The sequence below is a fragment of the Balaenoptera borealis genome (assembly GCF_965194805.1).
Source record: "Balaenoptera borealis genome assembly, chromosome: 10".
Classification (NCBI taxonomy): Eukaryota; Metazoa; Chordata; class Mammalia; order Artiodactyla; family Balaenopteridae; genus Balaenoptera; species Balaenoptera borealis.
The window spans coordinates 14247945-14369840 of NC_138874.1; the positions used below are offsets into that span (position 1 = coordinate 14247945).

The 121896-nt window shown below is 51.1% G+C and overlaps 1 protein-coding gene and 1 long non-coding RNA gene across 5 annotated transcripts; one reads left to right on the forward strand and one right to left on the reverse strand.

Moving 5' to 3' along the window:
• Window positions 1–1880: 1880 nt before the first annotated feature.
• LOC309604765 lies at window positions 1881–27923 on the reverse strand. 2 transcript variants are annotated; one of them, XR_014231035.1, is made up of 3 exons: window positions 27675–27923; window positions 18711–18868; window positions 1881–12475 (listed from the first exon to the last, which is right to left on the reverse strand). It is a non-coding gene; the product is annotated as an uncharacterized lncRNA (long non-coding RNA). The 2 variants fall into 2 exon arrangements; XR_014231036.1 differs by having other exon boundaries at window positions 18711–18873.
• A 531-nt stretch (window positions 27924–28454) lies between these two features.
• Window positions 28455–117330, forward strand: PGBD5 (piggyBac transposable element derived 5). 3 transcript variants are annotated; one of them, XR_014248939.1, is made up of 8 exons: window positions 28455–28786; window positions 81814–82241; window positions 87813–87947; window positions 104900–105080; window positions 108508–108705; window positions 113900–114005; window positions 115381–116282; window positions 116426–117330. XR_014248939.1 is itself a non-coding variant. In XM_082407125.1 (8 exons), the coding sequence occupies exons 1-7, from the start codon at window positions 28462–28464 to the stop codon at window positions 115574–115576; spliced, it is 1569 nt and encodes a 522-aa protein (XP_082263251.1). In that variant the 5' UTR covers window positions 28455–28461; the 3' UTR covers window positions 115577–115600; window positions 116426–117330. The 3 variants fall into 3 exon arrangements, 2 of the variants coding, with proteins under 2 accessions (XP_082263251.1, XP_082263250.1); XM_082407125.1 differs by having other exon boundaries at window positions 115381–115600; XM_082407124.1 differs by having other exon boundaries at window positions 115381–117330.
• The last annotated feature ends 4566 nt before the right edge of the window (window positions 117331–121896 follow it).

Consider the following 121896-nt stretch of genomic DNA (forward strand, 5'->3'; position numbering starts at 1 on the left):
CATTTGTATTATTTTTAAGATTCCACCTTCCCTATCTTCCTTCTATCCATAGGAGGAAAGAGGATTTATTTTTAATTACACACTTTATTTTCAGAGCATGTTATGGTTTGAACTGTATCCCCTAAAAAGATATGTGGAAGTCCCACTACCTGTGGATGTGACCTTATTTGGAAATAGAGTCGTTGTTGATAATCAAGTTAAGATGAGGGCATTAGGATGGGCCCTAGTCCAATATGACTAGTGTCATTATAAAAGGGGGAAATTTGGACCCGGATACAGACATTCAGAGAGGGAAGATGATGGGAAAATGGCCACGTGACGATGGATGCAGAGACTGGAGTGATGCAGCTGTAAGCCAAGAGCACCGAGGACCGCCAGCCATCCCAGAAGCTGGAAGAGGCCAGGAAGGGTCCCATCCAGAGTCAGAGGGAGCGTGACCCTGCCAACAGCTCCATTTCAGACTTCTAGCCTCCAGAACCATGAGACAATCCATTTCTACAGTTCTTAAACCACCCAGTGTGTGATACTTGGTGACAACAGCCCTAGCAAAGTAATACAGAGAAATTTTAGGTTTACGGAAAAATTGATCAGAAAGCAGAGGGTTCCCGTATATTCCCTGACACACACATGCCTCACCACACACACAGTCTCCCCCGTTATCAACATCTTGTATGAGTGTGTGGTACATTGGTTACAACTGAGGAGCCTATATTGACGCATTATTATGAACTAAAGTCCATAGATTATGTTTGGGTATACGCCTTGTGTAGTACATTCTATACTTTTCGTGTGGACATAAGTTTTCAATTTAATTGAGTAAATACCAAGGAGCACGATTGCTGGATCATATGGTAAGGGTATGTTTAGTTTTGTAAGAAAGTGCCCAACTATCTTTGAAAGTGGCTGTACCGCTTTGAATTCCTGTGAGCAGTGAATGAAAGATTACATGTGATCCACATCTTTGCCAGTATTTGGTATAGTGGGTATGTAGCAGTATCTCATTGTTGTTGAGATATGACAAAACACGTGGAGCATCTTTTCATATGCATATTTGCCGTCAGTATGTCTTCTTTGGTGAGATGTCTGTTCAGATCTTTTGCTTATTTTTAAGTTGAGTTGTTTGTTTTCTTATTGTTGAGTTTGTGTATTTTGGACACCATGCCTTTTCAGATATGTGTTTTGCAAATATTTTCTCCCAGTCGGTAGCTTGCCTGTCATTTGCTTAACAGTGTCTTTCACAGAGCAGGAGTTTTTATAATTTTAATGAAGTACAACTTTTTCTTTTACTGTGCTTTTTTTTTTTTTAAAGGCTGGCACGGTGGACTCCGTGTCCTTTACCAGGACTCGAGCTTTATTTATTTATTTATTTTTAATATTTATTTATTTATTTGGCTGCATCAGGTCTTAGGTGAGGCATGCAGGATCTTTTGTTGTGGCGTCTGGGCTTCCCTCTAGCTGTGGTGCGTGGGCTCCAGAGCACGTGGGCTCTGTAGTTGTGGCGCGTGGGCTTAGTTGGCGCATGGGCTTAGTTGCCCCGTGGCATGTGGGATCTTAGTTCCCCCACCAGGGATTGAACCTACGCCCCCTGCATTGGAAGGTGGATTCTTAACCACTGAACCACCAGGGAAGTCCCTACTGTGCTTTTTTATCTAAAAAGCCATTGCCAAGCCCAAGGAAGGTCAACTACATTTTCTCCTATGTTATCTACTGTGAGTTTCATAGTTTTGCATTTTAAATTTCAGCCTATGATCCATTTTGAGTTAATTTTTCTGAAAGGTTTAAGACCTGTGTCTAAAGGTTTAAGACACAGGTTTAAGACCTGTGTCTAAAGGTTTAAGGTTTAAGACACAGGTTTAAGACCTGTGTCTAAAGGTTTAAGACCTGTGTCTAAATTTAAGACCTGTGTCTAAACCTGTCCCGTTGTTCCAGCACCATTAGTTGAAAAGATGATCCTTTCCCCATTGAATTGTCTTTGTTCTTCTGTCAAAGATCAATTGACTGTCCTTGTGTGGATCTATTTCTGTGTTCTTTACTCTGTTCCATTGATCTGTTTGTCTATTCTTTTGCCAATACTACACGGTCTTGACTACTGTAGCTCACAGTAGGTTTTGAACTCAAATAGTGTCAATCCTCCAACTTTGTTCTTCCCCTTCAATATTGTGTTGGCTATTCTGGGTCTTTGCCTTTCCATACAAACTTTAAACTTTAGAATTTGTTTGTTGATTTCCACAAAATAACTTGCTGGGATTTTGACTGGGGTTGCACTGAGTCTATAGATCAACTTGGGAAGAACTGATACCTTTATACTATTGAGTTTTCCTATCATGTACATGTAGTATCTCTCCATTTATTTAGTTATTCTTTGATTTATTTTATCAGAGCTTTGTAGTTTCCTTCATATAGATCTTGTACATATTTAGATTTGTGCGGTTTTTTTTTTTTTTTTGGTGCTAAGGAAAGAGAATTATTTAAAAGTATTTTTAAAAGAAAATAAAATTAGAAAGCTTGGCTATTACAGAGAAGTAAAGTAAAAGAAAAACAATTAAGCTGCAATCCAAGGCATAATTGCAGTTACAAAATACCAAAAGAACAGAATACAGTTTGCTAAAAGGCATAAAAAACAAAAAAACAAAGTTTTCCTTTGAAACAAACATGCAGGAAACGAGGTGATATTTTACAAGGGAAGCCCAGGAGCACAGTTCAGTGCTGGAGAGCTTTCTACAGAGCAGAGCACACAGCTAGCAGGTCCCTTACCACTTGCCCTACACCATACCCTAAGGATGGCCCCAGGCCAGGCAAGCAGGAGATGGAGGGAAGAAAAGGCACAAGCTGGGCCCAACAAACCCCAGATCTCTCTTCCACTGGTCAGAAAGCCAAATCAAGGAACTTCGACATCACCTCTTCTGAGAAAGCACAGGCTCTCAGACAGACAATGGGGAAATGTCAATCCCCGTCCAAAATTAGACATCTCATCTCACACATAAGGGTAACTAGGACGAAAGAGATAACATTAGGGGCTTCCCTCGTGGCGCAGTGGTTGAGAATCCGCCTGCCAATGCAGGGGACATGGGTTCGAGCCCTGGTCTAGGAAGATCCCACATGCCGCGGAGCAACTAAGCCCACGTGTCACAACTACTGAGCCTGCACTCTAGAGCCCGTGAGCCACAAATACTGAGCCCGCGTGCCGCAACTACTGACGCCCGCGCGCCTAGAGCCCGTGCTCCACAATGATAAGCCCATGCACCGCAATGAAGAGTAGCCCCCGCTCGCTGCACCTAGAGAGAGCCCGCACGCAGCAGCGAAGACCCAACACAGCCAAAAATAAGTAAATAAAATAAATTAATTTATTTAAAAAAAAAGAGATAACATTAGCCAGATGTTGTTTATCAAGTACAAATGCCATAAAAACTTTCTCTTGGAGGGAAAAGTTTGTGTTGAAAAGCCGCTCGGTGGTAGAGATTGGGTTTCAGAGGACAAGAAAACAAATGAGACAAACTCCTCTGGGGAGAGATGAACAGAGATTCGGGGTGGAGGGATGCTAAGGGCAGAGGGGAGGAGAGAAATAGAAAGAAAACAACCGCGGAAGACCGAGCAGGTGTCATGGCATCAGAGGGACCAGGCTCTGGAACGGAATATCCGGTTCCACGGGGTTTGGGCCATTTCAAGGCTTTTGGGTGCTAGCACATGAATTGACCCCCTTTTTCATCTTCCCATCCCATCAGTTATGTCTGCTAAACCTAACTGTTTTGTGTGAAATCAAGATCTGGGAGGGGAAATCCAGAAATGGAGGCTGAATTCCACATCTGGCTCAGCACAGAGAAGAGAAAGACACCATAGGAGGTAAAATGGAAGTGATCTCAAAGGGTCCTTACAGAGGCAGTGATTCAAAGCTAGCCGTGACCACGGGAATATAAATTTCAGAGAACATGTGGACATTTTGGAGAAAATATAGGATATGACGATCAAATGCTCAACTAGGTCACATAAGAAACAAAAAAGGCACCTTTTTAAAAATGTTGACAACCAACGTTAATTGAGTGTTTATCGTATCTCAGTCTTTGTGTCAAGCAATTGACAAGCATTATCTCCTTTGACCTTATAATCCTATGAGGATAGCACTTTTATCTTTACTTGCAAGTAAGAAAATTGAGACTTAAAGAAAGTAATAACTTGCCCAAGGGCACTCAGTGAGGGAAAAGCCAGGATTTGAGCCCAGACTGCCTGCTAGGATGGTTGATAACTCTTTTCCTGTGTCCACTGGCAAGAATGACTCATAGCTAACTAAAAGGTCCTATGATTCACTGAAACTCTTCTTGTTGAGGTCACTAAACCATCTCCCTGTTGCAAAATCCACAGAGCTGACTTCCGAGTCACAAAAGAAGCAGAACCTAGTTTCTCTTTTTAAAAATGGCAATAGTTAATATTACTTGTGGACAAGCCAGATGCTTCTTCACCTTCCTTGGAACTTCATTTTTCTCTACAGCTCTTATCACCCTTTGACATTTTGTATTTAACTTGTTTATTGGTTTATTGTGTCTTCCCCAACTAGCTGTCCCTCATAGCAGAGATTTTGGTTCTATTTATTAGCCCTTGATAAATATTTGTTGAATAAGCCTTAATATCTATCCAAGAATATAACACTTTGGAGATGTGTTGGTAGTTTTTTAAAAAGTTAAATAAGCCTCTACCCTATGACTCAGCAATTCCACTCTTAGGAATTTACTTAAAAGAAATGAAAATATATGCCTCCCCCGCCCAAAAAAATGTCCTGTACAAGTGTTCATAACAACCTTATTCCTAACATTTAAAAACTGGAAACAACCCAGATGTCCATCGACAGGAGAATAGATAAGTAATTATGGTATTTCCTTTAAACGGAATAGTACTCAGCAATGAAAATGAACAAACTACTAATGCAAAAAGCAGTATGTATGAATCTCAAAAGCTTATGTTGTGTGAAAGAAGCCAGACACAAGAAAATAATGGAATATATTATTTCACTTTATATGACTTTAAAGAACAGGCAAAGCTAGTCTCTGGTGACAAATATCAGAGCAGTGCTCACCTGGGGTGCACCAGCACTGATGGGCTGGAGCCAGAGGGAGCTTCCTTGGCTTATGGAGGTATTTATTCTCAACCTGGCTTTGGGTAGTGGTCACAGGAATGGAAGCAACTGTGAAAACTTATCAAATGGATCACTTAGATGCATATGTGCATCTTACAGTATATAGAATACACCTCAATTTTTTAAAACTTATTTTTAAAATGTTAGCCATAAAGAGTTGAAGAATTGTTCTTTTCTCTCGGGAAGCAGTTGGACCTAGTGAAATTGAATCCCATCTACTGGCTGGAAAACCTCTTAGCCTCTGTTTACTCATATGTAATACAAAGAGTATAATGCTTGCCTGACAAAATTTCTGTCGGGATTAAATAAGATAAGGTACATAATATGCTCAGCATCTTAGTGTCTGGCACAAAATAAGTGTTCCAAAAATGTTAATTCTCTGTCTTGCTGTGAAAAATAAAAGACAATTCTTCATCTTGATTGCTTTGGTCCAACTAATGCAAGGTTTTGGCTATCTTTTTTTATCCCCACTGGCAATTTTCTGAACATCTCTCTGTTCTTTAGAGATGGAAAAATTCAGTCCATAAGACCACAAGTGCTTTTGACCTTGACACAAAGGAAAACTGGGTCAAACAGAATCGATTTAGATAATGGCAAGGTTAAAAGTCATTTCTGAAGTCTGTTCCCTAAACTTCAGATCTTCTTCTTTTTTTTTAAGCAGTGAATGATAGAAGCTGCTCATTGACAAAAGCCTTTAAAAACTGTCATTTTTATTCTCAAGGTAAATGTCTGCTAAAGATTTGAACTTGGTTGGTGCTATCATTTTACTACCGTAGAACATGAAACCAATTTTTGGTTGATTTTGCATTATTGACCTGTGTAATGATTTCTGTCACTCTGAAGTGGGAGCTGAGTTTGCTCCAGGGATCCTGTGTGATTGTCACGTCTTTGATGTGGCCCCCTTAATCATTTCCCCGAGGGGCATGGTGACACAGCCAGGTTAGCGGGATGGCAGCTCTACCTCAGGCCGTGAGATCAAGCCCCCTCTCCTGCAGGAACCACTAGTCTGGGTCCCCAGATCTGCCTTCTGCTTTCAGGTTTTCCTGGTGGTCTGGCATCACGGGATCTTACTGGAATTAAAGAATAGAGATGTGGGACCCTACTTTCTCTCCACGCCATCAGTGCCACATGGGGTATTGTATGGATTAAGGTGAATATCATGAAGCCTCCATGGCCTTGAAAAAGTTTTTCTTTCTAAGGCTTAGTTTCCTCTTCCATCAAATGAGGGTGATGATAGGTTGTCCTGAGGGTTGAATGAAGAAATGAAGCTAGCTCCTGGCACACTGCCTTTAGAGCAAGTGCTCAACAAGCAGCAGCTGACTTCATACAACCTTGCTCTCTCCCACTGAGAGTCCCCAGGCAGTATTTTCTCCCAGCTTCACTATCATGTTGGATGGTTGTCTCCCAGGAAGTTTTGCCCAGACACTTCTGAGTCCACTATATCAGGGAATCTCGTCTTTTCTTAGGTCTCATCTCCACTCAAAAGAGATGGAAACAGGGGTCCAATAGGATATGATGCTTAGAGAATTCTTCTGAAGTCCTGAAAATCCTCCTTCCCTCCGCTGACTCTGTTTCCTCATATAAACAGCACACACAGAACCACTTTTGACCTATCAGGTGGGCAGAGATGCAGGAACTAATAGGTCAACATTAGTAAAACCTCTGACATCGTCTGACAAAAATATTCTAAGATGGTATCTGCAAGGAGCTTCATGGTTTTCTGCTTTTGCACATTGGTTTCTTATTCCTTAAGTACGATGAGAGCCACAGAATGACGACCTCATGGCTGGAAGGTCCATAGAGGTCAGATGGTCCAGATGGTCTCTGGAGCCCTGACGGGGGGCCAAGGAAGGCCTTCAAGAAGGGGGCGTGGCCCTCTGAAACTGTACCTTTGTTATGTGCATGTTTTTGGAGAGAGGTCCATAGCTTTCATAAATCCTCAAGGATTCAGTGTCAAAACCCCCTGATTTTACACATGAGGAAGCTCAGGCCTGAAGAAAATGAGCGGGATCTTTCCAAACTAATTTAAAAGGGGTTTCGTCTAAAGGAAGTCAACTGTTACAAGGAGTTGGGGAACAACTGCCTTATTATTTCCGTATATTTTTGTCCATCTTTCAGGCAGGCCCTCTCAGAATCTAGTAAGTTTACCAAGAATCTCCAGAACCTCCCTGCCATCCATACGCTATTCTCGGCCGTGGAGAATACAGTCACCAGATTTAGCAAACACCAACAACAAACACACTAGCAACAAAACAAGAGGAAGCCTAGCTAAATTGGAATTTCACATCAACAATGAGAAATGTGTTAGGATAAGTACATCCCATTTCTGAAATCCACATATAACTGGGTAACCCTCTGTGGAAATGCCAAAGCCAAAGAGGCCGAAGCCCTGACCTGTAGCACATTTAGAGAACGTTCTCCTGTAGTTGCTAACTAAGAATAGGGTGGTCTGGGAGCAGAGACCGGGCCCGCAAACTGGCCTACAAGTCTTGGAGGACCCTAAGTGAAGCACATAAAATCCATGACCCACAGGTTAAGCAGTGATTCTCTAGGCTAAGGTGGGTGAGGGAAACCTCCCTAAACTGAGGAACACTGAAACTAGGGGGTCAAAAATACAGCCCCCTCCTGACCTAAAAGTAGTAAGAGGTGAAGTGGAGGGTCCCTCTCTCCTGCAGAGATCACCATAACCAGAGCTGGGGGTCACCCAGGACACAAGGCTGGTGTGGGTTCCCGTGACACCTCTCAGTAAATTCGGAGAGAGCTTCTTTCATAGGTAAAGACCTATAATTCCTAAGTTAGTTGTTTCTCAGTAATAATAATTATCAAAATAATGTCAACCTACATAGATTTTGTAAATTCAATTATTGCATATAAAATTATTGAAAATGGAAAACTGAGTCACAATTGATTAGAAACTCAAGTCAACAGACCATAAAATGATTACACTCAATATCTTGCTTTCATGGTGACATTTACTTGTCCCAATAACTTGTTTCCTGGAGAAATAGTTGCAAGATTTGCCTGCCTATCTTGTGACATTTTAGGCTTTGAGTCTTTTAAAATAAGCTTTAATTCTGAGAAATCATATTGGCAGAGTTAAATATATCCTGAAAGCTACGTAAGTATGCAGAAAGGCATCTGATAAGCTGTTGCTGCAAAAATATTAAAATATACTATCAGATGCCGTACTGGATTTTAGAAAGTAACCTGACGTTTTAGCTCTTCTTTTGTTGATATTCATCAATATCACATTGTTTATATATATCCAATCTATTTCTTTCATAAATTGCATAGTAGAGTACTCCATGGTCATTATCATTCTCAAATACATGGCATCTAAATTGCTGAGAAGGTCATGATACTCAGTATCATAAACCTATCTTTGAAAGATGGTACTGTTGTAACAAATATAGAAAAAAGAATTTTACTTTCAAATTAATTTTGGATTAAAGTTGGGATGATCATGGGATTTGGAGATTAAATGGGATTTCACTATACCTTTTCTAATATTTCTTGCATCAGTGTAGGAGATCTGTAAGTTGTTTAGTATCAATAATATATATTTTATAAATGCTACCTCTTTGAGGTAAAAATGTATTATATGCAGATGACATAATACTATATATAGAAAACCCTAAAGACTCCATATAAAAACCACTAGAACTGATAAATGAATTCAGCAAGGTAGCAGGATACAAGATTAACATTCAGAAATCAGTTGCATTTCTTTACACTGACAATGAAATATCAGAAAGGGAAAGTAAAAACACAATCTCTCTTAAAATCACATCCAAAAAAAATACTTAGGAATAAACCTGATCAGGGAGGTGAAAACCTCCTTATGCTGAGAACCATAAAACATTGATAAAGGAAATTGGCGATGATTCAAAGAATCATCTCATGCTCTTGGACTGGAAGAATTAATATTGTTAAAATAAGCATACTATCCAAAGCAATTCTACAGATTTAATGCTATCCCTTTCAAATTACCCATGACATTTTTCACAGAACTAGAACAAATAATCGTAAAATTTATATGGAACCATAAAAGACCCAGAAATGCCAAAGCAATCATGAGGGAAAAGAACAAAGCTGAGGCATAACCCTCCCAGACTTCAGACAATACTACAAAGCTACAGTAATCAAAACAGTGTGGTATTGGCACACAAACAGACATATGGATCAATGGAACAGAATAGAGAGCTCAGAAATAAACCCACACACCTATGGACAATTAATCTTCGACAAAAGAGGCAAGAATATACAATGGAGAAAAGACAGTCTGTTCAGCACGTGGTGCTGGGAAAGTTGGACAGCCGCATGTAAATCAATGAAGTTAGAATATACCCTCACACTATGCACAAAAACAGACTCAAAATGGTTTAAAGACTTAAAGCAAAAAGAAACAAATGGTACCTAATCAAACTTATAAGCTTTTGCACAGCAAAGGAAACCATAAACAAAACTAAAAGACAACTTACAGACTGGGAGAAAATATTTGCAAATGATGCAACTGACAAGGGCTTAATTTCCAAAATATACAAACAGCTCATACATCTCAATAACAACAACAACAAAAAAATCAAAAAATGGATGGAAAACCTAAACAGACATTTCTCCAAAGAAGATACACAGGTGGTCAACAGGCACATGAAATAAATGCTCAACACTGCTAATTATTAGAGAAATGAAAATCAAAACTACAATGAAGTACCACCTCACACCAGTCAGAATGGCCATCATCAAAAAGTCTACAAACAATAAATGCTGGAGAGGGTGTGGAGAAAAGGGAACCCTCCTACACTGTTGGTGGGAATGTAAGTTGGTGCAGCCCCTATGGAAAACAGTACGGAGTTTCCTCAAAAAACTAAAAGTAGAGTTGCCATATGATCCAGCAATCCCACTCCTGGGCATGTATCCAGACAAAACTATAAAACTATAATTCAAAAAGATACATGTTCATAGCAGCACTATTTACGATAGCCAAGACATGGAGGCAACCTAGATGTCCATGGACAGATGAATAGATAAAGAAGATGTGGTACATCAACACAATGGAATATTACTCAGCCATCAAAAAGAATGACATAATGCCATTTATAGCAACATGGATGGACCTAGAGATTATCATATTAAGTAAGGTAAGTCAAAGACAAATACCATACGATATCACTTATATGTGGAATCTAAAATATGACACAAATGAATTTATTTATGAAACAGAAACAGACTCACAGACATAAAAAACAAACTATGGTTACCAAAGGGGAAAGGGGGTGGAGGGATAAATTAGGAGTTTGGGATTATCAGATACACACCACTATACCATATAGCACAGAGGACTATATACAATATCTTGTAATAAAGCATAATGGAAAACAATATGGAATGGAAATGATATATATATATGATATATATATCCATACATATGTAATGGAAAAGATATATGTGTGTATGTGTGTGTGTGTGTGTGTGTGTGTGTGTGTATATATACATGAATCACTTTGCTGTACACCAGAAACTAAAACAACATTGTAAATCAACTATACTTCAATTTAAAAAAATAAAATATAAATACTGCCTCTTTGTTTTTCTTCAAAATATTTCTGAATCCCTGCAATGCTTTTGGGATTATTATGTACATGGAATTTTAGTTCCTATAACTCTTTGCTAATTATACTAATTTTTCTTCAAACACCATGCCAAATTAGTCCTGAACAAATACATTTAAAAGTAGATTTTTTAAAAGTACACCTTTGGCTGAAATCCAGAATTTATGTTTTTATTGGACATTGAGAATTTCTAACACAAAATTATATACAGCTTCTAGTTGACTTTTCATGGCATGCAGGCATCAGCTCAACTTTCCCACCACGTATCCAACACTATTTCAAATTTATGTTTGGTAAATGTGCGTTTCCTGCTAAGTTTAAAGAATGTGCAGGTGAGGTGTTGCGGCGCAAACAGAGTGAAAAGAGCTTCCCTCTGTGGGGCAGCCTGGCGTGGGGTCTCTGACCCACACGGGGCGGTTTGGGGTAGCAGCCTAGTGCACAGGGAAAAGAAGGAGTCCCCGTGGAGGGAAGCCGGGCTGGTCGTCAGAGTTTGAGCAGGCTGAGGAAGGTGTCCACGTGAGTGGGGGGCAGTGCAGCCCCGAGAACCTGAGCCAGCGCGAGGTGAGGAGGCCATCGGGCAGGGAAGATGCAAGACTAGTTATGAACAGGGGAACTGATCAAACCATGTTAGTATATTAGGGATAATGGGACCCAGGTTTCTTACATTTGGAGAAGGTGGTTACAAATATGGAAAGGGGAAAAGAACTAGAATTAAACCTGTATATTGAATTGGGATTGAAAGAACCGTAGGAAATCAAGTCCAAAATATATAGATATATAGAAGTAAATACAAATGGAAATGTGTTTATGTTTGCTCCAAAACACACATGTATGCATACACGTGTACACAGACATATTTACATGCATACATCTGTGTAGCACTGTTCAATAAATTGCTTGGAAACAATGACATCTCAATAGCAATGAGCACACCTAGGGTGCAGATCTTGGCTTCTAAATTGCTTTCTCCACTTAAAGGCACCAGGAGAAGTTAACTGATTCTAGGGCTGGGCAGGGAAAGTACAAACCTGGAACACCTTGCTGCGCTGAAGTGCTCAAAGAATGATGGGACATGTCAAAAGAACCCCAAAGTCAGCTTGAAGGGCCCCCCCTACTGGTCAGATTGGGGACAACATGAACATCAAGATAAATAATGGAGGTAACAGATTGTACTCCATTCAACAAATTGGAAAACGTGCATCCATACAAATACAAAAAATAAATAATAAATTAAATGCTTAAAGAGGAATGGGATACTTATATCATGTTAAAATACCACTCTACAAAATAATTCTGAATTCCAAAAGGGAAAAATGTAACTTTGCAGTGAAGACTGGCACACTCTACCTTAATCAAATGATCACAGGTAATATAGCCAGTAATGGGGCAAATCAAAATCCTACGCCACCTCCTAGGATGCAGGGAGAAAAGCACAGCATCACTACTCTGTTATTCCTGCCAAAGACACATAACCTGGATCCAATCTTGAGGAAACATCAGACAAACCCAAACCGAGGAACATTCTAGAACATAACTGGCCTGTAATCTTCAGAAGTGTCAAGGTCCTGAAAGTGAAGGAATGACCGAGGGCTGCTGCGGCCTGAAGGAGATGGAGACTGACAGCTCCCTGCATCGTGTCACGGTTATCAGGACAGGTGACAGAATGCACATGGGCTCTGTGCATGAAATGGTAGTGCTGTACCCAGGCGAATCTCCTCATTTTGATGCTGTGTGGTAGCTGTGGAGGAGAACATTCTCATTTGTAGGAAATACACACTAAAGTATTCAGGAGTGATGATACATCAAGATCATCAATGAACTCTCAAATGGTTTAGGGAAAATGCTCCTCATTATCTGAGTTTTTGTATCATTTCAAAATAAAAATTAATAACGTACAGAAGAAGGGAATGTCCCAGAATATGCTTTAAGTATCTTCCTTTAATCCACTGTGTTTTCCATGCACATTTGCAGCAAAGTTGTAGGCCTGGCTCAAATTATTTTTTACTAGATTCAGTCTTTGTGTTTGGTAGTATTTTAACTTAGAATTTATAAAATTTTAAAGTAATATGTAATAACATTTTAAAGTAATAAGTAAACGTAATTTAAAGTAATAATATATGTAACAAGTAGGCAATTTATATACCAACAAAATTTCCATATCATTGAAAGTAACTGCTATAGTACAATTAGTGGACCATTTTGTAGTAACTTCTAACTTATTTCTATGTAATACTTTGTGGCTTATTAATGACAAATGAATATTAGCTATTAAAAATGATTTGTGTCACAATAAAAATACTTACAGATTTAAACTGGGAACTCAAAATACCATTCTGTTTTTAGCAAACAATTCCAGAAGATATGAACAACGAATCAAATTCAAAGATTAAATTTAGCCAGTATCTAATATTAATGGTGTATTATTTTTCACTTGAAGATAGCCACAGTCAGTAAATGAATCAGAAAAGCAGCTCTTTGCCTAGAGCAGTTTATTTGAGAAATTGTTTGGGCAAAAAGATCTTTCCTTTACCAACTTGTTTTTATTTCATAATGAAAGCAGAACCATCTCCCACTTGACATTAGTTAATCCATTCTTTTTTTTTTTTTTTTTTTTTTATTTATTTTATTTATCTTTGGCTGTGTTGGGTCTTCGTCCCCGTGCGAGGGCCTTCCCCAGTTGCGGCAAGTGGGGGCCACTCTTCATCGCAGTGCACGGGCCTCTCACTATCGCGGCCTCTCTTGTTGCGGAGCACAGGCTCCAGATGCACAGGCTCAGTAATTGTGGCTCACGGGCCCAGTTGCTCCGCGGCACGTGGGATCCTCCCAGACCAGGGCTCGAACCCGTGTCCCGTGCACTGGCAGGCAGATTCTCAACCACTGCGCCACCAGGGAAGCCCAGTTAATCCATTCTTGACACTCAAATGTTCTGAACAACAACAACAAAAAGTAATCTGTTCCCCCATTATTTTCAACGGGAAAATTTACTATACATTATACGTCAACAGAAAATCCATAACCAACTTCCTAAGACAACTAAAACACAGTGAAATGCTTTCATGTAAGTAACAAACACACAAAGGGATATAAATGCTTTGAACACTGCTTCCTTATCACCCCACAATGAACATGGTGTTAACCAACACTTGCTCTGTATTCCTGTAGGTTTGCATGCAATTTTACATTTGCAATATAGCACAGCAAATTACAAACAGCGATAAATGGATCTACTAGAGAAAATGCTTACGATATATTAGGGCAATTTCCTGCAATGCAGCTCACCAAGTGAGGTAGACACTTGGAGCTGACAAAACTCGAGAAGCTGCTGCTGTAGATGCTCCTGGATGCTGATAAATCTTCAGAGGAGGTGGGTGACACTATATAGAGAAAAAATTGCCAGCGGAGCTCTGCTTATACTGTCAGCACTTATGTGTATAAATTTCTTTGTAGGGTGTTAAAGAGGCATGAGGCCATTTTTAAAGCAAGGCTTTCCGTCCTCTGGTCTCATGTTAAGAACAGGGATAGCACCACTCATGGAATTTTAAACCAGCAGCGTCCAGGGGCTTGGTCTCATGCTCCTCCAGGTCTTTGCCGTGGTCTTCCTCAAGCTCAGTGGTCAGTAATCCCGCAGCAGGAGATTTTTAGGAGCTTCCTGACATCTCTTTCACTATCTCTCCCATGCCTGCTGCCTCTGGAAGAGTGACAGCTCTGCCTGGGCACCCACCACCTCTTTAGAGCCTTTGAAATCAGTCACAAATTGCAGGGTTAATTTCTTCCATAACCGTGGACTGCCTGTAGGAAACCTTTTTTCTGTGCCTTGTCAATGATAGTGAAGGTTTCATCTGCAACCTGGACCAGGTTTGGGAATGTTTTCTATATAAACATCAGCAAAAGTCTTTGTATTGAGAAGTGCCCATGTTTTGCAAACGCTAGGCTCTATTGCAAGGCCAATACGTATGATATGCCTGGGTACGGACCCAGCTGGAAGGGGGCACTGTGTTTCCATCTTTCAGAAAATTGTTGTAACATACTGATTTTAATAAGAAATGAAGACGGTTTTATGCCCTCTACCAAAAAATTGTCATAATAAGCAATGAATTGCCCATCTTTGGAGTCAAAACTTAATAATATTTTTAAATTTTCAAAATACTGACGATATCTCTAATGTTAAGGGCATCCCCTCGGTGGTGGGAGCCGCTGGCACGCATAACCTGAACCATTTTACACGCAGCCAGCGGTCAGATTTGTCCATCAACTCACTCGGCATCGCATTAAAAGGGAGCTTTGCACATAATGCTGACAAGATGGTGGGACAAGGACCTCCTTGACTTTTTCAGGTATCCAGACATCTACCTAACCTACCGCATCCACTCATTGCCATGGTTACTGGAGAGTAAATCCCTTTTGTCTTCTTCTCCCCCGGGGGAGGGGGGAACAGCTGCCCAGTCCCGGGGGCTCCAGGGCCCTCACAGGGCTCTCCTCTCCACGGGAAGTTGCTGGGTCAGATTCTACAACCTGGTCAGTTCTGATGCTACATCTCTGTTTTCCTCTGTACCGTCAGCCCTCTGGGGGTGATCAGCTCTCTGCTAACCTCGTTATCATGTGCTATGTTTCTGCTTCCTCCTCCCAAGAAAGTAATGCGTTCTCCCTAAGGGTTGGTTTGTCAGTTTCTTTTTGTTGGAAGGAGGCCACAAACATGGACTTTGATATTGGGAGCACTAACGGCTAAAAGAATTTTGTGATGATGTTGATTTTAAGTGAAATATGTTTTTCAAGCTTTGAGTTGGCGAGTCAGGGAGGAGAGGGCTGGTCCTAGAGCTGCAGCTTCGAGACTCGGATGAATGCTGCATCACGGACAGGCAGGCCCGGAACTGACTGGCTTCCCTCTTTATTCACCGTCAGTGTGTTTCTTTAAAAAGCAAGCTCTTTTTCCACTTTCCATATTAATCCTGGGATTTAATGGTAAAAATCGAAGTGCCCTACCTCTCTTTTGAAAAGTGTTCTCCCACGTGAGGTTTGAAAGATAGTCTAGTATGGAGCAGGAAGAAAATATTAGAAGTTTTATTTGTATTTAATTTTCATGTCATCCTTTTAAATGTTTATCTTTTGTATACCATTTATAATGCACATAGTAATTTAGTGCAGCAGTGTAAGTTTATAACTTGTAAATAAGTATGCATACACAAATAAATATGCTTACATTGCTGGTATGTTCTCAAAAAAAAAAAACACTTTTTTTGAGAACAAAAGGCGTGCAGTCACGAACATTTGGAGACCTCTGCTCTGTAGACCCAGTCTACAGACGTCTTCCCCAGTCCTGGCTCCCGTGTCCATTCTGTGAGCCCCTTTGCCGCCACATCTGCTCCCTGAAATCCACCCCTTTCTGCATCCAGACCTCACCCCCAACTCAGGCAGTCACGGCCAGGGTGTGGGGAAAAGGGTGGCCCCAGGAGCTTGCTGTCTCCCCTCTGCCCCGATCAGCAGCCCCGTGTACTGAACAGCTAGTGTAGCCCATGTGTGCCAACACAGGCTCTGGAATCAAAGTGGGTGCAGATCCAGCCGTCTCCCTGGTAGTGACGTGATCTGGGGAGAGTCGTGGAACTTCTCCCAGGACTTGGTACTCATCCTTAATCTGGAGATGAGAATAGCGTCACTGCCAGCGGGCTGCGGTGAGGGTGCTGAGAGAGTAGCTCAGGTGCACAGCAGCACCTGGTGCGTCGTATTGCTATTACAGTTATTATTATTCATAATAACAAAACATAATTTGGGATGACTTTAAAGCAAAGTCTCTTTGCCTGGATATCCAAGATGAACCTGTTTTAGGATAAATTCTGCTCTACTAGGAAGAATGATTCAGCCAGCTGTCAGTGGGTTTCTTCTGGATCCTTTCTGAATTTTTCAGGATTCCCCCTGGAAAAAAAGCTCTCAAGGAAGACAAAGTGGAGAATGGCTCTCTCTTCAAAGGCTGTGGGGCAATGGTTAATTTTGCCAGTTACTAGTGCCTTAGACATAGAAGATGCTCAATGAATCCTGCTATAGATTGAATGCTTGTGTCCCCGCCAGAATTCCTATGTTGAAACCTAATGCCCAAGGTGATGGTGTTGGGAGGCGGGGCCTTTGGGAGGTGCTTATGTCACGAGGGTGGAGCCTGCCTGAAAAGGATTAGTGCCTTCATAAAAGAGACCCCAGGGAGATCCCTCACCCCTTCCACCACGTGAGGGTACAGTGAGAAGATGGGCACTATGAACCAGGAAGCAGGCCCTCAGACAGACATGAAATTGGCTGGTGCCTTGATCTTGCACTTCCCAGCCTCCAGAATTGTGAGAAATAGATGTTTGTTGTTTAACCTACTCAATCTACAGTAATTTTTGTTATAGCAACCTGAGCTAAGATAAAGCTTGTCTCTTATACCTAAAAATAACACAAATTGTAACAATAATTTTAAAAAGGCACATTGTGGCCAACGACATATAACTAACATCATCCCTCCTCTATGAAGCCAAGAGCTTAATTAGGTTTGGATGGCTGAATAGAGTATGACTAAAAACAGACACCACCGAGATGTCTAAGTGCTTAATTCCTCTTCCTGCTGATTTTCTGCTAGAACAAAAGAAAAGCCCCAGGTCTCTGTTGCCACTGAACAGAGAGTGGCCAAATCCCAAATTAGGAAGTCTCAGGGTCTGTTTTGACTGCAGATGTGTGGAATTACAGGGAAGCTCTATTGTTCGTTCCAAAGAATGTTTCACTGCAAGGCTGTAAATACATCTCAGTCTATCAACTAAGGGGCACAAAAAATATGATTTTACTTCTTTTTAAATGTGTAAATTTCTTTTTTGAATCCAGTTTTGCCGGTTGTCATGGGCTCAGTTGTGTCCCCACAATTTCATATGTTGAAGCCTTAACCCCCAGGACCTCAAAATATGACCATATTTGGAGAGAGGGCCTTTAAAGAGGTGATTAATGTAAAATGGAGTCATTAGGGTGGGCCCTGATCCAATATGATGAGATTCGGACACAGACGATACAGTCCAAAGGACAACCATTTGATGATACAGGGAGAGGATGGCCACGGACCAGCCGAGGAGAGCACCTCAGAAGAAATCTATACTACTGACACCTTGATCTTGGACTTCCAGCCTCCAGAGCTGTGAGAAAGTAAATGTCTAAGCCATCCAGTCTGTGGTACTTTGTTACGGCAGCCAGAGCAAACGAATACAGCTGTGTTTCAGAAATGGTCTCTTTCAATTTGAGGAGTCCCCCTTTTTACCCTAAAGTTTTGCTTCAGTATGGGGGAGCTTGTGTTATGCTACTGTGTCAGGGCAGGAGGTTCATGACGTTTACCCCACTGGGCCTTCGAGACACTGCACAGGTGTTCCCACGGCTGGCTACATAATTTGCAGGCCCAGTGCAACATGAAAATGTTGGGGTCTTTGCTCAGAAGCATGAACAAAGCATTGTTAAAGGTACTAAAACAGAAAGCTCCTGTCCTCCATGGTCTCTCCTTGTTGTGGATGGTAGTTTTTATTTGTTATTTAATGTCAATATAAGTAAATAATTTAATTATTCACACGAATTTTAGCACTCATCTTTATATTGGACAATGTCAGTTTTAAATAATTTGTATGGGGACTCACAATTCCTATTTCACAGCTGGTAGGTGCACAAGTATCTTGAACAGTGGAAATCCTGCACAAGCCTAGCTCATTCCACTTGACACACACATCTGTTACCAACCCTCCTACCCATCATCTTACTGTTGAATAAGGAACAGCTGAACAGTTCAGGAACAGGAGGCTGCTTTTCTTTCCCTTTCCTTCTGTGTCACTGTTTTCAGCTTTAGTGGTCGGTTAACAGAGAAATAACGTGAGTGAGAAAGGTGCTTGGTTGTTCGCAAAAGGCCATTGCCCTCTTTCTGTGTTTAAAGCAAGCTCTGGTTTGCGGGGAAAGGGTGCGTGGTCATCGACTTGAGTGCTTACCTTGTACTCACTTTGAGTGTCAATGAGCATAGCATGTCCACTTCAATGCTGTGCTCACAGGCAGGGCGACCGCTCTATGCAAACGAGAAGGTAAGAAACCATGGACATGCACATGGGCCGTCTCCTCTGCTCACGTACGTGCTCCGTTGTCCCATCCACTTCCCTCACAAAACACAAGTTCAAAAATAAAATTACTAAGAACTTCAAGGGACAGCAGAGCATTAAATCAACCGTGGTGCCCTTCTGGGGGTGGAGCCTTTTGGAGGCGGGCCCTTCTGGGGGTGGAGCCTTTTGGAGGTGGGTCCTTCTGGGGGTGGAGCCTTTTGGAGGCGGGTCCTTCTGGGGGTGGAGCCTTTTGGAGGCGGGCCCTTCTGGGGGTGGAGCCTTTTGAAGGCGGGCCCTTCTGGGGGTGGAGCCTTTTGGAGGCGGGCCCTTCTGGGGGTGGAGCCTTTTGGAGGTGGGTCCTTCTGGGGGTGGAGCCTTTTGGAGGTGGGTCCTTCTGGGGGTGGAGCCTTTTAGAGGCGGGTCCTTCTGGGGGTGGAGCCTTTTGGAGGTGGGCCCTTCTGGGGGTGGGGGGTTCTGGGAGCAGGGCCTTTTGGAGGCAGGGCCCTGTGCAACTGCAAGTGTTGACCACCGTGAAGTCCACCCTGCCTCTCTCTCCATTGCCCCTCCCCAAGGACCTTCAGGCTTTGGACACTAGAGTCAAAACTAAAGAAATATGTCCAATGCTTTACTGCTGCGGTGGGTTGGTGTTTTTTCAATACTAATTGACTCTCTTTACTCAGTATTTTCAGCCCCCTCCCAATCCCCAGGCTTTCCCCTATAACGTGGTGCAAGGCTGGCCTTTCTATTGGGTCGGACCATTTGGTGAATCACCTTCTTCCATTGCTCAGGAGGGTAGTGCTGCATCTCAAGCTAAATATCAATATACATATTAAATGTATTTCTGTGTTAATTTACATATATACACATTTCTATATTTACATATATAAAATTCAAATATTATTTGAAATATGATTTGCCCACTATTTTGGTAAGATGGAATGCACTGCATTCAAGAGATTTTCCTCAATTCCATGATAACAATTCAACATTGTCTTAATTAGTCCTCACACATTTCCCACCTTTCAGGTGTTACAATCAAGGTTCAGTGAAGTCCAACACTTGCCTAACGTTATTCGCTCTGTACGTGGCCTCTTGCCTCAGCCTAGAAGCCCAAATGGGTGCTTCGGCCAAGTCTCTGGCCAGGGAGACAAAACCAGAAGATGAAGGGAGGAGAAGTCTTGATTGGTGTTTCTTCTTGGGCCAAACAAAGGGCCCTTAGCAAGAGCCCTGTTGGCCCTGGCTGGGCAGAAGCCTGAGAGCAGAGGTCTCAGCTGCAGAGGGTGGAGGCATTCCTGGGAAATGCTCAGGTCAGCAGAAAGCACTGGCTTCTCCTTCCTGCCAGTGTCCTAGGCGCCCTCCCACCTGATACTGTCACTTGTCACATGTCTGCCCACCTGTCACTATTCCCCTTATAACAGCATGTTCAGGAAAGAGCCTGAGAAATACACTCAAACTGCAGAATCACAACATATGGGGTAACATGTTGACCCACCCTGGCAGCTTTTGATTATTACGAGGGGCCACGTGATCTTAGGGCAAACTGATGTATTTCAAGAATCAGCAAAATGACGCCAAGAGTAACATAAGGGCTAGTGATCGTTACTGGTCCAGAAATACCTCTGGGAGTCCTTCTGAACATTCTCCCCTGCCCCGCGCCCCCCGTCATTCCTCCTTGTCGCCAAGTGAATGCTATTTAGGTCTTCTGAAAGAAATATGGACGACATAGTACACTGTGTGTGACCCCTGCAGCGTAATTCATCTCTGAACAACAATTAATACTGATGGTTTGAAGGACGGATACTTTCCTGGGCAGAGGAAGGAGCTGAGCAGAACATACGAGGCAGCCCTGCCACCCTGCATACAAATAATTGACGCCAGCAGTCACCCCTCATGCACGGCCACTGTGGTTTAGGTACTGCTGCTTTTGTCCCCAGACGGAAGTGGAGTCGGAGCAGGTCACAGCCAAACAGAATTCAGCCCGGAATTGGACGGTCGGAGTTCTCATTCTGACTCCCTCATAGATTACTCGTATGGCCGTGGAAAATCACCTCTCTAAGCATCAGTTTTGTCATCCATAGTTACAATATTTTCACAAGAAATTTTAAGATCTACCCTCTTGGCAACTTTCAAATATACAATATAGTGTTATTAATTATAGTCACCATGCTGCACAGCACATCCCCAGAACCAAACCTGAGACATTACCAGTTCAGTAATCCAGACAGCACCTGACCCTGAAAAGCCAGTTTACACTTTGAGTTGTGTCAGCGTCCGCTATAGGTTTGTGAATTTAGGAACGTGGAGAAATGCTCTCTTCCAGGGAGCATTTCTCCCTGTTTCTTAGCATATCTGAGTTTCTACGACTAAGTGCTTCACTATCTTGGGTTAAACAACAACCTCTCACTGCAGTTTCTTCTTTAAAAGCAAATGAGTTTTAGGGATGGTGTTCATATCAGATCTCTTTCTTTGGTCAGAGAACAAGTTGGGGGGGGGTGGGTTGGGTGTGCTAAAAGAGGGGAAAATGTCTCCAGAGGAGAAGGGAAAGGAACTAGACAAAAGTACAAAATTGTGGGAAGGGCTTTGGACTCAGCCCTGACTCCATAAACTATACCGTTTTCTAAGAATGTGAAAAGCTAACTTCCAATTTGTATTTTACTTTTCTTTTCTCTAAATGTCTCATATGTTCACTTGTGGAAAAAAATTTATTTCAAACCCTGGGAATAAAAGGTAGGTGGAGACACTGATCAGAGTTGTTTGTGATGCTTTGCAGGGGTCTAGTTGCCTTAGATTATTTTGTGGAAATATTAATGATCTAAACCACTCAGAAGAGAAAAACATTCCTGTGATTAAAAAGCCATTTACCCAACCCCTTTTTAATGTCCCTTAATCTTTCCCCAAATTCTCACTTGATGGATTCCAGGTCTGTCATTAAAATCACGCTCTTGTGCTGTCACCCTCCATCACACACACCTGGCAAAATCCCACCTGGGTAAAACCCAACAGTCTGTCAACCCCGTGTCTCTTCCTGGCAGCTGAACGTAGTTGGAGAAAAATACAACCATGCTGGCAGGTTTCACAGTAAATTCTCGACCACAAATCCAACAGTATATCTCTAGTCGACTGAGTCCCCGCGCCCCTAGAGAACTATTTCACACCTTCTTTCCTCAAACCCCTAACCGTGGGATCCTCAACTCTGGCCGCACCTTTGAATCACCTGGAAGCCTGTAAAAAGCACCAGTGCCCAGGTCCCATCTCCAGAAAATCTGATTTAATTGTGTAGATAGAACAGGGGGCCTTGCTATGAATGTGATTTTTTTTTAAAGGAATTCCTTTTATTTTTATTTATTTATTTATTTATTTAGTTTTGGCTGTGTTGGGTCTTCGTTTCTGTGCGAGGGCTTTCTCTAGTTGCGGCAAGCGGGGGCCACTCTTCATCGCGGTGCGCGGGCCCGTCACTGTCGCGGCCTCTCCCGTTGCGGAGCACAGGCTCCAGTCGCGCAGGCTCAGTAATTGTGGCTCACAGGGCTAGTTGCTCCGCGGCATGTGGGATCTTCCCAGACCAGGGCTCGAACCCGTGTCCCCTGCATTGGCAGGCAGATTCTCAACCACTGCGCCAGCAGGGAAGCCCTATGAATGTGATTTTAAGACTCTCCAGGTGACTCTGGTGTACAGCCAAGATTGAGGACCAACCCCTTCCTCAGACACAGCTGATCACCCTTCTGATGACTGCCCTGAGAAAATCCAATCAGTAAGGGAAAAACACCCCCAGACTCTCACCAAATCTACCTGCATGGGGCCTTCACTCCCTTCTGAGAGAAGACCAACCCCTCCGCTTCTGCATTCCAGCCCATCACCATTGGAGCAACCAAGGGCTTCGTTTAGCCACTGCTCCCTCTCTCTCCAGCATCTCCCTTGTATCCTTTCTACTGAATCATGTCCACAACTTTTCAAACTTCTCTTGATTTTAAGAAGTCGCTTCTCCAATCCCAAACCCACCTTTGCCACCTCCCTTTTCTCTCCTCTCTTTGCAGCAAAATTCCTCAAACTTTGTCTTTACTCAATCCCCAAATTTCTTCTCTCATTTTCTGAAATCCACTCCCATCACAGTTTCACCCCCTCGTTGTCAAACCCAGTGATTAATTCTCAGCCCTCATCATACTAGATCCCTCGGCAGCATTTGACAGTTACACCTTCTTCAGAATACACGCTTAGCCTCTAAAACTTTGCTTTGTCTCAGGTTTTTGAATTCTCAGTCTCCTTTGGTTTCTTCTCATTTCCCTCACGTCTAAATATGAGTGTGTGGGAGATTGGGATTGACACATATACACTATTGATACTATGTATAAAATAGATAACTAATGAGAACATACTGTATACCACAGGGAACTCTACTTGATGCACTTGTGGTGACCTGAATGGGAAGGAAGTCCAAAAGGGAGGGGATAAATGCATGTGTATGGCTGATTCATTTTGCTGTGCAGTAGAAACTAACACTACATTGTAAAGCAGCTATACTCCAATAAAAATTAATTTTAAAAAATAATAAAATACAAAAAATGCAAAACTTAAATAAATAAATATGAGTGTGCTCCTCAGACCTCCTAATCCTTGGGTGATCTTGTCCACTAGCTACCATCGACCTACTGACGACGCCCACATTTCTAGCTCCAGTCCAAGCCTGAGCCTTGAATTCCAGATTCCTCTCTTCAACTGCCTGCTTTCCAGATCCACTTAGATGTGTTAGATCCAACACGTTCAAAACCAAGTTCTTATTCTTTCCCTCCAATCCTGCTGCTCTTGCAGTAGCTCAAGTAAAAAACTATGGAATCATTCTTGACTCGTCTCTTTCACTGTCTGCTTGTAACTCTTCTGTAAAAGCTGTGGGTTCTACCTCCAAAATATATTCTCAGCCTGAGCAGTTCTCATCACCTCCATCACTACCACTCTGTTCCATAACACCCTTCTTCTACATCTTGGACTGCTGCAGTGGTATCCTAACTGGTCTTCCGGATTCCATCTTTGCTCTGCTCCTGTTTATTTTCCACTCAGCAGCTAGAGCGATCCACTTAAAATACAAGTCAGATCTTGTTACTTCTCTGCTTTCAGCTCGCCAGTGGCTCCCCATTTCACTCAAAATCCAGTCTTACAAGATTTAACAGCCAACCTTCTCTGCAGTTTCATCTCCTACACTTCCCTCAGCGCTCTCTGCCTCAGCTGCACCAGACTCCTTAGTGCTCACTGAGTACAGCTAGTGTGCACACACCTCGGGGACTTTGCACTTGTGTCCTCTTCCTGAATGCACTGGACTTGCTCTCTCAAGGATCTGCCCCAGTGTCTTCTACCAGAGCAATGTCCACCACCACCACACACACACACACACCCCCCATTATCACCACCACCACAATCACCATGATCTCTGCCCCTCTACTTTTTACCCCTTATCAACAACTGATGTATTACATATTTATTTATTTGTTTCTCTTCTCCCCCTCTACTTGAATGTAAGTGCTATAAAAACAGATTTTTTTTTTCTGATTTATTCTCAGTGCTTATAAGAGAGCTTGGCCCATCGTAGGTACTCAGTACATTTTTGATGAATTAGTGAATGAATCAGTCAATCAAGCAAGCAAGCAATGGAAATGTCAGGGCATCTCAATCCCAGAAGGGGATTTTTTCCCCATAGTTTCCTATAGTGTTACCCTGTCTCATTCTTTCTCTGCCTCTTTGGGTTGACTCCTAGATAAATTCCTCATATAAAATCATTTTGAGCAAGGTTAATCCTTAGGTCCCTATGTCAGATATGACCCCAAAAGTCACACCTTGCCACGTACACTTGCTTTCAACCTCCTCCCCCTACATACTGGCCATGGTTCGGCAGCTGTGGCTCTTCCTTCCTCTCGGTTCCAGGAGCTCCTTTTCATCTCTAGCCCCCTCCTTTTGGGTGATGAAGGCCATGTGGGGAGAGGCAGCAGCTGCCCGACCCCGTCTCTGCCTTCTCTGCCCACGGTGACCCAGCAACACATAGACTTCCCAAGCCTGACTTGGCCTGTGCAGTCTGGGGCTGGCCAGGCCAGTCTCTGGTGCATTTCCATTCCCTGCAGCAGCTTGGCCATTTGCAAAATAAAAATGGTAAAAGTACCGACAGGAAGAAATATACACCATATTTTATTATTCTAAGATACCCACTTTTTTTTTTCTCTCTCTCACATTTCACATCTCAAACATCAGGAATCATCTTGTAGTTGGTGGTGGGCAAGTGGGAACTCCTACGTAGCCTGAGCCTGTGTCAGCAAGGTTACGATTCCAGGGCACACCTGGCTGTCTATTCCCCTCGGTACTTTAGGCTGAGGACCTTTTGATGACCAATTAAAGAAGGAAAATACAGCTGGTTATTGTATGAAAACCTTGGATAAGACAAACAAACAAATACCAGCATTAAGCCATGCAGAACAGAGGGCAGCAACTTGGATGACCTCAGGGCACTTCTATAAGAAGTGTGGTGTGACAGAGGCTCTGGGTGGCTCAGAGGAACATACCGTGAGGAAAACCTGGGCCTTGAAAACTCTCAGTGAGAAAGTAAATAAGACTAGTGAGATGAAGTTTTAGGAAAAGGCTGACCAATTATTTTAACGTATTTTTATGTGCTCATTAGAGTGCTACATGATAAAAATCTGTATCTGTATTTAGATTCGATAATATAAATAATTATCAAAGAGGTGTTTTTGATATGTTTAAATTTAAATTATTAGGGAAAAGAAAACACTGTATCATAGTTTAAATGGTAGCATTTTTTCTTTCGTGGTGATACATATAACAAAAGTGTACTATACCATGAAAGGAGGCCTAGACTCAATGAAATACAGCTACTAGCCCCAGGTACATAAAAGTACGAACGCCTGGTTTAACAAAACCTAAGGAATCTCCTACACAGGTGAATTGCTTTTGCTACCTGGAGCTCTTTGAGAAGACTATAAACCAAAAGCTCAATATTAACCTAAAATTACTTCATTATATTACAAAGTTATATTATTTGAAAGATGTTTTCAAATGACTCAAAATTAAAAGATCTTAGTGTAACACTGGTTCTGTAATTATCCTCACAAATATGTTACTTATAAAAGTTAATGATGTAGAATCATCATGGTAGCATCAAGTAGGAAGTTGCCAGGCAGATGGGAAAGTTTTTTTGCCCTTCGTTTTCCAATTGTTTTCTTCCTTCCCTCTCTTCCCTCCACAATGAGAAGCAGCCACTGTCTTTAAAGGTTGGAATATTTTTACTTTTCTAGGTTTTTACTTTACTGGGTTAAACAAGGTAACATGCTAAACATTGATTCTAAACAGGAATAGTCATCTAATTTTTATTTGACAAGCTTTGGGGTAACAATTTGATTTTCCAGTCTTTTGTGACCAAATAATCCTCTTCCCATCGTTACATGCTGTGTGAGCTACAAGCACTTTGAGCTCAGGAATGCACAAAGGCCCCGCATTTCCTTGGGATTAGTACCATACAAATGCAAATTAAGGACAGTGGAAGGCTGTGTCCATCCTTGTGACTCTCACTGCTCTGTTTTGTGCTTCCTAGGGGTAGCAAAGCAATCCATTGTTTTAAAAACACACACTTGCCTTAGCTGCTGACTCTTTCATTGGCTACCTGAAGAAGAGAAGGAGGAATTCTTTCCTATAGAATCCACCCCTCTGGATCCTATTCAATTATTTTTAATAGGTAACATGAAATCTTACAGGAGTCTTACACAATTTCTAATTGCAGGATTTGTACTCGAGGTATGGAGTCTTATTTTGCTCCTTGCATCTTCGGTCTATGCTTCACATGACCCTTTGTGGTAAGCCTGAGGACCTGTACATACCCTCTTCAAACTCTTTGGCTGGTTGGCACAGTATATAGATATGTTGGAAATCAGTTCTTTTCTGTGGCATAATTCTTCCAAGGGAGTTGAAATGCTTTACAAACACTTCTCATTTATCAGTCAATCCATATAGCAAGCCATGTTATGCGAATCTCTTCCTTCTTATACGTTATCCTTCGGTGATTTTCATGAAGTTCTGCCTGTACAGTGGCTCTGGTTTGGGAGGAGGAAACATGGGGGCTGGGAAGAGAGGTCAGGAACAGAAATTGCCTGCCTGACAGAATTGACCTCAGTTGATGGCAGAATGGTCCCCACATCTTTATCCTTTATGCCTGCTTAGAAATAGCAACATGCCTTTCCATTTTGTGTAATTATTTAGCTAATACCCAGTAGGATTTGTAAGCCCTCACATTGCTGTAGATTTATTTTATTTCAGAGTGATAGTGACTTTATGACCCAATTAACATCAATGTGACTTATTGCACTACTTGTGGGAGGGAGAGGGGGCGCAAGAAGACAAGACAGACGGATCCTATCTACCACCATCAACAGGATGACCGCCACACACTCCTGTCCATGGAAGAGGGGCAGTTGGAACCTTTCTGTTCTATTTATCAGAGCCCTGAAGCCCGGGTGATCGTGCTATATTTTAACAGACGAGTGTGTCAAATGTCTGAGGGAAGGAGATACTGAAAGAGCGGTGTTAGAGTAATCAATATTTTGGTGGTACTGAATATGTTGAATTTAAAAGATGTCAAACGTCAAAGACGATGACGAATGACTACCTAACTGCAGATGCCGCCACCCTCAAATTACAAGGGTAAGGAAGGGAGACTGACCCCAGAAATGGACCGGTGAGGCCGGCTCCTAATCGCAGCAAGGTTCCCGGAAGCCGGACAGCCCTTGTATTTATAGGAGCAAGCGGCGCAGGCCGCCGTGACCCACGGGCAGCCGCAGCGCAGAAGCAGCCGGGGAATTGTGACCCTCCGCCTACCTGGAGCGTTTCCGCAGCGCCTGATTCAGAACCACCGGGGCGGACAGCTCCCCGGCGCCGGGCGCAGGGCGCCGATTGCGGAAGGGAACGTGAGCGCGGAGGGTCCGCGCACCGTCAGCGGGCTCGGGCGGCGGAAGAGCACACTGCGTCCCCCTCACACCCACTTGGTTCCTCCCTTTCCCCCGAGGGTCAGCAAGGGACCTGCGGTGGCCGTCCCGGCCGCGCGTCCCGACAGGCGAGAGGACCGGCCGGAGCCGCCACCGCCCCCTGCCCGCCCCCCAGGCCCCTCGCCTCGCCCGCTCGCCTCGCCTCGCCCCGCCCCGGTGGGGGCGGACGGGGGCGTTCCCGGCGCAGGGCCTGCCCAGCCCCTCCCTCCCGGCCCAGGTCTGGCTCCCCATTGGCCGGCAGGCTGGAGGCGCGAGGAGGCGGGGTCCGCCTCTGGCGGCTCGCGCCCGGGAAGGTCGGCCGGGGAGCGCGGGTAGCCGCCGCGGGGAGGGCGCACGGCGACGCGGCGGGCGCCGAGGAGACGCATCGGCGACGCCTGGCCCGGGCCGCAACCCCTGCCTCCCGCCGCGGCCCGCAGCCCGCGGCGCCCGAGCTCCGAGGCGCTTCCCCGGGCGCTGGGCCCGAGGCGGCCAAGACGGCGGGCCGGCCGGGCGCGGGGCGGCGGGCGCTGTGCTGCGGGCTGCGCTGGTGGGGGACGGCGGGCCGCGGCGCGGGCCCGGGGCCCGGCGCGTGCGGCTGGGAGGCGCTGTGGGGGGCCGGCGCGCGGGCGGCGGCCGGGGCCATGGCCGAGGGCGGCGGGGGCGCGCGGAGGAGGGCGCCGGCGCTGCTCGAGGCGGCCCGCGCGCGCTACGAGAGCCTGCACATCTCGGACGACGTGTTCGGCGAGTCGGGCCCGGACAGCAGCGGGAACCCCTTCTACAGCACGTCGGCCGCCTCGCGCTCCTCCTCGGCCGGCTCCTCGGACGACGAAGCCGAGCGCCCCGGCCCCGCGCGGGGCTCCGGCGCCCCCGCCGCCGCCGCGCAGGAGTCGGAGGAGGACGAGGCTGGCGCGGGCTGGAGCGCCACGCTGCGGGACCGCCCGGCCCCGCACTTCGAGGGCACCGGCGGTAAGGCGCGGCCCGGGGGCGGGGGCGCGAGAATTCCCGACGCTCCGCGGGTCGGCTTGCGGGTGGCAGCTGTGCGTTTCGGGAAACACACGAGGCTGCGGCAGCGTGCCGGGGCTCCGCCGAGTTCCTCGTGGGGACAGGATGAGGCGAGGCCGCGGCAGCACGGGGGAGTGTACCTTCACGTGCTGGGAGTGTCCCCGCGTCCCGCACCAGAAGCCACTCGCACCTGGGGGGTGGGTCAGAGTTCGGCTCTCCTAGTTGAGGGGATCCTGAAAACCTGGCGTGTCTTGGGGCGGGGGAGTCATTTTGCGTTGCTGGCCCCAGAGCAAGCCTGACCCGGGCGCCAGGGGTGGGGCAGGTAGCGGTTGGAGCGAGGCCCTGGGAGGGCTGAGAGAGGCCACCCATGGCGTCTTCACTGGGCTTTAGTTTTCTCCAGTTAATCTGAGAAACTTTCCGTGTCCGTGCCGTTGAGGATCTCTTGGGAAAAACAGGGAAGAGTGAAAGGACCAGTTAGTTGGGCAGCATTAAGGCGTATGCTTTTGCACCGGAAGGCACTTTCACGTGTGTCCTGCTTACTGTTACGGTCGTAGACCAGCCCCTGATACCTGGAGAAGGGCTGGCAGCTCTGGCTGCTTGAGGTCCTCTCTGCTGCCTCCTTTCTTGGGAGGTGGTTATAAAATATCTCCACTTTCCCCGCGGAAGCTCGGCAGCCTCTGCCCTCTCCCGGAGGTGGAGGCCAGCCATTTGCCCTTGTTCTCTGATGCTTTTGTTCCTTGCTCTGCGCCGCCTTCCGTGGCAGCCCCTGGTTTCTGCACTCTGTTTTCATGGGTGGAATGGCGCGCAGCCGGTGATGCTGACGACCAGGGAGTGGCCGCAGTGGGCATGATGCTGGGCGAGATGCGGCCTTCCCTGTGGCTCTCCCCGATTATTGTTCGACCGGTCGGGAACACAGCCCATAGGAGGACAGGACCAAGGGACCCCTGGCTGGTGCCTGGACTCGGGTCAGGACATCAGGCTGCAGCCCGCTGGCAGGGCTGGCTGGGCTCTCAGCAGGGAGTGGTCTGCACGCCTCCAGCAGTCAGGCTGCAGTGTGGATACGCTAAGCTGCAGCTGGGCTTCCAGAGTCCAGGTTAGCTGTGCAGTGTTGCAGGTGGGTACATTTAAAAGCAGGTTCGTATTTGGGCTTTGATTAAGAGTGTGGCAGTTTTCAGTCACATCCCTCTGTATAATCCTTTTACCACCGCCCCCCCCCCATATTTTCCAAAACGTCATAAAGTTTTCCAGCCCCAGACAGCTGTTTTTCATATCGGCTTTTAAGAATCTGTACCTACCCAGAGCCCTGGTTTGGCAGGCTTTATGCAGTGAGTGTCTGTGATCCAGTTTTTGATCTTGGAACACTTGTGATGCGTGTCTGCTTGGGAGGATGCGGCGTTTCCCCTGTCTCAGGGGAGAACAGGGAAATTGTGTTGGGTTCAGCCTGGTTATGAATAAGATTCATGAGTATGCTGGTTTGAGAAGGCTGAACACACTGAAATTTCACAGCAATATCATGTTTCTTAGTAACCTATAAATGGGAGAAGTTCTGCAGCAGAGCAGTTTAGCCACTGCAGCACTTAAACGGTCACGAAGAGCAATATCATGTGTCAGTTGGCGTTAGGTTCAAATTCTGCTTCCTTCACGTGTCCACTGAGTTCACACCTGGACCTGAGAATCGCAGTCAAGCGCTATAACCAAAGACCTTAGTGGTTATTTGATGGTATATTTATACCTAGTTTTGCTTTCCTATTTTGTGTAGGAGCACAGCCCTAATTAAGAACTTTCTTCTTCCTTGCAACACCTTCTCCCTGAGGGAATTTGGGGTAGTGGTGGAGGGATGAGATTGATGGTTTATTAAGTAAGAATTCAGGTCCCCTGAAACAATGGAATAGGGTTTATGGGGGCAGAGAATAGGTGCAGAAATATGCTGCCGGTGAGAGAAAATCCTTGTGCCTTACTGGTGCGGAGAGAAAGAAGTGTGTTAAGAGGCTGGAGAGCTGCATCCTGGCCGCCCTGAGAGCAAAGAAGGGTCGGCCTGCCAAGTTTACCAAGTCCAGCAGCTCAGACGCTCCAGCCAGAGTGTGCTCCCCACTTTTACGGAACGCAGCCTGCACCTCCCTCCATCTTTGTTTCCCAGTTTGTTGATGGATCTCACTGGGCTGGTACGGTGGGAAGGAGACCAAGCCAGAGGGTGGCATTTTGATCTGTAATCAGCCCTCATCAAAGAAAACCCCTAATGGAAATTGCTGTTGCTGCTAGAATCAGATGAGGAAAGCAAAGGATTCTAGACTCATGGAACAGGCTTCCTGCCTGCCTCCTGCTGTGAAAAACCACGTAGGTGTATGTATGGAAATAGGCGTGTATGCATGTGACTGTCTTAAGTGAAAATGCGTTATTGCTTGTGCTGAGCCTGGTTTCTTCTATCAGAAAGAGGTTATGACCGCTGTCTGGGAGCCCTCTTGATGACCTGGAACCCTTTTCAGAGAGTCCCTGTGTAGGCGAGAGACACTGGGCACCACTGTGCCTTTGATCTGCATTCAGAGCCGCCTTTGGCCAGGCGGTGGGAGGGAGAGTACACAGTAGGGAGACATTTGATGCCCCGGAGGAGGGGAGGGAGGAGGAAGCATTTCTGTGGTTAAGGTTGTCTTCTCAGCCTCTTCCTTCTGTTTTTTTTCAGTGTATTTAGCTCCTTGGATCAGGCTCTCCAGAAGTGCACTTATGGGTGGGGAGGTCCTCTCTCTCACACCCCCTTCCCTTCTCTCTCCTCCCGCTGGGTCCCCTTGGGATGATTTAAATACAAAGACCCTGTGTGGGTCATTTTAACCCCTGGTGGATGGAGGGTCGGCCTGGGAGCAGAAAGTGGTTACTGGGAGCTCAGGGCCCAGGACTGTCTTCTAACCAGACTCGCAGGGTATCCCCCTAAAATAGCCCCCTCAAGCTGTCAGCCTCGTCTGCCCACCGTGCAAATAACCAGCACAGCATGCAAGCTCACTCTTTGGAAACAGCATGAAATTCAGCTGCCTTGGGAGCTCCTGCCCTTTCTGAGCAGTCTTGTGATTCGTTCTTTCTGAGGAGGCAAAGGAACAGGCAGATTCACAGATGCTCGGGGGCTTCTTCTGTTTGGCTTTGTGGGTCCTTTGTCGTGGCAGGCTGGGATCTGAGCTATCTGCTCTTTCCATGAGAGCTTGGACTTCACAGGAGTTGTCTTCCCACGTCCCATGTCAGCCACCCTCTGTCATCATGCAGTGGGGAGCTGTGACCTTGAGAAGCTGGGGAGGAACATATGGCATTGATAATTAACACTGTGAAATGTTTTATCTTTAGAGTTTGTTGTTGGTTTATTTGGTTTAGAGTGTTTTTGACTAACGAGGAAGAAGAGAAGCATCTTTCTCTTAAAACCAGAATTAAACCGAGACCTTCTACTGTAATGGGATTTGTCAGCTAAGATACTGGGCCCCTCTGGTGTCAGGTAAGCAGCTGCTCCCACCTTTAGCTCTGTGGCTCCGGGGGGAACTCAGATCATGGTGAGCTATGAGATAAATCACGTGCAGTGCTACCTAATACTCAAGCGCATGCGGGGCCACGCAGAATTCAGAGAAGGGAACTTCCTGGGAGAGGTGTTTTGTTCTTTTCCTAGGAGTCTTTTCCTGTGATGGGGAAACTTGAGCTCATGATAAGGAAAATAACCCACAGTTTGCATCTGTAACTTGCTTTTTCAGGCATTATCGCCCTGAATCGTCACAGGTACTCTGTGTGGGAGAAATTTTCTTCTCCACTTTACAAAGAAAGACAGATGGGGCTTTTCTGCCAGAGCCTGTGGGTAATGAGATTACCTTGGTTAAGTGATCACCACCGTCTGACTGCTCAGACTTGATAATTCAGGAAAGGTAGTGGGTTGGGGTTTTTTGTTTGTTTGTTTGTTTGTTTTTCACCTAGAATTTTTTCCAGTCAAAAATATTTATATTGGTTTTCATGTTTATACGTGGATTTGCCGTTCCCTTTTCTGGAAGCATATATAGTCCTGTGAGGCTTGATGCAGGTATGGATTTGTGTATTTCAGTGGGATTTCAGTCCCACAGTCGGGGACTGAAACAGAAGACCTAGGATTTTATCTAGCTTCTGATTTAATCCCTGCTCCCCTGAGCCATGGTAATGGGAGGTCAGAGCTCCTCTGCGGGGGGCAGGGCTTTGAATACACCAGCACCCTGGGAGTTTAGTGTGGTGTAGTACTCAGTTTTACAGTCTAACACTCACCTTTATTTTTAAGAGCTGTCAGTGTATACTTTTTTCTTATTAACAAGTAATATATGTTCATTTTAGGAAAAAAACCAAAAAGAAAAATGATAAAATTTAAAGAAATCCCATAATCTCCCGTTACTCAGAGATAATCACAGTTAATACATTGAGTGTACCCTTCATAAATCTTAGGTTACATATTATCAGGTGACCTGCTTTTTAGTTCTAATTAATATATTGTAAACATTTTCCATTTAAATTTTAGAGTGTCGTTTTAATGAATCAGTTCCCTTTGGGTGGGCATTGGGTTCATTGCCCCCTCTCCCTATTTACGTATATTTATTTATATTTATTATGCTGTGATAAATATTCTTGAACTTTAAGTTTGTGTGCTCATCTTTAATATATTCCTTAGCATAAAATGATCAAAACAGAATTGAATAAGGATTTTGTACATTTTAACATTTTTGATGTCTCTTGTGAAATAGCCTTCTGGAAATGCAGCTACTTACACACCCCGGCCAGCAGTGTACCAGAAAGTCCATTAGAAAGTCTGGCTTCTAAGGCAGCAAACCAATGTGTAATTCCTGCTGGTAGTGTGGCCCTGAGAGAGTGTTCCCTGTCATAAAGCTTACTGAGGTGTGACACACACAGCACACGAGTCACCGTCTGCAGCACAACCCTGCAGCTCGCCAGGTCAGGGTAGAGTCCGTCCAGCCCCTTCCCAGTCGGTACCTCCCTGCCCCCAGGGGTAACCATTGTTCTGATTTCCATCACCATCAGTTAATTTCGCCTGTCATTTTGGTCTGGTTCTTTAGTTCATCATGAGATCTGAGTCTTATTTTTACAGTCTTTATTTCGCCGTGTAGCATTCCATTGTATAAATACTACAGTTTGTTATCCATTATCCTATCAGTGGACTTTTGGACTGTTTTCAGGCGTTTATGAATAAAGCTGCTACCAATATTCTTGTGCATGTTTTTGATGGACATATACGTAATTTCCCTGGGGCGTGTATACCTAGGAGTAGGATCTCTGGGTCATAGAATAGATGCGTCGTTGCAGCCTTGGCGCTGTGGACACCATGGGCTGGGGGATCCTTTGTTGCAGAGGCTGCCCTGTGCGTTGAAGGGTGCTCAGCGGCGCTCCTGCCCTCTGCCCACTGAAGGCCAGCAGCGCGCCTTCCTCTCGTCGTGACAAACAAACTCCTCTCCAGGCGCTGCCAGGTGTCCCTTGGGGAGCAGAGTCATCTGCAGTGGAGAACCACTGCTGTAGTAGATACTGCCAAATGGTTTTCCAGTTTATACATGCACCAGTGGTGTATGAGATGCGCCACGTATTCATTCAGCAAGCGTATTGAGCCCTGCTGGGATAAAACGATAAGTAAGGCATGTCTCCTGGGGTCCAGTAGGAGAGACAGAGTGAAGAAAAAGAGGTAAGAGTCTGTGATCACAGTAAACCTGTATTTAGATGGGATTCCAGAGGTGCCTCACCTGATGCAGCTGGGTCGCACCTAATCCTCCGGCAGAGGTGGCCCCGAAGCTGCATCTTGAGGAATAAAAATGAATCAGGTGAAAAGGAAGGAAAAAGGCCTCTCAAACAAGGGAGCAACTTAGGTGAAGGCTGGGGTGGAAGGTGGAAAGAAGGTATGCCATCTTTGCCTCTGGGCAGCCCCACTCTCCCTTGAGCTCAGCATCCTTACTTGAGGCCTTAGTGAAAATGGCTTGAAATGTGGTTTGTCATTGTTACCATTGCAAGAAACTGTAGCTGGAATCTGAACTTGAAGTCCAGGCGTGGGTACCCAGCGAATGCTGGATCCCCCAGTGAGGGGAGTTTGGCAGGTTTGGCGAGAAATAAGTGCTTAGAGAGGGTGGAATCCATGGAGAGGCACTGGGGTTTTTTCTTTAAGGAAGCAAGAGGGGATATGAATGACAACCAGAGTCAATGTGATAAAACCTTTATTGGCCAAGGAATGTATAGTATCAGTATTAACTTAGGGTGAGGGGGAGAATGTCATGCTACAAGAACAGTAGGATACCTAAAATATCCTGTAATGTAAAGGGACGCTCTGCCTGGATTGGCACATGGTGTAAAGAACTTTCTTCCCTGTGTTTGTGAATTCCAGGAAGAATTACTACAGAAGTATGACTGTCTGGCCATACTTTTTTTGATTTATTAAATGCATACTAAATATTAGGTGTGTATTGAATAAATCAGTTTATTAAAACAATTAGAACCACAAATTCTTTCTCTTCTCATATCATTGCCATTGCTTCCAACTGTAACCAAGACAACATCACTCATTGGTCACGGCACTGGAACCTTCACCTGCTGGGATTCCCAGATTCCAGTTTTGTTGATGCCCCGCCCCCTGCTTCTATCTCTCTTCCCATTGGCTGTGGAAGAAGAGTGATCTTTACAAACCGGGGCTCATCCACTCACTTTTCTGCTTAAAGCCTTTCAGCGGCTTCAACTTCAAGCCAAAGGGAATTCCCAAGTCCTTCGCAGGGCCTGCTAACCTTCCCGTCCCACGTTCCTTTGGGTACCTGTCCTACAGCACTCTCTCACCACATGCTCTGTCCATCTCAGAGCCTTTGTGCCTGCCAGACCTTCACCTGGAATGTTCTTCCCGATACTCGAATAGCAGCCCTTGCTTGTTGGTCTGGTCTTGGTTCAAATGTCACTGCCTCCAGGAACCTAAAATCACCGTCTTCCCTCTGGTCCCTTTTAGCACCCATACAAGCTAACTCCTTCCCAGGGCTGAGACCTTGGATGTCTTGGTCATGGTTAGAACACGGTAATTCCTCAAATTCTGTTGGATGAATGAATGAACAAAAGACTAAATGGATGCGGAAGTAGATTTTTTAAATGGGGGTGGGAATTGGTGTCGGTGAATAAATGTTTACAAGGACCTGTGCGTTTTTAACATCTGAATTGTGGATGGGGAATGAGTTCCTTCCCAGGAAGGCACTGAAGCAAGTCTGGGATATGTTTAACAGGGATTTCCATCCTGGATGGAAGACTGAACTCGTTGGCCTCTGGGGAACACTCCAGCCCTGGGCTTCTACAACCTGCCCACTTTCTAATAGCTAGAGACCTCCAAGACAGGACTATGTTAGGAATTTGCAGGGAAGCCAGCTCCATACCCCTTAATTGTTTCACAAACGCCTGTATATATCACTTACTGTGTGCCAGATAGTGTCCTGAGCTCTTTCTAACCTATGTAATCCTCATAACAACGCTGTGAGGTCAGGACTATTATTTTTCCTATTTTTAACATGAGGAAACTGAGTCACAGAGAGGTTAAGTGACATAGTGTGGACTGGTCCCTTTGATTAGGGTATAAGTAAGCATCATACTTAAGCATGAATGTGGACCATGGTATATGCTGGTCAGATCAACTAATTAAAAATAAGTCCCTTGCAGGGGGCTCTGAGTTGAAGACCAGTGTCATTCTCCAAATCTGTCTCACCCATTGACTCTCATCCCAGGCTTTGGCTGCACTTAATTTCCCAGGCCCCCCTCACCCCCTCCCCGTGCAGCGAGAAGGGCCGCTGCCTGGGTTCTGAGCAATGGAAGATGAGGCAAAGTGTGGACCCCATGCTCAGGCCTGGCCAGGAGGGAGGCTCCTCTGGGCCACACGTCAGAGATGCTGGGGCCACCAGATGAGACGACCTTGTGTCTGAATCACCATTTGGAGCACAGCCACCCATGGATCAGTCATATCTGTCATGGACTAAATTTATGAAGAAATGAACTTCCCTCTTGTTTGCTCCCTCATACATTTGGCAGGGGCATGGGGTGGAGGGCTGGTTTTACAGCAGCCAGCAGAGTCCTATTTGCGCAGATGTTGAAGAAAAGAGATGGATGGGGGAAAGCGAATTCAAATCAGTAGGGCTCTTGCTGATCATCTGTACAAGGATTCACGAGGGGAAACTGAGAAAAAAAGCCTAGAGAAAAAAAATGAATTATTTGCATTCTCTCAGTGAAGTTCCCATTGTAACTTTGGAACAGATGAGATGATGCAGGTAAGCAATGTGCACGGGGTATTCTAGACGCAGTTATTAATTGCACATTGATGTTTTGAAGTGGTAGAGGGTTTGAAAGGGGCTTAGTGGTCGGTTTCTGGTGGGGAGCGAGCATGCCCAGGGTAGAGGGCCTGGGCTCTGCTGAGTGCTCGCCCTGCGGTCTTGGGCAGGGGACCCAGTGGAGCTCAGCACTGAGAATCAGTAAAGACATGCAGGAAAGCACAGAGCTGGTGCTTCATTCCAGGTAGCTGATTCTCATTCCTTTAACTACTTTTTTCCTATGTGGCCAAAATGGACATGATGGATATTGTGCTACTTAGAAGGTTTTAAAAACTTTTTAGCAAGCAGGAACCTCAGGACAAAACCAGGGGGCTCTCTTTGAAGCCGGAGTGAGAGGCCCCAGAACCCACCCAGCTGGCCTCTGCACCCTCTGGGAGCCCTCAGTCGTGTGGCACCCTGTGAGGTGCTTCAGGATCCCTCTCCCATCTGTCGAGGGCCTTCAGCTGGTGGAACCCAGGCTGGATGGGGAGAGAGACTCCACGGGCAGATGATAGACATCGGTGAGAAGCAGTTAGTGTACTTGCCTCTGCTGGGCCCCATCCTCTTTCACATGATGGAGAGGAAACCAGTAGGTGAATGTAATATTGTCATTTCAGAGCCACCGAATAGCTTCCATGGCAAAGGTGATTAAAAATTTAATTACTTTAGAAGAACCAGAGAGGGAGGAGACCTGTTTTCTCAAGTTTGGAAAACAGAGTTACAAAGAGAATATAAGGGATCGGGATAAAGGATAATTTTCTGGGAAGAAAAAAAAATAGAAACAAGTGGAATCATTTAGAGAGTGGTTAATGAAGGGCTTGCTTATGTGAGCTCCTTCTACATTTGGGGAAGCGGAGAATCATTTGTATCTTAAATAAGCTTCCCTGGGACCCCTGCTGTGTCAGTGGGCTGTGCTGAGTAAAGATGCCCAGGTTCCGTGAGTGAGTAGAGCTTCACTTCAGAATTCACATTTGAAAAAATCTACCCCTTCTTCCTCATCTGCTTGTAATGATGCTTGCTTTCCTTGGGCCCCAGCGTTTGAGGTAAATAAAAATGTTCCATTTGGTTTGCTCTTAACACTATTGTATTTCAGCAAAATTCCCAATCAGGCTTCCTTGGCTAGCTGAGAAACTGGACCACAATTATTTCACCTGAGGGGACATGCATTCAGAATTCCAGTGGAATCTGGAAAATTACCTAATTGGAAATTGGCGATAAGTCCAGTGAGAAGGCTTTTAAGATTGAAAGAGGTGAATTTTAGGTAAATATCAGCAAGTGTAAATTCACACTGTGTATCACACATTTATAGACTCATTGTCTTCAAGAAGTTTGGCAGAGAAGAAATAGAAAGATTTTGAAAAGATGACGGTAAGTTCAGGGAGACGGCAGATTCCATCAGGGAAGTTGGAGTGGCTGGCTGCTAGGGTACAGCCCAGACTCCTGAGGGCGGCGTGTGAGATGCTTTGTTGGGAGGGAGGGGGACCTGTCCCAGCTCAGCATCCAAAGCGCCGCCTCCTGCAGGGCGGCTCCAGGCACCCAACGAGATCCTGTCTGGTCTGACGGAGGAGGCACTCAGTGAAGTACCCTCCCCACTGTCTTGCTGGGCTCCTAAGAGCAATTCCCAGTGTCCCTGCTGCCAAAGGACGAGCCAAAGCCATGTGCCCCCTGGGGTGTGCCAACATTCTTTCACCCCAGCAGGTTATTGGCAGCAGGGCTGGAAAACATGTAAGTACAGTTGCCTGGAAAACTAAAGTTAAATGGCCCCCCAAAAGAAAAGCTCTTGAGTTCAGACTTCATCCCTTCTTTTGAATACACTTCATTCATGTGGCCTGTGATGGGCCAGGCACTGTGTCAGCAGCTGGGGCTTGAGAAATGGATAAGGAAAGCATGGTGCCCAGCCCTGAAAACAGGAAGTGCTCAAATACTTGTGACCCATATGGTAGATGCTGTCGTAAGAAGGGCATCCTGGTGCTGTGGGAGCCGCCAGGACCAGCACTTCTGTAGACCCGTAAATGTGACCGGGACACGGCCCCAAGGGAAGCCAAGGATGGTTTGCTCAGATCCCTGCTCCTCACCGGCTCCAGAGTGTCTCCCCGGGATGGGATCAGGAGCTGGGCAAGCGGGATCGCTCTGGATAGAAGGATCACAGCTGTGCCTAAGTTCTGACCTGCAGCCGATTCCTGTTTCCACTGAATCCAGCTAAAGGTGATACTGACAACAGAGTATCTTACCCTAAACTTGTTACTGGGAATAAAAAAAAGTCAGTGATGGCTGTGGAGTTAAAAAGAAAAGGAATACTTCTTTTCTTGGTAGTTTTCATACTGTGAAGTCTTTTAAAAATTATACACATGAACTATCTAATTTCATTTACATGCATTAATATCATACATGGTTTTTAACTGCAATCCTGTTTTACCCTTTTTTGTTAGAATTCTCTTCACTGCCTGCCTCTGTGTAATCCATGTTGACAACTTGTTGCTCATACGCAAACATATTTGTGCATATACATCATGTGTAGGAGTTTTTGGGGTCATTGTTTAACAAATACAGGCTCACTTTATATACCTTTGTATTATGCTCTTCTCATTCCAGAATACTTCATCAATAACTTCCTTCCGTTCCTAGCTTACTTTATTTTTATAAGGAATGGCTGCCAAACTTTTATCAAATGCCTTTATTTTTATCAAAATGCATTTGTTGCTGTGGTCCTATTTTTTATTCACATTTAATTTATGGACGAAGTAGATTTCACGGATTTCCTGGTATTGAGATTCCCGTACTTTCCCGGAATATATCCAAGTTGGTCTCTTTGATAGATGGCTGAATTCCGTTGTTTGCTGGTATTAGTTTAGTGTTTCTGTAGCTAATCCATCCTAAGCCAGATTTGTTCATTGTTTCCCCCCCCCCATCTCTCTCAGGTCTGAGTATTAAAATAATGCTCAGCTTCATAAAATGAATTGGCTTGTTATTGTTTAATTGCCTGTTGCCATTCAGCGGTGGAATTATGCGTTAGATATAGCTCAGCTGTGAACCTGTCTGGTCCTGGTACTTCTGAATTTTCCACGTCTTGAATCATTTTGATGATTTACGTTTTCCTAGGAAATCATCTGTTTCTTCTAGGTTTTCAAATTTGTTAATGTAAAATTCCATGCAGTTTTGCAAAACGCTTCTTTCTGATTTGCTTTTGTAATCTGCACTTGCTTTTATGTGTCTGTTCTCAGCCCTGGTCTTCTGTGTTTGTACATCGTCTCTCTCCCCTATCCCCTCCTCTCCTTCCCCTCCTTCCTTCACTTTCTCCACTTTTCCTCTCCCCCCATCACCCACCTTCTCTCTCTTACCCTCAATTGGGCACGTGAGGTTTTTCTGTATTATGGGTCTTTTCAAAGAATCAACTTTGAGGGACTTCCTGGCGGTCCAGTGGATAGCACTCCGAGCTTCCACTGCCGGGGGCCCAGGTTCGAGCCCTGGTCGGGGAACTAAGATCCTGCCAGCTGCGTGGTGCGGCCCTCCCCCCACCAAAAAAAATTAGCTTTCAGTTTATTTGTCCCTGTTATATTTTTTTTAATTTAAAAATTTATCTTTGTTATAACTTCTTTCTTTTGATTTATTGAGCTGTCCTTTTCTAATTGGTTTAGATGAGTACATGTTTTTTTATTTTAAAAAAGCTTTAGTATTGAAGGCATCTGACACTAAAATATCCTTAGAGTATAACTTCTGGTGTATTCTGTAAGTTTTGGTATCCTTGCCATTGCTTTCAAGATTTTTTCCATTCCTCCTTTTGATTTCTTCTTTGATCTAAGAGTATATTTCTTAATTTCTAAGTAGTTAAGATTTTTTGTTACCTGATTATTTAATTCTCATTTTATTGGATTGTGATGAAAGAGCTGTCCTTTACATCTTTAATATGAAAGGTTTGTAAAGGTTTTCTTTGTTGCCAGATATCGAGTTAATCTTTACAAACGTGGCATACATAGGTAAGAAAAAATGTGTGTTTTTTATTTGAGGGAAGTAAGGGTGTCTGTTTCTCTGTCCTCTCTGTTTTTCTTCTTTCTGTCTAGTAGATATTCCCATTTGAAGAGCTAAGTTTTTACCATATGCTTGCATTTTTAGGAGTCTTTAGATGCCGTGTTGTTTGGTGCATGCATACTTACACCTTTTATATCTTCCCACCAAACTGTACCTTTAATAATGTCCCTCTTCATCTTGCTTAGTACCTTTAACTTTAAATGCAGCTTGTTTGCTGTTAATTTGCCTTTCCTGCTTTCTCCTCCCTTGCATTTGCCAGGTATCTCCTTGCCTGGTGCATTCTTTCCAACCCCTTTTTGCCCCTATTTGTGTTTCACGGACAGCATATAGATGGATATATATTTTTGACACAACATGATAGACTCTTTAGTTGGAGAAATCAGTCTGTACACACTTATTTTTTTTCCATTTTATTTAGTTAAAAAAAATTTTTTTTTTATGTGGACCATTTTTAAAGTCTTTATTGAATTTCTTACAATATCGCTTCTGTTCTTTATGTTTCGGTTTTTTGGCCACAAGGCATGTGGGATCTTAGCTCCCTGACCAGGGATCAAACCTGCACCCCCTGCATTGGAAGGCAAAATCTTAACCACTGGACCGCCAGGGAAGTCCCTGTACACACTTAAAATGATAACAAACAAGCATGATTTTATTCCTTCCATATTATTTAATTCACTTTTTTATTTCTTACTCTTTTCCCTGTTTCTGGTGTTTTGATCAAGTTGTTTATTCTTTTTTTATGCAATAAATATGGAAGTTCTTTCCATTTTGGGGGTAAGAGCTTTATTGAGATATAATTCACATGTCATACAATATACCCATTTTATGTGTACAATTTAGTGGCTCTTAATGTATTCCCAATTGTGTAGTGTAAACAGTCAGTTTTAGAACATTTTCATCATCCCCAAAAGAAACCTTTAGCCATCACCCCGAGCCTTAGGCAACAGCTAATTTACTTTCTGTCTCTATAGATTTGCCTGTTCTGGAAATTTCATATAAATGAAATCATACAGTATGTGGTGATTTGTGACTGGTTTCTTTCCATTAGCATGATGTTTCCAAGGTTCATCCATGTTGTTGCATGTGTCAAAATTTCATTCCTTTTAAATGCTGAATAATATTCCATTGAACTGATGTATATACCACATTTTGTTTACGCATCAGTTGATGAACATTTGGATTGTTTTCACTTTTTTGCTACTATGAATAAAGCCAAAACCTGCATGTACAAGTTTTAATGTGGGCATAGTTTTCATTTTTCTTGAGTATGTAGCTAGGAATGGAATTGCCGGCTTGTATGGTAACTCTCTGTTTAACTTTCTGAGGAACTGATAAAATGTTTTACAGAGTGGGTGGCTGCCAGCAGTGTATGTGGGTTTCAATTTCTCCACATCTTCATCAGGACTTTTGTTTTTTTTTTAGATTTTTTTTTTAATGTGGACCATTTTTAAAGTCTTTATTGAATTTGTTACAATATTGCTTCTGTTTTATGTTTTGGTTTTTTGGCCGTGAGGCATGTGGGATCTTAGCTCCCCAACCAGGGATCAGACCCACACACCCTGCATTGGAAGGTGAAGTCTCAACCACTGGACCTCCAGGGAAGTCCCGTTTTTTTTGGTTTTTTTGGTAGTAGCCATGCTAATGAGTGGGAGGTGGTATCTCATTGTGGTTTTGATTTGCATTTCCTTAATGATTAGTGATGTTGAGCATCTTTTCATGTGCTTGTTGGCCGTTCATATATTTGTATGTTGTAGAAATGTTTGTTCACGTTTTTTGCCCATTTTGTCCAAATGGCTAAACATTTGCCTAAGGCAGGACTGAAGCCAACTGTAGAATGAACTTCTAGGATAAAGATACAGTCTGAAGTTTTGTTCTTTTAAAAAAGCATTTATATATATATATATTTTTTTAAGGATTATTTATTTATTTATTTATTTATTTTTGGCTGTGTTGGGTCTTCGTTTCTGTGCAAGGGCTTTCTCTAGTTGCGGCAAGCGGGGACCACTCTTCATCACGGTGCGGGGGCCTCTCACTATCGCGGCCTCTCTTGTTGCGGAGCACAGGCTCCAGACGCGCAGGCTCAGTAGTTGTGGCTCACGGGCCTAGTTGTTCCGCGGCATGCGGGATCCTCCCAGACCAGGGCTCGAACCCGTGTCCCCTGCATTGGCAGGCAGATTCTCAACCACTGCGCCACCAGGGAAGCCCAGAAGTATTTATATTTTATTAAACATTTTAGGTGTCAAAATTCAAGAGGTTGACAGTATAGTACAGGAATAGTGATTTCTCATGCTGTCGGTGGCTTTCCTGTACCTGTAGTCGCAGCAGTGCGCACTTGTGAACACTTGTGTTCACTTCCTGTTGGGCTAGGGAAGGGGCAAGGCGGTCGTGTCTGCCAACACAGGGACTTGTGCCAGCGACGGTGCACCTTCCTCCCTCACAGTAGCTCTTGAAGGTAGAGACTTACCTTCTTTTCATCTCCTAGACTTGAGGACTTGGTCAGTCTGTGGGCTGATGCAATGTCATTGGCAAAATCCCACGAACTAAACCTTGGTTGACTGCTTACAGGTATTCTTTGAGTATTTCTTAGGAGTAAACTTCAGATGTTGCCTCACTTGTAATTTTTATTTCTAATATTTCCTACTGCAATTGCTATGTCCTGCAGTCCCTTGAGGAAAAACTAGGAACGTGGCAGTGGAACAGTGTGTTTTTCTTCCACGATAACAAAATCATTTCTGAATTTCTGTCTGCACCTCAGATTTTGGTATACGAGCATGGATATGTGCATGGATTTTGGCGTCTTCCCGAGGAGACGATTCGTATCACGTAAAGAACACTTATGCTCTTGTGACATGTCAGCCTGGTGACCCAGGATTCTGCAGGCCAGCCAGAAAGGCAGGACCGGGGGTAACTCCCTCATCACTGTAGGCTTTCGGCATTCAGAGGCCTCTGGATGTGTTTGTAACCTTCACACGTGTGCTGTGCAAGATGCAGAAGGAGCACATTAATTCAGGGGAACAAATCTTCAGCATCACATTTTCCAGGAGGAACTCCATAACTAGGATTCATAGCTTGGGTGATTCAACAGTTCTTCATCTTCTAACTACTGGAAATGGTAGTTGTTACTCACATGGTAATCATTTCAACAGACACTTTGAGTGTAGCATTAGTTTCCGTAGGCTTAAAACTACAAGACATTGTCTTCTTAAAGGGCACTCTTGTAAGGTTATTTTAAAACTTGACTAATGGAAACAAAATTATTCTGTAACACTTTCTTTTCTTCATACTCTATTATTTTTAATAGATTGAAAGTGATTTATTTTGGATGTTGTCATAAATGATTGTGGAATTTTTTTCTGTTCCTGAATTTTTAAGCTGGCAGAGTTGACTTTCGGATTTTAATTCATCTTCACTAGGTGAAGAATTCACAAATAGGACTTTTTCTTGAAATACTCATAGCCTGAATGAAATTGAATGGATGAAGTTGAATGATTATAAAATTACATTAAATTCTCAAGGGCTGTTTGCTTTAGTCTTATGAAAGCTAATGCATGAAATAATTCTACAAAGATTATAATTTTGATATAATCTATTTTTCTGCCTTCTGTCATTACTTAAATTTTATGACTCAGTTCTAAAGGACAGATATTTTTTCTGAAGTTTTCTGGACGACGTACGTGTAACGTATAGTATTGTATTAACTATCATTCTGTTTCTTGATGTAAGTATTTGGAAGCTCTTAACCTTACTACCTTTTTTGTTTATAAAATTGTCAGCTATTCCAATCTTTAATTACTGCAACATTTCACTCATACTAGTAAATATACATTTGTACTTTAACTTCTAGAACTCCACCATAGAAAGCTCATAAGTTTATGTTTTCAGCCTGAGTTACATCTAGAATGCTTAATTGTAGTGAAAGTGAATACTCAGATATTAATAACAAATCTGAATTGCATGTCCTGTGCATTGTGCCTGAGATGGCTCTACTGCTTAGGCGTGATGAGAATCTGCATGACTGAATGATGTTGATCACCCGTTACTTCAGGGGTGTCAGAAATGACATTGACGCAGGCATCAGCCTTCAGCCTTGCCAAGGCCAAGACCGTCGGCTCATTAGTCATCGGTTTTCTCTCCTCTTTGCTCCACGGAGTCTTGGTTCTATTCCATTTGTTGTTAGAGCTTTTCCTTCCTTGTTTTTCCTCTGCTGTGGTGCCTGGTGCCTAGTAGTATATACCCTGAATTCTTGTCTTCAGAGACCTTTTCTTTTATCGTGATAGCTGAGGAGCTTTTATCTTGATGCCTAGGGAGCCATTTTCAAGTCCCGTGGTTCCCAGACATTATCTCACCACCCAGGCTGCTCTGACATCGTCCACAGCCCGTCCGTGTCCATCTCCATGTTCTGTTTCCTTTTTAGGTGCGAGTTCATTCTGCCTGAAGAACGGTCTTTTTTTTTTTTTCTTTATCCGTAGTTTCAGAAACTTAACTGGCACGTGGCTCTTGTCTTATCCCTTATGTCCAGCGCTGGGTGCCCTGTACTGCCTGTCCTTCATCTGTCCTTTTCTCTCTCTCTGTCTTTAGGATGTAGCTTGAAAGTCTCATATCCTGTCCCTTATGCTTTTCATTTCTTCATACCTGGGCTTTCTGCTTTATTTCTTGGACTTGGTCTTCTGAGTCAGTGATTCAAGGATCATCTGTGACCACCTTCTCGTTCTCTTTGCCTGAAGAGTTGTTTAGTGGGGAAATCATGTTTTATAGTTGCAGGAAGTCTTTTTTCCCCCTGTGTGTGTTGCCGTTGCATCTCTTTGCGTGCTGTTGCTACTATTTTAATTAAAATTCAAGTTGGCACGTGTATCTTCCAGCAGCTCTCTGTCCCTGAGTGAGTGTTCTGTTTCTTCTGAGTCATACTCCCTGTGCTGTGAGACCCTTGGAAGGGCGACTGTCTTTCTTTGTGGGCTTGTGGGCCTGGGTGGTAGAGAGAAGGCAGCTGACACGTCCACGGCTGACACCTGCAGGACCTCCTGCTTGTTCTCTCAGGCTCAGGGGCAGGAAGCCTCGCCTCTTTTCCAGCTGTTTCTCTACCTGTGGAGCCTGGGAATCTAGGTGAGCACACAGGTGAGGCTGACCGTCCTCCCGGGTCCACAGGTGTCCTCAGGCCTCCTGCAACTGGGGCTCCGGGGCGGTCCCTCCAGCTTGAGGCAGGAAAAGGATGGGGCAGGCTCCCCTCCACCTGGAGCCTGCGGGTCTCCGCACGGGAGGGGCCTGGTGGGGACGGGGAAGGGCTGTGTTGGAGTCACCTTGTTCTTTCAAAGAGAAACGTCAAAGACTTTATCTCAAGGAAAAGAATAAAGGTTTATTGGGTAGCATTTAAAATATTTCATTGCACACTTGGATAAGTACTGTTATCCCCATTATACAAATGAAACAGGCTTTGCGAGGTTAAGGGATGTACAACCGTAAGCAGTAGTGCTGGAAGCAGGGGTCAAACTCGGCCAGCTGGTCTCTTTCCACGAGAAGAGGCCTGGCACGCAGTGAGCATGCCTTTGAATGTTGGCTCGTACTGTCCTGTACTGCTCTGCCATCCTCACGGTTACAAACCTGTGGGTGCCTTGGAGGAAATAGTGGAGAGGTGGGTGGCTTTCCAATGAGATTCACGTTCAGGGCTTCCATTCCTCAAACTTTCTTTCTTTTTTTGGGGGGGGAGTATAATTGCTTTACAACGCTGTGTTAGTTTCTGCTGTACAGTGAAGTGAATCAGCTGTATGTATACATATATCCCCTCCTTCTTGGCCCTCCCTCCCCGCCATCCCACCCATCTAGGTCGTCACAGAGCCCTGAGCTGAGCTCCCTGTGCTATACAGCAGACTCCCACTAGCTATTTGTTTTACACATGGTAGTGTATATGTCAGTCCTAATCTCCCATTCCTCAACTTTCTAACAAGCACTTGGTCTGGTAGTTGCTTAGATGAAGACAAGAAGCCATTAAGGGCAGGAGTCTCCCTGAAGACCCTCATTCTGGAACACCAAAGTCATGACCATGTGAGCAGTTGCTTGAAGTGGCCTTTGGCTGGAGGGACGGGTGTTCAGCTGGGCTAAATATTACATAATTGAGGCCTATTAAATGTTGTTCTTGCTATCATAAAAGACTTTTAGTTTTGGACTTTTAGCATCCAAATAGGTCAAAATAAAATTATTTTGACCTATTTTCCACGCTTTCTACGTGGAGATGAAAAGACTAGTTCCTCAGAGCCAAAAGAAGGTGGCCCCAGTTTTCTGGTCTTGTCTCGGTCGGGTTCCGTGACCTTCAGCCAGCCCGCGTGTCAGCATCGGCCAAATAGCTTATCAGACGCCTCGGCAGTTTCTGGCTTCATGTTGGGTGAAGTTTGAGAGTGTGAAGAACTTTTTGAGTCAGAATTCCCAAGTCTGCTTTGAGTCCAGCCAAATCTTTGAGTTCTCAGACTTCCCAGCCTCCGGTAATTCACTTGGCAGAGTAATTTAACCTGAGCCTCAGTTTTCTAATCTGTAAAATGGGGACATAGTAGATCCTCACAGCCTCGTCGGAAGGCATAACATGTTTGTAAAGTGTCTGTGTCTGACCCTTAGCAAGTTCTCTGACAGTGTTTGTCCCTTTCCCCTGCTCTGTCTGTCCCCTGAACCGTTCCCAGGCCTTTCTTAAGGATGAAGAGGAGAAACGCTGGGCCACGTGGGCAGCTTCTATGGGGCCCCCAGGCTCACTCCCTTTGGGCGACCAGTCAGGTGTGCACGTGGATGTCGGTTTCCTTTAGAATCAGTTCATCTGGACAGCGTTGCTTGTGAGAAGTGTGGATGTAGAATATGTGGAGTAATGTTTGGCACAAGCATTTCTTTTTTCAGGAAAGACTGGGCAAGTCTGAGAATTCACAGGTTTTGGCTGGACGCCCTGTTTGGCAGACGCCCCTGCCTCTGTCAGCCATCACGCCTGGCAGGGGCTCCGTGACTGGGGTCCTGCTCCCTTACACTGTAAGGCAGTTCCGGCCCTTGGTCCCCCTTCCCCAGGCCCCTCCGCATCACGCTTCCGTCCAGGTGCCTCTCCCGCCTCGTCTGGGGTCGGCAGGTGTTTGCTGCCTGGGCACTGCCGGCCGTGCAGATGCCCAAGGCCTCTAGTTCGGGAGATGCCCGGGCAGCAGAAATCCTGATCAGAAGATGAGGAGGAGTGAAACCTGGTTACTTATTGATGCCGACGTGTTTTCAGTGTTTCTTTAACCCTCCGGAAGTCAGGGGAGAGCGGAAACTCTATACACTTCTTTTCCTTCCGGGTCTGGCTGCCATCCCCACGTTCAGAAGGAAGATACCTCGCGCTGGATCTTGGCACCCCGGGCAGCTCCCCGGCCTGACCGTGGCAGGCCCTCGGCTCCGACGAGCCCCTCCCAGCACCACGGCCCCTCTCTGCCCTTGAACTTGGCCTGTGAAGGGTCTGCTGCTCGCCCTTCTGTCCCCAGGCCGCAGGCACTGAGGTCCTCCCCGTGCCAGGTCAGGAGTTCCCCGTGAGAAGAGCCACCTCAGTGCCAGCAGGCAATCACTGAGCTCCTCCCGCATGCCGAGGACTTTCACGTTCACATGCCCCGCGGGCTGGGAGTGGCGCGCGTCTCGTGGGCGTTGTCTGCACCCCACGGCCGGGGGTGGCCTGTGACCCGGGGGCCAAAGCCAGCGTCCTTCCCTCACATCCCACAGCCTCCCTAAAGGTGGGCGTGGCCCGTTCCTGCCCGAGGGTCTGCACGGGGCTGTCCCTGCTGATAAATGTCAGGCGTCAGGTGGGAGGGACAGTGAGTGCTGTGGGGACAGCGGTGCTTCCCAGGGGACTGCAGAGATCACACGCTTTTCAGGGGGATGCTGGAATCGCCTGGGCTTTCCTGTCTCGTCGGAATTCCCACCCCTGTCCCTTGGTAGCCAAGTGACCCCCTCGGAGACAGGTTTCTCATGTAGGAAATGGAGGCCCCTCGCCCTGCCTGACCTGTCCGGCGTTTGTAAAGCCCCTTCCGTGGTGCCTGCATGTAACGAGGCACCCAGGAAGTGTTGGCCCTTTTCCTGTTCCTGGTCTCCTGTGTCCGTGCGGTGGACGGTGAAGTAGACAAGTGTTTATTGAGCACGTCTGTGTTTCAGTCACCGTTCTAGGCTCTTGGAATTCGTCAGCGAACAAGACAGATCCCTGCCTGCGTGAGGTATATACATTCTTGAGCGGGAAACAGACAGTTAGCGATAACCAGGGCGAACAGATGGTGCGTTAGAATGGAAACACGAGGAAAGAAGCAGTGGACAGGATGAGGGGGCTCGGGGGTGCTGGAGCGGGGACAGCAGTCCGCTGCACGGTTCAGTAGGGTGGACGGGATAGGCCCCGTGGCGAAGGTGAGATTGGAGCAGAGGTGAGGGAGGTGGATATCCTTCCCGTGCAGGCGGGGGCGCGGCCAGTGCAAGGCCCCAGGTGGAAGTGCGCCTGGAGGGGAGGGAGGCCGAGTTGCTGAGAGTGAGTGAGGGTGCGGAGGACACGCAGTCCCAGAGGGGTGGGCTGGAGGTGGAGGCGGATCACGGAGTGTCTTGCCGGCCGTCGTAGGGGCGTGGCTTTAACTGCAGTGAGATGGGGAGCCTTTGGGGTGTTTTTAGCAAAGAGCAGGCTGGCCCAACACAACATTTTTTCTTTCTTTTTTTTTTTTTTTAAGGAACGAAGGTGCTTCAGCATAGTTTTTTTTTTTTTTTAAGATAGTGTTAACTTTTTTTTTTTTTAATTTTATTTATTTATTTATTTATTTTTGGCTGTGTTGGGTCTTCGTTTCTGTGCGAGGGCTTTCTCTAGTTGTGGCAAGCGGGGGCCACTCTTCATCGCGGTGCGCGGGTCTCTCACTATCGCGGCCTCTCTTGTTGCGGAGCACAGGCTCCAGATGCGCAGGCTCAGTAGTTGTGGCTCACGGGCCCAGTTGCTCCGCGGTATGTGGGATCTTCCCGGACCAGGGCTCGAACCTGTGTCCCCTGCATTGGCAGGCGGATTCTCAACCACTGCGCCACCAGGGAAGCCCCAACACAACTTTTAAAGAGATGCTCTGGGGCAGGTGTAGGACTTGGCCACGTAGTAACCTGAAGAGAGGGGCTGGAGGAGTGGAGGCCGTGATGTGGTCAGATTCTGGATGTGTCTTGAAACTAGAATCAACCACGTGCCCTGATGGATCGAACGATCTGACCTTGGGGACTGAGCTTTGGAGGAGTCATCGGCAGTGTTGACGGAAGAAAGATGCATCATTTCCCCAAAAGCTTGGCTTGATGCCGGTGGAGCTGCCATCGGCAGGACCTCCTGACATCCTTCAGTTGAGTCACCCTCGGCCTCCCCCGTGTCCTTGTTAATATCGTCGTCACTGGTGATGGTGGTAGTGGTGTTGGTAACAGCTGTCTGAGAACCAGACCACAAGGCCTGGTGTGCGTTGGCCGTTACGGCTGAGTTCCCAGCTGTGAAGGAGGTGGGCTTAACCACTTTCCCCTATAAGGTGAGCGTGTGCCAGCATCACCGGACCAGTGGGAGGGGCTCTGGAAGAGGGGCCAAGGTTAGCTCTGCTGTGGACCCCTCCTGAGAAGACCCGCTCCCCTGGGCATCCCCGGGCAGGACCTCCTGCTCTCTGAGTAGTTGGCTCCTGAGAAGATGCCAAGTGGCCGTCGGCAAAGCTGGGAGGGCTATTCTTTTGCAGGAGGGTTGCCAGATAGAACACAGGATGCCAAGTCAACTTGAATTTCAAATAAACAGTGAATAATTTTTTTTAGTGTAAGTTTGCCCCAAACATGGCATGGGGCATACTTGTATGAAAACATTACTGTTGTTTATCTGAAATTCAAAGTGAAGTAGGCGTCCTGTATTTAAATTTGCTAAACCTGGCTAGCCTCTGTCGGCGTGTCCTTGCTAATGGGTGAGCTGCACCTTCGTAACCTGTCAGAGTTGCCGAGTGACCGACTTGACTTTGGAAGAGCCGTTTCATTGTGTGGGGAGGAGATTCTGTGTGTTCTTGGCTCTGTCTTTCCCCGTCGCCTGAGCAGAGAATCAGGCCTCCTCCCGAGCTCTCATCAGAGCCCTGTGCAGCCTGCCCTTCCTCTCCTGTTTCTCCCGCGTGAGTTGTGCCGGGGGACTCCCTGCCGGCCCACTGCTGGGTTTTAAGTCCTGCATGAGGCAGTGCTGAGGACCGAGGCTCAAGGTCTTCAGCCCGGGAAACCCAGGACTAGGAGCCGTGGGAGTGGAGTCGGGCGCCAGCGGCTGGCTCTGCCCTCTGAGAGCTTACGGTCTGCTCTGCTCTGCTGGGGAGACCTCTGCTTCCAGCCCTGTCCTGAGCACCTACTCTGCTAGGTACCCCCTCCCTCTGTTATGGGCTGATTATGTCCCCTCCCCAAATTTGTCCTAGGACCGCAGAATGTGACTGTGTTCAGAGATAGGGCCTTTAAAGGTGATTTCATTAAAGTGAGGTCATCAGGCTGGGCCCTGATCCAATGTCACTGGTGCTTATAGGAAGAGATCAGGACACAGACACGCACAGAGGGAGGCCCCCTGGGGACACAGGGGGAAGACGGCCGCCACAAGCCAAGGAGAGAGGCCTCAGGAGAAACCACCCCTGCAGACACCTTGACCTTGGACTCCTAGCTTCCAGAACTGAGAGACAATAAATTCCTGTTGTCTAAGGCTCCCAGGCTGTGGTACTTTGTTTTGTTAAGTCCAGCAGATGACTAGACCATCGGCAAGGAGATGTGAAAGGCAGACGAGAAAGCAAGGCAGGGAGGCTGGCCCCCCCAGGGTTGAGACGAGACATCTCAGCTCTGCAGAAGGCAGGTCTCGGAAGGAAAATATCATCCAGCTCTGAAGCGACGAGGCTGTCGCTCTTCCTTGAGGACCCTGAACTTCTTTACATGTCTTAGTTGTCTCTTAGTCTGTAACATATAACGGAAGAGTCACAGCTCAACCAAGTTTTGCATGTGCATATACCCATGTGTTCTGGGGGAGGTTTCGAAAGAATATTATCCTAGAGCTATTTTTATGGCAGTGACATCTCTGGGTAATTAAAATTATTTTTATATCGTTGTTCTTAGGAATGAATTTGGTAAATATTCTTTAATACCCTCTGTTGCTTAGGCTAGTTTGCTATTTAAAGATTCATCTTCTTTCATAAAAATGTCACCTCCAAGGTCAAAAACTAAGAATTTGAAGCCTGGATTAATTTGAAGGCGAAAGAGCGGCACTTGATTCTAGATTACTGGCTTTGTTATGCTGTGGAACTTCACGTTGTAAAATTTTTAACGTTTTCTATGTAAGTGCAATTGGCGAGTTTTTGCTTTAGATTCCACAGTTAGGGGAACAGTGTCCTAGACTTAAATTGGACAAGTCAGCCTGTGAGGGTAGCAGAGCACTTGGCAAACAATCACAGCTTGGCAGCTGGGCTTCCTCTCCCTCCTTACAGTTTCCTGAGCTGGGATGGTGGCGGGGGGATTTCAACCGCAGGGGCCAGGTTGAAGGTTTCAGGTGAGCGTACCGGTGCGGGTGGCCAGGTAGCTGTAGATCTCAGCAGCGTGTCTATTCCCAGCGCCCGGAACTGGGCCACAGAGAGCTGAAGATTCGGCCTGAACAAAATGGAACTCCCTCTTTGTGGCACCAGTGTGCCTCTCAGCTGTCATCTTAGGAAGGACCCCGAGGTGTGACTCCAAACCCCTGTGGCCCCCAGGTGCGTGAAGTTTCAAGGCACCCTTCTGATTTTAAAACTTGAGTGATCGGTTTACTTAGTACCTCATTAGTGGTTACACAAATCCTCCCGTCCTCACACGGCCCCACGGGTAGGCTGTGTCCTGGTTTCAAGGATGGAGGCTCACAGTGGCCCATGGGCGGGTCGGGTGCACCCAGGGGCTTCCTGTGCTGCCCCTCAGGTATGCTGACCTCAGCATCCGTGGGGCTTCCTGGAGTACACGCGGAGCTTACCAATCCAAGAGGACCGCGGGAGTGTGTGCTCCTGGGGGCGTCCCAAACCTGCCCCTGCTGTGAAGGCACACCAGCACTCCACGCAGAGGCAGGTCTGCAGGCCCCTAGGACGGAGAGCCCCACAGGGGTGGCAGGTCAGGGAGCGGGGAGGAGGGAGGAGAGAGGACGGGAGGAATGAGTTCAGGCAGAGGTGCTTGGGGAGAGGAGGGGGGTGAGCGGGAGGGGAGGGCGAGGGGGAGGGGCAAGGGGCGGAAGAGGAGAGGGGGAGGGAACAGAGGAAGGGAGCGTCTTCCCCTCCCGGCGCTCAGAAACACTGCCCTGAATGCGGCGGCAGGGCCGGCTCAGGCCTGGGCCCTGTGGAAGCTGTAAGGGAAACCACACCGGGGCTGGTGAGGGCGATGGGCAGGGTCACCAAGCGTGCTTGCCCGGTTCACAGGTGGGAGGGGCACCTTACCTTCGTGCTTTGGGAATAATCCTGACCAAGGGGTGGGTAGCCTCCAGGGAGATAAGAAGATAATAGCACCTGTCGCTGAAAACCTGGGTAAAGGATGTGGGCTGGTTCTTTTGGGAGCCGTAGGTAGGGTTGGGATAAGAGAAGGGGATTATGGAGCGTCCACAGCCCAGCTGAGGATGAGGGAGAAAAGAGGGCTAGGAGCTCGGGGCCCTGGGTGCTGGGTGCCAGGGCAGGACCCCACGGCCAGGGGCAGCAAAGCCTTTAAAAGCCACCTGGGTTTCTAAGCAGAGCGGGCTGTGTGGGACCCTAATGGGTAGCCCCTCTGCTGAGCTCTGTCCCCAGCCGGTGGCGGACGCTGGGAGCAGCCCATCTGTGCCCCAGGACCAGCCCCTCCTGTGTCCCCTGAGAACCCCGAGAGCCGCCTTTTCCTCCTCCGTCACGTTGCCCTCCAGGGCTCCTTGAGTGAAAGTGACAGAGCTCTGGGTGCTTTTTAACTGACTTTGGAGGGGGAAAGAGCTGCCTGGAATTAAACAACACTTGAAGCTTTAGGTTGAAACAGACTCAGAGGGCGGTCTGTCATCAGAGCCCTCTGCCTCATCGGCTGGGCTGCTCCCACCTAGTGGGACAGACTGGGGGGTAATCCCAGCCCTAGGCCCGGGTGCGGGCAGAGGCGGCCACGGGCATCCCGATAGCCGCAGGGCTTCCTCTACAGGGCCGATCCCCGGCGACACCTGGCCCTCCCACACCTCTCAGTGCCACGCCTGTGGAATAGGGGCCAGGAGGTGCTGAGGCCACCTGGAGCAGGTGCCCAAGACCAAGTCCAAGGTTCATCTTCTCTCGTTTCTGAGTCCTCTCCTCTTTACGCCTTGCTGCAGTCCGCAGACACCACAAGAGCAGAGTTTTCTAATGATGCCTCGAGCCCTTTGATGGGAGACCCTGGTGGATGTAAGTGGCCGTTGCCTTCTCTCTGCTCGAGCTTTCAGGATGCAGGGCACGTGAGGAGAGGCAGGATGCAGGCGCGGAACCGGCTTTGATGCCGATGCAGATACGGATCCTCTTTGCCCGGTAGATGCAGTCATCTGTTGCTTGACCCCAGCTGGGGCCCCACCAAGCATTCCCGGGTGTGGAGCTAGTGTGAAATGCACCCGGCTTGGGTACAAGCAAGGGGAGAGAAGCTGTTGCTTGTGTGTTGGGCCCGGAGTCAGGTGTTCAGCACGCGGTGTATTAGAGATAAGTGGGAATCCCTCATTTCACAGGTAAGAGCGCAGAGGCTCAGGGAGGTTCAGCTTTGGGTGCAGAGCTGGGTCTGGCTGTGCAGCTCCCTGCAGGGCAAGGTGTGGGTGCGCCCGAACCGTCCCGAAGGCCATTCAAGGTGGTAGGAAAAAGGATCTGTTGCTTACACTGAGGACTCCCAAGTGCCAGCCTGCAAACCGCTGCTGGTCAACAGGGAAGTTACTGTTGGTCCACAGTGAAAAGAAAATGAGTCAGGACCCTGGGGTCATAGTCTCATAATGTGTCCTTGATTGAGAGTTCGTCCTTTCTCCTTTTTTTTTTTTTTTTTTTAATGTTAAAATGGTTGAGGGTTTTTTTTTGTTTTTTGTTTTTGTTTTTGAGGGGGAGGGAGTTTATGGCAAAATAAACTCTGGGACCCCATGAGTACCTTCTGTCTTTCAAAGTGTTACTGATGTGTGTGAAATTGAGAAGCCTGTGGGCAGGGACACCTTTAGCAGCCCCCTTCCTCCCCACGACCAGAAGGGTCCTCAGCTGTCCCAGAATCACTCACCTGCTCCCGTCGGCCAGCACCTGCCTCCTGGCCCTTGTTCCGCCCTGAGGCCTGGGGAGGGCCAGCTGTTCCTATGGACTCAGCACCATGGGAGCTCACCCAGGCACTTGAAAAGAAAAAATTCAAAGCAGGTCAGATTTTCATTTGGGCTTGAGATCTGCGAATGAAGCTTCATATTCCTGGGACGCGTCAGTCCTGCCTTTTCCAGTAAAAAGTTCATTTCATCTTCTGCTCCTTTCTAACCACATCATTAAACGAGCGAATGCCCAGCAGGACACCTGGGTCTGGCTCCCCGCGGCCCCTCCCCTGGGGCAGGCTTGGGCGGCCGCGGAGCCTGGAAGAAAGGCCTGCCATTCGTGGCTTCGTTTTTGTCTAATGGTGTAATGAGCATCAGCGCCGGGCATTTGGGGCCGCTTGATAGTTGTAAAGCCCGTTCTACTTATTGGCTGTTAGAGATGGTGAGGATGAGGTGGGTTTCTCTTGGAAATAGCACATTCTCTTAATTGCACCAAAGATACTGTAGGAGCTGTCTTTTATGGATGACCAAATACTGTTCTTCGTCCTCACAGCATTACACAGTTTGGTCTGGGACACTGTTCTGGTACAAGGAGAAAAGCATGTTATGACTTAGCCCGTCAGGAGTTGACGGGGAGTAGTGGGTGTTACATTTGTGTGGCGTGTTACACTTGTCACTGATACCAACGTCATAGGTGGGTCACCCCATAGTATGTGCCATTTTATAATGTTGCCATCTGAGGCGCTGTCCGTCTGTAAGACCTCTGTTACATCCCTGTGGGGAAGGAGAGAGCAAATGTATTTTTTCCTGGGGAAAAAGATGAGGGGGGCAAAATTGGAAAAGCGCTAAACTGTGGTACCATATGCGGTTTCTGAGTCCTTCCTGAATGTTTTGATGACTCAATACGAGAGTGAGTCAGGACCCTGTCTCTGACCCTCACTTTGAGCTGTGGTCACGAACCCCCTTCTGCTTCATTCCAGATGCCTCCCGTCAGCAGCCCCCGCCCCCAGTCACACACACGCCCAGGCAAACTCCATCCTCGGCCACGTGCCCTGCGCTCTCCTGAAGGACTGAGCCCATTCCCCGCCCTGTCAGTGTGCAATGGGGGCCCCGCTAACCAGCACCGACAAGTGGGCCCCTGGGTGACTCTGAGCGCGGGGAGGCTGGGCAGCGTGGGAGTGCGCCAGCGACTGATGCAGAGTCCCGTCCGGGTGGGACCCCCAGCCTTAGACTAGGTTTGCCCTCTCCTTGTCGGAGGTCACCGGCAGAGACAGCCAGGAATACCACTGGCTAATAAATGTGGGTCCGTGTAGTTTGCTTTGGCGGGGCGGGGGTGGGATGGGAGGGGAGCATGCCAGGGCCTCAGGTGAGAGGTCAGAGGCGTCAGGAGGGCTCTGCACGGGGTCTGGGCTTCTGCTGGGTGATTCTAAAGCAGGTTTAGGACACCAAGCCGCGGCCAGTTCTGCACTGGGAGATGTGCAGACTCATCAGTGATAGAGCATCTCGGTCACCTTTATGTAGAAGGTGAAGGTTGATCGTGGGCCGGGTTTGCAGCATAAAGCAACAGTGGCCGCCGTGGCAGATGGAGCCTGGGGCGTTCGGTTATTTTATGGTGTGGACGCCCCCTGTGCCTGTCCCACCTTGTCTGTTCCGGAGCCTTGTTTATGGTCAATTGGGAGTATCCCAGCCTGGCAGTCACTGCGAACTCCAGGGCTGTGCTTTATTTTCTGCCCTTCCCCCCTCCCCTGGACCCCAGTGTCCATCTTTATAAAAGGGAGGGGGTGATGCCCTCCTGCCCTAGGCAGGCTCACTTTGGGACAGGGTAGTGTTCTCAGGTCCCATCCCAAATGATGGCAGACAGGTCCCATTCTCCACATGGAGTCACCTGGGAATTCTAAGTAATAGGAGTCAAGTTGCTGTTGACCAGTTGACACAAGGCCACACTTTATATGTTTTAACTAAACATTTACTGATTGGATTTTCCAGTCCTCTTTCTGTTTTACGGAGTCAGTAAAACCTTTTTCAGGGCTTGAGCATTTCCACAGCCCTTCTGAAGGCGCTGTGTCTGCAGTGCCCAAGGAAGGAAAAGGCCCCACCTGCCTGCCTGCCTGCAGAGATGCTGGACACCTGAGTTCGCAGGTCCATAGACGGGGTTTGGGGAGTCCTTGGACCCCTTCATGTTTTATGGAAAGTTTTACATGTAAGTGTGCATGTATATGTTTATATGGAGAAATTTCATCGCTCTTGCAGAATCTCCAAGGGATTTGCACTGCGGCGGAAAGCTCGCCTGAAGCCCTGGAAACGTGGAGCTTTCGGTACCGACATGTGCGGGGAGAATGCCTGGCTGGAGGGCCGGGCCCACTCGGCCGCGCTCCCTGCAGCTGGGCCCACGCCCCAGGCCGGTGTCCTCCCGGTCTCCCTGGCTGGAGGGGCCAGAACAGGAACCCTGGCCTGAGGTCCCCCCAGCTCCGTCTGTTCCTCTCTCCAGCCAGGGCCCCTCCTTTCCCACTTGGGGACCTGACTCACCAAAGCCCGGGGCGGCCAGAGCTCCTCCCTGCCATTCCCTGGGTCGAGAGGGCTGCCACCGTGCACACAGGCAGCCCTAGGACTGTGTTTAAAGAGAAGTCAGCGGGTCTGGGTGTTGTAAATGACTTTGACGTTCTCTGTTTTTGAGGACCTGTTCTCGACTGTGTGTCTGACTCTTGAGGCACGTGCTGAGGGGCCTGGTGACGTGGGGACATGCTTGTCTGTCTTTTCATTTCTGCCTGTGGCCCGTCTTCTCCCATCTCACAGATTCCCTGGGGAAACATCTGCCACCCCCCCCAGAAAACGCAGTGCAAACTCTGTTCCCTGAACTTGGTAACTGCAACTCAGTCACCTAAACTCCTACCTGAGTCACTCCTCTTTTGAATAGAATTGGGGAAATATTTGGTCATTGGCCATCATTTTTAGGCTTCAGATTAGAAGTGATTCAAGGGGCAGAAGAACTCTGCTTCCTGCCTGCTCCCTAATCCACGGCCTGGCGCCTCCCAGGCCGGGCATCACCCGGGAGCTGGTTGAAATCCAGGTCCGACCCCCAGACCCCCGACCCGGCAGCGTGGCAGGTGCCCCGAGGTTTCCAGCACATTCAGGTTTGATGGCTGCTCTTCACACATTTCAGTATTCAGTGAAGCGAATGTGTCTGAGAAGCAGAAGGAATCTGGAGAAATAGGCCTGTCTGTCGTAAATCTCTCTTGGTGCCGCTTTGAGATAAGAGAGCAGATATAAGCTAAATGGAGAACGTCTCTAGGCTGTTCCACTTAAGGCTGGTGGTGAGCGAAACTAATGTGGCGAGATGGCTGGAATTCGTGTTGGAGGCCCAGGTCCCACACGACCTCAGCCTCTTAGAAACATTTCTTCCCCTTCCTCCTTTCTCCCTGTTAAAAGACATTTAAGAAAGAATCTTTCCGTCTAGGTGTTAACGCTAATGATTTGTTTCTCTTCCTGAGCATTTTGAAGTATTTTAATTTTTATCAAGACCCAAGGGTCTTAACCCAAAGCAGTGAAGTCCTAGTGATGGAATTTCAAGGTTTTCCACAAGTGGGAGGTTTCTCGAAGTAATAATGTAAAGAGAAGAGCCGTGAGTGCCAGATCCATAGTGTACCGTCTGTGAGCACTTGGTCTGGACTGAACAGGTGGAGATGGCGATGGCCGGGTGGAGCTCCGGCTGTTGGGATCTAGGCATCCCGAACCTCACGGAGTTGGTTGATTGATTTGCTGCCTTAAGGGTCACAGGGTGACCAGCCGTCCAGGTTTGCATGAGACTGAGGGGTTTCCTGGGACCCAGGACTTTCAGCGCTAAAACTAGGACAGTCCTGGGCAAGCTGGACGGTTGGTCACCTGAAGAGATGTTATGAAAGCACATGCGAGGTGTTAAGGGCTCTTTAAATGCCAGATGCTGCGGCCCCTTCACTGCAAGGATGCTGGCCTCTATTTAGACTTTCTCCCGTTGGCGTTTGGTGGGGAGCTCTCTGGCCGGTGGTCCTGTACCATCTCGCCGTCTCTTGAGAGACCCACACGCGTGAGTTTGGGGGCAGCACAGAGCCAGCATCCGGGACGGGTGGACCTTTGAAGGGGCCGAACTCAGAGCCTGGCAGCCATCAGCTGGCTTTACCTGGCTTTTGCCTCCATTCCTGGCTTCCCCGACGAAAACACCTTCCTGTCTATCGGAGGCACCGTGCGTGCTTGTGCCTTGGGGACAAAAGGCCACGTGGGCTGCCAGGGTGAGCAGTGATGGGAGCAGAAACCCAGGCATGAGGACAGCAAGGCGCCGATGGCAGATGAGGCTCAGGAACAAGCAACAGTGGTGATGGAACTTGGGGAAACGGTGGCATCCTTGTCCGTTCCAGGCGAAAATACCTTCGTGTCCAGTCAAGCTGTTGAAAAGCTTCTTGACTTTCAAAGACACTGGTTTGCTGTGTGGACAGGAAGATTCCTGATTCTCTGGTGGGGATACTTTTTGGAAAGAGGATCTGGGACACGCAAATGACAGTTGGAGGAACATTGGATCATGCAACCATTAAGATTCAGTTTGAGATTATTATTGAATATCATGTTAATAAAAACAAGAAACTAAAGTAGTCAAAAGAGGGAACGTGTGTTAGTACTTCGGAAGTTTTGACCGGAGAGTTTGGTGAGATGTAGGTTTCACAAGTGGGAGATGGGGAGGGAGAGGGGTTCTGAGGGAAACAGTGCAGTGAGATTGTGTGCAGGGACTCTGGGGAGAGAAGGACCCAGGTTCAGATCCGCCCTCTGGCATGTAGGCCTGGGGTCCTTGGGCCAAGTACAAACCCTCCTCCTAGTGCTTTCCATCTGCTGAGCACCCGCCGTGTGCTGGGCACTCTGCTAGAAAATTGCCATATGTGCCCTCAATTCAGCTTCACAAATATGGCAAATAGTTTTATTATCCACATTTTACAAATAAAGAAATGGAAAGTGAGAGGCTAGAAGTGACTCGTGCAAGCCTACACAGGACCTTGGGGCAGGATCTCAGGCCCGCTGGACTCTCCCATTATGCCATGGTGCCACTTTACCTCAGTTTCCTCATCTGTAAAATGGGCATTCTTGTGATTATAGGACATAGTGTTTCATGTCCTTAACACAAGTCTCCGTACCCAGAGGTGCTTCCCCATCTTCCTTCCCCCTTTTAGTGCTGAACCATTGCTCTAAAAAGCTGTTTCCAAAAATAGCAGTGCTGGTCCAGAGCCTGCTGACTTTCTAGGCATCGTGGCTTACTCACTCTTCCCTACTCTGGTTAAAGGACTATTGAGTAAACACATTTTTAGTCACTGAACTCAACTTTGCTCTTTGCAAAGGTGGCAGTTAAAGTCGCTGCCTTTTATTTTGCCCAGCAGCGTAATGTACCAAATGAAAGAGGCCTGCTTTTCTTTCTTTTTTTCTCATGTGATGTACTCACACCCAGCCTTAGGTTTGAAGTTTTAGTCTCCCGCACTCAGAGTTCGGGTGTAGATTCCCCCATAGCTCACGTGGTCCTCTTGTTCTCTGAATCACAGTGTCTCCTGGCTGTGGAGCCTTGACTTTGAATTGAGAGACAGATGCTGGGTAGTTACAAGGTTTCCTTCCTGCAGCAGGGGCTTGGCAAGTAATCGCCTTGTTTTTTAAGGGAGAATTTTAAGCAGTATTTTAAAGGGCCAGACCCACAGCTTTTACATGGCAGAAAAAAATGAAACGAATCTTTAAAATAACTTGTACCTCCCTTCCTGATGCAAAAGGGATTTTGGAAAAGAAAGCTTGACTTCCATTGAAGTGATGGCAGGATGAGAAAGGCTGGAGATGGTCCCGGCCGTCTCCGATGGGCACCGTGTGCCGAGTCAGAGTCGATTTCTGCTCCCACCCCTTTCAGAGTGCACAAGGGGGGCTGGGTTATTATAGGGAAAGTTAGAAAATACAAATAAGCAAAAAGAAAAATACCCAACATTCCCACATTTTGGTAAATATCTTTCTACATACCTGGATGTGTGTGTGTGTGTGTGTGTGTGTGTGTGTGTGTGTGTGTCTATGTTTAATTAAGATGAGCTTATCTGAACGTATAAGGTTTGTACAGATTTTCACTTCTATAATCAGTGCTGTGGTGAGCATCCTTATACCGAATGTCTTCGTCTCCCTGTCTGATCACCTACCTGGGATACATCAGTGGAAGAGAAGGTCTTTGATGAAAGATGCCAAATTTCACTCCCATCGGAAGTGTGAGTGCCCATTTTCCCATGCTGATTCTGGCCGTTATCCATTTAAAAAAAAATCTTTGATAGCTTGATAAAAATTAATGGTGACTCATCACCAGTGGTTAATTTATCTGCTTACTTGTGTTGTTAAACATGAATTCATTTACTTATTGGCCTTTTGTTTTATGTCTATTGTTCAGTCCTTTGTGGGTTTTCCTTTGAGGTGGTTATCATTTTTCTTCTTGATTTGGTAAGAACTCTTTATATATTTAGATATCATCTCTCTGAAATATGTTACAAACGTAGTTCCAATTTCCAACATGGTGTTTTGTCCTGTTATTGGATTATGTTCCAAATGCAGGAGGGGATTTTCAGAGAGGAAGCCTGAGTTGGGAGAATGTTCAGCATCAGTATAGAGACTTTCCTCCTTAAACCCACCTAAAAATCATGGCCTTAGAAGAGGTAAGTTTGAGGTTATGACTGAACAACTAACTCTAAGCCAACGTCATCTCTCCCTGCTACCTTAGGGGCTCTGAAGAACCTCACCAGACTTTGGAAACATGCATTTACCATTTTCTTCTATTTTTTGATGCCGGATTTTTTTTAGAACATGGAGCTGGAAGAACTTTTAATTTTTAAATAAAACTTGTAGTTTAGCAGACAGGTAGTATATATATGTGTGCATGTACGTAGAGCGTCCTTTGTATAAATTTTTTAAATTTCTAAATGGAAAGGAGTAGAGGCATGGACAAAAAAAAAAAAAAAAAAAGACATTCATATTTTGAAATGACCTTACTTGGAACCTCATTTCCAGGATTCATTATTTCTGAGCCAATAATAAATTCACCTTACTGAGAGTACCTTTCTCTCTTGACCCTGATTCAGTTGCTTAGTAAGGAGCTGGTATGGTTTAGATTCAGAATTAGAATTAAGGACAAAATAGGCAGAATACAGGATGGCCCAGGAGGGCCTGTGGACCTGGGGAGATCCTCCCCCACCAGCCTTGGGGTGCCTGCGGGGCTGTGCGCACGGAGCGGCCCAGGCTGTGTCTGAGGTCAGGACGGCGTCCTGTGCTGGATTTCCGCCTGTGCAGGGACACACGGGGGCTGTGAATGGGGGCTTCCAGCACCTTCTTGAACAACCAGAGGTGACCCTGCATCGAAACATACACGGCTGAGGAGCTTCCCCGTGACAGGCTCCGGGCTCACAGGACGCACTGGGCAGGGCTGAGAATCCAGAGGAAGAAGTGGGGTTTTTTTGTTTTTTTTGAATTTGAAGACAATAAGAAACGTTTCATGGAGAGTCTGTGACCTGTCCTCTGCAGGCAGTGCTGGCCCGCGGCATTTCACGTAGGGCTGCGAGGTGGGGGCGGGGGGGGGTCACTGTTGAGGGGGGGTCACGCCAGCAGAAGCGTGATGGCAGGCTGGAGGAGGAGCTGCGAGAAGGCTGAGCAGCCGTGGCCTTGGCCTGAGGGGCTGCGCAGGGGCCTGGGGGAGCCGTCGTTCAGGGTGTGAAGCTGCGCGGCCTGCCTGGGGAGAGGCAGGGGGTGGACGGAGGGCTCGGGTGGCCCGAACGACCCCGTGGATGAGGTGCCGTCCCGGGGCAGGTAGGGGGCGGGGCGGGGAGGAGCCGGGGTCGGTCAGGTTGGGTCGCAGGCGCACGTGGAGCTGCCAGGCGGTAGCGCAGCCGGGGTGAGCGTGGGAGGCCGCGGGGCGTGGGCTGCGGTCGGTGGATGCGCCCCCACTGGTCCTCGGGCGGCCTGGCGGTCCGGACCTTCCCGTCTCGTGCGGATATCACAGCAGGACCTTGGGCGACGGCTGTCTGCTTGGGTTGACTCTCTTGTCTTCATCCACAAAGGAGGATAAACTCGGCCCCCGTCGCGGGGATGAGCGAGCAGGTGGGCCGCCTGCGGGCCTCGTTCCGCAAGGACATCGTGGTCTTGGGGGCTGTGGCCGCGCCGAGATCTGGCGGCTGCGGGGAAGCCTCGTGCTCAGGGCGGAGCTTGACGGGGACGTTTGCCCCCCGGGTTGTGTAGCGCAGGCGAGGGGCAGGGCGGTGTTCCAAGGGAGGTTACGAGAGAAGCAGCACCTTCCTGCGGAGAACGGCGCAGCCTCCGGAGATACCCCGGCTCCCCGCGGGCCCCCCGTGCCGTTTCTTCCCCGACTCTGAAGCGTGCTTTGGGGACCTAGGGGAGCAGACCTGAACTAGCCACACGACTCCAGGTGACTGGGGGCGTTTTGAATGCCGAGAGAGAGGGAATGGCAGGTATGGCCATGGGGTGGGGGACCGGGGGTGGCGATGAGGGGACACGGTTTTCCCCCCATTGCAGTCAGCATCAACTTGACAGCATGTCTCATGAGTGAAAGGACCACCAGATGACCCTTTTTTTTAATAATCCCTGCATAAGAGATGATGTGATTCGTTAGTGCTGTATTAGATCCTGGTCCCTGCCGAGAGGCAGTGGAAGGCAGGAATATCGCTTCGCATGTGGTGCCTTAAAATCATAGTCAGAAACCCGCGTGCCAACACAAGGTGTCCCCAAAATAACTTCCGCTGCTCTTGAGCCCCAAAGCGAAAGTGCTCGTTATCCTGTGATGTGCTCTTCTGATGAGCTCCTGGCCTTGGACTTGGGATGCACACCCAGCATGGGACCTTGACGAGGAGTCTGCATTTTTTAATCTTCAGTCTCTGGCTGTAGCGTCCCTCCTCCTCAGACTCCGATCAAGCTGGGGGTGCGTCCTCATTTGGCCTCACTGGTCTTTAGGAAAGAGGCTTGAGTCTCATCCTCATGTCTGTGTCGAGAGGCACATGCCCCGTGTCAGCGTTTGGCAGGCGGCATTAATAGCAGTAGCTGGTGCCGTTTCCAGTTTTAGTGTGTACCAGCTGCTGCGCTGTGCTTTCTGCACAGTTTAATTTTATCCTCGTGGTTTACTCTTGGGGGCAGATACTCCAATCATCCCCATTTTGCAGACGGGGAAACCGAGGCTCTGTAGGGTTATGCACCCTGCCCAAGGCTCTGTTTGACGGTCAGCGCTGCCTGACTGCAGCCCCCGTGCTCTGTTTTGTGCAGAGCATCCTCGGAGACTTTGCAGGGCCAGGAGCAGCAACTGGTCAGCTCGGTGCTCGGCCAGGGTCTGCGGTCGAGAGATCCACTCCCAGGCAGAGCCACCCTGGCGAGGCCCTTCCATCTCTGGGAACCGGGTCATCCTCCTTGTGTTGCTGGCGTCATCAACACCACAGCTGCTTCTCGTCACGTGCCTGGCACCGTCGGCGGCAGCATTTCACACCGATTGCCATTGCTTCTCCACTTCCGCAGTCACCACTCGCCTCTCCGATTCCACAAGCCCCAGCGGCACACAGCTTTAACGTCCAGACTGAGTTGTCTGCAGGACTTTTGTCCCTCTCTGCTGTGGGAGATGAGCTTCACCCCCTTTATCTCAAGGAATTTGCTTCACAGGGATCCACACTCAGCACCTCGCACCGGCGCGCTTAGGCTCTCCTCCCGCGGCAGGGGGCTGTGTGCACCTGCGATTAGGAAGGGGCTGGCCTGGCCCGGGAGGACTGACCTCATGCCAAAAGGCAGGGCAGCTCCTCGCCTCCCTTCTAAGATTTCCCTGGGAGAAGGGCCCTCCCCGTAGGAGCAGGCCCTTCCCTGCTGGCTGCTGTGCACAGAGCACGTGGGCTGCACCAGACACCGCGCTCAGAACTGTTCAGATACCGTCTTGACAGCCCTGTGAGGGAGAGGGGATGTCCCCTCCTTCCAGCAGGAGCAGTCACAATGAAGTCAGAGCCTGCTGCTTTTTTTTCTGGGGGGATAACAGCTTTATTGGGATATAATTTACTTAGCATACAGCTCACCCATTTCCAGTATACAGTTCAGCGGTTTTTAGGACAGCCGCAAATACGCACGGCCGTCGTCAGTCAGTTTTAGAGCATCGTCACCTCAAGAAGAGACGCCTTACCCGTCAGCTGTCACTCCCCTACCCCGGCATACTCCTCGCCTCTACTTTCCAAGGAGCCAATAGCCAACGTTCTGTCTCTGTAGATTTCGTAGGGCCTGCTTCTTGGCTGTGGACAGCAATTATGTTTTGAAAGAGCTGGAAAGAACCTTAGATGGTCTCAATCCAACCCCTTTATTCTGCAGACGAATATTTGCCTGGCATCGGGCTGCTCGTGGGCGGTGCAGCTGGCCGAGGGCCCATCCGTCTCCGTGTGCTGCCCCGCCCCTGCTCTGCCCCCTCGTGTCGGAGCTCTCCCCTGATGCCCACCCCAGCCAGCCCCAGGCCCTGGCCCCGCAGCGTGTGCCAAAAGTGGTCCTTGGGGTTAGAATAAGAATTCTCAGTAACGGTGACGTGAACAGACCATTGAATGATGACAGTGACGGCCCTGGGGCAGCTCTGCAGAGCGCAGGGGCCGCCAGAGGGGAAACCAGGGCCCAGGCCCTCAGTTTGCCCACTTGTAAATAGAACTGCTGGTTTGGATGATCGTTATATTTTCTGTAGTCACCCAGGACCTCAAAGGGTAAGAACCCTGGCCAGTGGATGGAGCAGGTAGGGCGGGCTGAGTCCAGGAAGGTAAGGCCTCTCGTAGACCCTCAGGCCGGCTCCAGGTTTGGTGGGAGGTAGGGAGCTGCCTGCCTCCTGGGTGGCTTGGGATTCTCGCCTTAGCAAAGAATAAATAATAAAAGAATAATAAAAACTACACAAAGCTTCTCCTCTGTAAAGTGTTCCTTTGGAACGATGCCTCCTTAGAAGGGAAGGAGTCTGTACATCTTGGCCATCCCACGGCGCTCTGCCCACACTCTGCCCTCCACTGATTCCGTGTCACATCAACAGACTGTGGCTCGACAATGAAAATAGTAACAACAGCAAGAGGAGGAGTGACCCATGGTTCCTGAGTGCATCCTGATAAGTCCTAACTCATTTAATCCTCACAACAGCTCAGTGAGGTAGGTGGCCTGAGGCCCACAGAGGAGGCATCGCATTCAAGGTCACACAGCTAACAAGTGGCAGATTCACCCCTGGGCTGCTGGTGCCAGAAGCTGCACTCTCAACCCCCCATGGTCGTGGGAGGATGGGAGGATGAAAAAGAAGTCTCATGTAGAAGCGCCCACCACAGCTTCTGACACTGGTGCATGTTTGGAAAAGGGAAGAGAGATGCCCTGTCTTGCTTAGGTCTGCTCACATCCTCCTGGATATTTTGCTATTTCATTGTGAGGTTCTTTGTCTATATGTAAAAAAACAAACAGGAAGGGAAAGCTCAGATGAAAACTCAAAGTCCAGCCTGACCGGCCATCTCTCTCACATGTAAGGGGTTGGGAGGATGGAGAGTTTTCTCCTTAGTGCATCTACGGCGTCCAGCGTGGAAATGTCAACCTGGAAACCTGCTTTCTGAGTTTGGGAGCAGCTCACAGCTGATTGGAAGACAAGAGTGTGGGGTGCGGGAGCTTCCCTGCCTCTCCCCTCATTGGTACACCCCCTTCCTGCTGGGGCTCTTGCTTTTGCATTTTGCCAACATCTGCTCAGGCTGCCTTTTCTTCCCCAAGTCTTGACAAACAACACCCTTGGTTACGAAGAGGAGTATCTGTAACCAATGGCAAACACAAGCAAGTATTTGACTACCATGTTAACCTTTGGGGGATTCTTATATTTTTTCCAGCCTCATAAAAAATTTACCCCCTGAGGTCCGGACTGCATTCAGTCTCCATAAGTTGGGTGTTTTGGCTTGTCTGCTCGCTTATTCCTTCTTAGAACCTTAGGTCGGGGGAGGTGGCATCCCAAAGAGGAAAAAGGGGCTGGAAGTCTTCGGAAGCCTCTGAGAGCTCTCGCCCCAGGGCCCTCTGCCCCTCATCGCCCAGTGGGAGTGCTGTAGGCCAGGAGCTGGAGCCTGGGGGCCGCGGGCTGTAGAAGGGGGGCCTGGGACTCGACTTCACTCCTGCTCAAGTGGCCTCCTGTCTAAGGAGTAGAAGTTGGTGCTTGAGGCAGATAGGCCGTGAGGCACAGAATATCACTGTAGAAAGGATTCTAGAAACCCCCTAGTCCCACTCTAGCTTTACAAGTGAAACCCACCCTTTGCCTTGCAAGGAAGGGTAGAAGGACGTCAGGACCTCAAGTGCCCATTCTCTAAAATATCATTTGGTGTTCTTTTTCTCATTTTAAAGGCCATATGTTTAATTACATCCATTAGTCCCAGAAATCATATTCAGAAAAGTATGAAAAATGGAAATCACTTATAATGGTGGCCCTGCCCCTGGCCACCTGCACCCACAGCAAGCATTGCTTGTGAGCCAGCACCACCTTCCCCCAGCCCCAGACAGGGCTTCAGAATCCTCCTTAACAAGTGTACAGGCAGTTGCCAACTAGAAGCGACATGAGCGCCAGAGCCTGTTGGCCACCTCTGGACAGGGATTGACACCTACGCTGAAGCGGAGGGAGAGGGCCTCTTCTGTTCCCTCCTCGGGAGGTGAGTGCCTGTGTATGCGCTGGGTGTCGGGTGGCACCTGCACAGATGGGTTTTGGACACACCCTGGGCGATATTTCTGTAGGTATCTGAGCAGGACCCAAATCTACCCAAAGGCTACAAAATCTTAGCCCCACTTTGTGTCATTCTCCATACCTACTAGCCACTCTGCCACTGGAGTGATTGAGGAAGTTGAAGCCTTTGATAGTCCCTGAAGCCTTTATTAAAATGAGAACCCCCTTGGGAAGGGTCATACCTGAAGGTGTTCTCCACTGGAACTTCAGTTCTCCATCAAGATTCTGGCAGTGCTGCAGAGCTGGAGTCATGAGGGACAGACGGGGGCGGGAGACGCACCATGGAGAAAGGCTGGGCCGGCAGGAGGCGACAGGAGGCCCCAGGCCACCAGCTGCAGGTCCCTGAAGCATCCTTGCCCGGCACTCACTTGGTTGACCACAATGAGCATCTCTAGAAGGGACCTGTGTGTCAGGTATGCCGATCGGCTTCTGGCTATCAGCAGGGGTGAGTGGAGGACTAACTTCATCTCCGTCCACATTTAGCCAGCAGAGTCTGTTGCAGAGAGCATCTCTAAGGAAGATACGACGTAATCAGAGTTTCTGTAGGAGGAGGACAGCCTTTCTGCATCTGCTCCAATTGGAGGGGCTACCATTGGAAAGGTGCATTCTGTGCTCTTAGCACGTACGTGGGGCGAGCTCCTTACCAAATAAGAGGACAACAGGGGGACGGTGGTGGGGAAGACACGCACGGCACTTGCTAGGTGTGGTTTATAGTGTTCCGGGTCTCCTAACTGCTTTCGCCTTTGATTATTCACTCTAGTTTTTTATCTTTACGCATGAAAATGAGGAATAGTTGCGTATGTGCTTTGCAATTGGCCTTTCTAGTGTGGAGTCACCCTTAACAGGAAGGAAATCTAAACAACGCAGTAGCTCCAAAACGGCTGGGTAAACGTGGCCGGGGTGCCGTCTCACCCAGGCCGTGTGCCGTGTTGGAGGGTCCGCTGAGCTGAGAGCTCCCTGCTCTTCCTGGGCTCGCAGCGTGACAAGTGCGGCTGCCTGAGCGCCGTGGGCCCTTCTCCTGCCCGGAAGACCCGCTCCTCTGTTCTGAGACGCTTAGGTGATAGAGGTCACTCACCTCGGCCGGGGAGGGCTGCCCCACGATGGGACCTTTTACTGCCTTCCAGCCACCCCCAGTGCACGTCTTCGTGCTCGGTGCCCAGGGAGCTGGTGCACAGGCTAGACTGGTGCTTGGGGCGCTGTGGTGGGAGGCGTGCTTCCGTGATGGGGCAGTGGCATGGGGTCAGGAGGCAACTAGGGCTCACGCTTGGGCTCCGACCTTCAGCAGCTGGCCCGAGCTCTGTGTCTCTTCTTCCGCATCCGTACAACTTCCTTAGAAATGTGGTGCTAACATACATGGGTCTCGAGCGCAGCTCTGGGCGCGTCACCAGCCCTAAATGAAGGTCAGTGTCCCCTCCCCATACCGGGCACCTCACACTTCGGTACGTTGTGGAATTAAAGGATGTACCTCAGAGGCTCCCCTCCTGAACGAATAATCTGACTGTTGTCCAGCTTGAACAGACCTGTTGGGCACGAGACAACTGGCTCTGGGTTTCTGTTCTCAAGTTCTCTGAAGCCGGGCCTTGGGGGCGGTCACCTTTGTGCCTTCTGTTCCTCAAAGTCTAAGTTTTTCTTAAACATCCCTGAATGCTTTAGAATTCAGGCGTCAGCTGGGTGTCTTTCCAGTGGCCAGGGGCTGAGCCCATGGCAGCAGGTGGGCCTTCCAGGCAGAGTGGCCCACGATGCACAGGCGATTGTGTTTCTAGAGCAGGTCTCATCCGGGTAATTTGTCCTACCAATAATTTTCGTACAGACTTCATCCTGAAGCTGCATGATTTAAAGCTGAGGAAAAAATAACATTGCCACGAGATGGGCGACAAGAATAGCATTTGTGTTGGAAAACAAACTGCAGTTTAAAACAGCAGACGCTTGTCCGAGCTCGTGCTGCTGTAGACAGTGGGGCACTGGTGCCCGGAGGTGGGTTTGCTCAGGTGATGGTGGAGCTCCCGGTGAAGGGAGAGGGCTCGGGCCCAGGTTGGGGTCCGCGGGCGCCCACCCCCACCCAGACCCAGAAGGGGAAAGGAGGTCCTGGTGACACAGCCTTCGCCGAGGGCCGCCCCCTGGGCCACAGCTGGTGGTCCCGCCAACACGGGCCGTCGAGGGGCGGCTCTGGGCACACACGCGCACGCCCTTAGCCTCTCTGCCTCGCTGCCGCAGAGGCCGCCTCGTTCTTACACACAGAAACATCAGGGTGATATAGGTCTTTGTGAAGTAAAATAAACGTGATTTATTCCTATTTACTGATAAATAAATAAATATCTCCCTGGGCAGCCTTTGTGGAGTTGGGCTCTGGAGTGTGGCCTGAGAGGGGAAAGGCTACCAGCAGGCCAGAGGCCAGAGTCACCCCAGCTCACTCACTGTGACTGAGACCTTCTGTGGTCCTTGTTTCCTCGCGGGAAAGTGAGGCGGATGTGCCGTCTGTCCTGGAGGCCACGGGGTGACCAGCAGGACGGGCTCAGCCTCTGCCCGCGGTGTCTCCGGGGTCGCCCTCCCGCGTCCGCACCTGCAGCATCCCGCCCGTCCCCGCCTGGCCTCCACGCCGAGAGGGGGGAGCCCAGGCCCGTGCTGCTTGTCCCTCACTTGCCCAGGCTTTTTCTCTCTCCCTGCCCCACCCCCTGGGGTCTGGTTCTCCATCCCAGCACCCCTTGCCTTGTCTCTTCCGTCTCTCGTCCTGTGTTCTGTCTCCCGCCAGGGTGTGGGCGGGTGTGCAGGGAATTAGAGGGATCTCATCAGCATCCGGGGGCCAAGCGGCTCCTGTGGCTTCCTTTGTCCTGAGACACGGCCAGCACCGGCTGTCTGTCTGTCTGTGGGGCGCCGCGGGGCCCTGGGGTAGTGGAAACTACACCCCTGTCCTCTTGCAGCACCCCCTTGTCCCCAGCACACACACACACACACGCTCAGAGTAAATCCAGAGGGGCTGATGGTGGAAAAGAAGGAGGACGGTGTGCGGGTCTGCAGACCTGGGCTGTGTGGCCTCAAGTGACTGGCGAGTCTGTAAAAGGGGGTAACGGATCGCACCAGTGATTCTAAACCAGGAGGGAGAGAGAGAGAGAGAGAGAGAGAGAGAGAGAGAGAGAGAGAGAGAGAGAGAGAGAGAGAGAGAGAGAGAGAGAGAGAGAGTGTGTGTGTGTGTGTGTGTGTGTGTGTGTGTGTCGGGGCGTTGCCTAAGAGAACCAGGGTGGGGGGCTGTCACCCATGTCCTGCAGGTCCTCCCGGGGAGGGAGTCCAGTGCCACCCACCTCCCCATCACTGCGTGCACGGACCAGGCGGAGCCCGCTGCCCTTTGGGGAGGGGAGCCTGGGAGCCAGCGGTGCCTGGATGGTAGGGGCCAGCAGAGCACGGACCAGCTGTCCCCACCCACCGCCGCCCATCAGTGATCTAACGGCCGTCATGTCCACACACATCCTTGACCAGTTGCTGCTCAGGCCGGGCTGGGCCCCGGAGAGGAAGTCCAGGTTTGACCTTCCGAGGCCCACTGTCTGGGGGCAGGCTGCCACGTGACCTTTACTTTCTCATTCGGGTTGGCAAGGGCCAGACCGTTTCCCTGGGGGCCTCGCAGGGCCTCTGGTTTCTCCAGACTCATCCTCAATGGCCTGTGGCTGAGGTGTTCCAGGGCTCGGGACCAGCCTGTGCCACTTGCTTCTGGTTTGTTTGCTTCTTCAGGCTCCCAGTATTTTTTCAGGGCCAAGACAGGATTCCCAAAACGGCGCATTTTCTGTGCACGGCCCAGCGTGTGTGTCTCTGTAGCCATGTGTTTAATCTCCTGTGTAGGTAAGCACAAAGGTCCACATCTAGGGTCCTGAGGAATGTGAGGCCCGGGTCCCTCACCTCTTCGGATACATACACACACATGCATGCACGCACACACAGGTGCCTGGAAAGGGTCCCCAGCTCCAGGACCTGCCCCTTTGTCTTCTCCCTCCCTCATCGGGTTCCATAACCCTAACCCTCGATGCTTTTGACCTTCTCTGTTTACTGCCCTCACATCCTAAAGAGCCATTTCCCTTTTCATTCCCTCATTCCCTCATTCATTCATCACTCACCCGACAAGGTATCTGCTGAGCACCTCCCGTGGGCCGGACAGTGTTCTAGGCGGTGAAGATGCAACAGGGAACAGAACAGACAAAGACCCCCGCCCGTGGACGCTACGCGCACCGCTTCTGTTACCCTCTCTCCCGGGAGTCACCGTAAGTGACAACATCACCCTGACATCCCCGACAGCACCCTAACAATATCCACGACTTCCTGCTGGTACATCAGCAGCCAGATCCTGGCCGCGCTCCTCCCGGCCCCGCCAGCTTTCAAGGAGGGCCCGTCTCACTTCAGCAGCACACAGTTAGCTTTCTAAGAATCTACTTCAGCCACGAGAAGACCTCGCAAGCCCACGTGTGCGTCGGTGGTCGGCTTCCAGCTTTCCCCCCTTTCTCCTGATCAGCCGCTGCCTCACAGCATCCTCGTGGTCAGAGCTTCATCGCGTACGTGGAGGGTCGCAAGCAACCGCAAAGTGAGAGGGGCCCACCGTGTGGGGCGTCTGTGCCCCCGTGCGCAGGGCCGCCAGGGCGAGGCTCTCCGGCGTGTCTTTCCCCGGGCCCGGTGACCTCGCACGAGTTGTCCCCGTGAGCCTGAGCCTCCGCAGCTGCGAAGCGGGCGTCCCAGTGCCTCCTCGGTGGGCTGTTGCAAGAGGAAGACCCTGCCAGTCACACGCTCGCTGTGGGGCTCGATGCCAAGAAGACCCTCCGCCAGCACGTCAGGCTTTTCTGTCCTGTCAAGGGCACACTTCTTGAAGCCTAGGATGGTTGCATCCTTTTCACTGCTCCTCCCCCAGCGCCTGACGGCATGGTCCGCTTCTGTCACCTCTCATGGAGGAGGGACCAGGGTGGTCCGGGGGGTGCGGGTGAGGTTGCCATGCTACCTGGAACTGGCCAGGGCTGGCAGCAAGTTGGGGACCTCAGTGGTCTCAGCTGAGGCCTCATGAACGGGAGGAGGTAGGTCTGAGGAAGGAGCCTGAGGAAGAAACAGTGTCCCGGGTGGATGGAAATCGGGCACGGACCTGATGTGATTGGGGCTGAAGAGCTGCAGTGGGTGTGGTGGCATCAGGGAAGATCTGGGAAGGGATGGGGGACATTAACTCAGCATCCGGGTGGCCCATCCTCCCTGGCCACTCTGCACGAACTGGGGCTGGAGGTGGGCAGGCCTTGGACGGTTCCTCACCACCACGTCCCTCCCCCATCAGGTGCTACCAAAGTGGGAAAAACACTTCTGTCCTTTCTGTACCCAAGCAGAGCTTTCAAAATACAGCCTCATGTGAAAAATAGACACGGTGTCTAAATGAAACACAAAGTGTGGTCGCCAAGGCTGCTGTTCTGTCACAGCCATCTGGTAAGCGAGCTCCTGGAAGAGGGACAGGAGCCGGGGATGTGGGGTTCACGGATGCCGTCCGCAGGTGGTGAGGCAGTATTACTGGGTGTTGGGCGTGTGCGACGTACCTTAGGCTCCTGACGTACGTCGTCCCACTTCATCCTCACCCAAACCCTGAATTTCAGACTGTTATCTTCCGTTTACCGGCATGGAGACTGCAGATCACCGTGCTGTAGACTGAACGTTTGTGCCCCCCAAATTCATATGCTGAAACCTAACGCCCAGTGTGATGCCCCCCAAATTCATATGCTGAAACCTAACGCCCAGTGTGATGGCGTTGGGAGGTGCTCAGGGCATGAGGGTGGAGCCCTCGTGATGGGATGTGTGCCTTATGAAAGAGACCCAGAGAGCTCCTTGGTCCCCTCCCCATGTGGGAACACAGCGAGGAAACAGCCCCCTATGAACCAGAAGGCGGCCGTCACCTCGCCGGACACCGAATCTGCCTGCACTTGATCTGACCCTGCACTTCTGGCCTCCAGAACTGTGAGAAGTACATTTCTGTTGTTGGAGCCCCCTGCCTGTGGTATTCTGTTGTAGCAGCCCAAACAGACCAAGACAGAGAGGTTAAGGAATGTGCCCGAGGTCCCACGGCTGGCGAGTCATGGGGAGCTGGACCCAGTCCAGGGCCTCAACTTGGCTGGACAGCAGCCATTTCAGAATGACGATGGGAGACTTTTATACGATTATTGACATTCCTCAAAATAACTTACATCATCGTCTTGTTGTTTCGTTAGTCTTGGACGGGAGATGATGCAAGTGACCAGTGAGAAGCTGAGACCCAGAGATACAGCAGCTTCCCGGAGGTTCAGGCAGACGAGACCCTGGAGCAGGGCAGCTCCCAACCCAGCCCCAGCTCCTCCGCGTCCTTACACACACCTCCCTCCTCAGCACTAAGGAAGAGGGAAAGACGTGTCTTGGTGCCCAAGTGTCTTAGTGGGATGAGCCTGGGCCAGGGCAGGGGGATGGGGGAGAGCCAGGGGGATGGGGGAGAGCATCTGGAATGAGCCTGGGAGGAGGGTGGGTGCAGGGAGAGCCTGGTCCAGGGCAGGGGGATGGGGGAGAGCGTCGGGAATGAGCCTGGGAGGAGGGTGGGCGCAGGGGGAGCCTGGGCCAGGGCAGGGGGATGGGGGAGAGTGTCGGGAATGAGCCTGGAGGGAGGGTGGGCGCAGGGGGAGCCTGGTCCAGGGCAGGGGGATGGGGGAGAGCGTTGGGAATGAGCCTGGAGGGAGGGTGGGCGCAGGGGGAGCCTGGTCCAGGGCAGGGGGATGGGGGAGAGCTTCGGGAATGAGCCTGGGGGGAGGGTGGGTGCAGGGAGAGCCTGGTCCAGGGCAGGGGGATGGGGGGGATGGGGGAGAGTGTCGGGAATGAGCCTGGGGGGAGGGTGGGTGCAGGTGGAGCCTGGTCCAGGGCAGGGAGATGGGGGAGAGCGTTGGGAATGAGCCTGGAGGGAGGGTGGGCACAGGGGGAGCCTGGTCCAGGGCAGGGGGATGGGGGAGAGCGTCGGGAATGAGCCTGGGGGGAGGGTGGGCGCAGGGGGAGCCTGGTCCAGGGCAGGGGGATGGGGGGGATGGGGGAGAGTGTCGGGAATGAGCCTGGGGGGAGGGTGCGCGCAGGGGGAGCCTGGTCCAGGGCAGGGGGATGGGGGAGAGTGTCGGGAATGAGCCTGGGGGGAGGGTGCGTGCAGGGGGAGCCTGGGCCAGGGCAGGGGGATGGGGGAGAGTGTCGGGAATGAGCCTGGGGGGAGGGTGGGCGCAGGGGGAGCCTGGTCCAGGGCGGGGAGGGGAGCCTGGTCCAGGCTTTCTCAGTAGCGTGGGCTGGTGAAGGCCACAGCACACTGGGCATGGCAGGACTCAGACTCACAGATTGTCACAGAATAGCCTTGTTGCCTCCTGGCCTTTGGGCTACTGCCAGTAAAGGAGTCACAGTTACAGTGACATCTGTCGTTCCCGTGACCTCTGAGTCTGCTCTGTGGCGTCATCACCTTGCTACTCACGCTGAGAACCAGATCTGGTCGGAGGAGTAGGAGTTCCTTGTTCTGTCTGTACAAACATGTCTGACCTGATGTCTTTTCACGAACGGAGTCCAAAGAATAGTTTGTGCACATGAGCTCGACTGTAGAAACACCGCTGCTCCAGACAGAGAGGACATGGTCCGGGTGGGAGGTTCCCCGGGCCCAGGGGAGCGGGCACTGCCATGCTCTCTCTCCCAGGGCTCTCTTAGCTCAGTGCACGTGGAGATGGTCACGGCCACCTCTGCCCTGCAGAGCGCTCCCAGGAGACCCTTCGGAGCAGGTTGACTGCAGGTGGAGAAGCTCGAGTTGGCTGTCACACAGGAATCTTATGTTTCGTGTTAAACAGGCCTTCTTACGTGCGTGTATGTGCCTCATACAGTGAGTGCTTCTGAAGGTGACATGTCGGGCTCAGGTGCATGTCACCCCTTCTTTGTGTACCAGCGCTTTGCCACATGACGTCTAGTCAAGGTTCTGGATTTAGTGTCTCCGTTAGCCCACAGATTAGCCTCTTTCTGTAGGGACCACACGCTGCTGTTCTATGATCTGTTCACTATGAACAGCATCAACTTGCATTTGTTACCTGTCACTTAGCTGTGAGCAAAAGTTATGCAAGGGAAGAGGATTTAGAGCTCTCGCGTGGCCGCCTGGCTGCATTCTGCAGTGGAGACTTAGACCTCAAGTGTTTGTCAGATAGCTGGCTTGTCAGATAGCTGGCTTGTCCTGCCTGTCAGCCACCGGGGGAAGGACAGAAGGATGCGAGAGACAGGACGATTACGTCCACCGAAGGTGAAGACCAGCTGCAGCTGGCAATGAGAACAACGGGTCCGCCTGTCTTCTGCGTTACCCATTTATGGACTGTTGTGCCTTAAGATTTTTCAGTGTCTCCAGTGAGAGGAATATTTTTGTGATGATACAGGATGTTCCCGTTATATTTTTTTATTAATTTATTAATTAATTTTTTTTTTTTTTGGCTGCATTGGGTCTTCGTTGCTGCACGCGGGCTTTCTCCAGTTGCGGCGAGCGGGGGCTACTCTTCATTGCGGTGCGCGCACTTCTCATTGCGGTGGCTTCTCTTTGTTGCGGAGCACAGGCTCTAGGCACGCGGGCTTCAGTCGTTGTGGCATGTGGGCTCAGTAGTTGTAGCTTGCGGGCTCTAGAGCGCAGGCTCAGTAGTTGTGGCACGTGGGCTCAGTAGTTGTGGCTCGCGGGCTCTAGAGCACAGGCTCAGTAGTTGTGGCACGTGCGTGGGCTTAGTTGCTCCGCGGCATGTGCATCGAACCACACGTCCCCTGCATTGGCAGGCGGATTCTTAACCCCTGCGCCACCAGGGAAGTCCTCCTGTTATATTTTTATACCGTTTGATTTGGCCTGGAGATAAGTTATTTTGTAATTTTTAAACCGTTAATTCAAAATATTGTGTTCCTCATACATGTCGCAAAACTGCTGACTATTTGTACCCCAAAGTGCCAGTGTATGCAAAATGCCAATCTCATCTCAAAATGAAAGCTTCAGTCTCTAAAAGGTTACGCTTTCGAAAGCACACAGCGCCAGCCTTTTCTTCCAGACAGGGCAAAGGTGGGGGTCAGTGCCACATGCGGGGTGCCCGGCTGCCTTGGGTCTGGGTGGTGCAGTGGGTGGAGGGAAAGGGGCAGCCGGAGCAGCTCCTTTGGGACCAGGACCCACGCCCCAGTGGGCCTCAGGGCGGACTGGCCAGGACTGGCCATTGTCTGACTTCCACTCACTCTAGGGTGGTTATTACTCCAATTTGACTGATAAGGAAACTGAGGCACAGAGAGGTTATGTGGCCTGCCTAAGGTCACACAGCCAGTAGCTGTGGACAGGGAAGGGGGAAAAGGCATCAGAAGATGCAGAAGGGCCAGGGGGAGTTCTGCAGTGGTTTCCCTCAATTCAGGAAGGGAGGGAGGGAGGAAATTAAACCCAACAAGATCCCGAGCCAGCTCACCCAAGCTGGGCACCTGGACGGTGTCTGTGACGCACCCCTTCCCACATCCTGTCCGTGACCAAGTGTCTCCCACCCAGGGCTCACCTGGCCATCCCAGCTTGGTGTCCTCAGGGAGGTGCAGCCAGGGGTGTGCCTGCTCTGCCCCGCCCTGCCCCGCCCTGCCCGCCCACTCAGGCCTCCTGTTACACACAGAAGCTGCTGGCTGACCTGACTTCTCCACCGGGCGTTAGCACGGGGGGCTGCTGTCCAGACACCAGACCCTGCCTGGGGGGCTCAGCACCGATGCTCCTCCTCCTCGGTGGGCGTGGCTCCTTCCTCCTTGCCACTCACCATCCATCCACCCTCAGCGGGAATGTTTTGGACATACCGTGTACTGGGCTCCGAGGATGCAGGGTGATGCGACGGCCTCGACCTCTGAGGGTGGGGCAGCAGAGGCAGACCGCAGCAAGTGTAAGTCCCTAAGAAAACCACAGTAGGCTGATGAACACAAGGAGGGAGACCCAGTGGGGGCCGAGACTGAGAAGCCCGGCACTGGTCAGCTTGCAGTTGGGTGGGCAGAAAAGCCTACAGGTGGGGATGCTCAATGAATCTAGAGGCCGGGAGGGCTTCGTCCCCGCAGACACGCCTGCGTGGACGCAGGCCCTGTGGTGGGAAGAGATGCCGGGGCCCAGGCCTGACACCAGCTCCACCTATGAGCCGAGCACCGGCCCGGCATGGAGCGTGGCCCAGGACGAGCCTGGGGGTGGGGCATGCAGGGCTCTGAACCCTGGGCGCTTCGTGAGGAACGTAGCTCTGCTTTAAGTGCAATGGGCACTCATGGGGGCGTTTTCCTTACGCAGGGAGGTACTGTGATCCGGCTTGTGTCTTTAAAATAATTTCCCTGTTGCTGTCAGTTATTTGGGGGGGGGGATGCCCTTGCGTGAGGCTGCTTTAATCGTCCAGGCCAGAGGCGGAGGCCGCGTGGGAGGGAGGGCTGCACGCGCTGGTTGGTGGGCACGGTGTGGTGCAGGGGTGGGCGTGGGCTGCAGGAGGCGTGGGACCCACGGTGGTCCAGGTGTCTGGCCCAGGTAACCGGGGGGCTGGTGGGGAGGAGCAGAGGGCGGGGGGCGCAGTGGGGAACCTGGGGTTTCGGTCCAGACACCGTTAGCTTAAGGTATCAGCCTGTGTGCCAGTCCTGGTACCAGTGGAAGTGATCAGTGGATGTGGCCGCTTTTGGATGGAGGCTCCCGGGCTCAGGCCGTCCCCGCTGCCCCCTCACCTGTAGTCCGTGCCCGTGCCCAGCACACCTGCAGGGGGACCAGGGGAGGAGCCAGAGAAGCACAGGGACGGGCCGTGGCCACCCCTCCCGCTCCGTTGGGTCCCCGCCGGGTCTCAGTGACTTCAGGAGCAGCCCAGACCTCCGCCACTCTGCGGGCAGCGAGGACCCCCTGAAGTGTGGTCCGTCGTGCTCACGGTGCTTCACTGGCCCGGCCCCGGTGCCAGCCCAGGTCCCGTGCCCCTCGACGCCTCGAGCCACTCACCCTCCTCCCGGGGCCTTTGCACGAGATGTCCTCTCTGCCCGAAATACTCTGCAACGTCTGCACCCCAGCCCCATGGGGCTGATGACTTTCCACCCATAAAGCCCAGCTCGCCTGGCCCCTTCAGGGAGCCTCCCGGACCCTGTCCCCAGGACCTGGACTCAGGGTCCCCTCGTGGGCACAGCCTTCCCCAGCCTGACGTCACCGGGTCACTCTCCGTGGCCTGCTCCCCTCACCCCATCGAGAACCTCTGGGGAGGGAATACCGGTCGTACTCCTTTCTGTTCCCAGGGTCACCACGACGTTTTTCACTGAATGGTGGTTCGCTGCCACCCTCAAGTGACCGTCCCCTTTCCAAACAGAACATCTGCTTTTGTAGCCGCTGCTGAGAAGAGGGGTTAGGGGTTCCTCGCATGCGGTGGGCTGGGGAGTCTCCGGGGGATGGAGCTTCACTGAGCGACTGTCAGGGCCCCCTGGTCTGCAGGCCTGCTGCCACATCCTGGGTTTGATCCCCTGGAGGCCAAGGGAACCAGGTGGGTGGTGGTGATGGGGCCTTGAAGGAGCGGCGTGGTGACACGATGGGGTGGGTGGGCGTGAGGAGGGAGGGGAGGGAGACGGTTGTGTGAGTTTATTAGCTGGACGCCAGGATAAGCCTGGGCAGGCGTCCCCTCTCCTCCCCCAGGGCCGCTCCCAGCCCCAGTTCCATGCTGCCTTTACGTTTATGGCAACATGGGGTCCTCTCCCTCCAGAGTTGCTCCTGGCTGTGCTCTGTGACCCTCCTTTGCCCACCTCGGAGGCGGAGGGAGGCTGTGTGGTCGTGAGGACCACACACCTGGCTTGAGTTGTGTGCTCGCCGTTGCAGACAGCCACGTCCCTTGTGGTCGGATGGGACACTCGGGAGGGCGGCAGGGGCGCCGTTCACAGCTGCAGCAGGGTGACTGGACCTAGGCCCGGTGGGACGAAGGTCACCCGCTCTAAGGCACTTAGAGGTGGGCGGCCTTGGGCTGTGTCCTCACGCTTCTGAGCTCCTGTTTCCTCACCTGCAGGACGGGACGTTGCTTCACAGGTCGTGAGGATCACACGGGTTAATACCCAGAAAAGCTCTTGATACACGAATCAGAAGGGAGGGAGTCTTATCTCGGCTGGGGATCTGCCCACCTCCGGGGCCTGATTATTAAACAGATAAGAGGGTATCAGCTACTTCCCCGGTTTCTTCATTAAGCGGTTGGCCAGGCCCGAGTTTGCTGTGTGAATTCATTTTGAAATGGTCTGAGAGGCAAAATGACTTTAAACATAACTTTTGGAAGAGAAAATTTCATTCTGCTTACTCAGCATGATGTAGCCATTAAAATGCTGGTTTTCCTCCTTTTTGAAAGCTACCCCTGAATAATTTATGGCTTCACCCGCCAGAGGCTGCAAGGTTTGCGGAAATAAAATGATTTCAGTCAGGGCGGCCGTGGAGCCGTCCTGCCGGCCTCATTGTCAGGTCAGCCAGGGCCGGTGCCCATGGCACCAGGACCGCCTGGAGCCCTTCCAAGAAATGACTGGTGAAAGAGAATATGGTGGCCGTTTTGCTCTCTGGGCCTTGGTTTCTTCTTCTGTAAAATGAGGGCAGTTAGAGCATTCTAAAGCCCTCAGCCCGCCGTCAATGGATTTCTCTGGATGATGTCTCAGTAAAGGTTACCCAGTAGGTACCTCCGTAGGACCAGGCACTGTGCTTGCTGCATCCCCTGCGTCCCCCGTTCATCCTGCCCCACGCGACAGCCTGGCAAAGCAGCTGTTACTGTGCCCATTGTATGAACGGGAGAGATGAAGACATCTATCCAAGGCCGTGCAGTTAGCGAGCAGTAAACTTAGGGTTGCGCCCCCCAGATCTGTCCTTCTGCATTTAAGACCTGGGATGCCTCATGTACACTGTCAGTCTTCATTTTGCTGTAGAAAAGTTGTTTTTCAGAGACTGCCTACATCAGTCGTAGTGGAAAGTTGGGGGTGGGCTGGGGGTGAGTTTAAGGTTCCAAAGAATGTGCACAGCTTTTATGAGAAGTCACTACAAGGATGCAGTAGAAGCAAAGCTTGTCTCCTTCAGGTCTCTACGTACTGTTAGCCTCGCTTACATGGAGTTAAAAGCCATGTCTCCTTAAGGATGTGTGTGTGTGTGTGTGTGTGTGTGTGTGTGTGTGTGTGTTTCAAAAGGCTGTCCTTGCATTTGTAAAAAACTGTGAGGTTTTCATTGCATTGGTGAAATTATCTAAACAAGCCCCTTCAGATTTATTTACTAATAAATGTAGAGTCACCACCTAGACAGTACCTAATAGATTGCCGTCTCACTTGAACGGAATCTTTCGGGCCCCGAGTGGTGAAAGCATTCTTATTCCCAAAGTCACCTTAACTTACAAGGAGACGAGACCCAGAGCCCCATGCCGAGCTCCTCTGTTCAGAACTCGGTGTGTCTCTGGCGGGTGCCCTCCACCCTCCTCCCCCGTGTGCCTTTCTCTTCCGATGGTGTTTCTGGTCTGCCAGATCTGTGAGGCGGGGCCGTGTGCAGGGCGCAGTGGGGAAGCGGGGCACGGGGAACGCGGGGCGGCGTGTCCTGTCGGGGGAGGACGGCTTCGGGGGGCGCGTTCGGGCTCCTCCCGGGAGGGAGTCGGGAGGGGAGGTGGCGCTCGGGCGGAGGCCTCGAGGGGACCCAGCGGCTGTAGCAGTGGCGCTTGGCCTGCCCGCCCAGGTCCCACCCGGAAGATGCCGCCCAGCGCCAGTGCCGTGGACTTCTTCCAGCTCTTCGTCCCTGACAACGTCCTCAAGAACATGGTGGTGCAGACCAACCTGTACGCCAAGAAGTTCCAGGAGCGGTTCGGGAGCGACGGGGCCTGGGTGGACGTGACGCTGCCGGAGATGAAGGCGTTCCTGGGCTACGTGATCTCCACCAGCACCTCCCACTGCGAGTCTGTGCTCAGCATCTGGAGCGGCGGCTTCTACAGCAACCGCAGCCTCGCCCTGGTCATGAGCCAGGCCCGCTTCGAGAAGATCCTCAAGTACTTCCACGTCGTGGCCTTCCGCTCCAGCCAGACCACGCACGGCCTCTACAAGGTCCAGCCCTTCCTGGACTCCCTGCAGAATGGCTTCGACTCCGCCTTCAGGCCTTCCCAAACCCAGGTGAGGCCGCCGGCCAGGGCCGGGCCTTCAGGGGTGGCAGTGGGTCGGGGAAATGGTGGGTGGTGACCTTGGCATCCTCCCATCCTGCCTTGACCCCGAGGTCACTTCCGGGGTGTCCCTGCCCGTCCCCCAGGCCACCAGCCCGTCCATCCCCATCCGACCAGAGGGAGGTGATGGAGGAACAGCTCCAAACCCCATTCAGCATTTTGCTTCGAGATGCAGTTTCCCTCCTCTTTTTCCCTCATCCTCCCTCTCCTTTTTTTTTTTTATAAATTTATTTATTTTTTATTTTTTTTTGGCTGTGTTGGGTCTTCGTTTCTGTGCGAGGGCTTTCTCTAGTTGCGGCGAGCGGGGGCCACTCTTCATCGCGGTACGCGGGCCTCTCACTATCGCGGCCTCTCTTGTTGCGGAGCACAGGCTCCAGACACGCAGGCTCAGTAGTTGTGGCTCACGGGCCGAGTTGCTCCGCGGCATGTGGGATCTTCCCAGACCAGGGCACGAACCCGTGTCCCCTGCATTGGCAGGCAGATTCTCAACCACTGCGCCACCAGAGAAGCCCCTCCCTCTCCTTTGATTACACTTTCTTTCTGAACTATGGTTTGCTCAGGGTAATGTTAATTTTCTCGTATCCTCCGAGCATGTGCTCATCTGCTGGTGGTGAAAGGAGGCGAGAGGCCTTCTAGAGGGTGAAGGGAACGGGCCTGGGGTTGCAGCCATCCTCAGGCCGTCGGAGTGGCTCAGGTGCTGGGGTCCCCGGGCCCGCGTGGAGAGCCGGCCGCCTTTGGACTGGAGGTGACAGAGCCCCGGCCCTGACTGTTACGGCCCCTCACTTTCCTCGCTTCCTACATGGAGGCTGTGTTTGCGCTCAGCTCCCAAGTCCCGGCCTTCTGGTTGGCTGGGGCAATCGCATTTGGCTGTGGTGAGACAGTTTCAGAATCGTCCTCAAAGTTGCCCTGCTGGTCTGGAAACTGAGGAGGTGGCTCCTTCTAGAAATTTCTCTAAGGAAAACATCAGGAGGTTCACAGCCCACATGAGCCCAGTTCCCTTTGATCTGTTCCATACGGAGACAAAATCTTACTTCTCTTTTATTTGTACGTTTAAAGACCCACCCACCCACCTACTTTTCCTTGTGCTTTTCCTTAAAGGTCTTCGTCACGGGCCTCAAGTTCTTTTCGCTGTTCTCTTTGAGATCCTCTCCTAATTCCCTGTCTCATCTTCTCTGCACAGCTGGAAAGCACAGGGTTTCCGTGGGGAAAATAATGTCCCGTGTCAGGTCCGCGGTCCCTGCACGGTTCTCCTGTCTCTGCTCTGCTGTCCTGTGAATGTGCCGGTCCATGAGGGTCTCCAGGTGTCTGTGATATGCCTTCTGACTCCTGGGAGGTGTTCCCTCCTCTCTGCCTTTGTAGGTTTCCCATCTCCAGGACCCCGTGTGACTCCAGGCTTCCCGAATCCCCCGACTATTTACAGGGCAACGAATGCCATTTTGTCTTGTCACTCGCCTTCCTTCTTACCAGGAGGTGGGGTCTTTGGGGACACACGCCCTGCCTTATAACAGGCCCTGCAGGACCAAGTACAGGGCTGGGCTTGGTTTTTTTGTGTGTGTCACTGAATATTTGCTTGGTTGAAAATGAGCCAGACCAGAGACACATTGGCTGGGATACAAGGGGAAAAAACAATAGTCTGGCCATCCTTGGCATCAAACATTTGAAGAGCTGCTGGAGAGGGCTGTGAGCTCACTAAGACCAAGCATCTTCCCAGAGCCAACCAAGCAGCTCCATGGATGATTGATATTTAACAGGCTGAAGATAAGGCTGCCCAGGGTCCTTCCAGCCCCTAGACGAGCTGTACCCATGATGACACCCATGTTTGTTGTGTGCCTGCCGTGTGCCGGCCCCGGGCGGCCTGATCCTTCTGGAACGGCAGCATCAGACACCTGAGACCTACGTCCCAGGCGATCGCCATGTCTGTGTGTGTGTGTCCCCAGGGTCCGTTTAGCCGGTAGGCACACTGCAGCACCCACTAGCGAATTCTGAGCTATGTGGGGTCACCCCTTCCCAGCCCCAGACATGGGTGCCGTGAGGGGGGCAGGTGTCTGGGGTGGCAGCTCTGCCCTCTTGCGTCGTACGGCTCAGATGGGTACGAGGGGAGACCCTGGAGAGATGGTCACTCTATTCTTGCCGCCCACATCTTTTCTTTGCGTCCAGTTGATGAGACTGAGAAAAGAGGGGCTGACGTGAGATTTAGTCTGGGGAAGGGCTCTCAGCTCTCTGCTCACGTTGGGGTTTTTTTCCTCCCCCCCTTTGCTTTTTCTTTTTAAAATTTTACTTTGTATTTAATTTTTATTTTTACCTTTGTATTTGCAAACTTATGTGCTCTCGTCGCTACCGTTTTCCATCCCGTGCTCTATATGTTGGTCAGGATCCCAGCAGGAAACAAATGCTGTGTTCCAGAAGGGCAGTTGCAGAGAATTGGAAGCTGGGACTGTGGACAGTCAGGGTTTAGGGGCATCACCAGGGTGGGGAACACCTGGGCTGGCAACAGCGGGAAGCCGCCGTGAGCCTGTGCCGAGGAGCGGAGCGGGGGCAGCGACGGCTGCAGCCCGACGGCGCGGGCAGGCAGGCAGGGCTCCCATCTCTTGTTCGTCCCTCCCTCGTGGCCAGGCGCTGGGGGCAGGGCCCTGGGGCGTGCGGTTTATAAGAGGTTGGCCACCAGGACACAGCGCAGGGTAGGAAGGTGGAAAGGGGGTCTGGGGGGCAAACAGTACCCGGTAGATCCCACCCACCAGACAGGAACACGAGGCAGAGGGGAAGAGTCCCTGGGATTGGCTTTCCAGTGGGCTGGTGATCACCTGGAATTTCCGCTTCCTCTCGACTCTGGGCCCCACTGAGCCAGCTCTGCGTGAGGAGGGCCAGCCAAAGGAGGTGAGACCAGAAAGTGCAGCGTGGATTGGAGCAGGCTCGGGCCTCCCTGTGGGCTGGCGGTCCCGCCAACACGGGCCGTCGAGGGGCGGCCCTGGGCACACACGCGCACGCCCTCAGCCTCTCTGCCTCGCTGCCGCAGAGGCCGCCTCGTTCTTACACGTAGAAACATCAGGGTCGTCTACGTCTTTGTTAAGTAAAATAAAGGAAACCCTCGAGGTTTCCCGGCTTTCCAGCTTCTCCTTCTCTGAAATCTCTGTTGGCTCTGGAACATTCCATTCAAGGAGAAGGTGCGTTTTCAAGGTGCAGTCCTCCACCCCGAGGCCTCAGGGCTCCACTGACCGGTCTTCGCTCCGCTTGTTGAGACCAGTGGGAACAGTGTCCGCTCCATCCCCCAGCAGACTCGGCTCCAGGCTCCGGGGAACGGCTCCGCATCGCCGCCATGCACACGCCGCACCTCGGCACACGGCACACGGCACCCTCTGCCCTGCAGTCCCTGGAGCCTTTTTATTGCAGCAAATGTGGCCCTTTGGGATGAGCTTGCAGAGTCTCCAGACTCCACCAGTAACCCCAGCAGCGGGGTGCGCCCACGCGCGAGTGTCTGTACACAGCTACTAAATGGGGAGACGCTGCATCTCCTCAGGCCCGGGGGCAGGTTAGTTAAAGGACGATTGGGGGAGGGATTGCGGAAGTCAATACACGGCCGCCGTGTCTCCCCTACATAACCACTGCCCCCCCCCCCAGCCTGAGCTCGTCACACCCGGGAGGGGCTCAGAACACACAGCTGGGTGACAGCAGTGCTGGCCGACGACAGCCTGGCAGAGGAGGGGGCAGTTTTCGGAGCTCTGGAGAGCGCCCTGCCCCATGCTGCGCTCAGCGGTGACCCGTTCCACATGCCTGTAATGAGGGTGGAAAAGAGGAGAAGCCATGGAAGGCCAGGCGTTCCCGCTGGCCCCTTTGCGCCGGTGAAGCATGTGATGAAATAGAAACTTGAACGGGAGTCTGTGATAGGTGCAGGTGGAGTAGAGGACGTTGGCCTTCTGCAGAGCAGAGGGAGGGCCGCCTCTTCCTCCCTCCCGGCTCCACCCGCCCGCCCCTCCATGTGTGGGGCGTGGCCATCCTGCTGCAGTGGTTCCAGATGGGCCTTGAAGGTTTGAAGAGCCGCACGGAGCCGGGCGCGAGGTCAGCTTCTCCAGCCTCCCCTTCGTGAGCTCAAGGCAGGGGAGGCCGGGCTTAATGACCCCCGCTTCCAACAACAGAACACTGAAGGGGCTGGTATGCACACCTAAGACCCAACACTGCAGGGCAGTTCTTTCTTAAGTGCGATTCGAGGTAACATTAATAGGAGAGCGGAAGGCCACTGTCCATGTCACACTTGGTCACTGCCCTCATCAGGCCACATTCTGACATCACCTGGGAGCTCGCTGGGAAGGCAGAAACTCAGGCCCTGCCCCAAGCTTTCCGAAACAGAGCCCACATTTCATAAGATTCCCAGGTCACTAGTTTGTTCATTCAAGTTGAAAGGCCCTGATGGAGAGCGGGCATTGGCACACTTTTTCTGTCAGCGGCCAGGTATTAGACTTTGGGGGCCATGTGGTCTGTGTTGGGACCTTGTAGCCCAAAAGCAGCCACTGACAGCACATCAGTGAGGGGCACGGCAGGTTCTGGGAAAACTTGATTTACAGCGGGCGGGGTGGCCAGCCCCTGATCTGGAGTTTTGTGAAGAGTTCTTAGAATCATAGTATTTCCAGCATTCTTCATTTCAGTGAAGCACACACGTACGTACCAATCCGTAAGGAAGCTTGAAATTGGATTGGAGGGGAAGTGTAGCAGGTTCCTAAAATTTACCCAGGAGTCCCCCCAAAAGCTTTAGCTTGAAGGAACAAAACTTGGGGCACCCCCGGAACCTGTTTTCATGCCATTTCTTTTTACTTTATTGTCTTGTCATTGAAAAAGTCCTGTCACCGTGCCATCGAGAAGTGGAAATAGGTGAAGTAAGTTTAAAAATTGCCTGGGGAGTCCCACGTCAGAAAGGAGGTGATGACCCAGAGGAGAGCCAGAGGCTGGGTCGTGGCAATGAGGGAACTGGGTCATTTCAGGAAGAGTTGTTAAAAAGAGAATGTTTAGCCTGGGAAAAAGAAGGTCATGGGCCAGCATGAGAGCTGTCCGGAAAACCTAAAGAACCTGAAGAATCGTGTGAAGTTGGGTCAGTAGGTTTAGGTTAGATGTAGGTCACCTTTGCGTCAGTGAACGGTTGGAGCGTCCATCAGTGGAAAGGTCTTCCTTGAAAGGAAGTGGGTGTCCCCACCGGGCATGTCCAGCTGGAAGTCAGGACCCCTGCTGGAGGTCCCTCTCCCAAGTGAGAGTTTGGACTGAGGACCTTAGGCCAATAATAATAACTGTCATGATGATTTCCATTTACTAAATACCTGCTAAGTGCCAGTTTCTCATTTAATCCTCCCCCAAACACTGGTATAGACAAATGAGGAGACTCAAGGAGACTGAAGGGGACTCAGGATCAGAGAGGTAAAGTAACTTAGCCAAGGTCACACAGCTGGTCAAAGGCAGAGACTAGATTTCAGCCCAGACCTGAAGACCCCCCCTGAGCTCATGCTGCCTTCCATGAGAATCTCTGCTTTTTCTTTCCCGGCAGGTGCTACATGAACCCCTGATCGATGAGGACCCTGTGTTCATTGCCACATGCACGGAGCGGGAGCTGCGGAAGAGGAAAAAGCGGAAATTCAGCCTCTGGGTCCGGCAGTGCTCTTCCACTGGCTTCATCATCCAGGTGAGCCCTGGGCCGGCCCTGGAGGCCGAGGGAGGATTTGGTAACCGGTGAACTTGCCCACTTACCCTTTTCCCTGCATCTCACTAGATGCTGCAGTTTAGGCTGGGGTGCGCCGCTCTCTTCCTCGCTGGGGCACGGGGCTAGCTGGCGCTGTCCGCTGCATGTTCTTCCTGCCCGCTCCGGCCCCCGGGGTTAAACAACAGCCGTAAACACCGATCAGGGCTCAGGCCCTTACAGTGTCAGCCAGAGGGTTCACCAGAATGGTGGGCACAGAGGTCGCTGCCATGGCTCTCGAGAGTGCGTCGTGACACCCCAGAAAGACCCCCCCCGACCCCGCCGGGTCTCTGTCCTAAGGTCGCCTTCTTCAGAGGCCTGCAGCGGCATCAGGAGCTCGGCCCTCTGAGCCAGCCTTGCCGCCTGCTCCCTGGCTGTGCCCTGAAGAGGTGGCCGGGCTCTGCTGCGGGAACAGTGTCAGACGCGGAGCTGCCGGAGCGGCAGCGGAAGGAAGAGCGGGGGCTGGCGAAGCGGACCCCGGCTGGGCTGGTTCCTGCCACTCAGGCCTCTCGGCGGCCCCCGCTGCCCTGCCCGGCTGCAGCCCCAGGCCCAAGGCACAGGGGGTTTGCACACCTCCTCCCGCCCCCGAGCCAGGGAAGGATTCGTAGGAAGGTTCAGCTGAGCATCTCCGCGCCGCATGTGCTCGAGCCCCGGCAAGGAAGGTGCGTGTGCCCCAAGCAGCAGCCCGCCCTGCCCCGCGGGCCGGGGGGCTTCAGGTTGGGCTGGGCCCGGGCTCTCCAGCTGGGCTCACGCACAGGCTTCAGGCTGTTGCTAGACAGACCCACCCCAGAGCGGGAAACACTCCGGACGTACAACCTGGGCCCTCCCTCCCCACACAACCCCTGCCATCGCTATAGTATCTTTTGCAGTGACACTGCCCTGGGGACAGGGGAGTCCGTTTCACTGTATATATGTGACATTCAGTCATTCTTTGAATAAATACTTACTGCTGCGTGCTGTGGCCTGCAGCATCGGGCCAGGCACCGAGGTATGCAGTCATGGCTCTGCCTTCCCAGGGGTCTGCCTGTGCGGCTTTTGAAGGAATGTTCGCATGTGGGTTCTGTGTGCATCTGGCACCCCTTCCTTTTTACTGTAAACTTGACGAGTAGCGAGGAGTCACGACCATTACCTGCAAAGCCCCTCTCTCTTTCTCTCTCTCTCTCTCTCTCTGTCTCTGTCTCTCTGTGCAGGTTCCTCCTAGTTTCTATGAAACCTATAAAATCCCCATCTGTCAGATAAAAGGTTCGGATTGGTACCTTGAAGTTTCCTTTTATTTCTAAAACTCTCTGATCCTAGGAAGCTTTGTGCAGCTTGAGGGTTTGAATTGAGAAGTCAGGATTGAGGCTGGCAGCTCCCGGTCCCAAGCAGTCTGGCCTCCGCCGAGGCCAGGGCGACTGGAAGCCCCGTGCACGCAGGTGCTGAAAGGGTACCTACCCTTGGCTGCAGGCTGTCCCGTGGCAGATGGAGCGAGGACTTCCGTGGCCTCCCCAGTTCGTTGGTCGAGATGGAGGTGTTTGTGGTGGCAGCAAAGCAGGGAGGGACACCTCCGTCTGAGAAGGACCCACGCGGCCTGGGGACGGTTGTCTCTTCAGCATCCTGGCCCTTGTCTTGGCCCCCCAGACCCTAATCCTGGTTAGGCAGCGGCCCAGGCAGATGCAGCCGTGGGGCGGGGGGCAAGGGGAGCCTCCCCACCCCGAGGTTTCACACCTGCATCTCCTCTGTTCTCACACCAGCCGCGAGGTACAAGCGGCAGTGGTACGCACACCCGCTTCCCAGATGAGGTGGGTCAGTGCTGCTAATGTTCCGGGACCCCCTCCTCAGTCCTGAGGACCAGCTACAAGCCCAGCTCTGCTACTTCCTGTGTGAACTAAGCCGGCTCCCAAACTGTCCTGGATCTTAGCGTCCTTACCTGTAGAGTGAAAGGATGGGGGGGCCTTAATCAGTGAGGCCCCTTCTACTGCAACGTTCTGTGATTCTTCTCTCTTTTAACGTCACCTGTGGGATGGTGTACACAAGCCCATTTTCTTCATTTTAGTTTGTCGAATAAATTCTTCTTCTAAATAACTTTCCACTGGAGAATCCCGGTTGCTGAGCCTAAAGAAGCTGTGGCCATCCTGCTGCCCAAATGGCCCTTCGCCCCCTGCTGTCCTCCCGCTGGCAGCAGGTCTGAGGCTGGCCGATGGGAGGCCGGCAGACGTGGCGCGTGAAGGGGTCGGAAAGGGCGTGTGCACAGTTCCCCTCTGGCCTCTCCGCCCTGACCACGGGCAGATGTCCCGGCTGGATCGCTGAGTCCTGAAACCATGAACTCATAAAAGTGATCGCGGGCCACGGAGGCTTTGCTGTCGTGTGTGACACGGTAACAGAATTGCCCCGGGGCCTGCCAGTGAAGGTCTGCAAAGCTGACCAGGTAACCTTCTTCCCGTTACCCTGTCATGGACACGGCTGATACCCGGAAGGGACAGTGGATTCCAGGAGAGACCCAAGGCCTGGCTTCGGCTTTATAGTGTCATTCGGCCAAGACTGTAAGGTTTGCTGACTGGACTGCATGCTTCTGAGGTAGGGCCTCATGGGGGATTAGCTCCACTCGGAATATTCTAGATCAAGGCTTAAGTGAGGAAAAAAACATTCCAGATCGGGTAGTGGTTTCTCAAGTGGTCCCAGTAAAGGTCATTGTGAGAGCTGACCAGGAGCTCCAAGCCTCAGAAGCGGTGAGTGCTTCCTCTCAGGGCACCTGAACGAGGAGGGAAAGCCCACAGTTCGACAGACAATGCTGCTAACGGGAAGGGAGTCCAGAGGAACCCCGGTATTTTCAGTACTTTTATAGGTTCACTGCTCTTGAATTCATCTGAAGGGGAATCTCAGAATCAGATGAAAGTGGTTAAGAGTCCTGGGCGATCTAACCCGTGAGGGGACGGTAGGGAGGTGTGTGGGAGAAGAGGTGAACTGTGTCGCCCTGAAAATTAAGGAGTTGATGTGTTTCACTTCTGGGAGTGCAAGAGGGAGGGAGTAAAATGTTTCCAGGAGGGAGAAGCCATCAGAGGAGGTGCCGTCACTGCAGAGAGAGTCACACCCGCGTGGAGACGCTGTCCCGCGTGATGACGTGGCACTGCCTCGTCTGTCCTCGGCTCTCTCCTCCAGCCCTCCTTCCAGAATCTCGTATGAGACGCCTGGATCGCGGTGGGGCCGGTCCCCCACTTGGCGTTTGTAGAGCTGCCCCGCAGGCCTACTCACCACAAAAGCCCTCGGATCCAAGGTGCCTACCTTGGGGTCTCCCCCTGCGCCGAACGCTGAACACCGAATCAGCATGTGACGACGCCAGCCTGCAGTGCTCAGGGCCAGGGAGCAACCAAATGAGGCCACCCATGCTGCCCTGGGAAGGAGACTGCTGCCTCTAGGACTGGGGCCACGAGGTAATCTGGCAAACTGTCACACGAGGAGCGGTGAGGGATGAAATTTGTATCGTGTCTTGTGGGCCTATCCTGAAGGAGCGTATCTTTTTTTTTTTTTATTGTGGTGAAATGTACGTAACGTGAAATTTACCTTTAAGTGGCATTAAATACATCACAGTGTTGTGCAACCATCATCACTATCCATTTCCAGAACTTTTTCATCATCCCAAACAGCTGAGAGCATCTCTCTTAGCTGCGGGGTGATACACGATCACACAGAAAGAGTGAATTCCCCCCAAGCAAATGCATCCTCCGGATACACCATGGTTGCTTCTGGAGCTTGGAGGCGGGGTCACCTGGCACCCTGGTCTGGTTGCATGTTCAGCTCTGGTCACACTCCCCCTGGTCAGGCTGCTCTACCTGCTGTGCCTTCGGGACTCCTAGTTACGGGCAGGTGAGTGGCCGGGATGGTGTATGTGCTAGGCTCTTGGTCCCAGCGCGGGCCATCTACGTTCCGTGCAGGAGAGGTGCTTGCAGTCACGTGTAGTGTTCTCGGGCAGTCTGTTGTCAGATGGCTCTAGTTGGTGGGGGAGGGGAAGGGGGCAGTTGCAGGGTGCCCGTGAGTGCCCGCTCTGCTTCACCTCTTTTCTGACCCGGCCTTTCTGGCTTTACCCTCTGACGTTAGCAGAGCTTGGAGGGTGTGATGGGTAATTTCATGCCAATTTGGCTGGGCCACAGTACCCAGATATTTGGTCAAACACTATTCTGGATGTCCCAGTGGAGGTATTTTTAGATGACATTAACATTTAGATCAGTGGACTTGGAGTAAAGCAGATTGCCCTCCCTCGTGTGGGTGGGCCTCATCCAATCAGTTGAAGGCCTAAATAGAAAAAACCTGACCTCACTGAAAGGAGAGGCAGTTCTGCCAGCAGACGGCCTTTGGATATGAACTGCAGCTCTACCCTGGGTCTCCAGCCTCCCAGGCTGTCCTGCAGATTTTGGACTTAACGAACCTCCGTAATCACGCAATCAATTTCTTGAAATAAATATTTCTATCTCTTGCTAGATGGATAGATGGATAGAACTCTCTCTGTATCTCTGTCTCCATCCCGTTGGTTCCACTGCAGAGGGATTTCCGCTACCACCTAACTCACACAGCCTGTTTGTGTCTGAGGCTCCCTGGGTTCCTAGAGGGCAGGGACCAGGGCTTCTTCAGCCTTCCCTCTCTAGAGCCTAAGGGGCTTGCCAGCTTTTTTTTTTTTTTTCTTCTGAAGTCAGAGACATCCCTATTATCGAGGAGTTTACAAAATAGATGGGAAAACAAGACGTCTACAAAGGAAAACCTAAGTGCAGGTTGTTTTCTAACCACACTTTATGGGATTAGCGTTGTGCGCAGCATTGAAGACCCAGAAGTGAGTGGAGCCCTCATGGCCTCTCTCACAGGAGAGATGGAAGTATGAAAAGTATTCATGAGTAATAGATACCATGGAATACTACTCAGCCATAAAAAAGAGTGAAATAATGCCCTTTGCAGCAACATGGATGGACCTAGAGATGATCATACTAAGCAAAGCAAGTCAGACAGAGAAAGACAAATACCCTATGACATCACTTCTATGTGGGATCTAAAGTATGACACAACTGACCTTATCTACGAAACAGAAACAGACTCACAGACATAGGGAACAGACTTGTGGTTGCCAAGGGGGAGGAGGATGGGGAGGGATGGAGTGGGAGTTTGGGGTTAGCAGGTGCAAACTATTACATATAGAATGGGTAAACAACAAGGTCCTACTGTACAGCACAGGGAACTATATTCAGTACCCTGTGATAAACCATAATGGAAAAGAATATGAAAAAGAATGTCTATATGTGTATAACTGAGTCACTGTGCTGTCCAGCAGAAATTAACACAACACTGTAAATGAACTACACTTCAATAAAAAAATATTCCTAAGTACAGTGTGACCTGTGTGTGAGGGGTGTGTGGAATGTTGGGAGGCTGTAGGATGGCGCCTTTGGGGCTAAGAAAGACTCCCGGGTGCCCCAGCGGGGAAGGTGGACCCTGAGTGCAGAGATTGAAGTTGACAGGCGGGAGGCAGTGTCACTCGCCTCAGGCCAGCCCTGAGCATGGCCACCGAGCAGGATGCAACCTTGCCGAGTGTCCTGCTGTCCTTACTTTACACCCGGGAAAACCGAAGAGATTGAGACACTTACCCCAGATCTCAAGGCCATGATAGGTGGAGGCAGGAATGTGAGCCGCAGGGCTGGCCGGCCCCCTACTCCGCGGTCTCGGCTCCCAGGACCCCTTCAGGGAGGGAGGAGGAGACGCCCAGGGACCCGGCTCGGGGCCAGTGCATTCCCATGCAGTATCTTCTTCCAAACACGGGCGGGCGTCTTTGACACCCATCAGAGTGTTCCTGTGACTCGCCTTTGAAGTGTCCATTTCCGGAGAATCAGGTGATCCGCGGCGTTTCCGTCCACAGTGGAGAATCCTCAGGACTGACGTAGGCGCCCACAGCCTGGAGTACTTGTCACGGGTCCCCTGGAGGATCTTTAGGCTTTGTGACCCCGGGTTTTGAGAGCCGTGGAACAAGCAGGTGGGGGAATCACTGGTGACGTGAGGCTCTGACCATCCCAAGACGCACTTCCTCCTTGGGTACAAAGCTCTGTGCTTGAGACCACGGCTGATGCCTTCTTTTTGCAAAACCACTGCCGTTTCCAGATCAGAGGCGTGTGGTGCACTGGAGAGAATGTTCCTGGTGTGTCACAGGCCTGCCGAGAGCTGCCCCGACCCCAGCAGGTCCTCTGGCCCGTGCCGCCTGCGAGCTGAGGTCCCCGCCTGTGCCCTCGTCCGTGGCTCCCAGTGACCTGAGGGGTGCAAGGAGGGGTTTGTACAGAAGAGGGCCTGTCCAGTTTCAGGGGAAGCCGTGTCACCGGGCGGCTGGGGGTTCTTAGTCTGCGACACTGAGGTCACTCATCTTGGAAGCCTTGTGACCCTTCCATGGGCACAGAAGGAAACTGTCTCTGTAGAGACTGTTGTTCTGTCTCTACAATGTCAGAAAGATTGAGGATAAAGTGGGGAAAACTGGCCCACAGTTTAGTTAATGCTGTGTTGACCTACGGTGATTATGTGAAGCCCTGAGACTCTTTGGGGAAGAAAGAAAAGAGTCTACTAATTAAAAAAAAAAAAAAAGCTGGTATGGTCTAAAGCGCTGAATTCTCCCGCTTGAATGTGTTGAACTAGGCCGCCTGCCTCTGCAATGTGAGACCCAGGGTCCCCGAGCGGGAGGTGGCGGCTGGGAGGGCACCGGGCAGAGTGGGGCACAGAGCAGAGACCTGGGAGACCCGTGCGGGGCTTTAATGAAGGGCCAGTGCTCCGCCTGCAGAGGACAACTGGACAGTCTCTAGAGGGCTGAGTGCTGGGTGCCGAGCAGGGGCAGAGCGGTTCTAAATGGCGAGCGTGGTCCTCTCGCTCAGTGCGTGCATCTACACCAGAGACACTGGGCTTCAGAAGCCGGAAGTCAAATGGAGCCCCCAGGCCAGGGGACCCTGCCGCCTGACCCCGTGCACATCACCGGGTGTGTCCAGGGGACCCTGGGAGCATCTGTGAGGGGCCGCACGCTTGGTGTGGCTGGACCAGGTGCTCTGGGAGCCTTTTCCTCCCTTCAGTCTAATCCGTGGATTATGAGCTGCTTCTGCGGTTCAGAAGAGGACAATTTGCATCCATGGAGCGCTTGCCGCGGGCCCGGCTCCACAACTACGCACTCTGCGTGCATCGCTCATTTTCTGTTCACGACCATCTTCGGAAGTAGGGGTGCTCCTGCCCCTGTTTCACGGTGAGGAAGCCAAAGCCCAGAGAGATTCGCTGCCTCGTCCAAAGTCTCAGCCTAAAGGGACACACCTGGGATTAAACCCAGCCTTCCCAACCCCGGAGCCCACCCTCTGGACCACTAGGGTGTGATCTCTCCCCAGGGAGATAACTTTTCTCCCTTTAGACAAAAACCAAGTCTCTGTTTCTTACCCAACTTGATTGTTGTGTGATTGATGTTCTAGCCTCAAATTGTCACTCATCTCCCTTATTTTGAGACATGCTTTTTATGTTGAAAGAACTTGAGGAATTTGCACTGAAGGTTTTTTTTTTTTTCTTATTTGACTTTTAATTTTTTTTGTCTACTAGTGAATTGCTCCTGACCTAAAACTAACTGGATTAGCTTGAAAAATGGGGCTCAGAATGGAATTAATTAACAAGAGTGAATTTTGCTTGTGGAATCAAAAACTGGGCAGTGCATATACCCATCTGTTTAATTGTGCAGTGGCCGGGATGCTAGCTTCAGTCCTGTCCAGGTTGAATGTGGCTATGTCCCAGGATGGAATTGGCTGGGGCACAGGACATCTGTCACAGACCTGAGTGTCCTTGAACAAGCGGCTGAGCACTAATCCCTTCCTCATTCTGTGGAATGGTTTAGTTTGCCCAGCCCTCCTTACCGCACAGGGAAGGAGAGACAATAAAGAATGTAAGTGCCATGTAGGTGCATCAGACACTAACTGGATCAGATTAAACCCTGGCCCTCTCCCCAAGGAACTACACTCACGTGAGGGGTGCAGAGCCCACCTTCTCCTCCAATCCATTGTTGTTGTTGTTGTTTTATTGACGTACAGTTGATTTACAACGTTGTGTTAGCACAGCAAAGTGATTCCGTTATATATCTATTCTTTTTCATATTCTTTTCTATTATGGTTTATTACAAGATATTGAATATAGTTCCCTGTGCTATACAGGGAACAGTTACATACAGTGCTATACAGTTGGTCCCTGTTGTTTATCTATTTTATATAGAGTAGTGTGTATATGTTAATCCTAAACTCCTAATTTATCCCTCCCCCCCTTTCCCCTTTGGTAACCATAAGTTTGTTTTCTATGTCTGTGAGTCTGTTTCTATTTTGTAAATAAGTTCATTTGTATCATTTTTTTAGATTCCATATATAAGCAACATCATATGATATTTGTCTTTCTCTGTCTGACTTACTTCACTTAGTATGATAATCTCTATGTCCATCCATGTTGCTGCAAATGGCATTATTTCATTCTTCTTTATGGCTGAGTAGTATTTCTTTTTTTTCTTCTTTAAGAAAGCATTCTATTTTTTTTTAATTAATTAATTAATTTATTTATTTTTGGCTGCATTGGGTCTTCATTGCTGCGCACAGGCTTTCTCTAGTTGCAGCGAATGGGGGCTGCTCTTCATTGCGGTGCATGGGCTTCTCATTGCTGTGGCTTCTCTTGTTGCAGAGCACGGGCTCTAGGCACGTAGGCTTCAGTAGCTGTGGTTTGCAGACTCAGTAGTTGTGGCTCGTGGGCTCTAGAGCACAGGCTCAGTAGTTGTGGTGCATGGGCTTAGTTGTTCTGCGACATATGGGATCTTCCTGGACCAGGGCTCGAACCCGTGTCCCCTGCATTGGCAGGCGGATTCTTAACCACTGCGCCACCAGGGAAGTCCCTGAGTAGTATTCCACTGTATATATGTACAACATCTTCTTTATCCATTCATCTGTCGATGGACATTTAGGTTGTTTCCATGGCTTGCTGTTGTAAATAGAGCTGCTCTGAACATTGGGGTGCATGTATCTTTTCGAATTAGAGTTTCCTCCTCAATCCGTCATTTTGAAAGACAGACTCACCGATTATTTGAGCTTTGGGATAAAACAAAGCAAGGTTCTTGTAAGGTGCTGGAGAAGACGGGGTAGAAAACAGTCTCAGTGCACAAGCCCTTCCTGGCCGTGGTCCTGGTGAGAGGTGACATGAGAAAACACTGGTAGTGAAAACCATCCACAAGGTGATGGCATGGAGACTTTGCTGGAAAACCAGGCTGCTGAGCCAAGGATGGCGTAAGGCAGCACGTCCAGTGGAACTTTCATGAGGATGGAATGTCCTGTATCCGTGGGCTCCACCACGGCAGCCACTAGCCACATGTGACTGCTGAGTACCTGACCAGTGTGACTGAGGAATTGAATTTTTCATTGTACTTAATTTCAGCTAATTTAAATTAAAACAGCCCCATGTATCTAGAGGCTACAGCACAGATAGGGAGCTTTGCCATAAAAAAAAAAAATCACTTCTGTGTACACGACTTGCACGTAAAGACAGTGGCCTTGAGAGGTACAGAGAGTAGTACTATCCTTACAAATGAGGAAATCAAGGCTCAGAGCAATTAAGTAACTTGCCCCAAATCACGCAAGCCGGTAAACGGCAGAGCCCTTGCCCATCGAGTCCAGGGCTTCCGCCCTCATCGTCTCCTGGTGGCAGACTCCGTTCCTCTCGAGGTGAGTGAGCATCCTTTAAACTTGATGGCTGTCACGCATGGCCGTCCCCCCGCATGGGTGACAGCCCCACCCATCTCCATGTGCCTGTTCCGCGTGGTCTCCATGAGTGCGGCCCCTGCACTCTTGTGCTGTCACCCCACTGCTGGGATTACAGCCTACACCTGCTCTGTGCGCCGTAGTCCCTGATGAGTGACTTACCCGTCCCCAGGTATGCCCTCCACCAGCCGTGGAAAAGCCCGATTCTCTTCTGTTGTGCAAGAGAAGTAGGGCCAGTGGTCAAGACCAGCAAAGCCCAGGGACAGCTTAGTGGAAGCGTCAGCTGGTGCATCTTCATGACCCTTGAGTCCATCCGTGATGGCAGCTGTCACCAGTGTTCTTTTGGGGGAGGCGGTGATGAACTAGGTCCCACCTCTCGAGGTCTTGGGGCATTTCAGAAGTAGGGCTAAGATAGACAGTCACGTGGTGCAGGCATCTCCCAAGGCATTACCACTGTACTCCATGTTTCCTAAGATTCTTTCTGTTACGCTGTCAATAAAAAATACACAACATTAGTAATAACATCCTGGGGCAAAATGTAATACCATATGATATCATATATCAATCAGTTTTCTTCCTTCTCTTTCTAAATCTGTATATGAAAAAGTTAATAAATCCTAGGAGGAAGAAGAACTTTTTTGTGGGAAAAGTGAAAAGCTTGGCAACCTTTTGATTGAAAGATGCATTTTTCTGCCCTAACAACACTTGTCAAACGAGCTTGTAGCTCAGAGGGGAACGGTCTCAACCGCAAATTCCATTTTACGCAGTGATGGAGGCTCCCCCGTGCCCCTACCTGCTGGAGGAGGAGCTATTGTAGAGTGATGGTGCTATCTGCGTGCGTGGACGGAGAGGGAGAACGTTTGAAAAGCCAGCGAGGCAGCAATTACACATTTAAGTGAGTGGCGTTTCCTTGGCCGCCGGCGCAGTGCATGGGTGTGTGGGGGCGCTCAGTGGGGCTGCCTCTGTCGGGGTGCTGATGGGATTGTCTGAGGCGGGCTTTCAAATCCGCGCACGATCGGCTGCCTGTCTTCAGCAGTTGGAGCAAGGCGTGTAGTTGGGGTACGGTTCCATGGGAGCTTATGACTTTTTTCATAGAGTCATAGATTCATTCATCCAACTCAGGGGTACAGGTTCACATCTTAGACCAGCTAAAGTTATTCAGTCAAAGCAAACCCAGACCAGTGAGAGCTGGACCAGGCTGACCCAGCGGCACTGGTCAGGCAGGTTGAGTCCTTGTGTGGCCTTTTGACTGCCCAGTTTAACAGTTCATTGGAAACCGTGCCCCTCAGCTGGGACTTCTGAGGTTACTATTTTTGTAGATCATATGTTTTTTTTTTTTAAAGACTTTTTGACGTGGACCATTTTTAAAGTCTTTATTGAATTTGTTACAATACTGCTTCTGTTTTATGTTGTGGTATTTTTGGCCCTGAGGCATGTGGGATCTTAGCTCCCCGACCAGGGATCGAACCCGCACCCCCTGCATTGGAAGGCAAAGTCTTAACCACTGGACCGCCAGGGAAGTCCCTATTTAGATCCTATTTTATATTCGCTTTAAAGATAAACTCACGTTACCTTCTAGTACTGAGTGCCATAATTCAAGACCCTCCTTGGACTCCTATTGATGCCACATTTTGGCTTCAGGCTTCTTCCAGATTTCCTGATAGGAACAGGGAGACGTCTGACCCCATACCTCTCCCCTTCTCCTGATGGAGCATCTAAGTGTCTGCTCCTTGGGAAGGAACTGGCTGGAATCTGCGGAAACGCCAGTGTGCAGACTTGCCTGTGTGGCCATGTGAAGCTAAGTCATCTGAGATGGTCCTGTAACACCACCGCACGTCATGGCTTTTGGAGAGATGTGTTATCCCAGGGAAGAGGCTGTCATCACCTCCAGGTGTGGGCTTAATGCAGTGCATATTAACAAGCGCTAACTGAGGTGGGGCTGTCTCGGGAATAGATACGAGTTCCGCGTGGGCCTATGCTTGGGTAACCCTGATGGGGGGTGGGGGTCCTTCTATAATTATATTTAGTTTGTGTTTTTTATTAAATTGGATTGTGTGTTTAGCAGCCAAAACAAAAATCTCCAAATATCTATAATTGCAACACATAAAAATAGCCATTTAAGGATATAGTCAACATATCTACACACACACACACACACACACGCGCGCGCGCGCACAAAGATTGTACCAAGGCAGCGTTCCCAGCAGTGATGAACACTCCCAAACCCTCACCAGTGTGGGGTGTTTGGGTAGGGAGGTCTCACTGCTGGTCTCCGCACATTGTACATGGAATCAGTCTATTTTCAGGGAATAAAGTTGACATCATCAACTTGACTTTTACGTCAACAACTTTATGACATCATCACCACCCTGCTGGTTTTATTACTGAGATGAGGGAGCGTTCCCTTCATCAGCCGTGGTGTTTGGGTCCGTCAGGTGCATAGGCACGCGGCTGTTGAAACGCTGTGCCCCCGTGGGTGGCAGGCGGAATCGAAGACGCCCACAGATTCCTGCCCCTGTGTAATGACCCCAGCTCTTCACTCAAACGCTGATCTAGGTGTTGCTGTGGAGGGAGTTTGATTTTGCGGGTATAATTATGGTCGTAAACCCGCTGATTTTAAAAAGGAAATGATGCCAGGTGGACCTGACCTAACGAGGTGAGCCTTTAAAAGGAACAGGGATCTCCTTGGCAAAGGGGCTGGAAGCACAGGAGGGTTTCAACCCAAGGGAGAGTCTCCACTGCCGGCTCTGAGGATGGAGGGGCCCCTGGGGGGAGAGGGCAGGGGCCTCTAGGACCTGAGAGCCCTCCCGGCTCGTGCCAGCAGGGGACGGGGCACCCACAGCCAGCGATGCTGATTGATTGCAGCCCCGAGGTAACCTGAGCAGAACCTTGCCCGTGCCCTGCAGAGCCGGGGTGCCAGCGGGTGTTGCATAAGCCACTAGGCTTGTGGTGACTCGTGACCCAGCAAAACAGAAGCAGCAAGTGCACGATGTGTCGACATTTGAGTATGGGTATCTGTCCAGAAATATTGAATAAGTTGCATGAGGAGAGGACAGTTGTGTGTGTGAAGGTAGAAATCATCCTTTAGACTGGATTTTAAATAACATGTAGTTAGAAACAGAATTTCTGTTTCAGTTCTGCCTCGAGCCCCGCTGTGGCCTTGGAGGAGTCACCAGCGTCCTCGGGTGTCCCCCCCGGTCACTGCTTTCCAGCCGGGCTGGTGGGCCTTCTTGAGTCCTCCCTCCTCTTCCGGGTGCCCTCCCCCCCTTCCCCTCCACGCCTCCCTGGGAGCCCCTCCTCCACGGCCCGCCCCCGAATGCTGGCGACCCAGGGGCCTGGCTCAGCCTCTGTCACCCACAGGCGCCGACTCTTCCCCTGTATCCGCCCGCCTGACCGTCTCCTCTTTCCACCTTCTTCTGTGCGTGGCTGCTGCCCGAAGGCCCTCAGCGCCTGAGACTCAGTGCGATCCCGCCTGGGCCCAGGCGTCCCGCCTGCACCACCTCCCGCCTGGGCCCACGCGTCCCGCCTGCACCACCTCCCGCCTGGGCCCACGCGTCCCGCCTGCACCACCTCCCGCCTGGGCCCACGCGTCCCGCCTGCACCACCTCCCGCCTGGGCCCACGCGTCCCGCCTGCACCACCTCCCGCCTGGGCCCACGCGTCCCGCCTGCACCACCTCCCGCCTGGGCCATGGCTTCGCGGCCTCCGTGTGCTCCTCCCTCGCCCACCCGCCCGGGGCCCACGGCTCCACAGCATCGGGATCGGTGCCGAGGGGCCACAGCACTTTAGGGGCCTGCGATGCTGTTTCTGTTTCTCTTAAAATCAGAAGGGACAAAATAACGACCTTGTAAGTTGCAGGAAGTGCTTCGACGTGTAATACTTCTCTTTATGCCGATGCAGTTGGAAAATATAATTACAAATACTTTTTCACGGAGGAAGAGGCCCGTGGGAGCAAAAGGGCCCACGAAAGTCACAATGCAGTCCTGACGCCACGCCGTTTTGCGGAGTGACGACGTTTGCCCTGCAGGGGGCACGCGTCCCCTTGCCCGCGGCCTGGCAGGTAGGGGAGGTACTTCGAGGCACGACCTCAGGGGATGTCTCGCAGCTCTGGGGCCTGGGAAGGGCTGTATATCACTGCTAACTGGGAGCTGGCGCCTCGGCCCTCTTCTGCCCTGACGGGTGAGTCTGAGACAGGACGGCCCTCCCTTGCCTTCAGCTCCTGGCTGACATACCTTGGTGCATGTCTTGTGATGAGCAGAAGTGGCCAGTCCCTCGGGGCCGTGTGAGGGATCCACTGCCCCCTGGCCGGGCGCTCCGGTTCCCTTCCCAGCATTGTCCCAACAGGGACTGTGGCAGGTCCTCACCGCCTCTGCGTGCCACCCCTTCCCCACCCGCCGACCCCGAGGACATCCACGCTTCCAAAGAGGGCGGGGGCGGGATGGGGGAGGACACCAGTCTGTGCAGCTGAGTCTGGTCTGGAAATCAGGGGGGTGATGTTTTGAAGGCATCTCATATCCGGGAGCCTGGAGGACCCACCTTCCAAACCACTGACTTTATTGCTGGAAAGGAGTTTATAAGACTCTGGCTCACGCGATGCCTCAGCTGAGAAAGCGGTTGGTGAGAAAGACGTGATTCTCTCCAGGTTATTATTAGATCCAGGAGAGAAGCGGTGTTCTCTGAATTTAGACTCCGACACCCTTTGCTCTTAGGACTGAAGCAGGGGAAGGCTATGCTTCTGGTGTTGGTCGCCCTGCGATGGCCACGCTTAGTCTTGCTGGCTCCAGCTCATCCTCTCATGAGTCAAGGGCTACACGTTCATGGGGGGCGGGGCGTGGTCTTATGTGCCGCTTTGTTGGGGCATCTGAACTTGGCATCTCTGTGCTTCTGAACCGTCCTCTGACACTGGCATACACCCCCTGCAGTTGAAGCTCAGACCCCCCGAGGGGACACCGGCTTGTCCTGGAGCCTCTCTGAGGACACCCATTCAGTGTTTGGACGGCTCTGAGTGTTAGTAAGGGCTCTGATGCTTGCAGATCTGTTTTCTGTTTGTATGCATTCATCTTGGTTCTGCCTTAGAGAGATCTTAATCATCATTCCATAACACAGCTCTCTAGCCAAAGAAAAGTTCTTGGAGTCCTCTGTGCTCCTCTGTGGTTCTTTGTCACGGCAGCCCTAGCAAACTAATATGCCGACCACCACCCTTCTCTTTACGCCTTGGCGAGTGTGGTGTCCCGGAGATGCAGTGTCATGATGTGACCAGGGAAGGATGAGATACTCACCACCCTGGTTTTTAATGTGGGTCAAGATCACTTAGGCTGGTCATGGTATCTGAGGCCTGCAGTTGGCCATCTCCAAGGGTTTAGTGTTTGTTTGTTTTCCAGAAGTATTCTTGTTAAGTCACGTTTCTTGCATCCTGTACTAGATGCAGTTAAGTTTTTGAACTTGGTTGCAGGATTTTGCATTTAATCCTATGAAATGTTGCCTGCCTTGGGCAGGGTATGCCACGGTCTGCCCGTCTCTCAGGGGACTTTGGAAGCCACCTGGGGTGTCATCAAGGTTGGCCTGAGAGTTTCCAGCAACACACCTTCTATTCCCTGGTGAGAATCCTCGGTGTTTGTAGCCGGACGATTGCCTTTCGAGGGACACATGGGACAAAACTAACTGTCCCCAGGTAGGTTTGGGGACACAGTGCCCAGCGTGGCTATGCCAGCAGTTCAGGCAGGATAGCTGGGAGGGGCTGTGAGTCAGAGCTGGCCTTGGTGCAGAACCCACGGTGGGCGCCGCAGGACCAGGCTTTGCTGAAGGAGAGCAGGCGGGTTCTGAGGAGACATCCTTGCTCGGTCGCAACCTCACGTGACACGTGGCCAAGACGATTGGCTTCTCTATATCAGTGCTTTACTCTCTATCAGAGAGGTTCCTCCTGGGAATGAGGTGGTGAAGGCATAAAGACCCCAAAATGAAGTGTTGGGGTCCTGCTGCGTGATCCCACTGTTGCCTGTGGGCAAGTCGGTCCTCCCCGGGGACGTCTCAGGTGAGTATTCGGGACAGAATTAGCCCTCGAGGTTGAGCTGCTTTTAGAGAAAGACCTACACCGCCTGCTGTCCGTCTACCTCAGGAACCTCAGACACTGTGTTTTGCGAGTGATCGTCCGCAGCCGTTTGCCCGAGGGCGGTACCGTGGACCTGCCGGTCCTCCCTGGGCCCGCCCTCGGTTGTGCTCAGTCTGCACAGACGGGCCTGCCCTCAGCAGTTCTGTGCCTCGGAGGACAGTCAGGGTGAGCCCTGTCGCCCATCAGCTGCCGGGCGTGGTCCCTGAGCAGTGTGACGGGCACACTGAGCACCGTCTGTGAACCGCTGCCAGCAAAGGCACCCGGAACATTCCATGAGAAGAACTGTTCTTCCTAAAGGAGGACAGTGGTTAATACCCGTATGGTAATTCTGCATGGCTCAGTCAGCCATAGGGAGGACCACACACTCCTTGACTCCGTTCCCACTTCCTGCACCCACCTCTTAGATGATATGATGATCCTGGAGGATGTTCACGGACAGAATTTAAAATTATTGTTTACTAATTCCAGCACATCCTTGCTGGTCCTGGGGCGTCAGGTGAGTTTTAAATCCCCGATCCTGTCCCCTCCTCTGCAGTATGAAGTCAATATTACCCCTTCTGCCCACATGGTGATTACTGTAAAGAATAAGGGGGTAATTGTGGGTGTGCTTTGTGAATTAAAAAGCTGTATTCAAACGGAAAGTGCACGGATATGTTTATCCCTTACAGGTGAAGTAGCCTTTACTTCTGTTTACTGTGAACATGACTCCTGTGCTTCAGAATGGGAGGATGTGTTTGCTTTTGATCTCAGCTGCCAGATTCATTACTTGTAACAGTTTGACCTTTTCCTTCTTTACCTTGACATTTCTAAATTGCAGTCTGGGGCTGAGGCACCAGGCTGATGGGCAACCTTGGGAGTGACTGGTGGCCTCTGTGGGCCACGGAGATGCTGGGATAGGTGGGGACTGTGGAACCAGAAGCCCGAGGAGGGGTGGCTTTCCCACACACCCGGCCCGGAGACGGAAGCCTGTGCTTCCAGAATGGTTGGGCCCCTGCCCGACCCCTCTTTGAGCTCACTGACCCTTGTGTGTTTCTGATGCAGATTTACGTGCACCTGAAGGAAGGCGGGGGCCCTGACGGGCTGGACGCGCTGAAGAACAAGCCGCAGCTGCACAGCATGGTGGCCAGGAGCCTGTGCCGGACCGCGGCCGGGAAGAACTACATCATCTTCACGGGGCCCAGCATCACCAGCCTGACCCTGTTTGAGGAGTTTGAAAAGCAAGGTTTGGCAAGTGGGGAGCGGGTCTGAGCGCGGTCCCCCGCCCCCGAGAAGTGGTGGGCAAGGCTGGGGATGCAGGCGAGTGGCGGGCAGCACAGAGCACAGGATGCCAGGTGGGGAGGCCCTCCCACGGGGCGACAAGTCATGCCAGCCTGCCGGCTGCCTGCACCCTGCTGGGCACCGGAGGTCTGGAGGGAGACCAGACTCGTGGTCTGGGGGACAGGTCAGTTCAGGTCTTCTGGGCACATCTCTTTGTGTCCTTTGTGGTAAGGCCATGGCCATCCGAGGAGTCTTCCTAGTGTTTTAGTCCATTCAGGCTGCTATAACAAAGTACCACAGAGTGGGTGGTTTATAGACCATCCTATAAATCCTTTTTAGTTCCTATAAATAGGAATTCATTGCTCACAGCTCTGGAGGCTGGATGCCCAAGGTCGGGGTACCAGTGTGGTCGGGTGAGGGCCCTCCTCCAGGTTGCAGACTTCTCCCTGTGTCTTCACATGGTGGAAGGGACTAGGGAGCTCTGTAGGGACTCTTTTATAAGGGCACTAATCCCATTCATGAGGGCTCCACCCTCATGACCTAAGCACCTCCCAAAGGCCCACCTCCAAATAGCATCACTTCAGGCATTAGGTTTTCAACATAGGAATTTGGGGTGCGGGGGACACAAACGTTAAATCCACAGCACCAAGGCACAGCTCCTACTAAGACTCTTAGGAAGTCTGAACTCCCCACCCCGGTCTGTAATGTGGCCCCTTCCAGCTGGGCAGAGAATTGTGTGCATTAATACAGGCAGCAGTACAATGGGCCTCAGAAAGGTGTTAGTTCCCCTCAGTGCTAAGATGCCTGGTTCGTTTGTTGCAAAGATAGGGCAAGCCTTCCAGGGCTCTGGCAGAAATGGGGCTATAGAGACAGACCTGGGCCGAGTCAGGAAGCCCCATGGCAGGTTGTATCTGCCTTCACTTCGTCCTACATCTGGGATTTATATCCAGTCCACTCGGGAGAAACACAGAAAGCCCCCACTCAGCTACTCCAGACGCTGGAATTGCAGACCTGTTGCTTAGCAACAGATCTGATGTCTGGCCTTAAAACCAAACCTTCTCTGGACTTCCCTGCTGGTCCAGTGGTAAAGAATCCGCCTTCCACTGCAGGGGATGTGTGTTCAGTCCCTGGTCGGGGAACTAAGATCCCACGTGCTGCAGGGCAACTAAGCCCGTGCACAAGTACTGAGCCCACACGCCTCAACTAGAGAGCCTGCGTGCTGCAACTAGAGAGAAGCCTGCATGCTACAACTAAGACCCGATGCAGCCAAAAAAAAAAGAAAAGCAAACCCTCTCAAGTAATGGGGAGCCCACAGCTTCCAACCTGTGGCCTCAGCCTGGACCCTGTGCTCTTGCTGGCCTCAGCTGCGTCTTACTCATCTGTAAGTCTGGTCCCAGCAGGGCTCAGGGTTTAATTGTTGAGAGAATTCCGTGTGGAGAGGTCAGACTATGTGAAGAGGGGCCATGGAGTCAAGTTGGAGAAAACTGGCCCTGACGCACGTTAACCCAGCACAGTGGGTGCCCGTGTCAGAGCGTGGGGTGAGAGCCAGGGCTGCCGTGCCCGCTGGCCCGCTCGTGCGGGTCCCAGGGTGAGTGTCACGTGCATGGCCCCCGGGGTTCCCAGAACTGCCCCCCACAGCGTCCGTGTGCCCTGCAGGCCCGCCCCCTGCCCCACACCGTGGGTGTCCCTGTCTCCTGGACCAAGAGTCGCATGACATAGTCAGGACCCGCTTGTAGCATGTGGGCTGGTGGGGTGCTGAGTGAGGACGCCAGAGGCTTCCCTGAGAGCTGGGCTGCTGGCCTGGGCCCTCCCCGCACGGGGAATTAGCGGAGGATGGAGGAGAATCTTCCAGTGGGAAGAAAATAAGTAGACGTGGAATTAGAAGTTTTCCGAGAGCAGACAAAGATTTCTTCGGCTGTTTGTTAGAAGCATCTGAGGCTGTGAGCCCTCCCACACGACCTCCTGGGCTTCCCCTGTGATGACCGACACGCGGGGAGGGTGTCTCCACGTCGCTCACGGATGGCTGCCCCCACCCGCAGGGACTCGGACCGCCTCGTCTGGCCTGGTGCCCCCAGGGGCGTCTAACGGGCAGGGCGGCCGGGGTTGAAGACAGGAGTCCCCGCTGAGTCTGGCCGTCCCTCCTGGGCGCACAGAGACTGCTCTGTAAAATAATAGCCAGGAACGATATTCACGCAAGAATGGCCGTTTTCATAAATAAACTTGCGTGCTGCCGGATTCTCTTCTTCCCCTGTTAGGAGAACGAAGCTGCTCTTTGGGTGGTTGGGTTCACCGAGCCCGATGGGCGATTTAAAACACTATCCTCATTCGTCTAATCCTCTGCCCTGTTTTGAAGACAGGTTCTTCTTAAATCTCAAGGCCAGCGGAGTCTGGGTGGTTGGATCTGTAGAGGTGGGAGCCGCAGGGAGCCCTCTTCTTTCTGGCAGCAACACTGGGCCTGTCCCCCCCCACCCCCCGCGGGTGTTATTCCTCACCCACTGCTGCTTCTGGGGCGGCATGGAGGACAGGAAGTCATCAGCCGTCCTTCCAGCATTGGGGGGGAGAGCATGGGCCTGGAACATGTGCCCATAGTGTCAGTGAGCCCGGAGGGGCGGACTGCTCCCGGGTCTTCAGTCAAAGTGCCCCATCACGTCCCCCCGCCCCGGGTGTGGGGAGGGGCGGGCTTCCCCACGGCTTCCTGTGCGGGTGGGGGAAGCTGGGGACCACGAGCAGGGAGGGCTGGGGAAGACCTCGAGTCCCGGCGGAATTTAGAGAAGGCTCCTTGTTCCTGCTGGTCTCTGCCTGCAGGGCCTCCTGCCCCGTGGAACGTGCTGGGCATCGAGGCCCCTCAGGAAGCTCCGCCACCCAGGGTCCCCACGCGTACAGCACAGGCAGGACCCCGTGTAGCGCGTGTCCTGTGATGACTCCCTGCCTCCTCTGCCTTTCACTTGGCTGCACGCGGCCGGGGCTGCCCGGGTGCCCGGCGAGTCTTGGTGAGGGTGGGTGGTGACTGGCTGGGTCAGGCTTAGACGGCAGACAGACCTGTGCTAACGATGCCCGTCTCTGCCCGCCCAGCCGGGAGCCTGCAGTGCCGGTGCATCGCATGTGCTCAGAAGTTTCTAGAAGCAGGAGGGAGGATGGGTCCTCGGGCTCAGCCCTGTGCTGGCAGGTAGCCAGCCCTCTGGCCGCGAGAGCGGCCGTTGTTACTGCCGACGCCCTGCTTGCGTTAGCTCTTCCCTGTGATCTTAGTACGTACGGAAGTTGGGGGGGGGGACAGCACATCTGGGATGAAAGCCCCCAGACTTCACCATCTCTTCTAGAGGGGCCCCCTGAGGGCCGAGCCCGGGGGTGTCGGGGGGAGCCGCCCTGAGGCCGTGCGGTCCGTGTCCCCGCAGGGATCTACTGCTGCGGGCTGCTCAGCTCCAGGAAGAGTGACTGCACCGGCCTGCCGCCCTCCATGCTGAACAGCCCGGCCTTGCCGCCCGCCCGGGGCCAGCACAGCATCCGGGTGAAGGGGAGCATGTCCCTCATCTGCTGGTACAACAAGGGGCACTTCCGCTTCCTGACCAACGCCTACTCGCCCGTGCAGCAAGGTGGGCACGCGGTGGGCCCCGGGGCAGGGGTGTGGGTGAGCTCTGGCATAGGGTGGCCCCTGCCCCTCTTCGGCTCTGGGCCGCAGGGTGACAGCTGCTGCCTTTTGCGGGGCGGCAAGCTGGCTGTCCGCTGCCTGGGACTTGCCAGCCGTCAACAGAAGCCGTGAGGCTGGCATTTGCAGGTCCCCCAGGTCGTACGCGGTGTGATTAATAGGCTCCGTTTGAACGGTATTTACATGATCGTCATCTAGGATTCTGTGAAAAATCTGTTCTGATGGGAGGGGGGGAAAGAAAGTCCACCATTCTTATCTTTAAAATGTCTTCCTTAGAAGTTAATCGCTTGCGTTGGGTTTTTGGGGGGTTCAGTTTGTATCGTCATTGATTTTCCTTGGGATTTAAAATCCATTGCTAACAAGGGGATTCATTTAGCAAGGAGCCTTATATTTAAGGGAAGCTACAGCTCAAACACGATTAAACAACAGAAAAGGAAATTGCAGTGACAAAGGGACCCTTTACAAAAATATTTATCGTTGCGTAGTGTATTTGAAAAGTCCCTTGTGTTCCTTTACATTAAGACATCTTTCCTTTTCTCTATTAAAGGAACACTGCTAAGGAGCTCAGGGGTGTGCAATGTGTGTGTGTGTGTCTGCGTGTGCGTGGTATGTGTGTATGTATGTGGTATGTGGGTGTGTATTTAGTGCCTCTTGTTCATTTATTCCCATCCTTCACCCCACGCACACACCTAAGTTGTGTTACATTTCAGTGGAGATTGCAATTGAGGGACTCAAGCACGTGGGTGTCGTTACCCCACTTATGCGTAGGGGGTGGAGAAAGCTGCCCCCCCCTCGAGTGCTATGTCAAGGGCACTTAGAGGAGAGGTTTGGAATTGACCTTGTCAGCTGAAGGCCAGTTTGAATTGGACTTCTGCTCTCTTGCGGCTGGGGCCTCGGGGCCAGAGTGTCTCTAGGAACAGGTGTGGGTGTAGGGCATGGGAGCTGCTTCCCACCAAGTTACGTTAAGTGATAGCCTCTGAAACGATGTCCCGAAGCAAGGACTTCGCACTTGTCTGAGCTGGGTGAAATGAGGTAGCAGAGAACAGACCGCATTTGGGGAGGTTAGGGAGAAGCCTGCAATAGGATTGAAGAAGACACACCTGAAAACCCCGATATCAAGGACTGGGACCCTTAAATCGGGCACCAAGGGAAGGAGGCAGGAAGCTGTTGAGGGAAGATGAGAAAATTGGGAGGGGTGATTTTTAAATACGCCGAAACTAGTATTTGTGTTCAATTCCGTGATAGTTTTCTGAAGTACGTACTCTATTATACATCACGCAGCCCCCGACCCTAGTCGCCCTTGAAAATCCCATGGAGTGTGTCCACAGCCTGGCCACAGACCGACCCCCACCGCCAGGCCCCTGGGCCCCCCCCAGGGCCTGTGGACACTGGGAGCCCGGCGAGTGAGAGGAGACCCTGGGTGCGGCCAAGGGGGCTCGCAGAGCGGAGGCCGTGTGGCCGGCACGCTCCCCACTGGGAATCCTTCTCCTGGTCCACATCCTAGGGCCTCGTTTCTTAATGAAGGGAGGTAGTTTTCCTTTCGGTGTACTTCAAAGACATGATTTTTAAAAACCACCTCGTATTCCATCCTTAGATGTATCATAATTTCTTTATCTTGGCCCCTATGAATGATCCTTTTTTCATAATATGAATAATGATGTAGTGAAGATCTTCATATATAAATCTTCAGGTACATCTTTGATCACTTCCTTTGATCATTTTGATCCTTTGATCACTTCCAAGATAAATCTAAAAGTTGAACGGCTGGGCCAAAGGGTCTGAACGTTTTTAAGGCTCTTGATGCTGTGTTGCCAAAAGGCTGTATTATTGCTGTTGCAGTAGGTTACAAGGGGACCGAGATTCCTCCTGCTTTATCAACACTATTTTTTTTCTTTTCTAAATTTGTCAATATGATGGCTGAAAAATGCTACAAAATTTTAAATATGAATCGCCATGACTGTTGGTGGGGTTGAACATCTTTTCCTGTGTTTTTAGCTAATTTTCAATGATTTCTTCATGTTCTTGTCAATTTTTCATTTGAAGTATTTGTCTTACAAAATTGAAAGCAGATTTTATGCCTATAGCAGATAGTTTTCTTCGTTTGTTTTCCTTTTGCCTTTATTTATGGCCAGTAATTTTAACATACAAAGGGTTTTTCATTTCTGCATAGGCACAGCTGTCGATCATGTTATTTGCTCTCATGCTTTAAAGCCCCTGCTCTGTCCCAAGGCCAGGTGAGTATAGTTCACTTGGTTGTTTTATAGGGTGATTTTGTGCACTTTGCAGTCATCCGCTTGGAATTTATTTTGGTCGTGGCACCAGTTGGGCTGCTACTATTTTTTTTTTCGTTAAGTGGCAAAGGTTGGTTGACCAAGCAGCCCCACCTCTGTACCTGAACCATTTATCACATAATTCTTTTTTTCCCTACTTATTTTAAATGTCACCCAGATGACAAAGTCTCCTATATTCTAAAGACTGCTTCTCAACTTTATACTGTCGTCTACTGTGACCATATTTGTTCTTGTAAAAGATGAGCAGAATTTCAAATTTTAGAAAACATGTAACTAGTTATGGACATTTTAGGGATTGATTGATTATTCCTTACTCCAGATTCTAAGGGAAAATGAGCCCTCTTTCAGAGACTGTGAGCGTATGCGGGCTTTTTAAGTTACATGCTGTCATTCATCCAGGGACATATCCCCATCGAGAACCGCATCCTTTTGCGTTTCTTCTAGAATCCATTTTGAGTCTACCGTCTCGTTGCCATCTCCCTCTTTGCCCACTTAGGGTTCAGATTCTATGAGGCTAATGTGAGTGTGGAATGTCTGCATGGGTCTGTGAGTCAGGTCTTGACTCATTCATTCAGACTTACAGAAGGACGGAAAGAAGGTCAGCCCAGCCAGAAAAAGCCCGGGGAAGGCAGAAGACAGAACTCCCTGGAACATGAAGACACGTGGTCCTCTCATAGGCCCACGTGGACCTACGGTGTCACAGAGGTAGACACGTGGAATAAAGCTGTGCACAGAGGGTCCCCCACACGGCTGTAAATGTACAGGGTACACCCAGGAGAGCACGGCATTCCTGGTTATGAGGGCAGCGGACACAATAAATAGCACATCACCTCTTGTCAATATTTCCAATGTCTAAAGCTTTTCAGTCCTCAGAAAAGGATATTATAGGACAGCAGACTTACCCTTTCCAGCTCGAATAGTATCTATTAAATTCCAAAATTTCAGGAGAGAGGAGCGTGGACTTGTTTATGAACTTGGGGAAATGCTAGAGACTGACGCACACCTGGATTTTGAAATCACTCTCCTGAGATTTCCAGCTGCAATCCTCATGTTGAGTTAAAACGTTCGAAGGGATGGGAAGGAAACGGAGAAGGAAAGCAGGCCTGGCACGGCTGGGTGTGCTGGGACAGCGGCGGCCCTGGAGCTAGTGCCCTGGCTGTGTGGAAGGTAGCAGCCGGAGCTGCAGGCAGGGAGCCCCAGGGGCACGGTGCTGGCCGAGGCCCTCGGACAGCGGGCCTGACCCACTGGGAGCCCTGGTGACTCGGAGTGAGTTGTCCTCCACTTCTGGGAAAAGAACGGAGGGGATTTTATTTCTTTATGGGATGGTCTGACCTGCTCATACCCACGTGGACTCTGGGGAGCCCTAAAGGGACCTCCTTAGTCCCAGAGGAGGCTGTAGGCGAAAGTCGGGCAAATTAAAATGGAGCTGGACGTGGGAAACCTCCCAAGGCCATGTGCCTGGGCCGGGGTGTGAAACTGGGGTGTTTGCCCACTGGGACTTGAGGTCGGGCGGGGTGGTGAGCAAAGACACCAGCACAGGTCCCCTCAGGAAGGGTGCTGCAGAGACACAGCCCTCCTTGGAGGCAGGAGCCCAGCCTTGGAGGATGCACGTGCGGCTTTATCACCCGACCATAGAACGTCTCTCTGAGTGGGGAAAAGGATCCCTAAGCAACCAGGGCCCAGGACCCTCTGGCTGGGCACGGAGGTCCTCTGAGCTTTGGAGGCTTTAGGAAGTGTGTTGCCCGGGTCCTGCCCCGGGCTTCCCCAGACCACAACTCTAGGGACGGGGCCTGGCTTCTCAGTCTCTCACAACATGTCCAGGTGCTTCTTCAGTGCAAAACTTCAGTACTGGGGGAGCGGGGTGGGAGACAAAAAAGATCCCGGCTCAGGGCTCAGTCTCAGCAGATGGACCTGTGTGACCATTTTTACTTCAGTTACGCCCATTTAAGTAGTGCTGAAAACCCACAGCCCTTTGAATGGCGCTATTCTCCTAATCACATCGTTCTGCGGGCGGCGGGGTTGGCGGCGGGCTGCGCGGAGGAAGCGCTCTGTAATCCCGACCTCGCTCGCACGAGTGTCCTTCCCGCCCCCGTGTCCCCTCCGTGGGCGCAGTGGACGTCCACCCGGGCGGGCGGGGCAGGTCTTGGAAAGCAGGTTGAAGAGGACTGATGACCTCTTTTTGCTTCTCATGCCCGGTCAGTGGGACGTTTGAATCTTGCCGTGACCTCGGCGAGTGGCCCCGGGACGCGGTTCCATGTGTATTTGGGAAGCAAAGGCGTTTGAAGGCGTGTGAGAGAGGGCGTCCCGGGAGCAGCTGGGTGTGAAGGGTTCTGTCCACGGGGCGAGGCGTGGAAGAGCCTGGGGTCGGGGCCGCTGCTGCGCCTTCTGGCCTCTAGTTTCACCCTCTGCCTTGATGGAGGCGCCAGAGCAGGCGGAAGGGACCCCCTGCTCCCTGACCTCGGTGACCACCTCCTCCCACCCCCGCTCAGACCCTGGCGGGAGGGGTTGAAGCCCGGGGGAGGGAGGAAGGGAGGGGGAAGGTGGGTCCTGAGCTCCCCCTCTGGTCTCAAGGTCCCATCGGGTGCAGCAGCCCCGCTCCGCTTACGGCCGCCTTTGTGCCTCACCACCCGCGGGCCCAGCCGTGGCCTGTGCCGTGGCCTGTGCCGTGGCCCGTGCTGTGGCCCGGTGTCCTGTGCTCCCCTGAAGCTGCAGTGGCGGTGTTGGTGGTGGTTTCCCTCCATCTCCTCCCCTGCCGTCTGTTTGACAAGCAGGCAGGGGGGAGGGGGGCACATTTTGAACGGGGGTCTGCGGGGGGTGGCTCAGAGGGGACGTCCCGTCTGTTCCCCACAGGCGTGATCATCAAGAGGAGGAGTGGGGAGATCCCCTGCCCGCTGGCCGTGGAGGCCTTCGCCGCCCACCTCAGCTACATCTGCAAGTACGATGACAAGTACAGCAAGTAAGTGAGCCGGCGCCCCGGCACGGGAGGCCTCGCCGCCGAGAACAGAGGGGCCGCTGGGCGGTCAGTGTCCCCAGGTTCAGAGTTGACAACGGGAGAGCCCGAGGGATAAAATCCCGAGCCCGCGGCCCGGCCCGCCCAGCCCCCCACCTCCTGCACCGCTGCCCTCTCTGTCCCCTCCCCCTCCATCTCAGCCGCTGGCCTGCACCCCACACCCTCTGGGCCCCGGGCGCCGTCGGGCCGGGCCGCGTGTTTTCCGGCACTGGTTACGGAGCTCTTTCGCGTGCGGGCGCGGGCGCAGGTGTGGGGTTGTCGTCAAGTGCACACGCGGTGTGCGTGTACGCGCCCCCCTGCTGTCTCGGGGCGAGCTCCTGTGTCCACAACAGGAGGGAAGAAATGATTGCCCTTGAACCTCGGTCTGCCTATGAAATTACTGGGCCTGAGCCTCACAGCCTGGAACAGGGTTGGACTAACCCCAAAGGCGGTGGGCATTTTCGCAGCCCTCCTTGAGGGGCACGGACGTCCCCCCAGGCTGCTTGCGGGCGGGGAGGGCAGCACGTGGTCCTGCGTCTCCTGGAAAAGCCCGGGCGTGAGAGGGAGCCCCGCTGCGCAGGGAGTCACCGGACGGTCTCCGCGGAGCCTGCGGCGTGCCTGGCGCCTCGCGGGCCTGCGCGGTGGCTCCAGGGGAATCGGCACGATTGCGCGAACGGACATCCGCGGCCGCCCTGGCTGGGCGTCTCGGTGGTGCCGAGGCTACCGGCCCCCGGGGTGCAGAGACACACGTGCAGACGGAGGACGCGGCGCAGGGATGGGTCCTGAGTTGGCGTCTGGGGGGAGCACCGTCCTCCGTCTCGGGGCAGAGGAGGCCTCCCTCTGAGGGGAGGCGGGGGTGGTGAAGAGACACGCACAGAGCTGCGGGCGGACGGGGCGTGAGATGGCTCGGGATGTGCCGCGCTTGAGCAGGGCCCTCGGCGACCCGGGGAGCCCCTCGGCGACCCGGGGAGCCCCTCGGCGACCCCCTCGGCGACCCGGGGAGCCCCTCGGCGACCCGGGGAGCCCCTCGGCCCGGTTCCCTCCAGAGCTCCGGGCTGCGCCGCAGAGGCCTGGCCCCTGGTCTCGGTGTCCCCTGTGGTGACCCGCCTCCTCCCACCTGACCTTGGATAGGGGTTGTTGGCACGTTCAAGTACGGTTCACGGGGCCGAGCCTCAGAGAGAGGCTGCCCCACCCTCCCGCCCTTCCCCACAGCCGGGTTCCCGCCGCCGCGCCCCCCTGCGGCAGCTCGCTGACCCCGATGAGGCCTTTCGGGGATGCCTCTCCTGCACCGGGTCCCCGGGCACCGTCTGAGTCAGCCTCCCTTGCCGTTCTGTCCTCCTAGGTATTTCATTTCTCATAAACCAAACAAGACCTGGCAACAGGTGTTCTGGTTTGCCGTCAGTATCGCCGTCAACAACGCCTACATCCTGTACAAGATGTCGGAGGCCTACCACGTGAAGAGGTACAGCCGGGCCCAGTTCGGGGAGACACTCGTGCGAGAGCTGCTGGGCCTGGAGGACACCTCTCCGAGCCTCTGATGCCGCGGGCGCGGCCCGGGTTAGGTAAGGACCGGGTCCAGGGAGGGGCGGGGGAGCCTGACGTCCGACCCGCCGGCCAGAGACCCGGAGACGCCCTGCGTGGGGCTGCGGCCCGGGAGGGGTGCTCAGGGCCTCTGGAGGGACCAGGACGGACCTGGTCAGAGGATGGCGCCACCCCGCTTTCCACGCAAAGAAGAGCACGGCCTCCCTCCGGAGAGCGGGGCATCCTGCAGATGTGGCCCCGAGCCAGACCCTCCGTGCAGCCAGCGCGGGGCATGGAGGGCACCCTCACGACGCCCCGGAGGCTGCGGGAGAGCCCGCTCAGCACAGGGGACCTGGGAGGGCTGCAGCCACCAGGGGCGCCAGGGATGGGATGAGACGAGCCGGAGCGCGTCCTGCTTGGTGAAGATGGAGAGACGTCGTGACGTGGTTCGCGCCTCGCCGTGCCTGCGGGTGGCGGGAGGCGAGCCGGGTGGGCTCTGCGCGGCTGGGACTGCTCAGGTGTGTGCGGGAGCCCGGAGGGTTTCCCAGCGTTTGCCCTGTGCAGGCAGCTTAGAACGGGGCTCGCAGAAGAAGAAACACAACCCGGCGCCACGAAAAGGCAGCGACGGCGCGGGGAGCGGGGCCCTCTGATACGTCCACGCGGCCTTCCTGCCCATCCCTGCGTGGCTGGTGGAAGGGGAGAAAGGGAGAATGGCAGTGAAGTGTGAGGCCGGTTTTTATTTTTAAATATATCTTCAGGTTATTTTCTTACTGTTGCTTCAAATCTTCTGTAAAAGGAAATGTCCCTCTTCTTTTCTGCTCTCCCCCTCTCGCCCCACCCTGTCGTGGCTCTTTGCATGATCACAGGCCTGGACCTGGGCCAGAGAGGGCACCTCGCGTCCATCAGAACACGGGGGCCTGTGGGCCTTGAGCTCGGTCATCATTAGCAGAACCACTTGTTTTGGAAAATACATAGCATGGCTGAGACAACAGAATGTCTCTACGGATGACCACTCGCAAACTCTCTCCCTCACATGGTCACCGGGCAGTGTCTGCCGGCCTCACAGCACCCCTCCGAACGGTGTGGTGGGCATTGGCAAACCCACCTGTACCAGCTTGGCTGGGCATGATTCCCGCGGGCCGGGGGCCTGCTCACCGCCAGCCCGAAAGGCCTACGTGACGAGCAGTGGCAGCAAGGGCTTTGCTTACTGCCCAGAACACTTGGGCCTTTTCTGAACCAAGGTCCACCGGTCTCCCTGGGAGACCTCGGCCAGGGTGGTCGGCTGGTCTGGCTGTCCCCGCAGATAAGAAACAAGTAATTTCTAGAGTTACGTGATGCCCCTTCGACCCAGTTTATGTCGCCCCCTTATTTTTACAGATGCAAACCTACTCTACTCAGGCTTTGGGACGTTCTTCCCTGTTGTCACTCAGTTAATTAAAAGTGTTGCTGGCGGCATGCTCCCAACTCACATCATTTCTGTCCCCGGGTTCATGACGGTCACCTCACCTGTGGTTTTAATCCGATGCCACGGATCGTAGGCCAAATTTTAAATCGCGTCTCAACACACCTTTGCCGTGTCCTTTAATTGGATTGGAAGCACTTTTACCACATGGAGAAATCTATTTTTAATTTGTGATGCTTTTCTACAAGGTCCACTATTTCTGAGTTTAATGCGTTTCCAACACTTAGGGAGACTCTAATGAAAGCTGACGAATTTTCTTTTCTGTCCAAATAAGTAAAAGAAAAAAATAAAAGTCTATTTAGATGTTGACTCTTTGTTAATACGTGAGTTTGTTTAAAAGGTCAGGGACAAAAATCCGGGCTCCTTTTTTTAAGTCTTGATTTCCTGTATAATCCCATGTACACGATCTTGACTGTTGTAGCACCATGAACCAGTGAGCAGTTTAGAAGAGGAATTCAGCTAAAAGTGTTGACTGGAGACACGTATATGGATGTCTAGTGCCCCCCGTGAGCGTTTAGTTGTATTGCAAGCGCCTCTGCCGTCAGACACGTCGCGCCTGTCTCCCAGCCTGGCGGTCCGTCCTCTCCCAGGCTGTGCGTCATTCTGATTCAACACAAGAGGCGCTGCCGTGACCAGTAGTGGGTGACTTCACATCACCAAGTGATTACAGAGTAAAGACACCATCTTAGTGCTCTGAACTCAAGACAGTGGCCACCTGGTTTCTGAGAAATGACTGAGGGGACAACAGTTCAGCTGGGTTCTAGCGGAGGCTGCGGCGACCGCACCAGCTCTCAGGTTGAGAGCGGTTTCTCTTCCCTTTCCGGGAGGAGGGCAGAGTGACAGGCAGCGCTGATTAGGAAAACCTGCAGGGACCCGGACCTCACCCTCGGATGGGATGTGGAGTGACTCGCTAACATTCACCAGACTCCATACCTCCCTGGGTCTGAGGGCCGGCGGGTCCCCACTGGACGGGCTCATTGAGAAGCTGGCCATTACTGGTGACCAGGAAGGGGCCCAGTGCGAGGTTCTCGGGGGGCGGGGGGCGGGGGGCGGCCAGCACAATCCTGGCAGAGGCTGAACAAAGCACCCCTGGAGCTTCTAAGCTTCTCCAGAGAACATCTGTTAGACCAAACGCAGGTTAACCTGTTTGATTCCACCGTTTGTGATGTAGTCACATGACCTCAGCTGTCTCTGGAAGTAGGTAAGGTAATTCTTAGGAGAATATAACTTGAATGAATTGCTGATTGTATCTGGTGCCTTCTTTCTCAGGGTCTATATTTCAGACGCATTGTCTTTTTTCCCCCCACACTCTGCTTCCCCAAAAGTCTCAGATTTGAGCAATATCTCACTTTGGTCATGGGAACATTACATGAGTATTTCAAAACTCAGGTGAGTGACAGGAAAATCTTGGTGTCTGGATCATTCTGGGCAAAGGTATCCAGTTTATTGACTAAATTAGACAAGGCCTGGCCACCAAAATCGAAGTAACTCTGCAGCTGTGGCCGATGCGAGAAGGTCACAGAGCCCAACCGGGGCGGGGAGGTCCTGGGTCACAGTGTGTGGCCGGGCACCGCTGTCACCCTCCGGAACCCCGCCCCGGCATCTGCAGCGAGGGAGGATGAGGCAGGCTCGCCATCACCAGTGAGTGATGCCCCCTCCAGCCTGCGGTTAAGGGAGAAAGCATCCCCCCCCCCTATAGCAGGTCCTGGAGGTCCAGGAGAGCAACTCAGCGACAGGCTGATGGGAGAGGGAAAGGGCGTGCCGTCCACCACGAGGCGACCATGGGCGACCACGGGCAGACAGCCAGGGCCACGTCCGTGCAGCACAGAGAGCTCCCTGTGCCCCAGCTCTTCTCCTTCCGGGCTCCCTGCTCCCTCCTCCCGTCACCATCCCCAGCTTGCAGGGGGTGTTGGACAGCTTTCCCAGGTGAGCCAGCAGACCTGACACCGAGGCCACGTTCTAGCCACTGCACACACTGGCTGCCCAGATCCACCATGAGGGTCGGCAGCTTTAGCCCTGGTTTACGTAATGCCTTTATAGGGCGTCCTCTCCTGTCTGGGGCTTTACAGAAAGGAGAGATGAAACCTCTCTTCTGATCTCAAATACTGCAGACAGTCGAGGTGCACAGCCTCCCTGCATCGTTCTCACTCACTTGTGTTCCCTTCTTGCCCTGGACCAGGTGGGTGTTTTCGGCTGAAGGCCTGATGCAGCCCAACTTGACCTGATGGTGAGCTGTGGTCTGGGGGGCGTTCGGCCAGAGAAAGGCCCTAGGCTGCAGCCGGCCCTGGGCTGGGCCAGCTGGCCTCTCCTCACCAGGCAGCACGAGGGGAGGGGAGGGGAGGGCCAGCCTGGAACCTCTCCCCAGGTGGCCAGGTGCCTGCCGTCCTGTGGGTCGTGGGCTGGGGTAGGGGGGTGCGTCTCCAGAATGGTCTCGATCCCTCCTCCTCAGGTGCCGCCCACTGGCCAACTTGTGTCGTGTTGTCCCCATGGTGGGTAAAGGCTCGTCAACAGTCTTGGGTATAGAAAGCCAAGGGTACCAAAGGAAAGGGAACCCCCAGAAGATCACAGCACGGTTCCCAGGAAGTGACCCCAGCCCTGCCCCAGGGACTCCACAGCCCCTTCTGGAAAAGAGCGATGTTGAATAGCCCCTGTGTTTCTGTAGCCTCCACTGTCACACCCAAACACCTTCTATCTTTTTTTTTTTTGATAGGTCTTTATTGGAGTATAATTGCTTTACAATGTTGTGTTAGTTTCTGCTGTATAACAAAGTGAATCAGCTATACATATACATATATCCCCATATCCCCTCCCTCTTGCGTCTCCCTCCCACCTTCCCTATCCCACCCCTCTAGGTGGTCACAAAGCACAGAGCTGATCTCCCTGTGCTATGCGGCTACTTCCCACTAGCTATCTGTTTTACATTTGGTAGTGTACTTATGTCAAGGCTACTCTCTCACTTCGTCCCAGCTTACCCTTCCCCCTCCCCGTGTCCTCAAGTCCATTCTCTACGTCTGCGTCTTTATTCCTGTCCTGCCCCTGGGTTCTTCAGAACCTTTTTTTCTAGATTCCATATATATGTGTTAGCATACGGTATTTGTTTTTCTCTTTCTGACTTACTTCACTCTGTATGACAGACTCTAGGTCACACTGTTTACAATAGCCAGGACATGACACCAACCTAAACGTCCATCGACAGATGAATGGATAAAGAAGATGTAACACCTTCTATCGTGATTAGGAAGAGTGCTGAGACCTCCCACTTTGCACTCCATTGTTTAAGCTTTTATTCCATGTGGCTTCCCTGTATGTCTCATCTTTGATAGTATTTCTAAACCTCCTTTCTGAGTGTGTCATTCTCTTCCATTAAGAGATGAAAGAGGGTACCGGTACCATGCTGGCACTTGGAGCCGTTGCTCCAACATGTGAGCAGGAAGTGAGGCGGTGTCACGTGGGCTGGGCCTGTGTCCCCGCACCGCCCACCCCGTGCCTGGTCCACGCCCCTTTTCTCCACCATCCAGACCCTCCCAGCCATGACCTCTGTTGGAGACGCTCTGGCAGCTTCCCGTGCAGGTGCAGGCTCTGCCCGGGGGTGAAGTACATTCCTGCGCCAGTGCACAGCCATGACTGGGTCTCCTTAAAGGAGAGCTGCCCGTATGATGCTTGGCTGGGCCTTCTCTTCTTCATCAGCTACTGTGCAAACAGATGAAGGGCTTTTTTTCCTAAGCTACTTGGAAGCATGACCTTTTGTGTCCATATCTGGAGATGAAGGCTGAAGAGGAGAGGGCCCCTGGCGTCTATGGAGACCTGCAAGGGGGCAGGAGGCGATGGGGGGTGGTGCTCTGCTCCCGTTCAGGTGTGAGAGCCCAGGTGTCCTTCGGGCAGGGGCATACTGTGGCCCAGGATGAAAGGGGATAGCCCAGCACATCTGAGATGCTGCTTCTCCCCACCAGGAGACCACCTGGGTAGAGCACCCCCCTTTTGGATCTCTCTCTTTAATCTTTCATTCATTCTCTTACGCATCCCTCGGACAGGTCTCTATCAAAGCCGAACTATAATCAAAAGTGAGTATGGAGTGTCCATTCCTGGCCCAGACCTGGTTGTTGGCTTGGCCTGGTGGTTTCATTTAATCCTCAGGACTGCCTGTGAGCCGGGACCATCAGTACAGTAAGTCCCTTGCATACAAACGAGTTCCATGCTGAGAGCGCGTCCGTAAGTCCAATGTATTCATAAGTCCAACAGAGTTAGCCTAGGTACCCAACTAACACAGTCGGCTATATAGTGCTGTACTGTCATAGGTTTATAATACTTTTCGCACAAATAATACATACCTAAAAAATAAACACAAAAAATAAAGAAAACATTTTTAATCTTACAGTGCAGTCCCTGGAAAAGTGCAGTAGTCCAGGACAACACCTGGCATCCAGGGGCTGGCATCGAGTGAACAGGCAAGAAGAGGTACTGACTGGAGGGGGGGGAGAGGAGGTGGGAGATGGTAGAGCTGAAGGATCGTTACCAACAGGAGACGGAGGGCAAGCTGCAACTCCACGCACGCCTGACATTGATGGAACGCACGTTCGCATCTTTGAAAGCTTGCAACTTGAAGGTTCGTATGTAGGGGACTTCCTGTATCCCTATTTCTCGAGGGAGGAAGGTGATGCCTCACGGCCGTAGGGACTCCAGGGGGCAGAGGCGCGGGGTGGACGTCAGTCACTCCCACCAACGCCCGGGCGGCTTAGCTTTCCCGGCAGGTGCGGTACCAAGAGCCAAACTGCACGGTCTCTGCCTCGAGGGCGCTGGGATGCAAGTACGTCGGGGCTCAACGGAGGCTGAGATCTGCCCAGAGGAAAGGTTTCCATGAGGGGCGAGCCCCCCGCG

Coding starts and splice junctions, on each gene's coding strand:
- PGBD5 (XM_082407124.1), top strand. CDS start 28,462: ATGGCCGAGGGCGGCGGGGGCGCGCGGAGGAGGGCGCCGGCGCTGCTC. Junction 105,081..108,507: donor TGAGGAGTTTGAAAAGCAAG/GTTTGGCAAGTG, acceptor GTGTCCCCGCAG/GGATCTACTGCTGCGGGCTG. Junction 114,006..115,380: donor TACGATGACAAGTACAGCAA/GTAAGTGAGCCG, acceptor CTGTCCTCCTAG/GTATTTCATTTCTCATAAAC.